Consider the following 144,179-nt stretch of genomic DNA (forward strand, 5'->3'; position numbering starts at 1 on the left):
AGCTTTTATCAGAAGCACTCTATAGCTTGTAGACGAGGTTTTACGGTATACTTTGGTTCACTTCAAGTTCGGTAGTGACGTCAATGCCTTTTCGCGATTGCGCCGCAAGCGTGCCGTTAAATCGCTCTTGTGCGCGTGAGTGTACAATTTGTGTGATTAACTTGACGCGCGCGATTCACTGCTTAGGCCAACGAAATTCCTCACATACGTCACTACCAAACTTGCGGTGAACCAAATTATAGTCATATGAAGCCGTGTTAAATGATATTATGTTATAAACTGAACTAACACAATTTGGCGCTTTAACTGCAGTGTCGGCAACATTGTACCCTATTGTCAATGATTTCTATACCTTTAGTTCTGGATCGATGAGATCTCAGTTGATAAATAATGTAACTGACAGTCTATGCTCAATATTGCTCATTCAAGCCAACACATGAATGGTATTTTGATAGGCCTATGGATAGAAATTCAGACAGATTGAATACGCCCTCACTAGGATATGACAGATGAAATGATAGAATAAATAACCCACAACAACCTCTGCATTTGAAGTTTAAATTGCAAGATAGGCTGAAAAAAATGCACTTCGCAGAGGTCAAAGGTTTTATATGCATAGACATGTCTTCAAACAGACGTGCCCCCATTCGTCTAGTGTCGTTCAATATAAGCAACACTAATTTAAAAGTTGCAGTAAATTGTATTGATTTGGTTTTACATGCCACAATGCGTGCGTAATAACCATTAACCGCTGTGCAATACAACTTTTCGATTCTGGTATTTTTCTTTAAAAACACTTGTTGCTAATATTAAACGACATTGGATGGACAGGGTATTAAAATGTGCATAGATAACCATTATTATTTCTGTTAAACTTGTGAATATGATTTCTAATCCTGGAACTACATGTACAGGCGTATTTATAACAAGCGAGTTACTTTTTGTGAACTCTTTAGTTTTGAGCCTTGATCTCATCTATTGGAATGTTGTTTGGCATCAGTTAAAACTTACCCATATATGTAAAACAGTATGTACATTCTCATTTGGTAAGACATGTATAGCAGCTTGTATTAACACAACACCTTCAGTGTTGAGCCAAACATACATGTCCATGATTTATTGATTAGCACGTCACATCGAATTTGCTGTCGTAGTGCACGTTAGTAACCATTGGTTACTGCTCCAAGCCTGGGCTTGTACACCTGTTCCGAATTTTGATATGCCATAGGCTTTGTGTTGTGATCATTTCGATCAGTGGTTTGTACCAATGAAAGCGTGATCCAGTTGACCTAGCAACGGTCATATTCTAACGTGCACTACGACAGTGAATATCTTTTCATATTTACTTGAAAAGAGGAAAGAAATATTAAGGAAGAAAAGCAAACACTATAGAATTGACTTTGAAACCATTAACATTGGTTTAACTAGGAATATTGTTGCAGTATTATTCAGGATTTGTTATTTATTCCAAATAATGGTAGTGTGTAATTGAGGTATTTTTGGGATAATATTTAAGCATAACAACATTAATATCAAAAGTAATGTAATTGTAAACAAACCTAAGAAAATGATTATGCAATCCCATATACACTAAGGACAGTCGATGTCAGGATTTAGAAAAATCAATATATTGGCCACTCAATATCAATAAAAATCAAAAAAAATAATTTTTCCTCCAAATTTTCCTCCTATCTTACATACATCCATACATAGCTCATCCCTCAGTTTTTTCATTAGTTACTGGCATGGAAAGCCTTGGGGCCTCAGTATACAATATCATCACATAACCTAGGACAATTGTTCAAATTCAGTCCTTTTTTCATGATTTATAATATACACAAGGTTCAAGGTTGTTTGAATATGTTTTTTTTATTGCATTTAAAATACAACCAATTTCTGCTCTAACTTTTTTATTAAATATTTAATTATCAAGTTCCAAATGTGAATGACATGCTCCATAGATGAGTGGACATTTCTGTAATTGATGTGAGAAATAGATGCATCTAGAAGTAGAGATTTTTGCAATGAATTAATTCTGATGGTATCAATATGATGGGTGAATGCAACAGTGTTATCATTGTACCTTCGTGCATTACAACAGACAAATTTACAAATTAGATTGAGTCCTTTGCCATGTACTAATTACACTTGTGATGCTTGTTAGTGCATTCGTGCCAAAGTCGAGCAAATAATTATAACCACATCGCGACTTCCGATGTGCCTACTGTGCTTTTGTGACAGGATGTTCTAAAAATATGTGATTAAAAAACATGTGGTGAATCATTGCTGCAGAATCTAGTGGTAAGCTTGTCAGTCATCAACCCAGAATGTTGACTACTGAGGCCATCCGTCTCATGCAGGATAACATTCAAAAAGGCTTGAAACAACCCAGAGATGGCTACCAAATTTTTGGGAAGTGAAATTTTTGTATTAGGTATCTGGCCCAAAAGAATGTAACTGAATTCTACATGCAGGGAAACCTGATTACCAAGGACAAGTGATGTGTGTGGAACTATTTTTTTCTGCGCAAATCACTTGTCCCTGCTGATTAGCAACTTATAAAAGACTTGATGTACTTTGTCTCGTCTCAAGTTGAGACTAATGCAGAGATTTAATCTCAATTCAGGTTTTTTGTGAGTCCAATTTCACACATGTTTATTTCTTTTCAGTCCCTTATGGGGCTTTTTCAGGTTTTTCTCACCAGTTTCAGGTTTTTTGAGTGAAACCGAGTGGCATCTCTGGTAATGCCATGTTGGATTTTGCAGTGGCAGATTATGTGATTGCGTCACCAGCGTATGGACAAATCGCCCTTCTATGTGTGGTGCATGTGTATACTTGCTTGCAGGATTCTGTTATCGCACACAACTCGAATCTGCCACTGTGAAATCCAACATGGCGTTACTCTCAGCTTGAGACAAGACAGTATAACTATTTCAGTGTGTATGTATAGATGTTTATTTCGCCAAAATAATATTAGGAAATGTGACACAATCACAGAGGGGAGAGATAAGAGAGCCCGTACAACCAGTCAAAGTCTCGGCATCACCCGATAATGAGGACCGATTGTTCCATGAAATGCGACATGCGAGACTGCTACGCAATTACTGCATATTTTCATGGTCTATCGCGTAATCGCGAAAGCACACAACTCTCTATTGCGTATACGCAAAGGCACGCAGCGCTGGCGTGATTGTTAGACACAGCACGATCGAACAATCGGCCCTCATGAATATGCGAAAATTAACACTATACAATACACAGGACTTTGACTGTTGATACATGGTCTGTAGTAGTCTGTGGACACAATTTGATTCAACCAGGCAAAAGAGACTCAGATTTAATTTTAATTAGAGAGGGCGGCCTATCTGCTGTGTCCTGGCAGAATATGAGACATTAAATATTAAATGCGAGGATCCAGAGGATACATGCCTGAGAAAATATATAATAATTAAAGATGGCCAATGGCTGTGAGACATTTACGAGACAATAAAATCATTACATGTTCAATTCGCTGGTAGATCCGCCATGAGCTGTTGTGGCGTGTGGTGGTGAACTGATCGACATGTAATCGCTCAGTGCACGCTGGTTCGAATCCGAACGGTTCTGATTTTCTCTCTCCTTTATTATAATGCCAGTTTGTCTGAGCTCCATTTCTTTAATTAAGATTTAATTTTATAATAATTTATGCCGTAGGCCGAATATGTCATTTCATAGTAAAGTCATGAATATGTGAGTGTGTGAACATGAAGTGATGTCCCAATGGACTGATTGAATCAAGTCATCGATAATCCACTGTTTTTCCGGCACACTTCTACCAGGGCCAGACGAGTAATTGTTACAGCCAATAATGTCGCAAATGATTCAGATGAAGAAGAAAATCATGAGTGTTTGTTAGATGAGGCTAAATTCTGTATCAATTCGGACAATGATGGTGCAGATAGTAATAATGAACCCGGACGTGACAATTTACAACAGCACCAATGTTCAGTCTTCCTAATTTGACAACTACAATGTTGTAAGCTTTGTTCACAAAAGGGTGGGGGTTCAATTTTTGATAAAAGGGTGTCTGGCTAAAAGGAAAATAAAAAGGGTGGGGTTTAACCCCTGACAAACAGTAGCATTTCATCTGTCACTTATTTTTGCATGATATGCCTAGTCTCTAATCATGTGCACAATTGCAGGGGCGTAGCCAGATGGAGCAGGGGGGAACCCCCGAAATGTTTAAGGATAAAATGGGGACAAAATTAGGCTTTAGCGACTCTCTATAAATCCTGGCTATGCCATGTATGCTGCTGGCACAATGTACTTTGGACAAGTTTATAATTCAAAATGAACATCGGTGCAACACAAAGTTTGATTTCATTTCTAATGTTTTTTTCTGGTCATTGAAACCTGATTTTAATCACTTCACTGTCAATTATTTTTGACTGACAAGACCAAGCAAAGTGGATGAGCATGTACCAAGGATTATGTAATCAATTTCAGTCAGCAAATGCCTCAAATTAAGATAAAGAGATCAATCAGTTTGCATATAAAGGGTCCACAAATTAAGAATTTCCCCTAAGTCTTTAGAATATAAGTCAAAAAGTTTCTTACACAATTATTAAAAGTAATATAAAAAATATGGAGATTTTAAAAGTTTCACTTTGGTGCATTTGACTGTCCAACAAGGCATAGGTCTGTCCTATTATATATTACATTCTGCATGCTTTGTGAGATTTAAATGGACCAAAGTGCAATTTTGAAAATTGTATCTATTCTTTTCTTTTCTTATGTCATAAGCCATTGTGACCAAACTCAAAAGATGTGTAACATTGTAAATTGGACCAGTTGTGTAAAACAAACTATGTTACCAATAACTTACATATAATTTATTGCTATTGTAAAAACTTTTCAATATATCTTTAAGTCTTAGGGGAACTTGTGGACCCTTTAGTAGTTCCTGGTACTTCATATATTTTGAGCACTCTAGGTGTACATATTTAGCACAAAGGGGTACTGTGGAGTACTATTCTATTTCATGTACATGTAGGAACTTGATGGATTAACTCAATTAAGATATTTTTGATTCCTTTTTTTACTATAAAAATAATATTATGAATTAATACTTTGTGTAGTTAAGGTACATGTATCTTGAATGTATCCGATAACTGTATTAATTATGAAAATAAAATGTAATACTGAAGCTCTTTATTGATTGTGGGTGTGGCTGTCCTTTTAAAGTTGTATGTATGGTCATGTAGTGATTACCACATACTAATTACCAATCCCATTGTTTTATTCCAAGGGGGATATTTCCAATTTTCTGAAGTGCATACCTATTTTTGTACCAACATGCCTATAGGAAGTGACTAAGTGAGCAAACCCATGATCATTTTTACAGCTCAGCCAGATCTGCCACAATTTATTGATTTGCCCATCAGGCCGTTTGCTCAATTCAAAACCAGAATATCTCCATATTTGCAAGCAGGTTAAATATCAACTTCATGTGATCCAACAATTTTGTCCCGGATTGTAGGTGGTTGTTGCTATTTTGGTAGCTCATTTGCATTAATTTATGTTTTTTGTTGTTTTTTAATTGGAATGTTTAAAATAAGGTATCCAGCTTTAAGCTAAATTGACGTTTAAAATGATGCGTGTCAATGTAGAGGCATTAACCGTTGCGAACCACACAACCCAAGAACTGCAAAATTCTGGTTTTGAATCCGAATTGGATTCATAATTGAGGACCCTAGATCAGAAAGGAGGTTAAGTCCCAAACTTGTAAATAATAAGTTAGGGTCAGTTTCAGCTATAATATAAGGGGCTCTTTGCACCCTCTTTCCAAGTTGTTTTCAGGAAACCTTTATTTCAAAGAGATCTATGGTAACTTGTACACATCAAAATTTGTCTTATTTTATTTTACTATCATTAGACAATGTATATAAAAAATGCTCTATACTGACACATAAAACAGCAGTTAAGGTATGGTGATATTTATTCAAATGAAAATTAAATAACCTTTTGGACACTGGGATAAAATCCTAAAGACTGATGGGTAACCTGTTTGACAGCTCCAAATGTGAGATTTAAGATAGAAAACATATGAACAATCTCATGTCATGGAGAAGTAGAAATGTTAAACAAATTTTAAAAAGTTTAACCAAAAAAATCAAACTAATAAAAGACAGTGTGGTCCAAAATACTGTACAAAAAAAAACCCTGGCGGACAGGGTAGAAAATGACTATCTAAAATCATCAAAATCTGCAAAGAAATTTCTATTCAAATATTTTTGTGCAATGTTTTCCCTGGTTTTGAACCGTCCTCTGTTTTTCAGTCAAATAAACCTACTTTTTGCTGATTTTACATGCATAAAAATTTTCTGTCAAACTCTGTCCATTTTTACATATGTACAAGGAAATTTTAAAAAATCTCAAAAACATCAATTTGAAGTAGACTTTGATTTGAAATTGAGAAAGTTGTTTTGGACCACACTGTACAATAATTTGTAAACGTGGCTGGCCGAATTGAGCAATTCAGCATCGATCCTGCACCCCTCCAAGCGATGAAAGTCAAAATTTGTGCGCGCTTCACACGCATTTCAGCACAAAATCATTTGAAAGATTTAAGGCCGATATTCAACTTCATTATAACCAAAATTCATTGTTTCAAGAATAGAATTGTTTCAAGATTATGTATCCTTAGCCCTGGGTGCCACAAGCCCTAGCTACGACACTGCACATGTACCTTGTTTGTCTAGCTAATTCAGAAATTGATCAATAAGCACAAATAGCAACGCATCCATTCGGACTGAAGTCAGATATTTTATCACCACTACTAACTTGCTCAGTACCTTAAAGCTGGCATATATTGAAATCCCCAAGTCCTAATGGCATACTTGGTTGTAAAGTTGTGAACCTTTTATGCATGTTTATATCCATTTTCTTATGGGGTATGTTTTTGGGTTTTGTATCTCAATTATTGCCAACTTTGGTCTGATTGTCAGACTTCAGTAAACCCATTTCAAAAGGGGCATGAAAGCGCTAATACAGACAACTCTCCAATCGAAATATAAATTTCCATCCAAATGGTTTTTGCTGGCTCACAAATGCTGACAGATCTGCTAAACACTACCAGACTACACATTTGTCCTTAGCTGGTGGATTCATATAGCTGTTTTCTGCACACGAAAATGCCTTTGCAAAGTGACCTGAGTTCTGTGGAGGTCCAATAGCTCTGGAAGAAGAATTGAAACATCATTATTGGTAACACTCAGTGGTACAGGAGACATGGTTAGGGGATATTTATTAGTTAGAGGTTAATAACTGCGCATCGGTTATTTGGAGGGCATTGTGAAAAATCTAAACATTTTGCCTTTGGAACCGAGGAATATAACCGATGATGCAAAGTTATTAACCTCATTCATAACCGTCACTTTGATCTTTTAACTTTACAAAATAACACAAAATTTTCCTCAAAAGTTTGTAAAAATAAACAATTTTTACATCTTCCCTTTCCCAAAATCGATCAGGCTAAAACAAAACGACCAATAACAAAAGTATCAGAATCTGTGCAAATATGGTAGCGCCGCAATCCAAATACGGCAGCCAGCGCCACGCAGTTCGTTGGACGCACAATGTCGGGCGCATGCAGAAGTCAATTGTGTGCGACATTGGAACAATAAAGCATTTTGCGGTCAATTGTGAGGTATTAATGACCTCGATTTGCGTTCGCGTTTTCACAAATAATAAAATATGATTGGATCGCACGCATCGCGTTTATTAATGAGGTTATGAATAAATTTTAAAACCCTTCTATTTAACATTTGTCATTAATTGTGTTCTTTATTTTGTCTTTCGGTAATAATTTCAATTGCATTGCATTTACAGCGCTAACATGACTAAGTTGACTTATCCAGGATTTGTTATTCACTATTGACATATTTGTAAGTGGATTTCAGAAGCGAAACTTACCTATACCGCCCGGGACTATGGACACCAGTAAGAATAGCACTTTCCACTTTTTCTGGTCTGTATAACCTACAGTTCACCTGTTGATTACAAAAACAATAACAACTAGACTTAGCTGTGGTCTAAGACCACGAACACAGCCGTGTTGTGGTCCCTTAAATGACCTTTGACCCCAAAATATATGAAAACGCCAATAGACATTGGCTAATGTCAATGCATGGGTGCACGTGGCACCACTTTGCTATGTTACTTGTGGGAGAAGGGGCATTTTGAAAGTTTTGCGACTCAGACCGGAAGTGACTCCTTAATGACATTTGACCCCAAACAAAAAAATACCACATATGAATTGGGTAACAACAATTCATGTGTGAACATACCGTCACTGTCCTATGTTTTTCTTAGCAAATAAAACATTTCGAAGGTTTTTCGTTTTATACCGGAAGTGACCCCTTAATGACCTTTGACCCCAAATCTGTGTACACCCCATAGACACTGGGTAATAACAATGCATGTGTGCAAGTGGCGTCACTGTCCTACATAATCTGTGGAAGAAGATGCATTGTAAAGGTATGTCGTTTTATACCGGAAGTGACCCCTTAATGAGATTTGACCCCAAATAAAAAATACCACATATACATTGAGTGACTGCAGATCATGTGTGAACATACCGTTACTGTCCCATGTTTTACTTAGCTAATAAAATTTTTGAAGGTTTTTCGTTTTATACCGGAAGTGACCCCTTAATGACCTTTGACCCCAAATCTGTGTACACCCCATAGACACTGGGTAATAACAATGCATGTGTGCAAGAGGCGTCACTGTCATACATAATCTGTGGAAGAAGATGCATTTTAAAGGTATTACACAGCCGTGACGTTAAAAAATAATTTTTACATTGCTCTAGCACTCACATGCTTACATCGATTTTGACCTAACTTAGTCACAATGATCATTCACCGTGCACCTACAAGTTACATGAAACTCATGGGGTCAAAGGTCACGCAGAGGTCATAGGGGTCAAAAACGTGATTTCAACTAAAAATGCATCTTCTCCCACAACTTACGTAGGACAGCGACGCCACTAGCACACATGCATTGATATTACCCAGTGTCTATGTGGTGTACACAGATTTGGGGTCAAAGGTCATTAAGGGGTCACTTCCGGTATAAAATGAAATACCTTCAAACATTTTTATTAGCTAAACAAAACATAGGCCAGTAACGGTATGTTGACATATGAGTTGTAGTAACCCAGTGTATATGTGATATTTTTTTATATGGAGTCAAAGGTCATTAAGGGTCACTTCCGGTATAAAAACGAAATACCTTTAAAATGCATCTTCTCCCACAAATTACGTAGGACAGTGACGCCACTTGCACACATGTATTACAATTACCTAGTGTCTATGGGATGTACACAGATTTGGGGTCAAAGGTCATTAAGTGGTCACTTCCGGTATAAAACAAAATATCTTCAAAAAATTTTATTAGCTAAGAAAAACGTAGAACAGTAACGGTATATGCACACATAAATTGTGGTCACCCAGTGTATATGTGGTATTTTTTAATTTGGGGTCAAAGGTCATTAAGGGGTCACTTCCGGTATAAATAGATATACTTATAAAATGCATCTTCTTCCACAAATTACGTAGGACAGTGACGCCACTTGCACACATGCATTGGTGTTACCCAGTGTATATGGGGTGTACACAGATTTGGGGTCAAAGGTCATTAAGGGGTCACTTCCGGTATAAAACGAAATACCTTCAAAAAATTTATTAGCTAAGAAAAACGAAGGACAGTGACGGTATGTTCATATATGAATTGTGAATACTCAGTGTATATGTGGTATTTTTTTATTTAGGGTCAAACGTCATTAAGGGGTCACTTCCGGTCTGAGACGAAAACCCTTCAAAATGTCCCTTCTGCCACAAATAACATGGCATAGTGATGCCACGTGCAAATGTGCATTGACATTAGCCAATGTCTATGGGGTTTTCATATATTTTGGGGTCAAAGGTCATTAAGGGGTCACAACACGGCTGTGTTCGTGGTCTTAGACCACAGCTAAGTCTAGTTCTTCTTCTTTCTTCTGTCAATTTTTACATTGCTCTAGCACTCACATGCTTACATCGATTTTGACCTAACTTAGTCACAATGATCATTCACCGTGCACCTACAAGTTACATGAAACTCATGGGGTCAAAGGTCACGCAGAGGTCATAGGGGTCAAAAACGTGATTTCAACTAAAAATGCATCTTCTCCCACAACTTACGTAGGACAGCGACGCCACTAGCACACATGCATTGATATTACCCAGTGTCTATGTGGTGTACACAGATTTGGGGTCAAAGGTCATTAAGGGTTCACTTCCGGTATAAAACGAAATACCTTCAAAAATGTGTATTAGCTAAACAAACTATAGGGCAGTAACGGTATGTTCACATCTGAGTTGCAGTTACCTAGTGTATATGTGATATTTTTTTTATATGGGTCAAAGGTCATTAAGGGGTCACTTCCGGTATAAAACAAAATAACCTTTAAAATGCATCTCCCACAAATTACGTAGGACAGTGACGCCACTTGCACACATGTATTGTAATTACCTAATGTATATAGGGTGTACACAGATTTGGGGTCAAAGGTCATTAAGGGGTCACTTCCGGTATAAAACGAAATATCTTCAAGACATTTTATTAGCTAAGAAAAACGTAGGACAGTAACGGTATATGCACACATAAATTGTGGTTGCCCAGTGTATATGTGGTATTTTTTTTAATTTGGGGTCAAAAGGTCATTAAGGGGTCACTTCCGGTATAAAACGAAATACTTATAAAATGCATCTTCTTCCACAAATTACGTAGGACAGTGATACCACTTGCACACATGCATTGGTGTTACCCAGTGTATATGGGGTGTACACAGATTTGGGGTCAAAGGTCATTAAGGGGTCACTTCCGGTATAAAACAAAATACCTTCAAAAAAATTTTACTAGCTAAGAAAAACAAAGGTCAGTAACGGTATGTTCATATATGAATTGTGGTTACCCAGTGTATATGTGGTATTTTTTTATTTTGGGTCAAAGGTCATCAAGGGGTCACTTCCGGTCTGAGACGAAAAACCTTCAAAATGCCCCTACTGCCACAAGTAACATGGCATAGTGATGCCACATGCAAATGTACATTGACACTAGCCAATGTCTATGGGACTTTCATATATTTTTGGGGTCAAAGGTCAATAAGGGGTCACAGCACGGCTGTGTTCGTGGTCTTAGACCACAGCTAAGTCTAGTTTCTTTTTATACCGGAAGTGACCCCTTAATGAGCTTTGACCCCAAATTAAATAAAATACCACATATACATTGGGTGACTGCAGATCATATGTGAACATACCGTTACTGTGCGATGTTTTACTTAGCTAATAAAAATTGTTGAAGGTTTTTCGTTTTATACCGGAAATGACCCGTAATGACCTTTGACCCCAAATCTGTGTACACCACATAGACACTGGGTAATAACAATGCATGTGTGCAAGCGGGGTCACTGTCCAACGTAAGTTGTGGGAGAAGATGCATTTTAGTTGAAATCACGTTTTTGACCCTCAGACCCCTGCATGACCTTTGACCCCACAAGTTTCATGTGACATGTAGGGGCACGGTCAATGATCATTGTGACCAAGTAAGGTCAAAATCGATGTAAGCATGTGAGTGCTAGAGCAAATGTAATGGTTGACAGAAGAAAGAAGAAGAAGAAACTAGACTTAGCTGTGGTCTAAGACCACGAACACAGCCGTGTTGTGACCCCTAAATGACCTTTGACCCCAAAATATATGAAGACCCCATAGACATTGGCTAATGTCAATGCATGTGTGCACGTGGCATAATTTTGACATGTTATTTGTGGCAGAAAGGGCATTTTGAAGGTTTTTCGTCTCAGACCGGAAGTGACCCTTTCATAACCTTTTACCCCAAATAAAAAATACCACATTATACACTGGCTAACCACAATTCATGTGTGAACATACCGTTACTGTGATATGTTTTCCTTAGCTAATAAAATGGTTTGAAGGTATTTCAATTTTTACTGGAAGTGACCCCTTAATGACCTTTGACCCCAAATCTGTGTACACCCCGTAGACACTGGGTAACGACAATGCATGTGTGCAAGTGGCGTCACTGTCCTACGTAATTTGTGGGAGAAGATGCATTTTAAAGGTATTTCGTTTTATACCGGAAGTGACCCTTTAATGACCTTTGAGCCAAAATAAAAAAAATACCACATATACACTGGGTAAACACAATTCATGTGTGAACATACCGTTACTGTCCTATGTTTTGTTTAGCTAATAAAAATGTTTGAAGGTATTTCGTATTATACCGGAAGTGACCCCTTAATGACCTTTGACCCCAAATCTGTGCACACCACATAGACACTGGGTAATGACAATGCATGTGTGCAAGTGGGGTCACTGTCCTACGTAATTTGTGGGAGAAGATGCATTTTAAAGGTATTTCGTTTTTATACCGGAAGTGACCCCTTAATGACCTTTGCCTTGACACTAATTCATGTATGATGATTATATTACTTTGGCCTGTTTACATTTTGAGATAAATTTTTTTTTAAATTTTTGATAATTTTGGTTTTTGACCGGAAGTAACCCCTTAATGACCTTTGACCCCAAAACTGTAGGCATCCTAAAGATCCTAGCTAGTAGCAATGCATGTGTGCTAATGGCGACTCTCTGCTATGTAATTTGTAAAGACAGTGATTTTTTGAATATTTTTTTACAAATTTGTCAGACTTTACCGGAAGTGACCCTTAATGACCTTTGATCCCAATTCTGTGAGGAACTTTTAGACACTGGCTATAGATGATGCATGTGTGTAAGTGATGTCACGGTGCTATGTAATATGTGGGAGGAGTAGCATTTTTAGTGAAAATCCAAGTTTTGGCCATTGACCGGAAGTGGATGACATTTGACCGGAAGTTGATCATGTAACATCTGTGGCACCACCAAACGGTTCTACTGACCAAGTATGGTCAACATGCCTGAAAGCATGTGGTTACGATGGCTGATTATGATGTTGACAGAAGAAGAACTAGACTTAGCTGTGGTCTAAGACCACGAACACAGCCGTGTTGTAACCCCCAATGACCTTTGACCCCAAAATATATGAAAACCCCATAGACATTGGCTAATGTCAATGCATGGGTGCATGTGGCATCACTTTGCTATGTTATTTGTGGCAGAAGGGGCATTTTGAAGGTTTTTCGTCTCAGGCCGGAAGTGACCCCTTAATGACCTTTGACCCGAAATAAAAAAATACCACATATGAATTGGATAACCACAATTCATGTATGAACATACCGTTACTGTCCTATGTTTTTCTTAGCAAATAAGAAATTTTGAAGGTTTTTCGTTTTATACCGGAAGTGACCCCTTAATGACCTTTGACCCCAAATCTGTGAGGACCCCATGGACACTGGGTAATAACAATGCATGTGTGCAAGTGGTGTCACTGTCCTACGTAATTTGTGGGAGAAGAAGCATTTTAAAGGTATTTCGTTTTATACCGGAAGTGGCCCCTTAATGACATTTGACCCTAAATAAAAAAAATACCACATATACACAGGGTAACTACAATTTATGTGTGAACATACCGTTACTGTCCTATGTTTTTCTTAGCAAATAAAAAATTTTGATGGTTTTTCGTTTTATACCGGAAGTGACCCCTTAATGACCTTTGACCCCAAATCTGTGAGGACCCCATAGACACTGGATAATAACAATGCATGTGTGCAAGTGGTGTCACTGTCCTATGTAATCTGTGAGAGAAGAAGCATTTTGAGTTGAAATCACGTTTTTGACCCCTATGACCCCTGCGTGACCTTTGACCCCACGAGTTTCATATGACATGTAGGGGCATGGTCAATGATGGTTGTGACCAAGTTAGGTCAAAATCGGTGAAAGCATGTAAGTGCTAGAGCAAATGTAGTGGTCGGCAGAAGAAGAAGAAACTAGACTAAGCTGTGGTCTAACCCACGAACACAGCCGTGTTGTGACCCCTAATGACCTTTGACCCCAAAATATATGAAAACGCCCATAGACATTGGCTAATGTCAATGCATGGGTGCACGTGTCACCACTTTGCTATGTTACTTGTGGCAGAAGGGACATTTTGAAGGTTTTTCGTCTCAGACCGGAAGTGACCCCTTAATGACATTTGACCCCATATAAAAAAATACCACATATGAATTGGGTAACCACAATTCATGTGTGAACATACCGTTACTGTCCTATGTTTTTCTTAGCAAATAAAAAATTTTGAAGGTTTTTCGTTTTATACCGGAAGTGACCCCTTAATGACCTTTGACCCAAAATCTGTGAGGACCCCATAGACATTGGGTAATAACAATGCATGTGTGCAAGTGGTGTCACTCTCCTACGTAATGTGTGGGAGAAGAAGCATTTTAAAGGTATTTCGTTTTATACCGGAAGTGGCCCCTTAATGACCTTTGACCCTAAATAAAAAATACCACATATACACAGGGTAACTACAATTTATGTGTGAACATACCGTTACTGTCCTATGTTTTTCTTGGCAAATAAAATTTTTTTGAAGGTTTTTCGTTTTATACCGGAAGTGACCCCTTAATGACCTTTGACCCCAAATCTGTGAGGACCCCATAGACACTGGGTAATATCAATGTATGTGTGCAAGTGGGGTCACCGTCATACGTAATCTGTAGGAGAAGAAGCATTTTTAGTTGAAATCACGTTTTTGACCCCTATGACCCCTACGTGACCTTTGACCCCATGAGTTTCGTGTGACATGTAGGGGCATGGTCAATGATGGTTGTGACCAAGTTAGGTCTAAATCGGTGAAAGCATGTGAGTGCTAGAGCAAATGTAATGGTCGGCAGAAAGAAAGAAAGAAAGAAAGAACCTGTAAGAAAAAAGACACAGCCGTGACTAACGTCACGGCTGTGTAACTAGACTAAGCTGTGGTCTAACCCACGAACACAGCCGTGTTGTTACCCCTAATGACCTTATGACCCCAAAATATATGAAAACGGCCATAGACATAGGCTAATGTCAATGCATGGGTGCATGTGGCACCACTTTGCTATGTTACTTGTGGCAGAAGGGGCATTTTGAAGGTTTTTCGTCTCAGACCGGAAGTGACCCCTTAATGACATTTGACCCCAAATAAAAAAATACCACATATGAATTGAGTACCCACAATTCATGTGTGAACATACCGTTACTGTCCTATGTTTTTCTTAGCAAATAAAAAATTTTGACGGTTTTTCGTTTTATACCGGAAGTGACCCCTTAATGACGTTTGACCCCAAATAAAAAAATACCACATATGAATTGGGTATCCACAATTCATGTGTGAACATACCGTTACTGTCCTATGTTTTTCTTAGCAAATAAAATTTTTTGACGGTTTTTCGTTTTATACCGGAAGTGACCCCTTAATGACCTTTGACCCCAAATCTGTGAGGACCCCATAGACACTGGATAATAACAATGCATGTATGCAAGTGGTGTTACTGTCCTACGTAATTTGTGGGAGAAGAAGCATTTTAAAGGTATTTCGTTTTGTACCGGAAGTGGCCCCTTAATGACCTTTGACCCTAAATACAAAAATACCACATATACACAGGGTAATTACAATTTATGTGTGAACATACCGTTACTGTCCTATGTTTTTCTTAGCAAATAAAAATTTTTGAAGGTTTTTCGTTTTATACCGGAAGTGACCCCTTAATGACCTTTGACCCCAAATCTGTGAGGACCCCATAGACACTGGGTAATAGTAATGCATGTGTGCAAGTGGGGTCACCGTCATACGTAATCTGTAGGAGAAGAAGCATTTTGAGTTGAAATCACGTTTTTGACCCCTATGACCCCTGCGTGACCTTTGACCCCATGAGTTTCATGTGACATGTAGGGGCATGGACAATGATGGCTGTGACCAAGTCAGGTCAAAATCGGTCCAAGCATGTGAGTGCTAGAGCAAATGTAATGGTCGGCAGAAAGAAGAAGAAAGAAGAAAGAAAGAAGAAAGAACCTGTAAGAAAAAAGACACAGCCGTGACTAACGTCACGGCTGTGTAAGAACTAGACTTAGCTGTGGTCTAAGACCACGAACACAGCCGTATTTTGACGCCTTAATGACCTTTGACCTCAAAATATATAAAAATCCCATAGACATTAGCTAATGTCAATGTATGGGTGCAAGTGACACCACTTTGCTATGTTATTTGTGGCAGAAAGGGGCATTTTGAAGGTTTTTCGTCTCAGACCGGAAGTGACCCCTTAATGACCTTTGACCCCAAATGCAAAAATACCACATGTACAATAGGTAAACACAATTCACGTGTGAATATACCATCACTCTCCAATGTTTTTCTTAGCAAATAAAAAATTTTGAAGGTTTTTCGTTTTATACCGGAAGTGACCCCTTAATGACCTTTTTGATTCCAAATTTGTGAGGACCCCATAGACACTGGGTAATAACAATGCATGTGTGCAAGTGGCGTCACTGTCATACGTAATTTGTGGGAGAAGAAGCATTTTAAAGGAATTTCGTTTTATACCGGAAGTAGCCCTTAATGACCTTTGACCCTAAATAAAAAAATACCACATATGCACAGAGTAACTACAATCTATTTGTAAACATACCGTTACTGTCCTATGTTTTTCTTAGCAAATAAAAATTTTTGAAGGTTGTTTCGTTTTATACCGGAAGTGACCCCTTAATGACCTTTGATTCCAAATTTGTGAGGACCCCATAGACACTGGGTAATAACAATGCATGTGTGCAAGTGGCGTCACTGTCATACGTAATTTGTGGGAGAAGAAGCATTTTAAACGAATTTCGTTTTATACCGGAAGTAGCCCTTAATGACCTTTGACCCTAAATAGAAAAATACCACATATGCACAGAGTAACTACAATCTATTTGTAAACATACCGTTACTGTCCTATGTTTTTCTTAGCAAATAAAAATTTTTGAAGGTTTTTCGTTTTATACCGGAAGTGACCCCTTAATGACCTTTGACCCCAAATCTGTGAGGACCCCATAGACACTGGATAATAACAATGCACGTGTGCAAGTGGTGTCACTCTCCTACGTAATCTGTGAGAGAAGAAGCATTTTGAGTTGAAATCACGTTTTTGACCCCTATGACCCCTGTTTGACCTTTGACCCCACGAGTTTCATACGACATGTAGGGGCATGGTCAATGATGGTTGTGACCAAGTTAGGCTAAAATCGGTGCAAGCATGTAAGTGCTAGAGCAAATGTAGTGGTCGGCAGAAGAAAGAAGAAAGAAAGAAAGAACCTGTAAGAAAAAAGACACAGCCGTGACTAACGTCACGGCTGTGTAACTAGACTAAGCTGTGGTCTAACCCACGAACACAGCCGTGTTGTTACCCCTAATGACCTTTGACCCCAAAATATATGAAAACGGCCATAGACATTGGCTAAAGTCAATGCATGGGTGCATGTGGCACCACTTTGCTATGTTACTTGTGGCAGAAGGGGCATTTTGAAGGTTTTTCGTCTCAGACCGGAAGTGACCCCTTAATGACATTTGACCCCAAATAAAAAAATACCACATATGAATTGGGTACCCACAATTCATGTGTGAACATACCGTTACTGTCCTATGTTTTTCTAAGCAAATAAAACATATTGACGGGGTTTCGTTTTATACCGGAAGTGACCCCTTAATGACCTTTGACCCCAAATAAAAAATACCACATATGAATTGGGTAACCACAATTCATGTGTGAACATACCGTTACTGTCCTATGTTTTTCTTAGCAAATAAAAAATGTTGAAGGTTTTTCGTTTTATACCGGAAGTGACCCCTTAATGACCTTTGACCCCAAATCTGTGAGGACCCCATAGACACTGGGTAATAGCAATGCATGTGTGCAAGTGGTGTCACTGTCCTACGTAATTTGTGGGAGAAGAAGCATTTTAAAGGTATTTCGTTTTATACCGGAAGTGGCCCTTAATGACCTTTGACCCTAAATAAAAAAATACCACATATGCACAGGGTAATTACAATTTATGTGTGAACATACCGGTACTGTCCTATGTTTTTGTTAGCAAATAAAAATTTGTGAAGGTTTTTCGTTTTATACCGGAAGTGACCCCTTAATGACCTTTGACCCCAAATCTGTGAGGACCCCATAGACACTGGGTAATAACAATGCATGTGTGCAAGTGGCGTCACTGTCCTACGTAATCTGTGAGAGAAGAAGCATTTTGAGTTGAAATCACGTTTTTGACCCCTATGACCCCTGCGTGACCTTTGACCCCATGAGTTTCATGTGACATGTAGGGGCATGGACAATGATGGCTGTGACCAAGTCAGGTCAAAATCGGTCCAAGCATGTGAGTGCTAGAGCAAATGTAATGGTCGGCAGAAAGAAGAAAGAAGAAAGAAAGAAGAAAGAAGAAAGAACCTGTAAGAAAAAAGACACAGCCGTGACTAACGTCACGGCTAACGTCACGGCTGTGTAAGAAAGAACCTGTAAGAAAAAAGACACAGCCGTGACTAACGTCACGGCTGTGTAAGAAAGAAAGAAGAACGCGGTAAAAAGAAAGCACAGCGCCGATGGCGGCTGTGCAAAGAAAGAAGAACTAGACTAAGCTGTGGTCTAACCCACGAACACAGCCGTGTTGTTACCCCTAATGACCTTATGACCCCAAAATATATGAAAACGGCCATAGACATAGGCTAATGTCAATGCATGGGTGCATGTGGCACCACTTTGCTATGTTACTTGTGGCAGAAGGGGCATTTTGAAGGTTTTTCGTCTCAGACCGGAAGTGACCCCTTAATGACATTTGACCCCAAATAAAAAAATACCACATATGAATTGAGTACCCACAATTCATGTGTGAACATACCGTTACTGTCCTATGTTTTTCTTAGCAAATAAAAAATTTTGACGGTTTTTCGTTTTATACCGGAAGTGACCCCTTAATGACGTTTGACCCCAAATAAAAAAATACCACATATGAATTGGGTATCCACAATTCATGTGTGAACATACCGTTACTGTCCTATGTTTTTCTTAGCAAATAAAATTTTTTGACGGTTTTTCGTTTTATACCGGAAGTGACCCCTTAATGACCTTTGACCCCAAATCTGTGAGGACCCCATAGACACTGGATAATAACAATGCATGTATGCAAGTGGTGTTACTGTCCTACGTAATTTGTGGGAGAAGAAGCATTTTAAAGGTATTTCGTTTTGTACCGGAAGTGGCCCCTTAATGACCTTTGACCCTAAATACAAAAATACCACATATACACAGGGTAATTACAATTTATGTGTGAACATACCGTTACTGTCCTATGTTTTTCTTAGCAAATAAAAATTTTTGAAGGTTTTTCGTTTTATACCGGAAGTGACCCCTTAATGACCTTTGACCCCAAATCTGTGAGGACCCCATAGACACTGGGTAATAGTAATGCATGTGTGCAAGTGGGGTCACCGTCATACGTAATCTGTAGGAGAAGAAGCATTTTGAGTTGAAATCACGTTTTTGACCCCTATGACCCCAGCGTGACCTTTGACCCCGCGAGTTTCATGTGACATGTAGGGGCATGGTCAATGATGGTTATGACCAAGTTAGGTCAAAATCGGTGTAAGCATGTAAGTGCTAGAGCAAATGAAGTGGTCGGCAGAAAGAAGAAAGAAAGAAGAAAGAACCTGTAAGAAAAAAGACACAGCCGTGACTAACGTCACGGCTGTGTAAAGAACCTGTAAGAAAAAAGACACAGCCGTGACTAACGTCACGGCTGTGTAAGAACCTGTAAGAAAAAAGACACAGCCGTGACTAACGTCACGGCTGTGTAACTATCAAGGCTCTATAGTGTGTTTGGAAACCATCCAATATATCCATCCAAGTAAAATTCTGTCTTGCTATTGGCTATTTTTTAAGCTTATAAAAAAACTAATAAATGTACCTTCCCAGTGGGCACAAGTTGACATGTCAACGTTGAATCAACGTTGAATCAACGTTGAAATGCAAATCAACCTGATTTCAACGTGATTTCAACCTAAAGTTGAAATCAGGTTGATATTTCAACGTTGATTCAACGTTGAAATCTGGTTGAAATTTAAATCAACTTGATTTCAACCTTATTTCAACCTAACATTCAGTAAGGTTGAAATAAGGTTGATATTTCAACCTTGAATCAACGTTGAAATTAGGTTGAAATAAGGTTGATATTTCAACGTTGATTCAACGTTGAATCAACGTTGAATCAACGTTGAAATGTCAATTTCAACGTTGATTCAACGTTGAATTAACGTTGAATCAACGTTGAAATAGGGCATATCAACCTTATTTCAATCACTTCAACCTCATCTTGCGGGCTCAGTTTATTTGCACCAGAGCTAAATAGTTGACTAAATACTCAGAAGACAAATTCTAAACATAGGCCTAGCATGTGTAGCAAGTAGGCCTAGGCCTAAATGGTTAATGAAAAATATTAATGTGCATGCACGATGTGCACCATCTGCAAGACTGGGACAAACAGTGTCGGAAACCATCTTGTAGGCCTATTCTTTTGCACCAATAGAGCTAAATAGTAACTGAATACCTTCAGAACAAGACATTAACATGCATGTGTGTAGGCCTATAATAGCAGTTATATGGTTAATGAAAAATATTAATGTGCATGAAGTGCATGAATTTAGGCAAATATAGGCCTACAATATAAATCATCAGCCTGCTACACATGCTAGTGGGTGGGGGGATCCATACAATCCCCCCTTCCCATGTTGACGCCTGTATGTCAGTACATATGTTTCTGACCAAATTAACCTCATATTTGGCTACCGGCCATTCTAGCCCCCCAAAAGGACCAAATTTTGCCTGCTTCGTGCGAGTTTATTCCATCTTTGCACCATATTTATCATATCACTTTAGCTTTAAATGGCATTTTTTCGCGCGCATTTGTACCATATAGGCCTACTTATTCTGATGTTCTTTTTCATATCATTATGGCCTATTTTCAACCAATAATATAGATTGCAAAATGGAGTCTTTCTAAATCATTTAGTTTTCCACATCTTCCTTTCATCTTTTTCTTCTGCCAATTTCTTCTTCCTGTACAACATGTAGGCCTACAATGAACATTTCTGTTATCATAACCCCGTACCTGTGACCCGTCCATGTACATTTTTGTCCTCCTTTCTTTTTCATTTTTGGTGAGAATTTTCCTCCTGAATGATTTTGAGGTAATGGTGGTCTTTTGGAGGTGCAAACGATCAAAACAAATGTTCTTTCTTGCCTTTCTGGTTGGAAAATCACCTATACCAAAATTAGTTTAAGAACTGATATCAGTCCCAGGGGGGGGTATCAGTCAGCGCTAAATTCAGGGGCTTTCGGAGCTGTGCGCGGTCTTTCCAGGGAAGCATATACCCGGCGGGTCATTTGTTTCGTGGCGGCACTACGTGAGGCTGGGAGTGAGGGAGAATTTCCCCCACCCATTTTTTTCTTTGCCTCCCCCCCTCGCTCTTTTAAGGCAAAAAACCCAACCTCTTACAAAAAAATCCCCTTTTTTTGGCAATTTTGTGCAAAAGTTGCTGCTTTTTTGCCCCCTCCCCTGAAATTCACCCCCCCCCGAAAAAAAATTCCTGGTGCCGCCACTGTTTGTGTTACGAGTACGACCCCCGGCCCGGCAAACATAATGAGCTGCAATACCCCTATAGGGGAAAGTTGGGTAATCCCGGGCACCTTTCGTTAAGGCTATACACAGGTACAAGATTAAATAAAGTTCATCAGTGAAAATCATATCAATGCAAAGTAGGATTAATGTTCTAACTAGTAACCAGTTTTTAATAACTCAACATCTATAGGCCTAGTTAATAAGTCATAATTAAAAAACAAAATGGTAAAAAATGATGGGGTAATGCCGGACACGGGGTAATCCCGGACACAATGATTGTTGCTAAGAGGGAAAGTGGAGTAGGATGATAATCCCCTAGAATGCATTAGGTACTTCTGTTACCTCAAGCATACAACTATGGGGGCTGTTGTTGTTGTCTATATTTTCGAAATAACCAGTGTTCGGCATTACTCCATCTGTATAGAGACGCATGTGTGTCCGGGATTACCCCTCACGGTCCCGATTTAATTTTTCAGTGCTTGTTCTACTAATCCATTTTTAAGATACCAAAATTCATACATCCAGCTAACAATCAAGTATCAAACATAATTTTCATCCATACTTCATCTGTGTCCCTTGTCGCATTAACTGTCACCCAGCTAATAAATCACTTTTCAGATAAAAAGTCAAAAATGACAATTTATGTTTTTTCGCAATTTTCACAAAGAAAGACGAGCCCCAAAGCGCTGGTAGTAGTACACGTGAGGTACACCTTGAGGTAGCTAATACCCTAAGGTAAGTGCCACCCTTCTCCGTTTAGCTGCAATCGATGTGTCCGGGATTCCCCACAGTCAGGTATTACCCCATTTCCCCCTAACCCTTAGTGTTAGGTTGACGCATGCAGTATATGACGCTAACTAGTTAATCTCCTATACCCACAGCACAGCGCTTCTAGTATATGGGTCAATTACCTATGTGAGTGCACCTGTGTTATGTGCATACATAACTGCATGATTGGTGAGGGTTACCGTATTGCAGCCCTGTAGGCCTATGATGGGCAAGACTACGGAGAACGGGAGAATATGTATTTAAACACTATCTTGTGTTAAAAAACATAAACATCTTCATATTTCTAAACGTGTTTTGGTGTTTATAAATTAACATCCCTGTACCTTCACTGTACAAACAAGTGTTTATGAAGTGTTAAAGTGTTTATTAAGTGTTGCTCTGCTGTTTTTGCAGTGTAGCACCATTCTGGTCATTTGGCTGCCCTTTAATTAATTCTGCTCAAACAGTTTTCATAAATTGAATCATTAAAGATTAATTAGGCCCAGTTATTAATTGTTCAAAATATCATAAACAAACTCTATCTCAATAATCCTAGATCATATTTAAGCTCCGTTAAAATCTATTTTAAGCATCACATCATATTTCTTAACATTTGCCCAATAATCATATACGTTACGTACATCATTCAAAACGTAGCAACATCAGTTAATCCCAACAAACATGACCCTTCTTGGTTTTCTTCATAACATTTCAAAGGACTCGAAGGTTACCAAATAATGTTAAAATGCATACTCTAGACGCTAGGAAACTAAGGAAAGATTATGAAACGTTTTTTTTTTTTTTTTTACTTAATTCAATAATTGTTTAATATTAATTATTTATTTAATTATTAATTAATTGTTTATTTATTTATTTATTTGAATTATTTATTTAACTATTTAATTATTTACTTATTATAATAATTATTTATTAAATAATTTGATTAACCAAGTAATTGCTTTAATTTGATAATTATTTAATATTAATTATTTATTTAATTATTAATTCATAGTTTATTTATTTATTTAAATTATTTAATTTAATTATAGTCATATATTTAATTATTATATAATTATTTATTAAATAATTTGATTAACTAAGTAATTGCTTAGTTTAAAAATTATTTAATATTTACTATTTATTTAATTATTATTTAATTGTTTATTTATTTATTTAATTTATTCATTTAAATAACATATTTTAAAAATTATTATAATGTAATTATTTATTAAATAATTTGAGTAACTAAGTAATTGCTTAATTTAATAATTATTTAATATTAATTATTTATTTAATTGTTGATTAATCAACAATTAAATATTGTTTATTTATTTAAATTATTTATTTAAATTATATATTTATTTACTTTTAATAATATGAAGTTGAAATGTATTGCAAATTTGCAATACCTAATTCTACCCGATTGCATTGCATATCACCCAACACTGTGACACCTGAGTATTGGATACTGCCCAACACTACTGGAACAAGCAGCAGGAGAAATGATGCACGTATTTTTGAACTTATTTTGCAAATAAAAACAGGTAACTACACCTTTATTTTTCTGTAAATTATTGTATGAATTTTGATTGATTATGAATTGTGCATTATCAGGAAACAAAATAAAGCATTTAAGTTTAGCCAGCTTGTAATAATATATGACATGTAACGTGTGTATGATAAGCTTAAGTTAAATTTACCAATACCATGCATCATGCATGTTTACCTTGCTCATTGACCATGTTGACTATGATGGTAATTGGTATGCATTGATTTGTATAATGACCTGTCTAAGACTAGCTAGCCTTAGGCTTAGCATTTCTAGGTCCAACTTACTCAGTTACTCTTCATTTGGTGTCTGGTGAATAATGAATTGTGTTTTGCATGGATTGTTACTTTAGGCTTACATGCATGACATGTCATGGGATGGCTTAGCTTAGCCTTAACTTTTTACATGCTTAGGCGACGTTAGGGCAGGCACTAAGTCTAAGCACATGACATGAGCAATTGAGCATGCTTGGTACCGTCTAGCTGTTACTAAGTCTAAGTACGAGTATAAAGGCAAGCTGATACAAAACTAGTAGGCCTAGTAGTACTACTAGTACTGACTGGGTTAGGCCTAGCCCTAGGCATAAATAATGTAGCAAAACATGATCATAATGATTGTCTTATTTTGGATTTTATTATGGTGTACATCACTACATGTGTAGCCTACCCTACGGCGCATGCTAGGCTAGCCTAGGGCAGGATACAGTTTACAATGAAATGTACCTGACAATACATTGCAAATATTGTAGGCCTAGCCTAGTACTAGCTAGACGAGAAACCAGGTTTTTCTATCAAGAAACTAGAGTTCTCAATTATTTGTGTATTCATTTAGGCTTGCTATGCATAAATTTGAAGCCCAGATAGATGTAAAAGGTGATACATGCCATATTTAAACCGTTTGCACTAGTAAGGGCCACCAACATCTGCCATAAAAGTATAAAGCATGGTTTGCTAGGCATAGGGCCCATTTATGCCTGTAAAATGAGGTCTAAAAAAACTAATGCTGATGCAGAAGAAGTGACAATCCATGATGCAATCGGTTTTAAAATGGCATATATCGTCTTTTGCATCTGAATTGTAAGTTTTAACTTTTGATCTCAAATGTTTTTGTAAGAAATAACTGGACATGTCTATTTTCAAGTATTAAAAAAAATAATTTTTGGAAATATACTTTTAATTACCTCTGTATCTTCTTTTGTTCCTTAGATGCATTGGTGCATCAACACAATCCGAATCATGCATCAAGCAGAAGAGGGAGTATGTTGTAAGGTGATAAGAATTCAGGAGAGCAGTGGTACCAACGATAATAATAACAATGTAATATCATTGGGCTTCGCATTTGATTAAAAAATAAGGATGTAGACCCAACTTCAGAACAGACACGGATGATATAAAACGGGATCAAAGCTTAGCCATAAACACCTTGCGCAAAGCAGTCGCAAATTTTCTTTCACATGCATTGGTTGATTACACTTGGAGCAACAAAACTGGTATCGGTTCTCTGAAGCATATCGCTCATTCTACAAAATCCGGTGCCAATCCACTAAAAAAATTGAAAAAATAAAAGTTGTTCAAAAAACCCTGCTTTTTGTGTTTTTTAAAAGTAAATGTATCACTACTTTCAGATGTAAAAAATTGCCAACACCACTTGCATATTTTTCTTTCAGGATGTCATGATGTTTTTTAACATTAAAACTCAATGTAATGTTAGCTACGTTACCGACTATAAAATGGGCTGTTTTTACTCAATCCAAGGTCATAAAAAGCAAATTAAAGATCACTTGAGTGAAATGTAAAACAGATTTCACCATTTCATAGAAGTTTTGAAGATGCATAAATGAGTGTGTAACGTAGCTCACAGTAACGTAGTTCACTGGTTTTTAATGTTTTTAATGTGATTTGCGAACGTTAGAACGTTATGTCGGTTAATTCTAATATAAATGGGGTTCGACCACTGGTAGCTTTCACATATTATTAGGAAGTACATGTAATACAAGTGCATACTATAGAATTCTGGTAACGTAGCTCACCAATCTTAACATGGTCGGTCGAAATTTCAATGTTTACAACATTTCTATGCCAAAAATACTACAGCATCACGATTTTTACTGTGATTTTAAAACCTATGAGTGTTTCCTTTCAAAAACCGCAAATTACATTGATACCTCTGTTTTACTTCTTTCCAATAACGTGTGTTAAAAAGGGTAACGTAGCTCACAGCGTTTTGGTGGAAAGTGCAATTTATTTTAGAATTACACAAAGACATTTTAATCACTAAAAAATAATGTTGATAAACAATATGATGGTGCGTTATCTAATTAAAAAACAACAAATATGTAAAGAAATCGCATTTATTCAAAGAAAATATTTAGGGTTAGATGTGACACTTGAGCTGTGGAAACGCATTTTTAGCGATTTTGGAGCCTTTGCAAGGGTTAATCAGGCTGAAGAAAGCATACAAAGTATGGAAAACTATATATGTCCGTGTAGATCTCGTTGAGTTCTACCAGAAAAACAACATATTTGATGCCCTAAATGCTCAACAAAGTTTTTGTGGACCAAAGAATGGAAAAAAAGGCTATTGGCACCGGATTTTGTAGAATGAGCGATATGTGCTATGGAAAAGAAGCAGAAGTAAACTTTTCTGAGTCCTCTAGAAAAGAAAGATGAATCAAAGCCAACAGAAGTGACTTGGCCCTAATTAAACAAAAGTTTGTTACTCTAATACGCTGATAATAGTGATATTGAAAACTTGTCTGGATTTGATGAAAACCATATAAATGGTGACAATGTAGGCCTATGCCTTCTCCCAGAAACAAGAAGCAAATGCCATCGAAGACCAGGGTGAATAACCCTATACTGAAAACAAGGGTTTTTTTCTTTCGGAAGGGGGGAAAGAAGAAATGAAAAAGAAGAAAAACATATGAATTGAAGGTAGTAGCTTGGAATATACTTTAATGTATGCCTACGTCTGCAATTCTGTGAAGTTCTGGCCAATAGCAAATAATGTATATAGAAACGCTGCCCATAAAATATCTGTGCCAAAAATCGCTTGCCCTGCCTCCTATCGCTTGTCCCCACCCTTTTTGACATGCCAAACAAGTTGCCCCCCCCCCCGTTTTTGGCCTGCCAAAATATTGTTGCGCCCCCCACCCCATAATTCACCGGGGTACACAATTATTGAACCACCCCTACCCTATATAATTTAAAAACATATTGGAAGTGTGCAGATAGATAGGTCGAGAGAACAAACCAAAAGTTCGATTATGTCCTTTAAAGAAACGCCCATTTGTTAGAGGGAAGGGGTCAAAAAGTCTGATTATGTTTAATAGTTAAAAATCTGTAAAATTTTATCTTTTGGGTTGGAATTTTCAACATTTCACACTTACGTTTAAGGAGGGAGAGGGATCACATCAAAAGCACGCTATAGGATTAGGGCGTCATCGAACCTCTGTTTTGTTCTATAAGGCCAAATAAAAAAATTAACATGTTTCACGTCCCCTCCGGCCAGGCTCCGGGGCCCGCTTCCTTTTTTGAGGTTTCTTCAATTATATTTTTATTTTTTGAAATTCAGTCATAACTTTTTCTAAAAATATGTCTAGGACCTAGAGATGCTTTCTATAGCCTTGCTGATAATCAAGAAACACTTTTGGAAGGTTTTGTGATAATTAGAGGGGTCTATCTCTCGGAACAACAAATAAAAAGAGGCCTCCTCCTTTTCCCCGGCATTATTGTGTGCCTTAAAACAGCTCTAGTTATGGGTATTTACACTGATTTTGCGATAAAAAATAAAAAGCCCCATCTTCCTCCTTTTTTTCAAAAACCCGGACGTGAAATGTTTTTTTTATTTTACTTGGCCTAATGTTGTTACGTCTTCTCTCTACTTTCCTGACTTTCCATTTGTCTCTATTTCTTGTCTCCTCCTTGTTCTTTCGCTTAGTTATTTTGATTTCTGATTTTTGGTTTGCTATTAACTTGATGCCTTTTTTAGTATACTTTTACTTATTAATTTCTTTCCCTTTCAATTCTTTTTTTTTTTTTTTTCATTTCTGTACTAATTAATTAATTTTCTTCTTGTTTTGTGATTTTTCTCTTTAAATAGAATTAAGTACCGGTATACAATATATGAATTTGTGAAACATTATGTGCAAAAACAGAAACGTTGTAAATAAAATAAATGCAAATTACACAACGTTATAAAACTACTTGCATATCATTTTTGTAATGAATGATTTTATTCAAATTCTTTCTAGTACATGTTTAAGAGAATGAAGTGATTATAGGATTGATTACTATTATATTAGGGGCGCTATAAAACAAGACTCCAAGTATTCGACGTAGACTATTTGATGTAACATATCTACGTTATTTTTTGTTTTTTTATAGTCCAGTCCCATTCTATTTCCAGTTATGTTTAAGTTGTAACGAATGTCGAAAATCGATAAAATAATAGGTAGAATATCTGGTAGAAATATATTATCGATTTTACGTCATCAAACATTTGATACAACATAAACATAACTGGAAATAGAATGGGACTAGGCCTAATTATGTTACATCGAATATTCTACGACCGAATAATAAGTCTAGGACCTATAGGTTTCCCCAGAGTATTTCGCACTTGTGTCATTGATATTCGTGCAAAAGACGTTTTAATTTCGTCCCGAGATATTAGTCCGACGAAATTATAGGACCTGTTTTTTTCTCAGATAGGCCTACTAAAGTTCTGTTACTTTTAGGCCTACTCATGCAGACTCTGATCGCTCAAGAAATTAATGTAGCATTTATATTAAGGTTCGTGTTTGAGTCATTGATTTTCGTCAAATTGCAGGTCGAATTCGTCATAAAATATATACTTAGCGATACCTTTCGCAAAAGTATTTTAAAAGTAATTCGCCATTTGTCATTGAAATTCATTATCGTTTTATTTAATTTTGTCTCCTATATGGAATATTTATTAATCGTGCATGCGTTCTTTCATGGAAATTCTTTTTTTTTTTTTGGTCTTTTTGTTTTAAATGTTTTTATATAGGCATTAGGCCTACATTTTTTTACTTTTATTTATGCTTAAATGAGCTCATCATGTATGGAGGCTATAATTTCTTTTTACTTTTTTTAATCGAATAACTTGTTACAAAGATTAAACATGTTAAATCTTAAAATTTATATTTATAAGTCCAAAACATTCTTAAGTTATTTTTGTTCGGGGATTGGATGGCTTTTATCATTGCATGCCATTCTGTTCTGTCGTTCTTTCTTTCTTTCTTTGATGTCCTTCTCTGATAACTTTACGATATATAGATATTATATTGATGCAATTATATACTTTAACATGTTTAAGATCATAATAGGCCTATATGACTATTTTCTTTTTTAAGTAAGAATAAGATCATGCAACATCATCTAAAATGAACACCGTCCTTTTAAATAAGCATGTTGCATGATCCATTAATAACATCTGACGAATGACAAAACACAAAATTGCTTTAATGACTCAGTAACAACCACCATGCGAGACGAAATTGAACCTTGATTTGACCAATATTATTAATGATACAAATGTGAAATATGATTATGAAATTCAATTATCGAATAATTATGAAATTGGTTTTGAGTTTGTGCGACTTCGATTTTTAGGACAAATTTAAACTGCCCTTTTTACAAATATGAATGATATAGGCCTAAGTGCGAAATACTCTGGGAAAACTTTAGGTCTATAGATGTATAGTATGTCGTGTTCAAGCTTTTGCATGTCAATGACTTTAAATCATCTGTATAGATAACTATTCTGGTTGAAAGATAGAGTTTGGTGTAAAATTCTACAGAATTAACTTCCCCAATCGCCGCGCGCACCCTTTCAATGTAATATTCATGAAAGAAATTTGAAAATGTGCACGAAGCGTGCATCACTTTTCTTCAATGAATTCGCCCCCTCCCAAGGATTAAAGCCTATGAAAATTAGGTTGAAATGAAGTTGAAATGAGGTTGAAATGAAGTTAAAATTAGGTTGATATCAGGTTGAAGCTAAAAAGCAACGTTGAAATCGGGTTGAAATCAGGTTAAAATTAGGTTGATATCGGGTTGAAATGAAACGCAAGGTTGAAATTGGGTTGAAGTCAGGTTGAAGCTTCAACGTTGATTCAACGTTGATTCAACGTTGAAATCAGGTTGAAATTAGGTTGATATCAGGTTGATATGAAACACAAGGTTGAAATCAGGTTGAAATCGGGTTGAAATTAGGTTGAAATTAGGTTGAAGCTTCAACGTTGATTCAACGTTGATTCAACGTTGACGAAAAGGTTGATGTCAACTTTCACTTTTCAACGTTGAATCAACGTTGATATATCAACGTTGATTCAACGTTGATTTCACGTTGATGTGCCCACTGGGTTATTGGGGCGCCTTCTATGGAGGGGTCCCAATATTTGTCTTGTAATTGCATTTTGCTTCCATTATATTGATTAAGACGTAGTCCCAACCAATCACAACTTTTGGTTACCTTACCTGAGCAAAGTTAATGAAAAATAACTGCTCTGTTGTAAACTTTTCGAAGCCTGGTAGTTTGCTTTTAGAATAGGCACTTTCTGTGTATGCCTGCAAGGTAAAAGGGGAAAAATGACAAATTGGGTCCTGTTGCAGAAAATACAGCTGTTCATAACCACAACTGCCTCCCCCATACCTGATATAGTCGATCACTGTCAAACACATTTGACAGCTGATGGATGACCTGTAGCCGTAACCTCTTTAAACCTTGACCCAGTTTTTCTTTCAGATTCCACCAAATTTCATCACAACACAGCAGGACGGCTTTGGTAGAAAATGTCACAACTATGCAAATTTATGATACTGCCATTGATCTTTCTGGTTTGATGGGGAAATTACTAGATGTGCTTGACCAACATACGTCATGCAATCATTTCATTTGGGTTGACACACTGCAGCAATACTACAGCCCATCCCTTAAAGACATTAGTTAATGATGATGAAATTGCATCTCAGCAAATTACTCCAGAGGAGATAAAATGCATATGATAAACTCTTAATACATTTGCACTAGTTATTTGACAAGGGACTCTTTGAAGCCATAATGGGTGATTTGCATAAAAATATATTCCTATTTAAATTTTAGTTTTCGCTGACCACATTACCCCTTTTTAATTTTGAGTCAAACAAATGAAAATTGCTATTTCATTCCAGTGCCTACAATGCATGTATTAGCTCGCCGATCGTATTATGGTGTAGCTTCACACAGCTGGGTCATTCAAACAAGAAGAAAGACGAATAGCGAATGTGTACAGTTTAGGGACCGTTCACAAACACTTGTAAGGGGGGGCCTGATGCAAAAAAATTTTATCGCGAAAATGTTTCGAGTCCCTCCCCCTTTACAGACCTCGAAAAATTTCAGTGCCCCCCCCTTTTTGACATGAAAATTATGGGTTAACCCCATAGAAAAGCCTATAAACTCAATTTTTCCAGGAAAAATTGTGGTCATTTTTTCAAGGCCCCCCTTAGGAGGGTCAAAAAATTTCAGGGCCCCCTTTTTGCATCAGGCCCCCCTAACAAGTGTTTGTGAACGGTCCCTTATTATACGTCAAGACGTAAGACATATAGTAATATGAACACAATTGATATATCAGACAGTGATTCATGATACACATGCAAGCGATGCCATCACTCGATCTGTGAACTCAGAATAAAACCCTGAGATCTCCGGATATATTATAAAGAGCACTCCAGGCTTAATCTTTCACGTGGTAATTTAGTACACCATTGAGCAATACAATCAAGCAAAAAGTAGAAATTCAAGAAAAATTGAGGGGATTGCTGTGGAGCAAATCTCACATGGCTTTAAGCCATGGTTCAGCTTACCTTATACGATTCTTTCATCCCACCATTATCTGCAATATTTTCTCCTTGAGTTTGAAAACCATCAAGCTAGAAAAAAGATATTTAAAATGAGAAAGATTATGTCGCAGGCCTTGATATTATTCCTTTCAGGAAAGCTAATTAAACATCAAGCTAATCTTTATTGTATGATTCATTTGTTGTCAAATTGAAATATAATATTAGATTTACTGCTTCCTGCAAAGAACATCAAGACAGTTATGGTGAGTAGTGGCATCAGTGGTGTAGATACCATGGGTGGGGGGGGGGGGGCTGAGGTTAGAAAAATGAAGTATATAGTGAACTTCAGCACTTTTTAGTGACAGAATAAGTTTATGGTACAAATGCCCGCGAAGCACGTGAAAATTCACCATTTTGAAGCTAAACTGTTGAAATATGGTACAGAAATTTGCACTTTTAGGCCTTTTGAGTTTATGTTACAGGGACCATACAAATTAATGTCATTTTGCAATGCCTTTGTAAGCTGCACTCATTCCACCATTATCCATATATAGAGCAGGAAATGTTTGCCCTCGGCACATGTATGCCCAGCACATGATTCCAGACCTGCCAACCTACTCAAGTTAGAAAGTACACAAACCAGGTACAGACAAATTCAAAGACTTGAGGTGTGCAATACTTTCAGCATTCAGGGAAGGTTTTGCAGGTCTAAATTTATTTAGATTTAATTAAGTGAAATTTCATTCATTTTCTGCTGTTCTTATATTTAAATTTGCCATAACTGAAATTTTCAGAAAGCATGACTGTCCCTCTTTTTCACTTTGGAAAACCCCATAATGAGGGACAGTCCATCAAAATGAGGGACATTTAGCAGGTCTGTGATTCTCATCACTACGGCCATCTGGGAATTTGGATCCCTACATTGTACCACTTCAAATTAATTTAGACACTGCCAAGGATTGCCATATACTCTAACCATGGATTGTAGTTCTACAGTCCATGATCTGACTATAACCCCAATGAAACTATAAGCTGGACCAAATATCAACTATTTCACATGAAACTCACCGTTTTGTTAATTTCTGGCATGGCATATTGGCTATACTGATCAATAATACACTGTGCTCTTTCATTGAAATTCTCAGAGGATTCATCAGACCACCATTGTTTTAAATTCCCATCTTTGTCAAATTTACGACCTGCAATAACAAAAGTGTAATTTTGCTTGTCGGTTCGACAACATCATTGTGATTATTTCTTACATTTCATTCCGATGTTTCATCTCCTCTTCTTCCTCCTTTTCTTCTTCCTCCTCTATATATTCTTTTTCTTCTTCTTCTTCTTCCTCGTCTTCAGCTGCTTCATAATTTACTCTTATTTCTGCGTAATCAACCCACTCCCCCGGGTCCTGAAGTGATCCCCTTGAAAACGGACAGGTAAGTCTTACCTCTATCATCAAAACCATGTGTTATCTCATGCCCAATGACAGTCCCGATTCCTCCGTAATTTAAATACCTTCAAAAATAAAGGGAACAAAATCAGTAACAAAATAAGAAGAGTTTTTTCCAATTAGTAGTAGGTATATCACCTCAAAAATAAGGGCAGCAGAAACACGTTATTTAATGTTTCTACGTGAATGACCTTTATTAAAGCATCAAAAATCAAAAAACCGAATTGAAATCGGTCAATGCATTGTGACGTAGTGCCAATTTTAAGATGCTCATAAATGGAATGCAAATCTGCCACAAATTGCTATAATGACAAAATTGGCACATTTCGAGATTTTGAAGGTTTATTTGGACACTTGCTTGAAAAAGCAACGTTAATTTAAGTATCACAGGTTAATTGCCTATCTTTTTTTACTTCGTCAAAGAAAACAAAATTAAAAAATCTATCATTGAATAATTATAATAAATTAACCAAATATACTATTTTAGCAATTCCGGCCAATCTGCAGACAAATAAAAGTTGAAAAAATTACTAAGTTCAGCTAATTAATATGCAAAATTGATGCCAAAAGAAAACCGTACATGATATCAGGGTGCGGTTTTTTCACAAACATATGTATACAAAGTTCTTTCAATTGATAACAAAAAATACACAAAAAGTAATCAATTATGCAAATTAGCTTATTACAGCTAATTATGTATTCATGATATTATTATGTAAATTAGGCATGAGTAATTTTGGTTTTTTTTCGATGTTTAATGAAAGTCTTTTCATTCATCATGAATTTGTCAAGTATGAACCTATTATGATGTTGAGTAAAGAATCTGCAGTTAATTACTTTAATATAATACAAAAAAAAACTTTGACATTTTGATGGTGTCTGGAATAGAATTTTCATTTTTTCTGTAAATATGGTATGTGTCACCATTGCTCAAAGCCAAATCCGAAAAGTAAAAATAAAAATTCATTTGCAATGAGACTTTAAATTAACATTTTGTTATCTGGATTAACATGGGAAGAGAAACGGTAAACGGAACAGCCCCTCTATTATACCGCGTATACAAAATGGTGTGGCCTTGGACACACACAATGGCTTAGAGCTATTGTGGTTTGGAATATTACTCCTTTAAACTCACTTAAAAATGTTTTGTTTCAAATCGTTTTCCTCAAGTGTGCCATTCGTTGTCGACGGAAATAATTTACATGCTTAGAAAGATTAGTATTTCAGCTAAATGGTGGTAGATCTTGATTTTTCAAAAGGCCTATATTTATTGATTTATGAGGGATCTTCAACAATCCATAAAAATAGGTAGTAGCTCTTAAACGAAGCAATATTTATTTTTAAAAAAACCGATGGTAGTCACAAAAAGGTTTCACACACCATATATCAAAAATTCAAACAATTGTGATAAATAGCACATATGAGGAAATTAATTTTTCGGCATGGATGTTTGCCAAAATTGAACAACTTTCATGCGCGCGCTTTTCAATTGACTGTTATGCTTGCATGCACAGTGTGGCAGAAGTATTGTGCAGCCACTGTGACATGCCTATTAGTAGCGAGTGACAAATACTGTACAGGAAGGTATTAAGCGGATTTAGTTTTCTCCCATTCTCAAACAGCATATATTTTTGGTCCCAACATCAATGTGTACCATTGCATTCTGCAGCTATACAGCAACAGCTGTGATCAAGTATGATGACTTCTTTTAGTCATTTGCACATTAATGAATATTATTAACAGTGTATTCTACAATCTTAACGGGAGTGAAAAGGGGATGATTTCAAAATTATCATATTGTATTGAAATGCACATACACATGGTGCAGACCATCAACATATCCCGACAAACATTGACTTACTATGTCCCATAGGCATATTCTTTTCGCAACAGTAACAGTAAAAAATTAAGGGGGTATAGAGGGTATATATTTACAATTATATTTATAATTGTGAGATTACAAAATGTATTTAATATGTGATTATGTTGTAGAAAATTCCAACTTGTGGTTTCTGCAACTAAGATTACTATAAATTTATAGAACTTTGTAGAATACCTCACAAAATGTGGCAAGGTTATTTCAAGGTCATCTGAGGTAAAATTACTAAAGATTTTTGCATTTTCATGATACTTGGTAGAAAATACTTCACGAAATATGGCGATTGTATTCAAGATCATATGAAGAAAAATCAGGGGTCACATGAGATTAATTTCCCGGGATTAATTTATTACAGATTCCCTCATTTCAAATTTTCATTTCAAAGTTTTGGTTTCTCTTTTGTTCAGAAACCAAAAATCAAGGGATTAAAAGGTAGAGCAGATCCGCTGGGAGGACACAGTATAGAGTATATAACCATAAGTATATAATGGCCTTTTGTGCTAACATAATTATTATCGGATATCTATCGCTGCAGGCGGTAGTTGATGGTCTTTCAAATCTGATTTAGGCTTACTTCAGATAAGTCTGTCGTAGGTGGCATACTTTCATGTCGCCATATAATTAGACCCCAAGTTCTAGGCCTAGAAATCATGCGTGTATATTGGGGGAGTTTTGTTTGTTAGTATGAAACATAAACGATGCATGATGATGGAGATGATTTGATTATGAATTAGTTTATTGTCCCCGGTAAGTACAACCCATATCTTACCTAGGCCCCCCTCTCCCCCACCTGTATAACCTCTTCTTCCCTAAGTGTCTCCTTCTCCCCCTCCTCGCCTCCCCTACATTCGATATCTCCTCTATCTCAAGCTCTTCCCCTTCCCTTTCCACTTCCAATGATCTCTCCCATCTGTATCTCTTTCCCCCCTCCACTTACACCCCCCCACACCCTGTTCCCCCCTCACTCTCCCCCCTCTTCTCATTTTATAATATCTCGATTAATAAATAACAGTCAATTTAAACCAGCCTGGATATTGCATATTGGAAGTCATATATGACTTTTATAATCATGCATACGATCGATATAATAGAAAGCTATAGCTTTCTATTATATCGATCGTATGCATGCGATATAATAGAGAAGTGTATAATAGTGTATATATCACTCAAGTGTCGATTTTCAATGGTCTATATTTTTCACAGTGAAATAAGCCATGGCTATTTCCAAAACTAAAAGCTACTAAATCACGCTTTCAAATGTAGATGGACTTGTGCGACTCTCTGCTCGTGAATATTGCACTGCGAAATTTAAAAACTTCTTTTGTATAATTTGATCAAGGTAACTTCAAACCTGATTTCCGATTACATAACAAACTGAATTAAAAACCGAAACGGCTTGCTACAAATTTAAAGTTTCTAACAAAGGGTATAGACAAAGATGTCGATAGCTATCGATAATGATGTCACTCAAGAGCTTAGGCAGGATAATGTGACCAAAACTAATTTAAAATGACCGAATGTTAAGTTTTATGGTAATAGGCGAATTATTTCCACAGTATTATGTCAAGGTCACCGGGTCATTTATCCGAGTTAGCCAAATTAGCTAGGATATGTAGATTTTCATTCTTTGTAGCCTTTGTTATATGTTGCCTTCGCTGACATTTGTGGTTGAAAGTGGGGCAATATATTTGTGTTTGGAAGATATTGATAAGATTCTAAAACAAACATTCACACCCTCCCATCCACCCACCCCACCATCCCTATTTAATCCCTCATACGCTCGTACAAGGCCATTTAACTTACCAGGGAGAATCTTTGTGGTAAAACGGTGGTTGCAAAATTCCAGCTGGGAAAACTGAAAAGAAATCGGAAAATTAAGCAATGTAATTGTTACAAAATCTTTCCCAACAGTTTTTGAAATTGATTTTTTAACTCGGGCACTTTCCGAGCTCAGATGCGTGAAAGATCTCAATTGTGAAAACTGGAATATAATTTACATAGGTATAATATCATCAATATCATAAGTCTGATGATTAGGAAGTGTAATGAATTCGAGGTTCAGGGTTAGTCGGATCATGCCACTTATAAAAGTCTTCAGGGGCATATTATGATCCACAACCTCATCCCCCCAAACTTTTCTCAAAAAAAGTTGAGATTTTTATACCACTGGAAAGCTCTGGCTACGTAATGTTTATGTAGAATGTAATGCACATAATCAGTGTACTACACATTATCATGCATAACTCATAAACGCAAAATCAGAATCAACTTAAAGTTTGGGATTTAATAAGCTTTTTTTCGTGCACCAAATTATCAATTTAGGGTAATGTATTATTAATGTACAGTATAATGCTTATTTGTTGATGTAACATAACAACTCATCTTTCTTCTTACCCATCCTATTTCGAGATTTGGAGTAATAAGCATTCACTACTGCAGGTCCTGTACTCCATCTGTTCAAGACAAATGAATTACGTTGTCACTCATCATTGATTAAAGCAAAAGACTATATTGTATTCACAAAATTCCACAAGCAGGGCTTTATGAACTTGATGAGTACCCCCCGGGGGGGGGGGGTAGGCATACCCCTAATATATCTCCCCTGTGCACTAAAAAGTTCAATATGAGCTGCCAAATGATATTGGCTACTCATGGGCCTTGGAGTGATGTCATAGGCTTATTACACTTGGCACTCGTCTTTTATATCTACAGACATTGCACAGTGTCAACACCCTACATTATAAATATTTGCTCATACAGCTCCATACTCCGTTGGTGAAATCAATATTCTATTATTGACATAGATAAAGAAAGTTTACATATGCATTGTGATATACACGTGTGATCGAATATTATAATACAAGCACCTGGATCATAGGTGAATGGGCTAAATGTGTTCCTTTATATAATTGTAATTCTCATAATTAAATATATCACAATTTTAACTTACGATTTAAAAATCGTTACGCCAAAAGAGCAGTAAAAATGTATCCAGAGCAAACAGCAATGGTCGCTAATTAGTGTATTTAATTTCAAGTTAGTGTATTAAAAACAAAACCCGGCTTTTACCTGAAAACAAATCGAATTTCCTTGTAATAGCAACACCATATGGGATACTAGAGCATGCGCAAATCCTAATAACGTGTAGAATAGAACTTGGTGGTATCTCATATGATAGTCGTACTATGCTTAGCCTGAGTTGCTCGGCCTATCTCGAACAAAATCGCCATGCGTAGCTATTGAAAAACGAGAGGATTCGCCGTACTATCACGGCAATTTTTGACATGAAAATATAGGGATGATGACGCTGTGCATTGCTCTGGATAAATACATTTAACACTGTAACTCACTCATCTTTATCGACAGATTTCCTCAAGCGTGTCAAACGTTCCCATGCAATCCAGATTCGTTGACTTACTGAGTTTTCAAAGTACTTATTACCTGCTTCTACATTAAACTGAAAAAAAAAGTTTCAAATATATTTGAGTTTGTTGTGTTGTCATAACAAATTGTGATTTCCCCATTCTGATGAACACTAGATTTTTTGAACCATTCCTATAATATAAACCATGGATCCTGTCTATTTCTTAAAGGTTAGCAACTATTTTAAACTGTTGCGATTTGGTAGTTCACAGCATCTTGCGAATGGTAGTGATCATTGCATTGATCATTCCATAGCAAGTTTGTAGAATAATTCAAATATCACAGATATACTTTTGTAGGTCCTGTGGTTCTTGAGTTATGTTGTAAAGCGGGCTGAAACAACACTTTTGTAAATCATACGTAACTCATTAACAACAATAAATAATTAAGAGTATTTTTCCAAGGTAAATAAGCAACAATTGACATGAAAGTTTCTTTCTAGGAAAAAAATCAGCCGTGTTATACGTCGCATGACAGTAGCCACGTACAACAACGATCAACAATATACGACTAGGAATATACTCTCTTAAATTGCCCGATTGAATATTCAGTCAAAAAGATGGAATTTTCAATCGTGTGCCGTCCCGAATTAGGGACAAATCGTTTTTGATTGTATATTCAGTCGAATGATTTGAATTTTCTTTTTTTTTCAATCAAAATGAGTGATTCTCAATCTTATAGCGATTGAAGTTAGGGGCAAATCTTATTCGATTGAATGTTCAGTAGAAAGGGTTAGATTTTCATTGTTTTCAATCTTTTACCGTCCCGAATTAGGGACAAATCCTTTCCAGTTGAAAAAAAGATTGAAAATATTCACTCTAAAAGTTTAAATCTCATTACAAACATATGCAAGACATGCCATTTGGCAGTACATTAGGGGTAACACATGATTGGATAGTGAAATCAGTCTGCAAAAAGTCAAACCAAAAAAACATTTCAATCTATTTTTCAATCTATTTAGATTGATTCCTATCATAAATCGTTAAAAGATTGAAATATTTCAATCGGCCAATTTAAATTTCATGATATTCCTTAACCTCGCCTAAATACCTGACAGTGATACCTACCTTGATGTAATATTCATTTAGAGTGTCATCTTCATAGATCCAATCCGGGTATCCAATCTGTTGACGCATTGCATCAATCTAAAACAGGCAGGAGGAAAACACAAATTACTTGAAACCTTAAAGCAATCAAGTGTGATTTGCATAAAAATAGATTCCTATTTAAATGCTAGTTTTCACTGATCACATCACATTATCCCCTTTTAATCTCTCTCTCTCTTTATATTGAAATTGGTATAACTTGGAAGAATTAAGTCGCATCGTGCCTAAAGAGGTATCAAAATACGCAGAACTATCGTGATCGTCCACTTTATTTGGTAAGGAATCGCTTTTGTTTTAAGAGATCGGATAGCAACGTTCGCACAGTATTTTTTGTGGGACATGAGTGCACATCAGACATATCGAATTGCATTCTGAATACGAGGAATCCGAATGTCCTGATATCAATTAATTTTGATTTTTTGAAATTGGCGATATAAAATGTATATCTTTCGTTTCTTTCGTCAAAAAAAACCCTCATTAGTATACTAGTTTCAGTTTAGAGGCATATAAGCGGTTCCAAAAAATAAGCCCCCCCCCTAAGAATTTTTGGTATAATCCAAAAACGGCCTTACCAATTCTCTTGTTTTTAAGTTTGGAACATAGGCTGATTAGTTATGCATCAAGTGAGCGGGGTTTTGTTGTTATCTTTTATCATCTTCACTTAGAAATACAGCCATTTATAAAATTTTCGGCCAAAAAAAGCTGCACTTTTCTACATAGACTTTTTATGCATGACATTTGGTTTCAGACCTCTTTCACTTGAAGGAAATTAATCAAAAAGGAATGTTTCTATATTTTGTTTTTGTTTTTTATTAAAGTAACTTTAGTTAAGATGTTCATGAATTAATTTTTACACATTTCAAACATGTTTTATGGTTCAGTGAGTAATCATTTACCCGTTTATGAAATTTTATTCATCAACAAAATTTGCACTTTTCTAAATTGGCTTTTTGTATGCATTAAAATGCGCAAATTTAATAAGTGTTTCATTCTAATTAAATTTATTAGGAAGGAACAACTGTAACTTCAGTGACAAATCTTGTGTTCATTGATTAATTTAACTAATGGAGCAACATATTCCTGGTTAGATCTTTTATGCTGGATCCCTATACACTTGTTTCATTGGTCATTCATTGAATGGTTCAAAACATTTATATGGATGGCCGTTATCAAGATTCAACTTGTTACAAGCGGACAACACCACCAGTAAAGGACTTTGCAGCAAATCCTGCAGCATGCGGGGAACCAGCTTGACCAACAGCAGAGAAGAACGATGCTTGGAAGCCATCTCACATTAAGGAAGGCCTATAGTTCATTATTGAACGACATTAATAAGCTGCAGCATTCATTTTAATTTATTCACTGAACCATAAAAACTGTTTTTGAATGTGTGACACCTAAATCAGGAAAAGCTTAAATTTAATTAAATTCAATTTTGCTTCTTTTTGATTAAATTACTCACTTACAGGGAAAAAATTTTCAAACACAAATTGAAGCATAAAAACCCTATGTAGAAAAATGCAACCTTTTTTTGACCGAAAATTTCATAAATGGCTGCACTTTGTAATGAAGATGATAAAAATTGGCAACAAAAACCCACTCACTTGATGCATAACTAATCAGTCTATGTTCCAAACTTTAAAACAAGAGAATTGATCAAGCCGTTTTTGGATTATACTAAAATGTCTTGGGGGGGGGACTTACTTTTTTGGAACCGTTTATGCTTGTAGAAGTTTTCTTACACTTCAAGCCATAATGTGATATATACAATAGATTATTCTTATAATAATGCTTGTTTGTACTGCCGCCTCTATTAGTTATACACTGTTAGAATCAATTAGTCAAATGACAAAAAAAATAGTCATTCACATGGTCTAATTGGACTAATTATTAAATAGTCATCACATCAAAGATTAGTCAAATGACTAAATATAATTAGTCTTTCAAAAACGTCTAATTGGACTAATTATTTGCTAGATTAGTAATGCACACAATTTAATTGAATACTTGAGTGGAAGAAGGGCCCAACTCCATGAACACTTTTTTTGAGACACTAACAAAAAATACACTATTTGGAAAAGTTTCAAGAGACAGACTGTTTTTATCTTTAGGGGACATTGAGCACTGGTACATGAACATACATAACATACATTTGAAATAATATATGTTGCAATGGCAACGGTACAGGTCTTTTAAGATCTGATAAACTCATTTTGGTAAAATGGAGTTGGGCCCTCCTTCCACTCAGGTATTCAATTAGTCATGCACAAAATTTAAATAGTCATGCAAAAATATTAATTAGTCAAGCAAGACAATAGATGAGTCAAAAAACAACAATAATTCGTCTTTCACATGAGCTATAATTACGCCTAATAAAATTAGTCATGGTGTGCCGTGGATCACTTTCTTTCTTGATGACCACCAGACAGGGTCTAATTCTGCATAAAACCGGGCAACGTTATTTCTATAGGTCTGCTGCGCATTCAAATTGCATTGTATTGCATCGTAATTTCATTTGTGCCTATGCTAATTATGTTTACACAACATGAACTCACGTGTTTTCAAGCAAATTCGCCGATAATAGGTGATCAAAAGCGATCGGAATGTTACAAAAGTACAGATCGCATTCAGCTTACTTCATATGAGATGATCTTTGGAAAAATACGGCATAATTTGTCTTGGTGTTTGCGGAATGCCATGCAGTAAATATTAATACGTTGCGGCAATTCATGATTGACAACTAACAATCGGCGTGTCCTTCGTATCCTCCACTGTCAGTTTCTTATCCACTCACTAATCCTCACAAAAGCTTTGTGTTGATTACGTAATGTGGAGGCAAATTGCAATAAGTACAATGAAATAATGAGTAGGGCGGGCTCCGAGGCGGGTTTCTTCTTCATCTTACGTAACAGTATTGTTCTCCAAAAAACCCGGAAGCTTGTCGTTTGGAGCTCTAGCTGAAATACACCAAGATAATGTAAGATAGTAAATGTAAACCTGTATTTTAGCTAGAGTATCTCGAGCTAATGACCACCCCAATATTTTCGACCAAGTGTGTACGGCCCTAGTACAAGTCACGCTCGTGGAAATACTGTATACATTACTGGTATTTAAAGGCCTAAAATATAGTCAAGCAAGACAATAGATTATGTAGCAATAAATTCAGGACAATCATAATAGGCCTATGTGTTATTTCGTATCATGGTATAAAGCATGAATGTAAAGCTTAATTTAACACACATGCACATCATGAACAGTCAATGTTGCCGCTCAGTCACGGCTCTGCAAGGTGCTAACACTTCAAAGTGTTCATAGTTCTGGTCGCTAGGGTTCAAACAGGAGGGTGAAAGTGCATAGGAACAATGCCGGAAACTACGTCACGCTATTGTTCGACTTAGACTACATCATTCTTAACGCGTGCGTGTTCGTTAATACAGCTTTAGTCTCCTCCACCTTCGCAACACGGTACGTGGAATGTCTGGAATCACACTGACGGCGGAGGAGAATACTAGCTGGTCAGACAGTTTAATTTTATCAAGCATATAATACCTGAACAATCACCGTCATTTGATCGATTTACTAATATAATTTTAATATTGTAAAGCTGTGTTCACACATGCACTTATTCCCGGTAATATTTTATCTAGGCTTATGTCCGATCGAATTAAATATTTCCGCTAATCCCTTAGTGCGTCCACATTTGTCGGCAATAGCCCTATACGCTGGCGAAGTTACGTAATAATCGGATTAACTACCATAGCAATAGGTGAATCATGCTGATTAGTTGCACCTGTAAGATTAGTATCTTTGAAAAGACCGGTATTGTATTCAATCTATGATTACAGACATACAGGTGATGAGTGCAACCTGCTTGTAGTACAGCGCGAAATGTTCAAAATTGTTTTCACCTATTGCTATGGTAAATAATCCGATAAATGACGTAACTTCGCCAGCGTATGCCCGACGTGTTATGTCCGTTAAAGCCTATTACCGGTCATAAATCTCTTCTTTCTACATGAGCATCATCAGAAAATTTAACCCGATTTTAAATGTTTTCACTGAAAATTCACTTTCAATAAACGCCCCTATTTAGAACAAATTACAGACAATGCGGTAGGTATGTCATGTAAGAAAAATGCAAATTCAAAAGTTCCAAAATTAAGACCAATTTTGTATTTATGTAGGTTCTATTATTTTTAATTATTATTATTGTTGTTGTTGTTGTTGTTGTTGTTGTTGTTGTTGTTGTTATTATTATTATTATTATTATTTTAGTTTGACAAAGTAGTCCCATTTTACAGTAGACTTAGCTCTATATCGCATTTTATACATGTAGGCCCTACTATGGTGGACATCTTTGAAAAAATGACAAAAATAAAAAAATTACACTGACTCCCATCATCATGCTATTTTTTTCTTGGGGGGGGGGTCCAAATTTACAAAAAGTCGGCTTCAATAAAATTGCGACCTCCCCTATTTCGGCAGCAAATATTTTATGACCCCCCCACCGTTTACACCCCGTCCCCAAAAAAAACCAGGCATCAGTCTTTTTGAATAAAATAAACACACTATCTGTAGTCATGCTGTGTTGTGACTCCCTACATTTTGGTCATCAAAAATATTTTATGACACCCCCTATTTTTCTATCCGTATATATTTGGGACCCCCCAATCATCTTATAAAATGCAATTGCATGCCTTTCTGTTATCATGCTTATGGCTTAATAAATTTCATCTCCATCTCCATCCAGGGCCATACTGCCCCCCCCTACTGAACCCTCTGGGGTTAACTTTTACTACCCCCCCGAAACTCGTGTAGGTTATCCAAAATAAGGATGGTCAATTGCTCCTGCGCCTGAATTTTTCACCCGATCATGGCGTGCGATGGAGAGTTTTCAGTGCCTTTATCACTACAGGTATCTGCTCCCCGACCGTATCGGACCCCCCCCTTGTCATGTAATAGCGTGGCTATCTCCTCCCAAAGCTTTTTTTTTTATCGCCGAAATACTTTCCGTGTCTCTCCAAATTTTGAGTATAGCCAATGTTTCCTTGTCATTCCAATTGACCCCTCTATGGAAACGGGAAATCACAAGCAGCAAATAAAAAAAGAAGCTAAAAGGGAAATAAAGAACAGATTTCAATGTTCATTTTCAATGATTCTACCTGTTCAGTAATTCTTCCTGTTATAGTGAACGCTCCCATTTACTCATCTAACGGTGATGTCCGAAAAAAATAATCGCATCCCCAGGCCTTGCCGTTTGAGGCGAGCGATCGCTCTCGCTCGCCGCCGCTCGCCCAAACTCGATTTTTAGTGAGCGATTTTCCACTCGCCATAGACACTAAATATCACTCGCTGCGAATCTCCCAAAATCAGCCACTGAATCAGCCATTTCAGTATTTAATCGATGCTGTACTGCCTCCAAGCGTAGAAAGTGAAAAATGTTAGCGCGCTTCGCGCGCATTTCAACATAAATGTACATAAATACCGTGTCAAGACAGAAACTCTACTTGATTATTTCCTAAATAAGTGATATTTGTGAAAATTCGACCACTCGCCTACAATCATGCTAGCGAGTGATTAACCACTCGCCTTTAAAATCTAAACGGCAAGGCCTGCATCCCGCTAGTTTATATTAATATTTGCAGCTGCAGCCATAAATTACTCTGCTTAAAATTTTCCGCGAGTGATATAGGCCTACTCACAATTATATCCGACAGCCCAATAGTGCTGCGTGTCCACACGTAATTACTATTACCGGACGTAACGTTTCGATCGGTCTTAACAGCTCTTAACTCTGGTCATCTTCAGCCTTAAATTGTCGGATTTAAAGCACATTACGTCGGATATAGTAATTTTTTTTTTTCCGACGCTCATTCACACTGCCACTTATATCCGATACTATTACCGACGTAATTTAAGTCGGTAATAGTCCGACTGTGTGAACACGACGAGTCGGCAATAGCTCTATGTCCGACGTGTTTATATCCGAGCTATTACCGGTCATAACTAACCGGAAATGGTCAGCAGAGCTAATGTCTCCTTCTCTTTTCAGTTCATTCCTCTATTGCGTTTGATATTCGCACCTGCATCCATGATGATTTTGTTTTATCTCTCACTGGTCACACTATTTATACTTTGCTTCAAATCAGTTGCGCGAGTGATTTAATTTAACCCGGAAGTGTTCTTCACGCTGAATCACGCAGAAAGGTGAAAGGTCACAGTTATATCCGACAGCCCAAAAGCGCTGTTCAGTGTTCACACGTAATTACTATTACCGATCGTAACGTTTCGATCGGTCTTAACAGCTCTTAACCCTGGTCATCTTCGGATTTAAATTGTCGGATTTAAACCACATTACGTCGGATATAGTTATATCCGACGCTCATTCACACTGCCACTTATACCCGATACTATTACCGACGTAATTTAAGTCCGGTATTAAGTGGTTTAAGTCCGACTGTGTGAACAAGGCTTAAACCTGTTAACTTGTATATTTGTGTACTAAAGTATAAGGACACGTGAATAAAATCATGTCGAAGACAAAATGGCCGCTAATCCGCCTATTGTCTAGACCTAGGATGCATATTTCAACAGAGGGCAGCAGTCTAGGATGCCTATCCCTTTGTCTATCCACGTGTAATCAGCTTCAATGCACAAGCTCATACACGTGTCGTTCTTTGATAAGCTCATACACATGTCGTTCTTTGATAAGCTCATACACATGTCGTTCTTTGATGTCAATTGCATAGGCCTACAATAGAAACCGTGATCAATAATGAACGTTGGTCAAAAGACGAGCTTACTGAAGTGAGAAATTATGTACATGCAGATTCATCATTTATGCATATTGCCTTGAAAATCATAAAAAGCGATTGCTTGATCAACCCAAATTATTTTATTAGCGTTATATCTAAACCAAATTTCAAAACTACAAAGTGTTTTAAGTGACTTTTGACCCAGAAATGTATGAATTTGATGAGAAATTGTGATAAAAAATAATATTTTACAAGTAAGATTCAAAAAGAGAGAATCTCATCACAATCCAAACATAGATGGTCAAGTTCATGAAGAATGTTGCATACTGTTGTATGTTTTGTTACTTCGTTTTTGTAAAGGGAATAATGTTTAATCGTTAAAATCGGACATGAAAACTATCAAAAACTATCAAAAACACAACAAAAGCGTGCATCGCTATTTGTATGCATAATACAAATTATAAGAATTATACAGAAGTGAACACAAAAGGCTGTATCTTGAGAAAGAGAATGGTCTGATGCTAGAATCTTGGCAAGGAAACTCAGGTGAAATAAAGAAAGATATATCTGATTGATTTGTGTGACTTTTGAGCGTCAAATGTTTCAAAATTTAAAAATGAACAAAATGCGAGTAACTATGATGTCATCAACATAGCAGTAATATTCATAATGAATAATTATTGTTTCCTAAAGAAATAAATGATTAACAAATGGTTTGAATACATCGCACGACCTTATAGTAACTGTATCTAGAAATTTGTGCAAGTTACTTGTCAATTTTTGCCGGAAATGAGCATTTTATATGCTTATTGACCAGCTCATTAGCGCGATATGGGATATTCTTTACATCAGGTTTACTGCCCTCTGTTGATGACAGGGCTTCGAACTCTTATCAAGGCGATCTAGAAGTGCAGGGCCGTGCAGTATGCATGATATTACTGTATTATGGTATCGAATATAGTATATTTCAATATCTAGTAATACCTGGGATCTTACAAAAACATACAAGCTAGTTATACATCAAACATTTGAGAGAAAATCACAAATTCTTACCCTTTGGTGGACACGCATTTCACCATGACATGCAGACGATAATTACCTTGCAAGTTAACTTTGGCAACCGGTCACCCAAATAATTAGTCTTTCGACTAAGCTTAATTAGTCAAAAGCTCTGGCATGGCCAGTGGTTCGCATTCACATTAGTCTTTCATTGATATATTAGTCATGCAATTAGTAATGTCCATGTTAATTAGTCATTGTAATTCTACCTGACCAATTGCATTAGTAAATCGGTGCAATCTTAATTAGTCAACGAGCATAATTAGTAATACAAAACTTTTAATTAGTCTTTGCAAAATCGCAAGTAGTAATTGACTGTTAAAACTTAGTCTACACATGTCTAATTAGTCATTCAGCTTGAAAAGTTAGTCATTTAGTGAATGACTAATCTTTTATAGGTGTATTACTAATTTTTAGTGTTGTATGACTTTGCTATGTTTTTACTGGTTAATAAAAATGTTGACTTGTTTTTTGACCGAAAATGATACCAATAATGAACTTTGACCCTAAATCTAAAAATATCCTGCATGCATTGGAGAGCAACAATACATAATGTGAATGCAAGGTCACTCTGCTGTTTACTTTTTGAACTTAAAATTTTCAAGGTTTTGGTTTTAGACCGGAAGCGCCCCTTAATGACATTTGACTCCAACCACACCACACAGACACTCAACGTCTGGGTAATAACAATACATGTGTGCAAGTGACGTCACTTTGCTGTGTTATTTGGTCCTAGTGACCATTATGGCCAAACGGGCCTAATGCGCCTGTCACACTACACCGAATAGGTCTTCAGAAACGGATGGTATTTTAGTTAATCCGTTGTTGTTCGTCAATGATCGTTTTATGTTCTTTTTATGTCCTGCTATCATCCGCCAAATGCGTTTCGTGTTAGGTGATGTTCGTTAAGTCCGTCGGCAAGTTTTTTGCATGCACAAAACTTGAAACGGAGTGTACCGAATACACATGTTCGGTATTTATCCGATGTGTGTTCGTATGGTGCTGCATATTGCCGGAGTTTGTTCGCTCTCCTTTCGTTCATGTTCGTTCTTTGTTCGTTGCACTCGGCCCGTGTTCGTTGATATTCGTTCCTGTGAGGCCTTCACAGAAATATTCTTCCGAACTGGTGATTTCGCCACCGGATAGCATATTTTTGCATACCGTCTTAGTGTCACACTACACCGGATCGGTCTTCCGTATAAGAAACGGATGGTATTTTAGCAAATCCGTTAGTGTTCGTCAATGTTCGTTTTATGTCCTTCATATGTCCTGCTATTATCCGCCAAATGCGTTTCGTGTTAGGTGATGTTTGTTTAGTCCGTCGACAATACGTTTCAAGTTTTGTGCATGCACAAAACTTGAAACGGAGTGTGCCGAATACACATGTTCGGAAGTTGTCCGATGTGTGTTCGGACTGTTCTGTATATATACCCTGGGTTTGTTCGTTATTCTTTCGTTTATATACCGCAGGTGTTTGGGAGGTTTCGCAGGCGCTTGTGCCGGATGTAGGCCTATGGCGAACATGTGCATCGATCATGGGGGGGCACTTTTTGAAGGGTGTGGGACGCAATATCATATTCCCCCCAGTACTTTAGTGACTGACAAGTAGAAAAAGGGGAAAGGAGAGAAAAAAGAAAAGAAAGTGAGAAAAATTGAAGAGAGAAGAGAAGAGAAGAGAAAAGTTAAATTGCACGTAATTTAGTAGGCCTATGCATAGTATTGAGGGAGGGCACTTTCTGAAGGGTAGAGGACACAATATCAAATTCCTACCAGTTTTAGTGCTTGACAAGAAAGAAAAAAGAAGAGAAAACATGGAAAAGGTTAAATTGTATGTTATTGAGTAGGCCCAGGGTAGTAGTAAGCCTAAGTATAGACCTGTGATTATTATAGGCAGTGCTTAAATGTGGTTCCTTGGCGCAAAAGCCTGTGAAAATTACTGCCGGCCAGTCCATATGCAGAGCCCGTGATATTTTGTCACCAAAGTCAGTATTTAAGACGGACTTAGGTTTATTCCTGACTTTAACATATCAATCCATGCATGCTTTACCTGAAATTACGAGTCTGAAGTCTTATATCGAAGTGTCAGTGGACCCGTGTAACATTTTAAATTTTGCAAATTCAATTCGGGCCTTCTTTGTTTATTGTTTAAGGCAATAATAGTGTAAAAATGATGCACCAAAAACAATTTTCCAAATTTTCCATTTTTAAAACTAAATTTTTACACAATAGGCCTAATAATGTAAATACATTGCCCATACAAATGGCTTCAATTGGACCTTCATTTTGAAAAATGGACAAGTCTGTCATTTTGCTTCTGCTTTGGACATCCACGTGTTATGTTTAGAACAATTGTTTATATTATACAATAATGGTGAAAACTTTTCAATTTCTTCAATTAGGCTTTCGTTTCACCAATTTGCGGCTTTTTCAAACTAAAATAGTATCCAATATTAGTGCTAAAATTGATCCACAAATGGCTTCAATTGGTCCTTCATTGTCCAAAGGTTTCTCACCTCAATTCCCCCCCCCGGACGCTGGTTGCCCTGATATGTAAGATTTGTAGCCCTTTTTGTACTTTTTAGCCCATTTTTGACCAGTTGTCTTTCCCCACTTTGTCCACCCTCTGAAAACGTGCTTGCTATGCCACTGCCTCTGAGGGGCCTCAAACCCTCTCAAACACCCTCTCTTCCCCCACTTTCCTGATAGGGTCGACGTTCCTGCTGGTGCCACATGGGACGGATTCACCGGTCATTTATCGGACGTTGAACGATCGGATATAAGACGCCTGCAGGATTATTAGCGGCCACAACGCATAGAGAGACGAACAGGAATCGGACCACAAATCCCACCGAATCTCCTGCCGGACTGGTGATTTTTCCAACGGATAAAATATTTTTGTATACGGTGATGTTCGTTAACCCAGTCCGTCGTAGTGTGACAGACCTATAAAGCATATGGTTACGATGGCTCGTTGATAAGATTGATAGAAAGAAAGAAGAAGAGTCGTCGGAACAATTTGCGATTGTGAGAAGAAGAACCGTCGGAAAACAGTACAATCGCTAATTGGAAATTTGTGATTGTAAGAAGAAGAACCGTCGGAAAACAGCAAAACATATTTTGAATTTGCGTATGAAATTTTGACTTTACCTTTTCTCTGGCTACAACTTTGGTTTCTTCGTCCATCCATTCGTTGTACTCAAGCATGTCTTTGAAAGCTTTTCTTAAGTTGGCAATCATGATCTCAACCTGTATTGATTAAAAATACTATACATGTACATGTCGGAGATAAAATGAGAATATTTACTTACAGTCGGGAGGCCATTCGGCCAATAATAAATCATTAATCGATAAATAAATCAACAATTGATTGATAAATCAATAATCGATCGATAAATCAACAAATGATCGATATATTAACAAAACAATAAAATAATAAATGATTCTACAAAATAAAAACTTCTAATGGTGTTAAAATGCATCTACACGCTCTGATCTTTCCATTTTACCCGGCTGTGATTTCCGAAAAGTGACGTGGGTTGAGAAGTCACAGCTTGCGACCATCTGGGATTATTGAGCTCGTGACCACCTGGGATCATTGTGCTCGTGACCATCTGGGATTTTTGAACTCATGACCATCTGGGATCATTGAACTCGTGACCATCTGGGATCATTGAACTTGTGACCATCTGGGATCATTGAACTCGTGACCATCTGTCATCGACTCGTGACCATCTGGGATCATTGAACTCGTGACCATCTGGGATCATTGAACTCGTGACCATCTGGGATCATTGAACTCGTGACCATCTGGGATCATTGAACTCGTGACCTTCTGGGATCATTGAACTCGTGACCATCTGGGATCATTAAACTCGTGACCTTCTGGGATCATTGAGCTCTTGACCATCAGGGATCATTGAGCTCGTGACCATCTGGGATCACTGAACTCATGACCATCTGGGATCATTGAGCTCGTGACCATCTGGGATCATTGAACTCGTGACCATCTGGGATCATTGAACTCGTGACCATCTGGGATCATTGAACTCGTGACCATCTGGGATCATTGTACTCGTGACCATCTGGTATCATTGAACTCGTGACCATCTGGGATCATTGAACTCGTGACCATCTGGGATCATTGTGCTCGTGACCATCTGGGATCATTGAACTCGTGACCATCTGGGATCATTGAACTCGTGACCATCTGGGATCATTGTGCTCGTGACCATCTGGTATCATTGAACTCATGACCATCTGGGATCATTGAACTCGTGACCATCTGGGATCATTGATCATTACTTACAGTCGGGAGGCCATTCGGCCAATAATAAATCATTAATCGATAAATAAATCAACAATTGATTGATAAATCAATAATCGATCGATAAATCAACAAATGATCGATATATTAACAAAACAATAAAATAATAAATGATTCTACAAAATAAAAACTTCTAATGGTGTTAAAATGCATCTACACGCTCTGATCTTTCCATTTTACCCGGCTGTGATTTCCGAAAAGTGACGTGGGTTGAGAAGTCACAGCTTGCGACCATCTGGGATTATTGAGCTCGTGACCACCTGGGATCATTGTGCTCGTGACCATCTGGGATTTTTGAACTCATGACCATCTGGGATCATTGAACTCGTGACCATCTGGGATCATTGAACTTGTGACCATCTGGGATCATTGAACTCGTGACCATCTGGGATCATCGAACTCGTGACCATCTGGGATCATTGAACTCGTGACCATCTGGGATCATTGAACTCGTGACCATCTGGGATCATTGAACTCGTGACCATCTGGGATCATTAAACTCGTGACCATCTGGGATCATTGAACTCGTGACCATCTGGGATCATTAAACTCGTGACCTTCTGGGATCATTGAGCTCTTGACCATCAGGGATCATTGAGCTCGTGACCATCTGGGATCACTGAACTCATGACCATCTGGGATCATTGAGCTCGTGACCATCTGGGATCATTGAACTCATGACCATCTGGGATCATTGAACTCGTGACCATCTGGGATCATTGAACTCGTGACCATCTGGGATCATTGTACTCGTGACCATCTGGTATCATTGAACTCGTGACCATCTGGGATCATTGAACTCGTGACCATCTGGGATCATTGTGCTCGTGACCATCTGGGATCATTGAACTCGTGACCATCTGGGATCATTGAACTCGTGACCATCTGGGATCATTGTGCTCGTGACCATCTGGTATCATTGAACTCATGACCATCTGGGATCATTGAACTCGTGACCATCTGGGATCATTGAACTCGTGACCATCTGGGATCATTGAACTCATGACCATCTGGGATCATTGAACTCGTGACCATCTGGGATCATTGAACTCGTGACCATCTGGGATCATTGAACTCGTGACCATCTGGGATCATTGAACTCGTGACCTTCTGGGATCATTGAACTCGTGACCATCTGGGATTATTGAGCTCGTGACCATCTGGGATCATTGAACTCATGACCTTCTGGGATCATTGAGCTCGTGACCATCTGGGATCATTGAGCTTGTGTCCATCTGGTATCATTGAGCTGGTGACCATCTGGGATCATTTTACTCGTGATCACCTCTCGATCAACTCAATGAGCTCGTGACCACCTGGGATCATTGAACTCGTGACCATCTGGGATCATTGAGCTCGTGACCACCTGGGATCATTGAACTCGTGACCACCTGGGATCATTGTGCTCGTGACCATCTGGGATCCTTGAACTCATGACCATCTGGGATCATTGAACTCGTGACCATCTGGGATCATTGAACTCGTGACCATCTGGGATCATTGAACTCGTGACCATCTGGGATCATTGAACTCGTGACCTTCTGGGATCATTGAGCTCGTGACCATCTGGGATCATTGAACTCATGACCATCTGGGATCATTGAACTCGTGACCATCTGGGATCATTGAACTCGTGACCATCTGGGATCATTGTACTCGTGACCATCTGGTATCATTGAACTCGTGACCATCTGGGATCATTGAACTCGTGACCATCTGGGATCATTGTGCTCGTGACCATCTGGGATCATTGAACTCGTGACCATCTGGGATCATTGAACTCGTGACCATCTGGGATCATTGTGCTCGTGACCATCTGGTATCATTGAACTCATGACCATCTGGGATCATTGAACTCGTGACCATCTGGGATCATTGAACTCGTGACCATCTGGGATCATTGAACTCATGACCATCTGGGATCATTGAACTCGTGACCATCTGGGATCATTGAACTCGTGACCATCTGGGATCATTGAACTCGTGACCATCTGGGATCATTGAACTCGTGACCTTCTGGGATCATTGAACTCGTGACCATCTGGGATTATTGAGCTCATGACCATCTGGGATCATTGAACTCATGACCTTCTGGGATCATTGAGCTCGTGACCATCTGGGATCATTGAGCTTGTGTCCATCTGGTATCATTGAGCTGGTGACCATCTGGGATCATTTTACTCGTGATCACCTCGATCAACTCAATGAGCTCGTGACCACCTGGGATCATTGAACTCGTGACCATCTGGGATCATTGAGCTCGTGACCACCTGGGATCATTGAACTCGTGACCACCTGGGATCATTGTGCTCGTGACCATCTGGGATTTTTGAACTCATGACCATCTGGGATCATTGAACTCGTGACCATCTGGGATCATTGAACTTGTGACCATCTGGGATCATTGAACTCGTGACCATCTGGGATCATTGAACTCGTGACCATCTGGGATGAGCTCGTGACCATCTGGGATCATTGAACTCATGACCTTCTGGGATCATTGAGCTCGTGACCATCTGGGATCATTGAGCTTGTGTCCATCTGGTATCATTGAGCTGGTGACCATCTGGGATCATTTTACTCGTGATCACCTCGATCAACTCAATGAGCTCGTGACCACCTGGGATCATTGAACTCGTGACCATCTGGGATCATTGAGCTCGTGACCACCTGGGATCATTGAACTCGTGACCATCTGGGATCATTGAACTCGTGACCATCTGGGATCATTGAGCTCATGATCATCTGGGATCTTTGAACTCGTGACCATCTGGGTCTGGGATCATGAGCTTGTGACCATGTGGAATCATTGAGCTGGCGATCTGGGATTATTGAGCTGGCGATCATCTGGGATTATTGAACTTGTGACCATCTGGGATCATTAAGCTCGTGACAAGCTGGGATGGGATCACGGTTGGCAACCACGCTACAACTTCTTACTCACATTTGCTTTGCTCTCTCCAGGAAAATGCTCCCTAACGTACATCCTTCCAGTTGCAAACATGAGGGCGCCATTGACGACACTGACGCAGGTGCGATAGCGAGGAGGCTTTGACGGTATTCCATAAAATACTTCACGAATTTTCACCTGCTCATCTCTAAATCGTTGACTAAGATATGATATTCTTGACGATGCGAGCCGCCACATGATGTAATTAGCCTTTACTCTGTGAAGTAGAGAAGAAGGTGCTCCGATTTCAAGGAAAATGGTTTCAAATTGTTCGTCATGTAAAATAAACTTAAATAAGGAATAATACTCACCATCTAGGATGCGTCTTTAACTAGAAACATCATGAAATAGCCCCCGGGGCACTCCAACTTTGGAGGTGACGCGTATGTAGGGCTGTTAAGACCCCTTTTTCAGCATCGCTGTCACCCAAAGACCCCATATTTTTTACGAACACATGCTCTGTCACCCGAAGACCCCCTATTTTTCCATTTGATTTGTCACCCAAAGACCCTTACAAGTTTAATTTGAACAGCAACTTTCATTTATCACTGATTTTGTTACTTATTTTGAAAAAAAAACCAGTGAAATTTGAAGCCATTTTGAACTAGAAATTCGATTTTCGAGGTTTTTGCTGCGCTGTGTCGGCTCTCACCCAAAGATTCCATTTAAAAAAAAGGTCATGTTCGCACCCAATGACCCCATATTTTTTTACATTTTGCTCTCACCGAATGCCCCTTAGTGCGAAAGTGCCAGCCCTACACCTATATCCATTTCATATTGAAGTGCCCCCCGGAAATAGCTTGACCTTTATTGCTGGATTTTGGCAATAAAACATTCTACAGTGCAATCTATTCCGTATTTGAGTTCAATTTACATGACGAACAATTTGAACCATTTTCATTGAAATCGGAGCACTTTTAGTTTTTGACCCTCACCCCTGTGTGGTCATAAAAGCTGACCACCGCCCAATTGTTACCTTTCTGCTAATAACTCATGAATGGTATGCCACAGTTAGGTTAAACTTACTATACTTTTTCTGAATCGTTATGACAAGAGGAATCTATCGTCTCATATAACATGGGCGACATCATTATTTTAAGTTTTTTTACGCCAAAAATAATGATGTGGCGTGTTATATGAGACGATAGATGCACGACAGCGGCTAAAACAATACCTTTATTCTCATTCTTGAACACTTCAAGTCAAATAAAAAGTATAACCAATTTTAATCAAATTAAATCCTTCATTTAACCAGATTCTCAACCCATGAGAATCTGCGATTTTACAAGGAATTACCTAATTCTTAAAATCGATCAGTCCCGTTGTTGCTATGCGACTCGGATTGGTTCAAATAGCGAGTACGCGTCGATGCACACGCCCTGGACCGTGTTATATCGTGTCATTTCACACGGGTAAGAACCAATAAGATTGCAGAAACGTTCTCAAGTGTTTAAAAATATCGAATACTAAGTCACTCATCCTCATTTAGATTAAATTAGGCCCTCCGTAAGATGCCACAGCACAATTCGCTTGATAATACAATAAAACAGGTGATAGGTATGAATGGTGGCGATATCGAACTAGAGACCTGTCACTTAAACTAATTAGAATCAACATGTCTGCCATTTCAATTGTTATACCGTTCTGGTTGAGTTTTTATCGACAGGGTCTATTCTCAAAAATTACCTGACTGGCGTGTCCTGAGTCACCATTCTGATTGCTTCCTCTATATATCTGGGGGAATAGTTACATATTTCCTCTGTGCTTGGAATTGGTTTATTTTCGTCGGGCATCAGTATATCAAAATATTTGGTCCAATTGAACTTGAGGGAAAAATAAGATTGCAATATGACAATTCCAATCATTGAAAATATCTTACTCACACTATAAACAATATACAAGTCTTAGGATAACACACACAAAAATCAAACAATAATTAAAATACCACGCATCATAACTATATAAACACAATATATTACATGCACGTTTTAATTAGAGAATAAAGTTATTGTTTTTAGCCGCTGTCGTGCATCTAGCGTCTCATATAACACGGGCGACATCATTATTTTAAGTGAAACAACGAGACGAAGCCGAGTTGTTTTACGCCAAAAATAATGATGTCGCATGTTAAATGACACGATAGATACACGACAGCGGCTAAATCCAACACCTTTATTCTCATTCTTAAGGGGCTGTGCAATAATTATGAGCCCCGGGGAGAGGGTAAAATTTCCAAACGGCTCGCCGAAAATCGCTTGCCCCCCCCCTCGGCCCGCCAAAAATCGCTTGCCCCCCCTCTCGGCCCGCCAAAAAATCTTTGCCCCCTTGAACATGCCAAATTTTTGGGATCCCAATTTGCAAACCTTAAATGGTCTCTATGTATGGTGCGAGCGCAGCGAGCAGGAAAATTTGCATATTTAAGGGATGGGGTATGAACGTTTGGACAGTATATGTTGTGGGACATTAGAGCACATCAGACACATCGATTGCATTCTGAATACGAAGAATGTCCTTCTGATATCAAATAATTTTGATTTTTGAAATTCGCAATGTAATACACATTTTATGGCAAATGATTAAAATTGATATTTTTGATATTTAACAGTACTCGAAGTAAAATCTGATGATTTATACTTATCTGATGATTTATACTTAAAGTGTATGTAGGTGGGATGAAAAGCCGACGATCAATTGAAAATTTTGACCTTTCGTATTGAAGATATGGATTTTTTTCCCAAAACACCAAAAAAAAAAATTAGGTGTTTTGGGGGAAAAAAATCCATATCTTCAATATCAAAGGTCAAAATTTTCAATCGATCGTCGGCTTTTCCTCCCAGCAACATACACTTTAAGAATATATCATTAGATTTATAAAAATTTACTTACAAGGATTGTTAATTTGTTATATATCAAAAATGTGAAAAATATCAAATTTTAATAACTTTGCCAATCGTGAATTTCAAAAAATGAAAAATGTTTGATATCAGAAAGACATTCTTCGTATTCAGAATGCAATTCGATATGTCTGATGTGCTCTCATGTCCCACAAAAATACTGTCGAAACGCTCATTCCAGATCCCTTAAGCGTTTCCGTACTGTTTTCCGAAGCCTTTTTAGAGCGTTTTACTAAAAAGACGCCACATGAATGTGTGCCACCCCTTCGGCTCGCCAAAATTTCTTGCCCCCCCCCAATTTTACCCTTCCCCAGGGCTCATTATTATTGCACAGCCCCTAAACACTTCAATTAAAATAAATATATTAGTCACACCAACTTTTAATCAAATTAAATAGGGCTTAGAATCGATCAGTCCCGTTGTTGCTATGCACCTCAGTAGTATAATAGGGCCTTTAGAGACGCGTCGCCAACCGGGATCACTTCCGGGTCACGGGTCATAGGTCAACCGGAAGTGGTCAAAGTTCAACCGGAAATACCGCCATTTTGAAAAGTCAACCGGAAATGCAGCCATTTTGAATCGAGAAGAAATATTTCGAAAAAAATTCAACAAAAAAACCCAGAAAATATACCCTCATTAATATTCATAGATGCTAATTAGCCACGCCCACCTCATGAATATTCCGATATGCTAATTAGCCACGCGCACCTCATGAATATTCATAAACTCGTGTGTATATATATATATATGCTCATAAAAAATATTCGCAAGCATATACCGCTCATTGACTCATTTCCCTGCTCATTTCAATGCTCAGTTACTCATTTGACATGCTCATTGACTCATTTCCATTCCGGATTTCCATGCTCAGTTGCTCATTTCACTGCTCATCTGTTTATTTCACTGCTCACTTGCTCATTTCACTGTTCATTGACTCATTTCACCGCTCATTGACTCAGTTCCTTTAATAAAGGTACACAAATTCATTTTGATTGGCAGTATTATATTTACATTCGCTCATTCATATTCATATTATGTTAATTAGCCACGTCCTCATGACGTTGTTCTTTCGATTTAAAAACAAACAAATTGGCGACGTCTGTAAAGGCCCTATTACTACTCACCTCCGATTGGTTCAAATAGCGAGTACGAGTATCGCGTCGACACACACACTAACGTGTGTTATATCGTTTCATATCACACGCCTAAGAATCAATAAGATTGCAAGAACTTTCTTAAGTGTTGAAGAATGTTTCATGAAACGGGTGGTGTTTTTAAACACCACCCGTTTATTAAAATATGTCCGGCTCATTAATGTAAAAAGTTGACAACGTTGCTTTTCGAGTACCTAGTTTACAACAGACGTACACCATGTCATGATGAATTGCCACGCCTAGACTTTTCACATTTTAATTTTTTATTCAGTAGTTTATGACAGGAGTCCTGTCCATATTCTAAAGTTGCTAACGTAGGCTGGCTCTATTCATAATATTTTGGTTACAGTATGTTCCGCAGCTTTCTAGCATTGTTAACCCTAATTCTCTTGATTTTTAATTTTTGAATAGAGATCGTGATCAACTCTATCAAAAGGCCCAATGTTATACGGCCGTGATCAACGCTACCAAAAGGCCCGATGACATACGACCGTGCTCATCTATCAAAAGGCCCAATGTTATACAGCCGTGATCAACTCTACCAAAAGGCCAGATGACATACGACTGTGATCAACTCTACCAAAAGGCCCAAAGCTATACAACCGTCAATGCTATACGACCGTGATCAACTCTACCAAAAGGCCCGATGTTATACGACCGTGATCAACTCTATCAAAAGGCACAATGTTATACGACCGTGATCAACTCTACCAAAAGGCCAAATGTAATACGACTGTGATCAGCTCTACCAAAAGGCCCAATGTTATACGACCGTGATCAACTATACCAAAAGGTACGATGTTATACGACCGTGATCAACTCTACCAAAAGGCCCAATGTTATACATCCGTGTTCAACTCTACCAAAAGGCCCAATGTTAAACGACCGTGGTCAACTCTACCAAAAGGTCCAATGTTTATACGACCGTGATCAACTCTACCAAAAGGCCCAATGTTATACGACTGTGATCAACTCTACCAAAAGGCCCGATGTCATACGACCGTGATCAACTTTATCAAAAGGCCCAATGCTATACGACCATGATCAACTCTACCAAAAGGCCCAATGTTATACGACTGTGATCAACTCTACCAAAGGCCCGATGTCATACGACCGTCATCAACTCTACCAAAAGGCCCAATGTTTATACGACCGTGATCAACTCTACCAAAAGGCCCAATGTTATACGACTGTGATCAACTCTACCAAAAGGCCCGATGTCATACGACCGTGATCAACTTTATCAAAAGGGCCAATGCTATACGACCGTGATCAACTCTACCAAAAGGCCCGATGACATACGACCGTGATCAACTTTATCAAAAGGCCCAATGCTATACGACCATGATCAACTCTACCAAAAGGCCCAATGTTATACGACTGTGATCAACTCTACCAAAGGCCCGATGTCATACGACCGTCATCAACTCTATCAAAAGGCTCAATGTTATACGACCGTGATCAACTCTACCAAAAGGCCCGATGTCATACGACCGTGATCAACTCTACCAAAAGGCCCGATGTTATACGACCATGATCAATTCTTTCAAAAGGCCCGATGTCATACGACCGTGATCAACTCTACCAAAAGGCCCAATGCTATACGACAGTGATCAACTCTACCAAAAGGCCAAATGCTATACGACCGTGATCAACTGTATCAAAGACCTGATGCCATACGACCATGATCAACTCTATCAAAAGGTCCAATGTTATAAGACCGTGATCAACTCTACCAAAAGCGCGTTTATCTTCCATAAGTTTGTCTATCATCATGCTCTTCATTGTTCTTGTTCCTCCCCATCTTCCCTCCCGTCTCATGTTTTCATCCTTTGTGTTCTTCATCTCCATATTTTCCTACTCTTCTGTTCCTTATTCATATTCTTCATACCGCGTTCTTCATAGTTCTCCTCTCTTATATTATTCTGCTTCTTCATCTTGCTGCAGTTCTCATCCGTGTTTTCTTACCCTCCCTGCTTTTTACTTCCTCTTCTCCGCCGTCTCCTTTACTTTTTGTATAGAGTATTATGAGACAGTAAAAATAATGTTTACCTGTGGCACTTCTTGAGTTAAGTTAGCAAGCGTTGTGAGATGGTACAATGCGTCGACATTCCGTCTTTCTTCTTTAGGAGTTGATAGCTACTTCCATTATACGCACAGATACGTTGCAACAATTAAAAAAAGAAAAATGAATATTATTCATTACATCGGTCATGACAAAAATATATATTTCATTGCCCCTTTCAGCCAAATCGACGGAAATGAATTAGGGGTTCATTCATAATTTTCATGACTAAACGGTTGTTTATGGTTTATGCCCGATAAACAACCGTTTAGTCATGAAATATATGAATGAACCGCGTTCATACATACCAGAACATTTTGTGATTCTTATTTCATCAAAATAATAACAAAAAATTACAAGTAACATGATTAAAAACGTGATTTTCCATCATTTTCCCTACCCGGCCCGGGACCCGGCCATCTCACATGAGGACACCGGGCATAAACGCTGTTTATGCCCAACTCTCGACCAATCACACGCGCTGTTACAGAGCGTCACAGTGTGTATGAACGGTGCGTAAATACCCTCCATGTAGTGAGAATGTCTACAGTTATTACAACAAAATGCCTCAAAAGAAAGTCCCTTCCGAGATCGGAACCTGCAAAATGTTTACCTTTGCCTAGACATGGCTACTGCATCCTGTTCATTTGCCCGAAAAAATGGTCCTGGAGCAGTAAGCAGTATTGCATTCTCACTATCGATAATTGTCGGGGTGTTCTATTCTCGTGGGATCGCTGAGCCTGAGAGAAGCTATAATGTTTTATTTTTGGTATGATGCTCCTTCACATCATTGCACGACAACATAAACATGCTCCAGGAGCATATTTGATATAATTTGTTAAACTATACTTAAAGCCATATTATAACATTTGCTGAGGAGGACGCCCTCACTGAATTTGTTTAATTCATTTTTTTACACGATTAAATTGTACTTTATTAAACCAATATAGCCTGCAAAAATCAAGACGCTAGGTGCTGTAGTTTTGTCAAAATCCGAGATTTTGAATAAAACGCCGGATTCGGCGCTTTATTATTACGATGGAATTATTAGTCGAACGCATACACGATGTTCATAACACACAGTACGTGACGGCGTGCGGGACGGTGATATACACAACAAAAGGCCGTACTATAACATGACCGAAGGAGTGGTACGTATTGAAGACATGTGCGCTGGTAGTAAATTCCAATTTTCTTTGCTTTGCAGTAGTTGTTCGGCTCAAAAATAAAAGGGGATATATCTGACAGTAAAAGCTAACATTTTATGGCAAAGAAATGCTAATCTATTTTGTTTGAAAATGTTATAATATGGCTTTAATGGGCATTGCCGCAATTAAAGCAGTGCAGTATTTCAAAAATCAGACATTGGTATGATACATCAAGCTCCTGGAGTATTCTCATTCATATCAGTGTACTGCAAGACAAACATGCTCCAGGAGCAGATTTGATTTAATTTGTTAAACTATATAATTTATAACTTATAATTCATGGGCAAGTAAAGCAATGCTGTATTTCAAAATGGAACAGTCCATATTAGGCTCATAAAAACTAATATATTGATTAGGCTTACTGCTCCAGGACCATATGCGCCTGGAGCATATGCTCCTGGAGCATAATTTCGGGCAAAGATCTCACAAAAGCCAGACGGAACACCTCGAGGATCTCATATCAAGATGTGAAGTGAAAATTAAACTTTGTTTGCGGCATAGGTAACGTCATGAGTGCCATAAGAGTAACCCTCTTCACTAACATTTTCACAAGGTTTTTGAACGTTTGCATGTACAAACACAATCGATAGTTATCAATACCCTGTGAAATGCAAGACTTTACGCTGCAAGTAACGGCATTGTACTTTGAGAACTTGCGATTGCAAATTGTTATAAGTTGAGTTGCAGCTTCTTAATGTTTTATTCAACGCATAGTAAAGATGACGGATTTTATACACAAGATGAGACTGTTCGAAAAGTTTTCTCATTGCTCTATGAAAGGACACTGCATGGAGAGGATTCCAGCATGCATTATTTACACTGTTTTTATTAAATGTAGGTTAACATTCTAACTCTATAAAAATATTTATCGTACGGAAGGCTGGGAGGGGAGTGTCACTTTAAAGCCATATTATAACATTTTCAAACAAAATAGATTAGCATTTCTTTGCCATAAAATGTTAGCTTTTACTGTCAGATATATCCCTTTTATTTTTGAGCCGAACAACTACGGCAAAGCAAAGAAAATTGGAATTTACTACCAGCGCACATGTCACCAATACGTACCACTCCTTCGGTCATGTTGTGGTACGACCCTTTGTTGTGTATATCACCGTCCCGCACGCCGTGTACGTACTGTGTGGTATGAACATCGTGTATGCGTTCGACTAATAATTCCATCGTAATAATAAAGCGCCGAATCCGGCGTTTTATTCAAAATCTCGGATTTTTACAAAACTACAGCACATAGAGTCTTGATTTTTGCAGGGTATATTGGTTTAATAAAGTACAATTTAATCGTGTAAAAAATAATTTTAAAAATTCAGTGAGGGCGTCTTCCTCAGCAAATGTTATAATATGGCTTTAAGTGGCAAATCCCTTACACTCACTTACATTTGCCAACTTTGTTTCAAACTCTAACACAGCGGTCATGTCTCGCTGCGCTGTTGTTTCATTTGCACCCAGCATAGTTGTAATAGCGACCATATATTGAAAGTAAGCTTGTTTGTGCTGAAATGAAAACAAATAAATAACAATCCAAAATTGGAATAAGATTAATATAAACATACATGTATTTGAAAAGAAGGAAGGAAGCATAATAACAACATTATTATTATTATTATTATTATTATTATTATTATTGTTATTGTTATTATTATTATTATTATTATTATTATTATTATTATTATTATTATTATTATTATTATTACATTATTTCGTTAATACAATAGATTGGACAACGGATTACCTTTTTATACTACATTTGGCCTCCGGGAAAGACTTAAACTACCACGGGATTCTTGTTATTCGGTGCTTTAGAGTAGGCCTAGAACATCCAGGGAGGTGCACATATTAGTTTATTATCCAATGAAAATAATTAGTTGTACTTCAGGTAAAGGCTTATTCAGTGATCCCAACGAAAGCATATAAAACAAATTGCGTATAAATTGCCTAAAAGTGAAAGATAAGTCATTAACATTGTCATTAGGTATTTTTGAAATGAAAAATTTGGCAAACAAAACAAAAACAAAAACAAAAAATACCGCCCATAGCAAAAAGAAAAGTTTCCCGGTGACCACCCGATGACCATTCGGTGGTCATCAGAAACCTTTCGGGTACCTTTTCCAGAGTTATCCGAAAGTGCCCGCTAGCGGATACCTTGCGGATACCTAATTAAGTTATCCAAAAGTTTTCGGGTAGACATCCGGAAGTCTCCCAAAAACTCAAATATTTCAAATGAGTTACCCAGAAGGTTCCCAGAAACATAGATTCTTTGCAGGAGTTACCCGGTGGTTATCCGCTTTTAATTTGACCTTGAAAATAGCATAAAGCATCTTAAGAATGCATTGTGGGTGGGTATATGGTCAAAGGTCACTGAATGAATTCAAAATGGAGCAGCTAGCTGTTGGCAGTTGGAATATATTTGTGCAGAATATTCAAGTTATTTGTGGTCCAAAATACATGGATTTACATGTAGGACATTACAAGATGTTTGCTAATTAATCTGGAACATGCTGTAGGAATTATAAAGCATTGAATGCTTGATTTCATATGATAATGCAGGTAGGACAATTTGTATGAAATGATTTGTATATTGATGCAGTCTTTATACATGTACCTAATATATGACATATTTGAATGTTTTAGTTTATATGTTTTCTATATAGTAGATCATGATTTTGACAGTAAATTAATGTCAATTAAATTACTAATCATCAGCTAATGTGTCAATTAACTGATATAAGCTTTATGTTTAGCTATTTGTTGTAAATAAATTATAATATTTGATATAAAAATTATAGGCTGAGTCATCACATTTTGTAACTGTAATACATGTATATATGCTATATCATAACAATTGATGTACATTAAAGGTATGCACCAAATTACATCAGAAGAATATTTTTGTACAATAACTACACTTTCAAGTTTCTTATTGCAAGATAGCACTTTATAAGCTCAACTGCCATGCCTACAGATTTGTATTTCTCCAAAAACTACAATTCAAATAATAAGCTTACTATAACTGTCTAATAAATTTGTGCATACTCATGAATTTGTATTTCTGCATTCCCCAAAAGGTCAACAGGAAGTCTCCAAAGAGGTCACCAGGTATATTGTCACCAAAAGTTATCCGCTAGGTCCCCGAAAAGTTATCGGGTAGTTATCCGCTAGTTCCCAAAAAAGTCACCGGGTAGTTACCCGCTAGTTTCCCAAAAAAGTCATCGGGTAGTCATCCGGTACCTATTACCTAAAGGTATCCACTATGGTTTTCCAAAAATTTATCGGGTAGTCACCCGGTACCTATAATTTGCATGTGAAATTTGCCGGTGTCTACCCGGTGACTATCGGGAAGTTATCCGGAAAGGTCTAATTTTTTGCTATGGGCGTACATGTAGCTAATTTTTCTACTTAACGGATAAGACCATTTTTCAAAAATGTATCCAGAAATTTTTATTACATCCTTCACTCACTGTATGAGCTTGTATGATAGGCATATGTTCTAGAATATTTTAAAACGGGACGAAATGATAGGATGAAGCCTATGGTTGGCTTACTTTGCCCATGCACACACACATCTAACTCATTGCCCCCGGTTTAGGAGCCACTGCATATATTGACACGATTTTCTTCAGGAATAACCATGCTAAACTAAAGGAAAGTAAAAGGATATTGTTTTACAATGATACAAAAAATTAAAAGTTATGTGGAATCTGACCATTTTTCATTCAGGGGGGTGTGCAATAATCTGGTTGGGTTCCCACCTAGGGAAGGGCAAGTTTTTTGAGTGCCAGGGGTGGGCAAACATTTTAGCAGGCCATTTTAAATTTGCCCCCCCATAATCCCTAGCTACTTACCCTGGTATATTTCTCTTCAAGATAGTATTCTCTGGTGCCCATAAATAGGCTAGGTTGATCCACCTGTTATTAGAACAAGAATTATATCAACTAGAGCTATTATGGCACAAGAGCCACATATATCAGGCAGTGGCTCTGATAACCTCTGCATGACATTTGACCTCAACCATAATTTATTACTTTCAATTCGGTGTTTTCACGTTGATGCACAAATTTGATCTCTAGTGACCTTTAAATTTGAACTCGGATGACCTCAGATTAACTTTTTAATGTTCCCCTCATATCAAGGATAATTGTACCAAGTTTAAGCCCAATCAGGCAAACTTAAACATTTGACCTTGGATGATTCAGATTGACTTTTTTCATGTTCTCCTCATATCAAGGATGCTTTGCAACAAGTATAAGCCTCAATCAGGCAAATTTTAATATTTGACCTCGGATGACCCCAGGTTAACGTTTTATGGTCACCTCATATCAAGGATGCTGTGCACCAAGTTTAAGCCCAATCGGGCAAACTTAAACATTTGACCTTTGACATTGATATAAGCACTTTTTAGAGTTGGCAACAACTGTTTTGTCATTTTGCAAGATCAAGTATAGTAGTGTTTGAAAAAAAATTGCCTCCCCATCTGATCAAAAAACAATGCTCTACCTCGGACAAAAAAATTGCCCCACCTCGGACCATAAAAAAACACAACACAACACAACACACAACACAACACAACACAACACAACAACAAACAAAAAACAACACAACAAAACAAACAAAACACAACAAAACAAAACACAACACAACAAAACAAAACAAAACAAAACAAAAACAAAACAAAACAAAAAACAAAACAACAAAACAAAACAAAACAAAACAAAACAAAACAAAATAAAATAAAATAAAATAAAATAAAATAAAATAAAATAAAATAAAACAAAACAAAACACCTTGCATCCTCATCAATTCATGAAAATCCTGCCACATACCCAAGCGCATACGCAAAATGAAAGTCTTACTAGGTCTTACATGTGGGATATACCGGCTCGAATTCTTATCGTCAAGACCGACCCAAACACCAATTATGGAAGAACTGTATTTGGCTGACAAACGACCGGTCAAATCCTCCAAATCAAAATTGCTCTCGTTCCATTGCCCTCCGTAATTTCCTTCTAGGACTGGGAAACCTCCGAATTCATGAAGAAATTGAAGAAGTGGTTTAGCATCTCGTTCATTGATTGTATCTGTGATAACAATAAACATTTATTGGAATCTTTGTAATGTTTTCTCATTTATTGTTATTGTTTTCATCATCATGATGCTGCCACCGCGCCGCCGCCATCACGACCACAACCACCGCCACGACCACAACTGCACCACACCATCACCACCACCACCACCACCAACACCAACACCACAACAACAACACCACCACCAGGACAAATTTACAAAAAGTCAGCGTCAATAAAATTGTGACCTCCCTATTTTGGCAACAAAAGTTTTATGACCCCCACCACCAATACACCTTACCCCCTAAACAGGCTATAATTGTATTGAAATCAGTATTTTTGAATAAAATAAACATACTATCTGTGGTTATCTTGTGACTCCCTACATTTTCGTCATCAAAAATTTTATGATCCCCCCTATTTTTCTTTCCAAAACTTTATGACCCCCGTATATTTGGGACCCATATCCCCTTCCGAAGAAAATGATAGCCCCTAAAACTAAATTTCCATCAAAGCAAATTAAATTCAATCGTCGGTGTAGAAACGATGAAATTCAGCACTTCTTATGATATCCTAGTTTCAAAACCGACCACAACATTTGAACCATAAACGTGTTCTAAATGTGATTTGGTTTTAAATGAAATATCAGATTATGTCCAGAATTTAACTTAACGGATAGCAACGTCTGCACAGTATTTTATTAAATTTTGTCGACATTAAATAAGATTACCATTATGTTTCCCAGCAAGATTTAATAGCAGCAAAATGTTTTTGAATGTTATAAAACATATTAGATCCTTTTTGTTTATTAAAAATCTCGGTCGCGTTTTCCCAAAGTTTTAAAAAAAGAGACCGTAAATAACGGATAGTTAATGAAATGAAGAAGTTATTGAAATTTAGCAACGCGGCCAGGTTTATTTACCTGAAGTCTACTAACACTGCAAATCTATTGTATTCTGCCATTGTATTCTATTCATAAATCGTAACGCAGGAATCGCGTAAATAGCTCAAATAGGCCTACACATTTTTTCGCAATTATTAACATTCAAAATGCTCCAATACTCTTACAATCATAGACTTGTACATGCTTTTTATATCATATTAACAAATTGCAATTATGAAAACTATAAACTTTTTAAATTAAACATTCAATTATATCAAGCATCAAAATATAAATTTATAGTCCGCTCAAAACAGTAAGTCTAGATGAACAGTTTAATATCTAATTTTACTTTATTTATCTACCTGAATGATTAGGAATATTCATAAGTATGTTTATGTTTCTTGCCTGACAGTTTTATTGCAATTTGCTATACAATAGAGGTTATCCGTGTTCTATAAGCTGCATATCCTATCAGCGACTGCTATACCTTGTGTAGGACTTTCAAAAGAAGTATCTGCATGTGCAACCATGACTGTTTCAAAATAGCCCGCCAAAGTCATGCAGGTAACTCCAAGGTCGTGCATTCAATTGGTTTGAATGAGGAATACTACGGAACTAGCACCTTTTGTTAGAAGTCACACATGAGTAAAGTGGATAACCTCTATAGAAGGCGCTCCAAACTTTGTCTAATAATTACCTATATCCAGGCAGGATGCGTAATATCGTTTAACCTTTGCAATCGATTCTATGTCATCGGGGATTCTTCGCTCTCAAACAACTCTGAAAAAAAAAAGTTAAGAAAATGTGATTCAGGGTATGTGAACCGTTCCTACAAAACCATAGGCCTAATACAATGTTCACAATAACCACGATTCAAAAGAGTAAACAGGCAGCTTTAATTTGACACCAAAAATAGCTCTAGTATGAGAGCATGACAAAGTCCATCATTTTTATTTTTGAACTATAACCACATAGATATGCATGCGAATAACCCCCCCCCCCAAATAAATAAATAAAAACTACAATAAATAATAACACAGATTCCAAAGTTGCACCTGAGAAGCAACTTCAAACACAGACCATATAGAATCTGCAATTACTATAGATATAAATGACACGAGCAAGATATCTACAGAAGCATCAATTTCGAACAGGGTCTATTAGAAGCTGCATTAGTCTAATAGTATAAGCCCGACCCCCTCAGATAGGGTATTTGGTACCAGTTGGGGAGGGGGCAAAGCTGCACTGTTACCAGCGATACAAAAATGCATTGAACCGGAGTTTACACAGGGTCAAATTTCTCAAATTGTGTTCCTCCGTTCTTTAGTTATTAAGAAAAAGGTCAAAGGTCACGTTTTTTGCTCTATGGGGGTCAAAAACATCAAAGGACTCCAATTTTGCTAAAAGAGGTGTTAAAATGTTCGTTTTGATGCAACAATAATATTCAAATAAAGATCTTGCACAATCTAGGATCTTTCGTTACCTGACCTACCTATCTTGACCTATGCCGTTCACTCCAACATGGGGTTGAGTGGTGTCATGTTTCACAATGGTCCTCCATTTCTGTCTGTTTATGGATTGGTGCCCAGCCTCCACCACAGACTTCAGGTTTAATTCGACGCAGTCAGCCTTAATGTAATCTAGCCATCGTTTAGGTGGTCCACCTCTGGGTCTGTCCCCTTGGATGTGAGCATCGATCAGTAGTTTGGGGTATCGTGATGGTGTTATTCTTTGGATGTGACCAAAGTAGCAGAGTCTTTTTTGAATTACCCTATCGACAACAGATTGCTCGATACCTAGGCGTTTCCTGATTGCTGTGTTACGGATTTTGTCCAGTCTTGTGACACCCAATATCTTCCTTAAACACATCATCTCAAAGACGAGGAGTCTGTCCTCGTCGACTTTCTTCAGTGTCCAGGTCTAAGTTCCAAAGAGCAATATTGAAAGGACAAGAACTTTGTATAGCTCTGTCTTGGTATGTGTTTGGATGTCCTTGGAATTCCATATGTTTTGAAGTTTCTGAACGGCCCCTATTGCTTTCCCTATTCGGAGTTTTATGTCATCTGTGCAGGATCCGTGTTGGCTGATTGTTCCTCCCAGGTAGTGTTCCTCCCAGGTAGGTGAACTTTTCAACCTGGACAAGTTGTTTCTCATCTATATTGATGTTGATTTGCTTTGGTACTCTGCTGATGATCTGGACTTTAGTTTTGGCGATGTTGATTTTTAATCCGAATATACTTGACGACCTATTTTGCTGTGTTACCTAGGTAACGAAACATCCTAGATTGTGCAATTTTCATCAAAATCAGAACAAATTTGCTTTTCGTCCCATGCTGAGCAAACTAGGACGTATGACGTCATAATGTTACTCTTTTGCCCTTAACTCCGTAACCGTACGTCATAGGATGCCGAAGTATATATGAGTTGTCCTCAATGTTTATCAACAAAGGGAAGGGACTGGTATATCGATATGATTGAGCGAATCGCATACAAACACTGAACTGTACAATAGCCTTCTTGTGATGTGGCGGAAGACCTGAATAAAATACGATGCACGCGTATACTGGCAGGCAAAAAACAATGGAAATCGCGATGATGCGTGCGAAGTCAGAAGTCAAATCATCTATAACGTTTTCTGAATCCTTATCATTAAAAGGATTATGATGGTGTGGGTTAATGAACAAGTTCGATTAATTTTGACTTTGACTGTTTGTGCAAAATGACTATCCACTACATTGGGGGTACTGGTGAAATGCATCCGTGACCTACATAATCAGCACTATGCCAAAGAAGACAACTTTAACATGATGGGTGTGCAGAATATATTGTACTTCTTCATTTCCAAAATCTGATGGACATGACTGGGGACATTTACACATTGTGATGTATGAATGTTTATTTACTTTTCAGAGCAATTTCCAATGCTCTAGAGAGTTCTATGAAGATACTTAATGATGACCTGTCTTCAGGGATGATATTTGTGTTCAACCAACCGCCACACGCATACTCATAAAGATTGTCACATGGATCCACTTGCTGGTCAATTTTCTGCATCATTTCCCCAGCTGTGTATCAAAATAGTCAAAATGAACACTGAATTAAAACCGCGGTCGCAGTTTCGACAAAGATTTAAATATGACATTTAAGAAAGGAAATGAAGAATAACGTGACTGAATTTAAGCAACGCGACAGGGTTTATTGGCGCCAAGTCTTAAAACGCTTCAAAGCTATTCTATTCATAAGAGGTGATGTCAAGTTCGATTACCGCCGGCGTTTCGCAAATATTAACATTTAAATGCTCCAATACTCTTACAATTATAGACTACTACGTGCTTTTTATATCATATTAACTACTATGTAGACCGAACTTATTTTATACTGTTTCAATATCGCTATTACCATGTCATTATGCTATGTCCAACATATATTATCGAGGGCTTAGAGCCAGAACCACCTGTGTCCATTGTTTCTCAATTACATGTTACTCCTTTCGGCAACACATGGACGGTTAATTATGCCCTCCATAATAAATGCAAGTGAATTTGAGGTATATGCATGGTCACTTAAACAGTTAGTTAGACCCAAGTGACCATGTATATACCCCAAAGTCACTTGCATTTTCTTATGGCGGGCAGAATTAACCGTCCATTTGTTACCGAAATGAGTAACATGTAATTGAGAAAACAAATGGACATAGGTGGTTCTGGCTCTAAGCCCTCGTTATGTATATTAATATGATTAGACCTACTTTGCGTATGTTGCATAGTATTATTAAAAGTATAAGCTTATAAATAACCGTATTATTTTGATATACATAGGCCTACATAGTATTATTATGTATCACATTGTATTTTTTGATACACATCATTGGAGGAACTGTTCTGAATTGGTTTGCTTCGTACTGTTTTCCCAACCCTTTTAGGGCGTTGAATTAAAAAGGCGCCCATATGCCCCCATTTCGGCTCGCCAAAAGTTTCTTGCTCCCTCCCCAATTTTACCCTCCCCAGGGCTCATAATTATTGCACAGCCCCTTATTTACCAGGTTTAATAATATAGGCTACATTGTTCAATACTATATGCTTATGCCCATATCATTTATTTCCCTATTTATCTATCTATTTAGGGACCGTTCACAAACACGGGGGGGGGGCGATGCAAACAAATTTCATCGCGAAAATTTTCGGGCCCCCCTTCTCAGACCTGAAAATTTTCAGCACCTAATAACCCCCTTTCTGACATGAAAATTATGGGTCAACCCCATAGTAACGCGTATAAACTCATTTTTTCCGGGAAAATTTGTGGTCATTTTTATCAGCTTTCATCAGGCCCCCCTTAGGAGGGTCAAAACTTTTAAGGGCCCCCCATTTGCATCAGGCCCCCTAACAAGTGTTTGTGAACGGTCCCTTACCAGGTCAAATATGGTACATGTAGGCCTACACCCAGGCATGTACATTGTTCAATACTATGCATACTATACTAGTATATGATTATCTTTAGCCCTAAAAAATATATAAATGGTTAAGCAGGTAGTCCTTCACCTTCAACTCACCTCTCACTACACAGTGGGGCGTTGTACACACATCTGATGCGATGCCGTCACTTCGTTTCTCCGATATCGCTGTATTTTGGATGGCCAATATGACTGAAAAAGACTTGAAAAATTAACATTGAGGAAAGCACATAATAATGTTGGTGGGAAGAGTACGTCAACCAAGTATATCTTATATCATATCATATCAGATGATTGTAGTCGTAGTCGCTGGTAATAGTCCTGGCCCTAGCTAGAACCCGGCCTACACCGGATAGGGCAGAGATTTTGACACTTGATTTGGGTTATTGGACCTTTGAGGTTAACGAATCACAGAGGTGCTTTTGCGAAAGCGGCTGCGAATTCGAGAAATCCAAGATGGCCGCCGGCGGCCATTTTGAAAACTTTAAATTTTAGTTTTCACTCAATATTCATGTGTAATACATCATTCTATAGGTTTTTGAATACAAGGAATCAATTTCTGACATTATTTTTATGATTGAAGGTCAGTATAACATGTTTACATTCAAAATGGCTGCCAAATGGTTGCCAAAAGATGGGGTTTTCATTAAAATGTATTTAGAATTCAATATTTTAACTTATTTGATGTTAAAAATAACCATGGGTTGCTGATATTATGGTCAGTTGTCTATGTCATTTCTATCATCTCCTGGATATGTGTAAAAATCAAAATGGCTGCCAAAATGGCCGCCAAAATCGTCTTTTTCATTAAAATGTGTTACAGGAGTATTATGAAGTACCAGATTTACAATGAAATGGTGCCAAACATAGTGGTCTTTTGTATTCAAAGTATCTCTCTGGTAAAGGGGTAAAAATATGACATCAGCATCAATTAATATGATCTCATGGGCATGTAAACATTCAAAATGGCCGCCAAAATGGCTGCAAAAACATGATTTTTTCATTAAAATGATATTTAAAACAGCATTTTAATAGATGTTGGGTTAAATATTTTCATTGAACGCTGATATAATGTTAAAGGAGTATTTCTATCCAAATTTCTTCCTGCTCATGTGTTTTTACATTCATGAAAGAAACCTAAACCCAAATTTTCATGCAAATCGGACATTCAGTTGGCGAATTATGGGCTATAACATATATTTCAATGGTCCATAGGATTGTGTGTGATACTTTCGTTGTCGACAGAATGAAATTCAAAATCGAACATTTCGGCCCGTTTCTCTAGATATAAATTATAAATTTATAAGATAAATTTGCAAGATTCCTTTTGCACATGATCATTATGCACCTAGTAAGGGAGACCGGGACAGGTTGGCCCCCTTTTCCCCCACTTATCTGGAGAGCTCAGTTTGTGGGTTAGGAGGCTCTCATGATCAATTTGATACTTGAGAGCTGTTTACTCTAGGTAAATGCTAACAAATTTATATGGCTCTGTGACTTATACAAAAGTTATAGTAGTTGTAGGAGAGAGCGAAAAGAAAATTAACCAGGCCGGGGCAGGTTGGCCCACCAAACAGGGCAGGTTGGCCCTCTATGCACAACAGTGTGTTATTGCCATATTTCTTTCCAATAAAACATTCTAAAGTTACAACTGCGGTAAGATATCACCTATCATAGTTAAAAAAAAATAAAAAAATAAAATTCATTTTGCGCCATCATGGGTCATTCTTGAGGAAATAGCTAAAATCAAGGAAATAACGTTAACCAATCATCTTATAAAACCCATAACGAAAAACTGAAAGGCTGTGGATAACAATTTATTGTAATTGACTTTTTTGTTCATTATTAACTATTCTGAGTGATGAATTACTTTTTATGTACAAATTCCCAATTATAAAGAAATATGATATTGAAATATTGCTATTTCCAGTCAAAAAGTGCTCAAATAGGACAACAATAATTATAGATTTTTTTGTACTATACTCCGCCTTTGAACAATTTTATCCATGGAACTGACTAGTGTTGGTGTGTAAATTGTATTTTGCTTCATTTGACACAAAATGGGTGAAATGGAGAAAGTATGCATAACTCTTGCCCATAAACACAATGGGGGCAACCTGCCCCAGCACAAGTGGGCCAACCTGCCCCATAGTCTATTTTTTGTTTTCCATCAAATTCCGCAAAACAGAAACAGGATGGAAAGCTTTCAACTATATGGCATTTTAAGCAAGACCCATACCTTCCAGCAACTTACAATTTACATAATGTATTATGTGCAACAATAGTGCTTTCTTTCCTTTCTTTTTTTCTCCAAAATGACCATGCAAGTAGTTTTAAATTGATAATATTATGTCTCAACAACATGTAATTTATCTGATTTTTGAAGGAAATGGTGCCACATGAGTGCTTTCTTCGAGATCCAAAAATATCTTTGTGGCAGAAGGGTAACGTAAAATATGTCATTCAAAATTATCCCATGGGTAAGTTCAAAGAAATAAAAGTGACTCCCAAAATGGCCACCAAAATATTATTTTTCATCAAAATCTGTTACAGCGACACTAGGTATCTGGTTTTCAAGGGATGGTGCCATAAAAGGAGAGTATTTTCGCACATAATCATTATAGCATAGCAGTAATAGGAAAACAGCATGGACTTATGGGTAATTGGGCATGTTTAAAATTCAACTTGGCCACCAAAATAATATTTTGGATGTTGGTGTAACAGTCATATTCTTTTAAATGACTGTTACACCAACTTTCAAGATACCAGTTTTTACAGGAGATGTCATTTTTTCAGCTTCATGGCATATGGTTAACATTCTGTCGTAAAATGATTCTGCCGGCATGCTCATACCAACGGGACCCCTTATATACTAGGTGCATAATGATCATGTGCAAGAGGAATCTTGCAAATATATTCCCTTTCCAGAGAAACCGGCCAACATGTTCGATTTTGAATTTTATTCTGTCGCCAACGAAAGTATAACACACAATCCTATGGACCATTGAAATATACGGTATGTTATAGTCCATAATTCGCCAACGGAATGTCCGATTTGCATGAAATTTAGGATTTAAGATTCTTTTATGAATGTAAAAACACATGAGCAGGAAGAAATTGGGATAGAAATATCCCTTTAACATTATATCAGCGTTCCATGGAAATATTTAACACAACATCTATTAAAATGCTGTTTTAAATACCATTTTAATGAAAAAATCATGTTTTGCAGCCATTTTGGCGGCCATTTTGAATGTTTACATGCCCATATGAGATAATATTAATTGATGCCGATGTCATATTGTTACCCCTTTACCAGAGGGATACTTTGAATACAAAAGAACACAATGTTTGGCACCATTTCATTGTAAATCTGGTACTTTATAATACTCCTGTAACACATTTTAATGAAAAAGACTATTTTGGCGGCCATTTTGGCAGCCATTTTGATTTTTAAACATATCTAGGAGATGATAGAAATGACATAGACAACTGACCATAATATCAGCATCCCATGGTTATTTTTAACATCAAATAAGTTAAAATATTGAATTCTAAATGCATTTTAATGAAAACCCCATCTTTTGGCAACCATTCGGCGGCCATTTTGAATGTAAACATGTTATACTGACCTTCAATCATAAAAATAATGTCAGAAATTGATTCCTTGTATGCAAAAACCTATAGAATGATGTATTACACATGAATATTGAGTGAAAACTAAAATTTAAAATTTTCAAAATGGCCGCCGGCGGCCATCTTGGAACTCTCGAATTCGCAGCCGCTTTCGCAAAAGCACCTCCGTGATTCTTTAACCTCAAAGGTCCAATAACCCAAATCAAGTGTCAAAATCTCTGCCCTATCCGGTGTAGGCCGGGTTCTAGCTAGGGCCTGGACTATAAAATTTTAATAAAATTATGTGAATTGGTTGAACATCTACGTTCCCCTAACAATTAATATCAAAGATGCATTATAATAAAAGTCAATCATAGCGCTCTTAAGCATTTAAAGGGGTCGGATAGCGTTTGTACAGTATAGGCATATGTGTGGGACCTGAGAGTACTATAGACACACCAAATTACATTCTAAATACGAGGAATCATCCTTCTGATTAGCCTCGGTTCGAGGCGTTAGGGCGCCTGGGATATATTAGTGTTTTGTTTCTTTTTCGCCAGCCCATAGGGGCTGGTATCTAATTTATAGATGGGATTTGTGTACACTAAAGATTAGCTAAGATTATAGCCTTCTTCTATTGGTATGAATTATTGTTTTTACTTCTTGTGGTGGAAATGTTTTTGATGTCTGCTAATTCGATTTGTAAGGAAAAGAAAGCATGTTTTGCCGTTTCAACGAACGAAAACGATTGATTATTGCCAAAGTTATGTTTGAATTAATTATGACTTAAAAAGTTATCATAGGTAGGCCTACACATATAAACATAAACTTGTTCAGCAATCAGCATATCAAAATATTCCTTTAAAAAAGGAATGGGGCGCCCAATGGGAGCAATGATATGAGTGGTGAAATCCGGGGGGGGAAGGCACTCCCACTTTGGATGTGAAGCGTATGTAGGGCTATTAAGACCCCCCTTTTTCACCATCGATGTCACCCAAAGACACCATTACCAGCACATGTTCTGTCACCCAAAGACCCCATATTATTCCATTAGGCCTAGATCTGTCACCCAAAGACCTAGACCCTAATATTTCCATATCTGAACAGCAACAAGTCGTCTATCACTGATTTTCGAGGCTTCTTTTGGCTCTCGATCTCATCTATTTGACCCCATTAAAAAAAGTCATATTCTCACCCAATGCCCCCCTCCCTAATTTAGATCCAAACGGTCCCTCTCTCACCCAATGACCCCATATTTTGTACACTGATTTTTACTCTCACAGAATGCCATGATGATGCTCTCAGGCTTTCACCGGATGCCCCTTACTGGCCAGCCCTACACCTATATCCATTTCATATTGAAGTGCCACCCCCGGGGCTGAAATGTAACCGTTTGGATACAATTTTTTCTTTAACACAATAATGTAACATTAGCATAGTAAGCAAAGAAAGTTTAGGAAAAGTAAAGCATATTATTTTATTGCAGTGAGAGAGGTGTTAAATCGTACTGCATGGGATGGAAGAGGGTTGGTTTCAAATGAAAAGGAATAAAGATCTTACCATTTCGGTTACTATTGTTAGGAATTTATGTTGTGGAGGGTTGTTGGAGCAGAATCATTTTATTTAGAATATAATTATATAGGTTTGCTTCTTAAGGATTGTTTCAGTTCCATATTAAGATATTACTGTCGGTTGTAATACCCGACAATATTGCATGCCAACCTGGTTATTGATTTAACGGAACGTCGCCGCGGATATTTTAAGAGCATTCGAACTTATTTGTGGATAATTTTGTATTTCAAACAAAGATGACAAGCCTATACGCACGGGAGTTTTAAACCACACAGGCTGTCACAGTGGTGCCGGGTGCCGAATCCAGCGATCTGACGTATATCGCCGGAGATAAATAATTTGTAACAAGAAATGTCTTTAAAAAAGACAATGCAACGGATGAAGACCATGTTTCATAATTTGAATTGATAGTTCATGATATGCTGGTAATTTGTTTTATGTGTAAATTAATTTCCGGATGGGACATACATGTATGGGTATTTATTGGTAAATACCACCAAGGATATAGGAAATTTAAAATGTGTGCTAAGTATATCTAATTCAGAATTGTATAACAAAAATCTCCATGCATATCAATCCAAGCAAGTTTCCTGACAATCCGACAATCAATATTCAGTTGACCTCAGATAAAAGTATCAGTTGGTTCAATTACAGTTTGAGGCTACTTTTAACCAGCCGAATCACGTGAATATTCTATTATAAGATGTTTTGCTTAAATCTTGTTGGACCAAGGTCATTTATAATTAATAAATAAATAAATAATTAAATTAATAAAATAATACAATAATTTATTTATTTACCTTCCTATCTATTTAAGTACAAGTCAAATGGGGGTACATTTGTTCAATATTATAGCCTACGTGTATACATGGTGTATAAATTATGCCCATGTCATAACTATGCCCTAAAAACTTTATTTTGCATGGGATTTTTCCTGTTGGAAAGACAAAACTGATGTTTAAGATATCAATTATTTTATCAATAACATTTTGAGTCCTTTTTTATCCATAAAACGATAAAGGATAGGAGATTTACTGACTCCCACATGGTCCCTACTAAGATTTTAATTCTGTATACAATATTAGATCTGTTATCAACATGATCACAACCAAACATATCACGCTATGCATGCTCAGCGGTCTTGCAGGTCTGCAAGGATACTACGATCTGTGATACTACTGACAACTAAAGTATTGTTGATAGGAGGAAAAGATGCCAAACATTACTTCAGAAAATATCATATTTTCATCAAAATGTTAACAATTTGAACATGTTTGGTGTCAATCTGAACTGAAATTGAGAAATGCACCTGATTTTGTTGATTATAGCCAAATTTATCCACAAACAAAACACATATCCAGCCTAAATTATTCTAGTTAAACAAAGTTATCGCTACTACTCCTAATCTTCTATATATGTATACAAAACTGCTGGCGAAAATTGTTTATCTGGATCTCATGGACGGCCAAGGTCATCATGCATTAGATAAGATTTAACCCAATAGTCAGTGAATCCCATGGAGTGCATGCATGTGGTTGAATAGAACTCAGGACGAAGCATATAGGTACAAACATAGGAGCCAAGCTTTGTCAACTAACATGAATTCAATTTCATGCATAAGCAAATTAAGCAAATTCCCATGCTAATCTGGCAACAATAGCAGTATGATGGAGTATGAGCCCAAATTAATGACATAAATTCCACCAACATTGGGTGTAATAAATAAAGTAATTAAAAGATAAGAGACCCACATAGCACCCAATTGGGCTATTTTTTAGGTGGAAATTCCGTATTATAGCCACTGCCGTGGCAAAAATGGTAACACTAACATGGCCTATGCTGCATGTCTGTTATATAAAGGAGCCAGGCAGGTACTAGTATATATTTGTGAACGCTTGATACGAGGGAATTCGATGCGAGCCCGGATGCGAGTTTCTGCAAACCAGAGTTGGGTTACAATGTTTACCTCATAGTAGTTTAAAGTCCGCAACATTCAACAATATGCATTGGCTTAGAAAGATTTTCAACAGGGGGGGGGGGGGGGCTGACGAAACCAACATTTTGGGGACCCATCCCGGGGGTGGCCGAGGGGGTCAGGAAAGTTTGCAAAAAATACGTAAAAAACCCATTTTTGGGCATTTTTGTTACTTCATCTGGAATTATTGGAGGGGGCGGGGCTGAACCTACGCACCAAAGTTATTGAGGGGTGACCCCTGCAAGCCCCCCGGTTCCTTATCCTATGACATGATAATGATCCTGACCTGATACATGTCACACCTGGCATGCAAGGTAACACTCACACTCATCAAACGCTGGTATTGATCCTGTTTCAGTACTCTGTTGGCTTGTTTATAAAATTCCTACAGAAAACATTAATTTTGACCAGTTATTTCTCTCTGGAACGAGGATGAAAAGTTCTTGGTCAATTTAGCTCGGAATTTAGCTCCGCGAAGCGAAAAGTAAGCTACGCTTAGCAGCTCCACGTTATGGCGGTTGCGGCAGGCCATACATGGACGGGTGCGCGGAGTTAAAATGGTTGAGGGAGTTTTAATTTAGGAACGGCGTGCGGTATTATTAATCGCCATAGTCTCTATAGACGAATCCAAGGAGCCAAGTCATGGTCAGGATTTGGTCGGACATCTTTGGGTAGCCGCTAGCACCAAACTGGTGTTTTGAGCGTCCAATTGTGCAAATAAAAGCCGCCTAACACCTAGAGAAGATGCAAGGACGAGGAGGATTAATAGAATAATAGCTAATAATATATATAATGGAGATAATTCCGCAGGTAATCCCGTCGCATCTATTCACACATAGTCCTTTTGTTCGCAAGTACATCAATGCATAGATACCGCGTGTAGTTAATCCGATTATTATGTCACTTCAACAGCGAATCGAAGGGAACTGTATTGTGATATTCTTTTGTCTACCTGTGTTTTCGCGGAAGATGTAAAACAGGTGATGGAATGCAGTTTAAAATTTCCGCCAAGGCCGAATCATTTCACATTTAGAGTGCATTGTAGCCGACGGCTACCCAACTAAAGGCTGCCAGACAGGTGTAGGAATGCGTGAATTTGGATTCCTCTATAGACGAATCCAAGTAGCCAAGTCATGGTCAGGATTTGGTCGGACATCTTTGGGTAGCCGCTAGCACCAACCTGGTGTTTTGAGTGCCCAATTGTGCAAATAAAAGCCGCCTAACACCTAGAGAAGATGCAAGGACGATGCGGGTTAATAGAATAATATATACAATAGAGATAATTCCGCAGGTAATCCCGTCGCATCTATTCATAATTTACATAGTCCTTTTGTAAGCAAGTACATCCATTTGTAGCGTTTGATATGGTGTATGCAAATACTTTGGTGTATGCATAGATACCGCGTGTAGTTAATCCGATTATTATATGGCACTTCAACAGCGAATAGACCATGTAGAAGCTGTGCGTTTTGTGTTTTGCCGAAGGGAATTGTAGTGTGTTGTATAATCATGCTTTTGTCTACCTGTGTTTTCGCGGAAGGTGTAACACGGGTGATGGAATGTAGTTTAAATTTTCCGCCAAGGCCGAATCATTTCACATTTTGGGTGTATTGTAGCCGACGGCTACCCAACTAAAGGCCGCTAGTCAGGTGTAGGAATGCGTGGATTTGGATTCGTCTATAGACGAATCCAACGAGCCAAGTCATGGTCAGGATTTGGTCGGCCATGACGGGTCCCCGCATGCACCACACTGGTGTAGTGACTGCCCAATTGGGTGGATTAAAGCCGCTTAAAATTCGATGTTAGATTCTTTTGTGTTGTATTCTGTCATTATTCTTTTGTCTACGTGTAACACAGGTGATAGAATGCAGTTTAAAATACCCTCCAAGGCCGCATTATTTCACATTTTATGTGAGATTGAGCCGCCGGGGACCCAACTTTGGCAGCCATTAAGGTATAGGAATGCGTGAATTTGGATTCGTCTATAAACGAATCCAAATACACGCATTCCTACACCTGACTAGCAGCCTTTAGTTGGGTAGCCGTCAGCTACAATGCAAAATGTGAAATGATTCGGCCTTGGCGGAAATTTTAAACTGCATTCCATCACCCGTTTTACACCTTCCGCGAAAACACAGGCAGACAAAAGAATAACACAATACAGTTCCTTTCGACAAAACACACAGCATGGTCTATTCGCTGATGAAGTGACATAATAATCGTATTAACTACACGCGGTATCTATGCATTGATGTACTTGTGAACAAAAGGACTAAGTATGAATATGCGACGGGATTACCTGCGGAATTATCTCCATTATATATCATTAGCTATTATTCTATTAACCCTCCTCGTCCTTGCATCTTCTCTAGGTGTTAGGCGGCTTTTATTTGCACAATTGGACGCTCAAAACACCAGGTTGGTGCTAGCGGCTACCCAAAGATGTCCGACCAAATCCTGACCATGACTTGGTGATTGCTGTTTACTCAGCTAGCGAGGGTCCTAGCGGAGCGCGGGAATCACGATCACGCTAGTGAATAGACATAATTGACCAATCAAACCCGGGAATCAAACGACAACAATTGAATGAGTAATATATAAAAGTTAATGTCACCCCCGAAATAAGACCATTTTGAAGCATTGTGTTATCATGATACGCATTATTAATAGAATACTTAAAGATAGGTGTATACATTTGAAAACTTACTGATTCCAATAAGAAGTGCTAGTACAACAAGCAGAAGTAAACAACACAATGCCACCCATAGACGTGGATGTTTAGGTACTGCAGTGGTATTCTCAGCCATGTCAAGTTGTAGTTTCTTCTCGTCACTCGCCATGTTATTTATGCTTCTATTATGATTAATACGAGAGATTGACAATCACAGCACCAGCTATCAATATCAGCTAACTCAGTTGTGAACCGGCAAAACTTATGTAAGGATGAAAGGCAATCATATCATTTGCGCGGTCACTATTAAGTTTGATCCCAACCCGCGTGTGTCACTTCCGAAAAAAGTTCGTGCTAAGGTGACACATCGCCGGGGACCTCAGCACTATATCAGGTTTAAGGTAACGCTGATCATGCTGATAGGGAACTATTAATGTTGAAGAGGTTTTGCGAATTTCTCCTTCCAAATAAGGCCTAAAGGGTTGTTTGTCCTTTCAAGACTTTTAAGTAAAAAGGAGGGTCGATTGACTATTAATTACCTATTATTATTCATGATTATTTTTTATTATTATTTATACCTGTTCATCCAATATGGAAGATACATCAAGATTAAAATGAAGGTCTGAGTGAAGGCGCAGCGTAGTTTTGTCACGTATTTGGTTAAGTTTTGGCCTTAATCTCAGTTTTAATCTAGCAGTCAGAGAAAATTAAATTATATTCCTTGGCTCAACAGGTACGACGTGGTCATCATTGCAAAATGTGAAAAACAAGGAAAGTTGGTTCCGGGAGGCATGGGAGGCGGGCACCAAGCTGTACAGGATAGGGGAAAACGAGTGAAGGCGGGTGTTTTTTATGTAAAACAACGCAGCAGAACGCGTGTTCCGCGTTGAGGGTGTGGCACCACGTGTGTAATAGTTACTATTGCAACATTTATCAATTTATTTTTTAAGTGAAAAAAGTATAGGTCCCTATATGACAGATTTGTTTCCACAGCTAAAATCACTTAACATGCTGAATCTTGTTGACTCAACTGACTATCCTAGATTCTTAAAGAAATATACTAGTACAGTATAGGGCATTTACCTAGCTCCCGGGGGTTGGCCTGTATTGTTGCAAGCTCAAAACAGTGTTTTCCCGTAGTCCCATAAGACCTCCATCATCTGATGCAATTGAATTGCAGGATTTAATTCAAGAAAAGAACAATTCATGTGAACGCCCTTGCTTCATATAGCCACGGGGTGTAAGGAAGGTAAAATGCTTCCAAAATATATACAAAGAATATATTTGTTACTTTGTTACTTTCCTCGAACACCATTGATCCATAGGTATTGGAGCAATAAAATAATTAAAACACCGGCGGCGTGGCACGAAAGGGGGTGGGGGTGGGGGGGGGGGTATTCACATGCACGATAAAATTTTTTATCAATAAGCACATGCACCCCCATCATGCCCATATCCGGTCCTGACTCTTTGCTACTGCATGGTTACAAAATAGTGTACTCTAATGATATGCCTACATACAGGGTGAAAGAACACTGTATCATTGGAAACGTAATTGTGTGGGTATTTTAACGCCATTTTAACGCCACAACTAAAAATAACTAAATTGAGGAGTAAATCAGCTATCACATACTTTTTTAATTTTGACAATTGACCATACCGTTCTTGAAATATAAGAATTTTACGAAGTCCTTCATTTTCAAGCCTTTTCACGGATTCAAATATCAATCAATGATCTTATAGTATAGTCAAAGTGCAAAGGCCATCTTGATTTAATAGAGAGATTGCGATGTTCCAAACGCAGCACGTAGAACGTACGTTTTCACGTATGTTTTTACGTACGTTAATACGGTGTTACTAGAGAGATTGCGAAGAGGCGTTCACTGCAAACGCCATACGGGATACGGATTACGGCATTATGCGGTAGAACGTGATAATGCCGTTCACATCAAAACTAGCCTCCTACACAGCCAGTTTGTGTCGGTCCTAACGCTCGTCGTTCGTAGTATGTTTGTGATAGCCGCATAGAGTCTGAACCAAGACTACATGTAAAAGCTCATGGTGGCACTATGCTGAGACAAATATATCTAAAGATATAGGGAGCACACATTGATTCACCTTGAGTGCATCGAACCAGAGAAGATTATCTTCTCTCACTCATCAAACCCACTTTCCTCAGTAGGCCCTATTGATATGCAAATACGACTGGCCGTATCTATAGACGAATCCAAGTAGCCAAGTCATGGTCAGGATTTGGTCGGACATCTTTGGGTAGCCGCTAGCACCAACCTGGTGCTTTGAGCGTCAATTGTGCAAATAAAAGCCGCCTAACACCTAGAGAAGATGCAAGGACGAAGAGGGTTAATAGAATAATAACTAATAATATAATTTATATAGGCCTAATGGAGATAATTCCGCAGGTAATCCCTTCGGATCTATTCATACATATAGCCCTTTTGTTCGCAAGTACATCAATGCATAGATACCGCGTGTATTAATCCGATTATTATGTCACTTCAACAGCGAATAGACCATGCTGTGTGTTTTGTCGAAGGGAACTGTATTGTGTTATTCTTTTGTCTGCCTGTGTTTTCGCGGAAGGTGTAAAACGGGTGATGAAATGCAGTTTAAAATTTCCGCCAAGGCCGAATCATTTCACATTTTGAGTGCATTGTAGCCGACGGCTACCCAACTAAAGGCTGCTAGTCAGGTGTAGGCGTCTATAGACGAATCCAAATACACGCATTCCTACACCTGACCAGCAGCCTTTAGTTGGGTCCCCGTCGGCTACCACACCACTCCACGCCATACATAAATTCTCCCAGTCACATTTCCCCAATATGAAATTTAAAAAAAGATTTTATTTTAGTTTTACTTCTTTTAAAGTTTGGCAGAGGCGGGGTTCGAACTCACGGCGCACCACGCCGCTTTGGATATGCTCTATGAGCCTAGCGCCTTAGACCACTCGGCCACTTGTCTTGATGGAATCCATTTGAAACTTATTTGAAGATATAATCGCAACTTCAATATAGGCCTACCACGTGACAAGCAAAAGCAGAAAACGTACCATATTTTGGAATTTTATTTGCCTAAAAACATTAATGTGTATTAATAGCGCTCAATTGTTGTTAATCCGACAATAAACATGATAAATGCGCGTCTATATGGACAATACATTATATCGATTTTGACATGTGCTCGCACGGTGTCAGTACATTTCCATGGTCAGTAAAATACTATAGAGGAACCTACCATTTTTCTTGTATACACGTTCGATGTTTTTATCAATTACAAAAAAAATCCATTATAGACCCCAAATGTTTCTTCAGGAAATAAAAGATTAGATTACCATAAAAACGAAACAGTAATCTTTTGCCGGGTCTAATGTTATTTATACATAGAATTTTCAACGTTTTTCTATCCTTATTCTTGCTCAATTAAAAAATATTTTGGCGTATATAAAATTGAAATAAAATTCTCTGCCTCATAAACGACCTCAAATGTGCCACAATTGGGTATCACGAATCGTTATATATGATGTGCAGTTAATATTCATATCTTCTTTTATACAGAGGATGCTTCAGTTTTGACAGGAAAAATATTTTCTTGAAAACCCTCTCACTCGGTTATTTCAAAATGGTAACCACGCTTCCCTAGAATGTGCAATAATTTAGCATTAAAATTTTTCTTATTCTAACAGCAAGCGTTTCTAGAATGCAGTATGGCGAAATGTGGTGTAGTCGGCTACAATGCATCCAAAATGTGAAATGATTCGGCCTGTATTCCATCACCCATTTTACACCTTCCGCGAAAACACAGGTAGACAAAAGAATGATGAATTAAAGTTTACAACACAATACAGTTCCAACAGTTGTGCAAATAAAAGCCGCCTTACACATAGAGAAGGTCGAGGAGGGTTAATAGAATAATACAATAGAGATAATTCCGCAGGTAATCCCGTCGCATCTATTCATAGATGTACAAATGGATGAACAAAGGACTATGTATGAATAGATTCGACAGGATTACATCTATTGTATATATTATTCTATTAACCCTCCTCGTCTTTGCATCTTCTCTAGGTGTTAGGCGGCTTTATTTGCAGAATCAACGCTCAAAACACCAGGTTGGTGCTAGCAGGGAAACCAAAGATGGCCGACCAAATCCTGACCATGACTTGGCTCGTTGGATTCGTCTATAATTGCTCTGAGCATTCAGTCCAGATTAGCGATATTTGAGTTTTGAGAGCTATTGGAAAATAAGTATAGGCCTATGTTTACACGTGTATGATATTTGTCTAAATAACCTAAACAGAGTTTGGTGTTGGATGCCTAGGAAATCGTTATGGTGTATATATTCGAATAAAAAGAAACAAACTCAATTATCATATAAATAGTACCCTGTTTACTTTTTAAAGCAAAATGAAAATAGATGATCTAATGTGCCTATTTCGATTACTACCCAGCAAACACAAATATATTACAGAACAGTTAAATGTCGGGTTAAAGGGTATGTGGGGGTCAAGGGTATAAAAGGTTTTAACATTCAAAAACATTTTGTTCAAAACTTGTTGGAAAACATTCTAACACAACAGACTTAAGTACACAAAATGTTTGCCGAACGATATTTTACTATTTTGAATTTTTGTTTAAAATGTCGTTGTATTATTTTTTCAGTATAACACGTTTTAAAAAAGAGTTTTTATGATTTTTATATAAACCGATATTGATATGTTATCAAACTGTTTAAACTAAAACCAAAAACATAATGCATTATCATGTTTTAAAAACATTTTGGTGTTTGCTGAATAGTATCCATAAGCAAAACACTTTGACAGTTGTTTAATGAAACGAAATAGCAATGGCGAAAAATGACGTTGCACGAACTGCTGTCACCCGTCCCAAACAGACAATTCTGCCGCATTATGTCGTAAGACATCACGATCTTGCCTAAAGCGCCTCTTCGCAAGCTGATTTTTGGACGGCATTTTCCACACACAAATGAATAGGCAAACTTCCCGTTCGAATTCGCGCCAAAAACAAATCTAAATTTAGTCACGTCTTCTTGTCTATACTAGGTCAAATTGTAACCCCAAAAATGGATTATATTGCATGTCGGACTGTACTTGTTCTATTTGGATACTTTGATTTGCTTCATAACACGACAAACATAACAATTTTCTGCATTTTATAATGCGTTTTTTGTCATTTTGGAACGTCATTTTTTGCTACCAACCGCAACGTAATTGCCTTACGGTAATTCCACGATTGACCAATTTACAATAGATTTCACCCTCTAGACATGCTAGAGCGCATACTAACCGATTTTCGACTAATGTAGCTTGCCGTTGGCGTTCCCATATCACGTAAATTTCGCAATCTCTCTACTATTGCTAGTCTCGGTTCAAAACTGGATTGTGCTCATTCGTCACGAAGGAGAACGAGTCAGCTGGAATAAAGACTATAATATTTGATCTAATCTAATCTAGGTCGATAGAGGGCATAGTGATTGAAAAAATAACAGTAACTTGAGTCTCTGCCTAATTCAAACAGGCCGCTTTTGATTTTGACTAAAATTTTGACCTACATGCTGATTAAACTTAATTGTTTTTTTGTGCTCCCCAAATATTATAGTTGCCCAAAAACATATATTTTGGTAGATTAAAGATCACTACGTCCATACATCATGACTTTACTTTCAAAATGAGACCTTTTCGTCCTGAAAATTGGGCGCGTTGCATGGACTTAGACATGAGGTAAAATCAGCATATTTCAACGTAGCATATGCGTTTTATTCTACGTTGGAATCCAAAATGGGAAATCGCAATGTCATTTTTGTACGCAAAGTATCACACACATTTCAATGGGCAATCTCTGCGTATGAATATTGCGTTTAAATTGAGTCCATTTTAAACACATCGCTGTACCTTTATTATAATGATTTGTTACCAACAAAAAGGATCATAATAATAATTAGACTTTCCTTCGTATGTTCATTATCTTTGACTGTCTTTAACATATTGTGAAATGGACAAATTTTGTGCATTTTCAACGATGTATCTACGTCGATTTCGCACGTGGAATATCTTCAAAAATAGCTACATACGTGACCTCGCTTCGATACAGGAGAGTGGTTTTCAATAAATCAACGTACGTCCGATATCTACGTTTGGAAATCGCAATGTCTCTATTAATTCGTTTCAAAGCCCCCGCGCGCATTAGTAAAGTCGCCCGTTTTTTCGCGTTATTCCCGCTGGATTGAGTAAATTTCAGGGGTTTTTTCCGCTGTTTTATTATTATTGTTGGCCTGATCCACCACACAAAAATACGTCAGACGTCAACATAGCACAAAGCGTAAATTGCTGTATCTTAATCATAGTGCAACCTCCCTGAGAGACGAAAAGGTGGTCTATTCTTGCCATGCGCCACAGATAAACAAAATTAAAGTAACAAAATAATAATAAAAATAAATTAAAACCACACTTTTTAACTTGGGAAGGGCTTTGAGACGAACTATTAAGATTGAAAATTAAGATGGCCTAATCACTGCGCATCATCAGCGCATGCTGCGTCTGTTGTTATTGATAGATATTGACTCCGAAAGTATGTGATAGCTGATATGTTCCTCAACATCACCACTTATTTAGTTACGTTTGGTTTATGCGTTAAAGTACTTTAAAACATCAGTTCCCGGCGATACAGTTCTTTCAGGGACACCCTGTAAGCCCCATATAGCCAGAAAATTAATGTAGCCCTACAAAACAACTTTCTAAGGGGAAGTAAGTGTTCTGATGCCTTGCTCTCAAAATGAGGTTTTTTCAACAAAGCAGGGGCGTAGATCATGTAGATGGGTTATATGGCGCCCAGGGCAAGGATATTGAAAGGCAAGCGGCCCTCCCAAACCTTGTCCTTCAAGCCGTTCGTTACATTTGCTGTCATGCGACTTGTCGCTGCGCGGCGTGACGCATGCGCATTACATACTAACGGATACAATTGACTGGTACGCCATGCTGCAGCGGCAAACGATAAGATTCTGAAATACCAAACGTTAAAACATTGCGTGTGTTCTTCGCGTACTCTTATGGAAGCGTAAGTGTATCATTTTGAGCAAAACCAAAGAGTCGATCGCTATAATAATAATAATAATAATAATATGGACATTTATAATGCGCAAGTATCCGTCAGAGCCGCTCACTGCGCAACAACAGGAAAATGACCACAAACATGACAAAGGGGAACATGATGACCAGAGATAATACAGATAATATACAACATACCATAATAAGAAAAACATTCTACACTACAAGTCATCAGCAAAAGCAATATTAAACAGATGTGTTTTTAACAAAGATTTAAAAGAGTCCAAAGTATTACAGTTTTTAATGTGAGTTGGTAGATTGTTCCAAAGTTTAGGAGCACAAATGACAAAAGAACGGTCGCCAAAAGAGTTGCTAGATCGTGGTTCCTGAAGAAGATGAAGATTGGCTGAACGAAGTCCAGTGCGCCCAGGTATATAAATGTGCAGAAGATCGGCGATATATGACGGTGCAAGTCCGTTTTGTGATTTGAAAACAAAAGTGAGGATCTTAAATTCAATGCGTTGTTCAACAGGCAGCCAGTGCAAGTCAATTAGCATGATTAGAATTGGAGTGATGTGCGAACGTTTCTTTGTGAGAGTGATGAGGCGAGCGGCAGTATTTTGAACCAATTGCAGACGACGAAGTTGTGATTGTGGAAGACCGTACAAAGAAATTACATGTGTCCAAGCGAGATATTGCAAGAGAATGAATAATGAGTTGAGTTGCTTCTGTTGTGAGATATTTGCGTATCTTGCCGATGTTACGGATCTGATGATAGGCGGCTTTGAGAGTGGACGCAACTTGCAGTTTATGAGACATGTCAGAGTCAAAGATGACACCCAGATTTCGTGCATCACAAGATGGTGTAATTTGTGATTCTCCGATGACAATGTTACTAATGATGGATTTAGATTTCTTATGTTTTGAGCCGATGATGAGAAATTCGGTTTTGGTATCATTGAGTTTAAGAAAGTTTACACGCATCCACATTCTTATTTCCTCGATGCAAACTTCAATGCGAGCAATACTTTGAGAAGATTCAGATGGTTTAAAAGCAAAATAAATATGGGTGTCATCTGCGTAAAGATGGAATTGCAGATTGTGCCTTCTGACTATGTCACCAATTGGATGAGTGTAAATTGTAAACCACTGCGGCCCCAACACCGATCCCTGCGGTAAGCCAAATTCAAGTGTGCATGGCTCCGACATGGAGTTGCCGATGACAACACGCTGAGAACGATCGCTTAGGTATGATTTAGCCCAGGATAACGCAGTGCCACTCAAGCCAATATAATCGTGCAGCCTTTTCAAAAGAATTTCTGAGTCAACAGTGTCAAATGCTGCAGATAAGTCTAACAAAATAAGAGCACAGATATCCCCACTGTTCAATGCACTCAAAATATCACTCTGGACGCGTAACAAAGCAGTCTCAACACTATGACGTTTCTTGTAAGCAGATTGATAGCATTCTTGAAGCTGGTTTCTTTCCTGAAAATCGGATATTCTTGCTGAGACAACTCTTTCAATGAGTTTGGAAATCCAAGGCAAGTTCGACACGGGCCGATAATTTTTCAGATCATCTTGATCGAGACCCGACTTCTTAAGGAGAGGTCTAACATGCGCCTCCTTCAAAACAGCAGGGACAGAACCAGACTGCAGGGAAGTGTTAATCAAGTGGGTGAGAGCTGGAAGGAAGATGTCAATACCTTCTTTAACAATCCATGTCGGGACAGGGTCCAATGAACAAGACTTGCTTGGAGAGTTCATAATTATTTTCCTTACTTCGTCCTCTGTTGTCAAGGTAAAATGATCCAAACAGATATTCGTTGATACATCTATAACAGTAACAGTTGGAGGAAACAAATCGCGAATAATTTTGATTTGCTTTATAAAATAGTCCGAGAACCTGTTTGCAAGAGCTTCATCAGAAGACGATTTTGGAAGAGGTGAGTCTTTGCTTCGATGAAGAAGTTTATCAAATGTCTTGAACATCTGCTTTTGATCGTTGGCAGATTCATTTATCAGCGCGGAGTAAAAGTTGATCTTGGCATTGCACATGAGACCGATGACAAACTGCCGTTGTTCAGAATACAGTTGCCTATCAATCTCCAGCTTCGAGCGACGCCATTTCTTCTCCAGCTATACCCTGGGTTTGCCAGCCCATTCTTGGGTTTTGCTCCCCAAGCATGCCAAGCTAAGGAATAGTTGCTCAGCAAAATCGGGTAGCGTTTCCAGGGTTTTGTAGTCCAAAGAATGGTTGCAGTTACAAGGTATGGTTTGATGACCACTGCAACGAGCAGCAACACGAAGCGCCGCTTATTCAGGAAGCTAAAAAGAACTACACCAAGGATAACAAGGATAAGTTTACAAAAACTAGAAAGGAGTACAATCATGCAGAGAAGGTGGCCAGAAGGAGCTTTAACTACAAGTTGAGGAAAAAACTCTCAGATGGCAGCCTCAGCAGCAAGAAATGGTGGAACACTGTTAACACACTGTCTGGTAAGTCCACCAGAGTTGATATACAAGTGCTGGACGGATACACTACATCAAAATTTTGCCAGACCTTTGACGCTAAATGTCAGCTTGCCAGTGCAGAAGAATCTGCCCCTGAAGTTCAGCATCCAGCAACGTGATCAATGGCCTTCAAGGTCAAAGATGTTAGGAAGCTTCTCAGGAATCTGCAACCAGATAATAAAGCTACTGAAATCCCAGCAAGAGTCCTGAAGGAGTGCAGCGCAGAACTTGCAAGACCACTCAGCCTGCTGTTTGAGCTTTGCTTCTCCAAGGGCACTTTTGTTCTCTGTCTTCATTGATGACCTGGGTGATAAGTGTGAAAACCAACTTTACCTCTATGCAGATGATTCCATTTTTTAAAATAAAATGCTAGAGTGAACAATAACCTATGAGGAGAGGTACAAGTCAAGAACTTATATAGGCACCTAGGCACTATAAAAGACAACCACATGTGCCAATCAGTGGTTCACAGCAGCTTAAGAACAACAAGAGTGAAGGGGTACAGTAACTTAAGCATCAGACACATGAAATGAGATACTTATGCACCCTGCTCTTGAAGGATGGTGCTTCGTTGTCAGTTACGTCTCCGACTACTCCATCTGGTAGGCTATTCCAAACGTGAACATCAGTGTGGATGAAGGTCCTGCCAGTAGATATGGTTCAAGAAAATGGCTGGTGTGCATTTTGTAGACGACTGTAGCTGCATCAAATTGACGTATTTGATGGAGAGATGTGATGTTCAGCTCTGTAATCGCTTCCTCTTCGCTCACACTTATGATTCGAAGGGCCTTCCTCTGGATGGAGTCTAATAATCCTAGAGTGGTGGCGCTGCCACTCATCCAAGACAGTGAGGCGTATTCTATCACACTGCGAACTTGGGCCTTGTAAAGGGTTGCTCTGCCTCTCACATCATGATTGTTTGAAACTCTGCTCAGTGCAGAGCGCGCAGCTTCTGTCCTGCTCTGGATGAGACGCTGGAGATGTGCTTTGTCCGGGTCAGCTTGCTGTCAACCGTGACTCCTAGGATCTCCAGCTTCTCCTTCTCAGCCAGTTTGGTGGTACCAGACAGAAGATCTAGCTTGGTTGGATTCCTCTTTCTTGATATTGTCATTGCCTTACATTTTGATGGCCCGAAGGTCACCTTCCATCTGTCTGCCTAGATCCTCATTTTCTCCGTGTCTCTGTTTACGCTAGCAGTAACAGCTTCAGGGTTGTCACTAGATGTAATATCACAAAACAAGGTGGAATCATCTGCGTAAAGGTATAGCTGGTTTTCACACTCATCACCCAGGTCATCAATGAAGACAGAGAACAAAAGTGGGCCCAATATTAACCCCTGGTGAACTGATGCATTGATGGAGGAAGTACTTGATGACTGGCCAGATAGGACATCTTTGATGGAACGATCTGTCAGGTAGCTCCTAATCCAGGTGAGCAGCTTGCCAGATACTCCTTTTGCCATGAGTTTCGAGCAAAGGCCATTATGCCAGACCATGTCAAATGCTCCTTTGATGTCCAGGGCAATCGGGCGCACTTCGTTGCCTCTGTCCAGGTAGTTGGACCACCTTTGAGTCAAAATGGCGAGGACGTCAGCTGTGCTGTGACTTCGAATCTCTCTTGTGAATAGCGATGACAGATGCAGTCATCCATTGGCTTGGGAAACTTGGAGAAGCAAAGCTTAAACAATCCCAGACACTTAGGGAGTATAAAACCGCAAAGGTCATATGAGGTCAAAGGTCAGGTCACATTTAAATTTGCTCGGATTGAGCGGCAATTCAGGGGAAAATGATCCCGGGCACTTGAGGAGTATGAAACCGCAAAGGTCAGTTCATAAGTCAATTCTTAGAATTGTATTATCTGGACATCTGTAAAGGGTACGGGGCTCAATCTCGGTGACAAAAACTTTGTGATCAGTGACAACAAACCTAATGACCCTGGGAACATTTTGCGTGGTCGGGTCAAAGATCATGCAGAGGTCAAATCTTAAAAATGCATTTTATGGATATCTGTAAGGGGTATGGGGCTCAAACTCGGTGGCAACCAACTTGGTGACCAGAGTTTTGGAACATTTTGCAGGGGTCAGGTCAAAGGTCATCTGGGGTCAAATCTTAGAATTGCATTTCCTGGATATCTGTTTAGTACGGGACTCAAACTCGGTGACAACAAACCTCATGACCAGGGAACATTTTTGGAACATTTTGCAGGGGTCAGATGGCCCATTCTCCGATAAAGTGTTCAAGTTTGGTCCCCGGAATGACAAATGCCAACCACGAAGAATTCATGAAAATCATTCAGAACACAAAACAATGCACGGGTGATTTTTTAACAATACTTCATTTTTGAGCAATATTACTTCTACGTATTGGGGGTAACGTATCTGTGGTAACGTATCTGTGAAGCCCTTTCCCAAATTTGTCTTAATCGTGCAAGTGTAAAAACTTACCGACTTAATACCCATACTTGATCAGTCATCACCCAATGTACTAAAGTCTGGTATTTGGCTTCATTTATCAAAGCGTTTTTTTCCGAGGGGAGTAGAATTTAGGTAACGTATCGATCTGTAACGACATGAACGTAACGTTATGACTTTTTGCCATTAATAGACCTGTTATGTACCATATATAAACTGCTCAAATAAAGAAAGTCCGCAGTCATGTAACCTGTCCTAGACCAAAACCTGATCTTGTTATGACAATTTGATTGATACGGTCGTGTGCAGAATCTTGTTACCTCAGTTTGATACCAAATTTGCTACCAAACACTCAAAAGTGACAAAGATTGATACCAGTTTATGACATTTGCTACATTTTCAAAAGTTGCAAATCAAACTATGCACGCGGTCGAAATTGCTTAGCGTGGCAATGTGGTCAAGCTTGCTTGCCCACGATGGGCCCCTGTCGACTATCCCAAGTGCGCGCTTTATTCAAATGTTAATTTAAAACGCATGGATTGCTACAGTGTTTTACTGATGAATACTAGGGCACGATGCGATCGATATGACCTAGCGGTTGTTTCGGGCTATGTCAATGGTCGTGCTCTGCCATTCACCTCTACAGGTCCGCGTGGTCCGTTTTTAATTTGCAACTTTTGAAAATGCACCAAATTTCATATACTGGTATCAATCTCTCTGAATTTAGAGTGTTTGGTAGCAAATTTGGTATCAAATTGGAGCTAACAAGATTCTCCACACGACCTTATCAATTAAATTGTCATAACAAGATCAGGTTTTGGTGTAGGACAGGTTACATGACTGCGGACTTTCTTTATTTGAGCAGTTTATAATATAATTATGGGGCCTGCTTGATCCATCACATATGAGAACATTCATCTAGCCAATTATTTTCACAGATTGTTATCCATTAGAAATATGGTAACGTATCTGTGAACAATATTAACGACATAATCTCAAAGACCTGTTGGAAAAATTTAATAACCTGTATTGTCATGTTTTATACTTTATAATTAGGGCATGATACCAGATAATGAAAAGTACCTATAATCCATTATATGCGCGCATGTTTATCGAGCAGGGACAAATTATACGGAAAGCACCTTGCCTGGCGACATGGAGAAAACAATGGATATGCATAATCAGCTTTATTGTTTTATACTTTCTAGGCATGTAACATTAACCTCTAGACCCACACATTTTAGAAAGCAACTCCTAAGTATAAGTTATATCAATAACAGTTATTTCTTTCTGACGAAACAAGTCTGAATACGACTTGAAACTATGGGCGACACAGATTGGGCATTTTGAACACTTTATCGGAGAATGTGCCAGATACCTCCACAACACCAACACGCCCCAGCTAGGTTAGTGGTCTATGACCACCATTTGCCACTAGTTATTTTTTAAAGATAACTCCTGTTGGATAAATTTTACAACACACGCTTATTCAAAATTCCCATAAATCCCCATATTTTCGCGTCTCCGATCCCGTGAGGTATTGAATTTAAACCGAAACCCCCTTGATAAATTAAATGCCTTCCAAGAGCTTTAAAAGTCATTACAGTAGAGTGAAGTGCTGAACCACGGGTTAAAAACCGGGGTAGATCAGTAAAAACATAACAAGCCAGAATGGGAGTTACTCTTTAACGTAATCCCGGAACGTAATTCACCAAGCAGAATGGAATGTGGTGAAAAACTGTATTCCCTCTGACAAACGTTTAACCATATGGTAGCCTATATAAAACAAAGTATTGGCTCAAATAAGTTGGAGGGAAATGTGAAAATTTTAGGCCTCGGGCAGAGACTTAAATTTAAATCACCTATACCATTCAACTGGATGGCATATTAAACATAGACTCTAGAATGAAATTCTTTCTAGACTCTATGGCATAACAGTGTTACCGTGTATAACCATCGAGATAAAAATAGTTTTATCGCGATGGTATAACATGATATATTAAACACTGTAGCATTCACTCGCCAATACAGCTACACTCTAAAATAAACGGACGCTTAAAATTAATGTGTTTCTAAGGTGTTGAAATTGTACCCATGCTGTCCATGTTACCATGATTACCTTGCTTAACAGCGTTCTGTCACGCTAGAAACTGTTGAGGAGAACAGCTGTTAACGCATTCCAGGCCATATTTAGAAGATTTATATTTCTAGTGTTCAAAACACATTTTGCACACCTTTTTTGTTACAGTTTGGGAACACTATGTGTTCTAGAACGTAGAACACATAGTGGCTGTTAAACGGTTGCTCTGTGTTGAGACACACTTAGGACCAGGCTCAAACAAAATGCTCAAGCCAGGTTAAAACTTAAAAAAGGCCTATAAAAGCATGCTGGCCTATAGATATAGAAAGAGCCTGGGAAACAGGTTTGAAGATAATTCGATAAAGAACAAGAAGAAGAAGGCCACTCCCAACAATCAAGTGAACAATGTATGTTCAATAAATGAAAATCATTTGATATCAGAAGGACATTCCTCGTATTCAGAATTCGATGTCTGATGTGCTCTCATGTCCCACAAAAAAACTGTCGAAATATTCATACCAGAACCCTTAAGGGACTGGAGGAGCCATATTTGTTCAGTTTTAATTAACCATTAAACAAGAAATGTCTTTAAAAAGACAATGCGCCACGGATGAAGACCATGTTTCATAATTTGCATTGATCATGTTGATAGTCCATGATATGCTGGTAATTTATTTTATGTGTAAACTAATTACCGGATGGGACATATGGGTATTTATTGGTAAATACCACTAAGGATATAGAAAATACAAATTTACTCTTTTAAGAGAAAATGTGTGCTAAGTATTCAGAATTGTATAACAAAAATCTCCGGCATATCAATCCAAGCAAGTTTCCTGACAATCCGACAATCAATATTCAGTTGACCTCAGATAACCTAGAAAATGTTCCCCACTGAAAGATGATAACACTAATCCAACAGCAGACCTCAGATGACCTTGAATATGTTTGGCGCTTAATGGTGATCACATCCACCACATTTCATGAAATGCTCAATTGACCACATGCATATGACCTTGGCATGACTTTAAATTGTGGGCGCTCAATTGTAATAACATCAAGTAAAGTTTCACGACAATCTATAACATTTTTCGCGATTACATCTACCATGTTTCATGACAGTCCAAAAGACCATCAATAATTGGACATGCACCCTTCAACAACAAACCAAACATAAACTCCTATCCTAAAAGTTTCAGTCAACTCTCTAATTTATAACTCCAAACTTTTCTGTCTTTTACCAATGTTTAATATATTATTAATGTTCAATTGTATTGTCTATCTTTTATCAATGTTTAATAGTATTAAACATGTTTAAGAAGTACACTGTGACTTTTTTAAGGTTATAAATAGCTATAATTGATCGCATTAGATCAATTTAGAGGTCTTATAGAGATGAAATTAAGGGTGTTTTCAGCGCACTGTTTTGTTCAAATTCAGCGGTCTGTGGGAACTGCGCTGTCCAAAAGCTGGGGTTTCTCTTAGGCCATTTAGTTAGGTGCCCCTCGAGCATTATTTCAAAAGGAAAGAGAGCGATGTAGGAACATTATTTTAAAACAAACATGACAAAAGATCGTTAGACGAAACCATAAACCATTCAATTGTCTATGTACAAGCTTGTCAGATTCATGCCTACATAATGATCAGTGATGATTATGCTAGTTGTATTTATAATATAAGTCATAGCAAAATAGGAAAAACTTTATGTTTATTTCAAACCCGTTTTTTTTTTATTGAAAAGACAAAATTAGTGTTAAAAGTATTATTTAGTTCAATTTATTACATTTTGAGACTACTTTTAGCCAGCCGAATCACATGAATGTTCTATTATAAGATGTTTTGCTTAAATCTTGTTGGACCAAGGTCATTTATAATTAATAAATAAGTTATTAAATTAATAAAATAATACAATAATTTATTTATTTTCCTTCCAATTTACAAGTACAAGTCAAATGGGGGTACATTTGTTCAATATTATAGCCTACGTGTATAAATTATGCCCATGTCATAACTATGCCTAACTATAACTAAAAAACTTTATTTTGCATGGGATTTTTCCCGTTGAAAAGACAAAACTGATGTTAAGATATCAATTATTTTATCAATAACATTTTGAATCCCTTTTTTATCCATAAAACGATAAAGGATAGGAGATCTACTGACTCCTACATGGTTATGGTACATACTAAGATTTTAATTCTATATACAATATTAGATCTGTTATTAACATGATCACAACCAAACATATCACGCTATGCTCAGTGGTCTTGCAGGTCTGAATGGATGAGTTATGCACCAGATTTTGTTGATTATAGCCAAATTTATCCACAAACAAAACACATATCCAACATATCTAATATCTGCCTAAATTATTCTAGTTTAACAAAGTCATTGCTACTACTCCTAATCTTCTATGTCTACAAAACTGCTGGCGAAAATTGTTTATCTGTGGAGGACGGTCATGGTCATCATGCATTCTAGATTTAACCCAATAGTCAGTGAATCCCATGGAGTGCATGCATGTGGTTAGACCCTCCCTCGGGTCCATGGAGAACGACTGGTAATGTAGATTACATAGCATTAAAAATCAACCCAATACATGGACCCTCCCAGTCTGTAAGCAATTTGACTTCCAGTTCCCACAAAATGCTGGGAGTTCACTTTTACGGATTTGGAGTCACGCAATCTTTCTATATACCACGTCCATGTTTTCACTACATTAACGTTTGTGTAAGCGACTAAACAACGATATTGTATCCGACCAATCAACGCAGCTTGGCAGCGCGGGGATATTTGAAAAGGCTTCCCTAGCTAAATAATGTGCAAACATTTGCAAACCGCACGCGATAATATACGCAATATGGACAATAGGCCTAAGTCCGAGTCGAGTGGTTGCCTTTTATTATTGCGCGTACCATGGGTCTATCAGACCAGAGAAGATGTAATCTTCTCTGATGCAGACCCTGTCATCTTGTCAGATTTCAGATAAAATATGACTGAAGTTCCATGGCAAATTATAATTTTTTCTACTTGTTGCCACTTTCAGACTCTATTATTTATGATAAAGAATGTTATCAATTATCAGAATATCTTTATTAGGTTGGCAGGAAATGACAGGAAAATACATAAAATAATAAAATAGAAATGATCAACAATCATCACCTCTTTAAAAAAAACAAAAAATTTCTTCTTTAGAAATTTATATATTTACAAAAACGGTGGATTTGGGGGAAATTTTACAGCACTCGATTTCTTTCTTGTATTATCCACATGTGGTATCCCATCCAAGCAGCAGGTCCTTAACAAACGCGTTTCATACTTTTTAACAAATTCTCAATACAGAGTAAGACAAAAAAAGTGCAATAGCGCAAAGAATCGATAATTACGTAAGAATTACTTTGAACTTTCCAATTATTGAAAGTTTCTATAAATGCCACACTCAATAGGCACCTTCTGTGAAAAACTGAAGTCAATCACATCTATCGTTTAATTTTTATGAGTCCTTTTGCTACGATACCCAATTTCATTATTTGTCCACGAGGTACCATGTATTTTGAATGAGAGCACACAATGCACGATAAAGGCATCAGCTTCGAAACTGACTTTAACTTAAACTTGGTTGATTTTTGCGTTATTTTCATTTCTTTTTCTGTTCAAACAAACTTTTAAACATTACTTTAAGTCCTTCATACCTCACTCGACTCCAACAGCTCCAGTTTTTTTAATCCCAGTATGTCCAACTTACTGGATATTTTATAATTCGCTCCACTTCAATTTACGCGCATTTCATTTCGACATTTGAAAAAATCCGCCTGCAAATTTGTATGTATTTGATAGAGAATAAACATCTTTAAAGTAAAGGTAAAATGAAAATAACAACAAATAATGTTTCTTTTCCTTAAACAAGACCAAGGACAATAACAATTTGGGTGCTCCATTTTATTTCAACGCCAATGAGGTTAAGAAAATAGCAGTTGTTCCAAATCTACCTTACACAAAGTGGGCTCACTTTCAAATTTTAGATGTTTCTTGGACAAACATTAAAATTGGGTATCGCTATAAAATGTGTCATAAAAACAAAACGGTAAATGCTAATTCCTTGGTTTTTTCACACAATGTCACTAATGGATATATCATTCATAAAATGTTTTAAAACCTGTAAGGTTCAAATCGGTTCTTAAATAAAAATGGATTCTTTTCTCTATTGCACTTTTTTGACTCACCCTGTAGAAACATTGGAAATATTTTCAATTCTGAAGTGAAAATTGGTCAACCATGGGCGGTCACACACATAACATAGGATATTTCAAGTTGATGTCTAACTACTTGAGAATAAAGGACTATGAATAGATGCGACAGGATTACCTACGGGATTATCTCAAGGATATAATTCCGTTGACCCTCCTCTTTATTACATCTTCTCTGGTCAGATGTATTTCACACTGCCAAGCACAAGTCACCCAATTGCGAAAATTGGACATTGAATGTACACTCTCATGAATATTGATTGGCATCATTTTCCAATATGTCAGCGCTCAAAATCGGACACAATAGAACAATAGACCCTGCGGTGCATTGGTTGAACCCAACGGGCTGCAACGTTCATTGTTCTATTGTGTCCGATTTGAGCGCTGACATATTGGAAATTGATGCCAATCAATATTCATGAGAGTGTATATTCGACGTCCAGTTTTCGAAATTGGGTGACTTGTGTTTGGCAGGTGCGAAAAACATCTGACTGGGTGTTTTATAACGTAACGCATAACGACATTGATGGCATCGAATGGCTGCTTAGTGCTACATGCGAATTTATTCCACTTTTACATAATATTTCATCAATTTAGCTTCAAAAGGGAAAAAATTTCCACGTGCTACGCACACATTTGTACCCTAAACTTATTCTGTCACCAAAAGGTGCTGGATTCACTATACTTCAAGAAAAAAAATTCCAACCTCATCCCCCCCCCAATGTCAAAAAGAAACGCGAACCCATAAACACTTGCTCGCGTACCCATAGACACTGGTAGGCACTTGTGTGTACCCATAAACACTTGTGAGCACACATGCAGCAGTAGCGTAGCCAGGGGCTGCCCCCCCGACAAAAACATAAGAAAAAAAGGCCAAAATATGGGCAAAGGAAAAGAAAAAGGACAAGGAGCCCCTTTTCCATCAAAATTTACCCCGATCATGGGCCACAATAGTGTAAAATACAAAAATGTTGCGCGCTGCACATGCACATTTGTCACAATAAAGCCTTTTTTGAAAGCTCGAATACATGTATACAAACTCTCTAAAAACAAAAATTTCATGTTGCAACTGCAATTTTTTTTTCAGCTGTGCCACTGAAATTTTATTTTGCCCCCTCCCCCCGTTTTTCCAAAATGTTAATACTTAATGTTAATACATTAATGAAAAACATCAATGATATAAAATACTTTTGGAGAGTCCTTTTACTGCGATATCCAATTGAATACCTGAGTGGAAGAAGGGCCCAACTCCATCAAAATTTTTTTTGAGATATTAAGAAAAAACTTAATACTTGGAAAAGTTTTATAGACAGAATTTGTACATCTACAGGGGACCTTTAATACATTAACATACTGTATTACATACATTTGTTATTATATATGATGTTTCCATGGCAATGGTATAGGTCTTCATACAAGCTGGAGTTGGGCCCTTCTTCCACTAATATACTGCAAGTGCCAGTTCCGTAAGCAGGTGTGTTATAAATAGCTACAGAAATTTGGTAATTATCCATTAGGCGACGAAAAAAAGAAACCCTGTTCTACGGGCGGAAGGACCTTTCAAGCAGGGTCGGTCGTCTGCTTTTTTGTTTTGTTTTTTGAAATGACCCAAAAAACCACCCAAATTTGTGAATAATTTGCAATTTGAGAAAATACCAAAGAAAGATTTGTTCCTGAAATTTGGGTTGGCATTCATTTGTACAAGAAAATATTTTGCCCAATTTGTTAAAAATCTGGGTTGGTCGGGCCCGTATAACAAGGTTTTCTTTTTTCGTCGCCTTAAAATTGTACAAGTAGAAGCAAGTAATATGTTAGCAAGAAAGTCTATTGTAGAGAAAATTCCTCTTTAAAACTATGATTAAGTGTTCAACAGCATGGTATAGCGATTTTGTTCCGCCATGATTTTCCGAGCACTTCAGGCAAAGTATAACACTCCACCTGTACCTTTACGAACACCACCTGTGTACGATAGATACGTAACGTTTCTATTCCACACATGCTCTGCTGCTGAAATCTGGGCATGCTTGATCCTGTTTAACGTTTTTAACTCATGGAAATTTGATTTGATTTTGGTCCGTTTTTGTTTTCAACACAAACAAGCGGTTCAATACGCAGAGTTAAGGTTGTCACACTCTTTCAACACACATATTCATGTTCAAGCCTCAAAATATGGTTTATTCAAAAAAAAATTACAATGAAATATTTTCAAGGAATAGAGATTTTATTATATACACCACCATACACGTAGGCCTATCTAGCGTGGCAGTATATAGTTGGTCACACAATTCATTTCAAAGGAATGCAATTCGATTCTACAGAGACTGTGTCAATAGAAGTTTTATTGTCCGACATTCAGCAATAGAATTTTTTTATATTTAATAAATCATCCGTATACACCACTCATATCTGAATATATATTGGGGCAAAGCTCATTTTTGTCCAAAACTGCAATTTTTTTAGTAACTTTTGTCACATGAAATGTCAAATTTCATGCAAGAACTATTGAATTCAAAATTATCTGCGGGCATACAAGGTTGAATGGTGAACAATTTTGTCACCAGAAATTTTTTTCCAGAACAATTGGCCATTAATCCATATCTTGTGGCTTCATGGTGCAAGGTATCAGCTTTTTTAGGTTTTAAATTAAAATAATCATAAACTACAGAGAGTTTTAACCTAGAAATGACATAATACAATATTTTTATTGTTATTTTCACAACTAAATACTTTTTCACACTTGACTTTGGTGTCAAATTTCAAACATAGCAAGCTGAAATTTTGATATTAATTCCATGCAAGTGACTGGACAATTGGGTAATGCCCAACATGTGTAGGAGCATTGTGGGAGTAGTGGGCTATGAAACCTATAAATGAAAAACATCATTGATATAAAATACAACATGTAGATTGGCTCCAGGTTTTCTACCTGCCAACCTGATGATTGAATTCTTCCCAATCAGCCTAAAAGAAAGGCATTAAACATAATTATTTAATTCGCAACATGAGATATTCCATACATCATGGCAAAAGACCTTTTAATCTATGTACTTGCAAGATGTAAACTAGACAGAGTTAGTTTGGGTTCCTATGCTTACTTACAAATAGAATTATCCAATTTGAAACTTAGAAACACAAGTAGTTTTACCAAAAGTATTTGTTTAAATCATCAAATTTCCTTAGGGGCAATCGTTATTTACGACAGGGGAATGGGCATTTTGAGGGGGAATCCAAATTTTTTTTTTTTTGGTCTTGAGGAGGGAGCACAATTTTTTTTTTGTTGAACCAGGAGAGGGGATTGTTAAATTTTAAATGGAGAAATTTGGGAAAACAAGGGGGGAATCCGAAAATTTTGAGCGGACGCGAGGGGGGAACACAAATTGTTGTCAATATTTTTTCCAAAACGCCCATTCCCCCCTGCCGCAAATAACAAATGGTCCCTTATGTTGTTCAGGAAATATAGCAATTTCCCACATACATTGTATTCACGATACTGCTTTTTTGTCGATGGATGATGAACTGTTACACCCCCACACCCACATATAACAATGTTAGTTGGTCATCACAGGCACCTCAGAAATATCAGACAGATTTAATGTTGGTACATCAGCAAAGGGAATATGTAAATTGAAGATGTACAAAAGTAAAAAAATTGAACCCAGTCAATATCGGACTCATTTTGCTTGATGGAATCACATGTCATTGCACATACAGTATTAGTTTGATGTAGTCATGTAGATATATAGAGCTCCTGAGAGTCTGGCACCAGCGTCACTATTATGAGCACTCACCACTAGGTATGTAATCTGTAAGAAACAAGAAAATATACAATTAGTAACTTTTTAGCAGGTTATATGCCATTGGTCAAGTTTAGAACTGTCAAGCTTTGGTGAGGAGTAGCTCTTGTCTATCTGTTGGTGCAACTGCAGTGAGAGAGTTTGTAATGAAGTAGGTTGTCCTGTTAGTGTGATGAATGAAGGCTGCCCCTTGCCTTATCAAGTCAGGGATCATACAGATGATCCATTGCGCAAGTGCTATCTCTCTCTCTCTCTCTCTCTCTCTCTCTCTCTCTATATATATATATTATAAGTAAGAAAATAAAAACGGTTTGTTCCAGAACTCTAATTTAATGGATCTACTAAATACACTATTCAAACCGACGCAGCCACAACTAACTTCTATATATGATATAATGTCTCCGACCTATAATAAGTATCCAGTGCTACACAGAACCTGACCATACATATTGTAAGTAGGATTATCAGAGGCAGCTATTATAGACAGCAAGCAATACCAATTTTGGTAGAGCTATTATAAACATTCAGAATATTAAACATATATTTTATTGGGTTTGCAACACTGTTTTTCATGCATTTCGCCTAATGATCTCAAAATGTGTGAAACACAGCGTTGCAAAATCCAATAAAATGTGTGTTTAATATTCGTAAAGTTTATAAATATTATATAATATAAAGATACACTTACTTGGCTTTGCTTCCATACAACTGAATGTTTCCCAAATCTTGTCCCAGACTGAAAATATATATGATAAAAATAGAATTACATGGTTTGTAATTAAGGTGGCCCCACACCTTAATTACAAAGGTTTGTAAATACAAATAATATGCTAATAAGCTCATTAATATTCAAAAATATGCAAATAACATGTCACAAACTACACAGCACATCAGGCCACCACATACTATCACAATATCAAGTTTGAAGTTGATTGGTTATTGTGTTTAAGTTGCTGAGTGGATTAATGACAATATGCAAATGAATTCTCACTAAATATCATGAACCTGTGACAATCTATGGCAATTTGACCTTGGATGACCCAAGACGACCCCAAAATGACCTTGACATTTTTGTCTAGCTTCAGTGGTTGTTCATACCAAATTTCATGAACATGCAACAATCTGTAGTGATTTGACTCGGATGACCCCAAAATGAACTAGCCTTTTTGTGTCTTTCTCCAGTGGTTGTTTTAACCAAATTTCATAAACTTGTGACAAACAATAGTAATTTAACACCAGACAACCCACCTCGCCCACTCTCTAAATAATTGGTACCCATCAACTTTTGTGTCTAATGGAATTTTGATACACCCTGTACCCCTAACACACTGTATAAGTCACCTCTAAGTACTAGTAGCTCACCTTACCCCAACCTACCTCACACCTGAACTCATCCCTACATGTACAAAATTGTGCACATAAATTATGCAAATTACCAATACCATATTTCGCTATAAAAATCTAAGCAAGTGTGCAACTAGTAGACATATTTCCTTTGACCAGGTTTCACTATTACACGCCAATTCAGGTTGAATATATTACATTTCTATCCAAATTTGTAGAAAAGTTCTTCATAAATTATGCAAATGAACAACTAAATGCACATACTTTTTGCAGAAAAACTAATGAGGTGATCAGCAGATATGTATCATTCCTGCCACCAGATTTCAATACCACACCCCAGACGGATCTTGAGATAATCTGTATACAAATGCTGCTATCAATTTACAATGATTTTTGCATTAATTATGCAAATTAGCTACTTTAATATGCATATATATGGATCCCCAGATACAGGCTCTACAGCTTGTAGCAAACGTTTAACTTACCTCATTTGGTGATGCAACAACTGAAGCCTGTACAAGGGGGAAAAAGGCAGGCAGATGAATAAATGTGAAATACAGGCAGTTGTTGCTTCAAATGAAACAGAATCAAAGAGATATGGAGACAATAGCCAGCAGAAATTCATCAAAGAGTCAACATTGGAGGTCAGTCATCACAGGGTGATTACACTCTAGCAAAATTAACTATGCAAGTGAATTAACTATCAAACCACTTCATATACAGATTTCAATTGATTTGATAATGCTGGCATCTGAGGTGCTAGTGTTTTAATTCATGTACAAATAGAGATCGAGCTCCCTTCTCTGAAATCCAAACAGCAATTTTAAAAGGTTCCGTGCCCTTATTTGCTGGTGGGAATTTTATTCCACTTTACGGTATTTTGGTGCAAACAATTTAATTCAAATGGTTCAAAACAGACCATTACCAGAAATAATGGGTGTGTTGTTCATGACTGGCTCAATGTTAGTTGGTTTGAGCTCAACCTCAAACCAAATAACATCACACCAGTCATGAACAATATGTCCATTATTTCTGTTTCTCAGCCTTTATAATACATAATTTGCCCCTAAGGGCTGGATTTTACACCATCAGCAAAAAAACCCAAACAGTTGGCACGCTTGTTCAAAACAATTCAAATGTATGTCATAGTGCTGCAGAAGGAGAGACGTACTCTGCCCTGTATCCCACAGTTCCCTACTCCCCATCTTTTAATGTTAGAGGGTCTCACGGACCTGATGACATGGCTTTGTCCAACATTGAATTCAGGGGCAGAGATTCACCAAAAGACAGTCAAAGTGTGCCAACATATTTTCCCTGATTGTAGGACTATGCATCAAGTTTGTGATTCAGTCGTTTGACAAAGACATTATGCAATTTGCTTTTTGGTCTGTCAACAGATAAAGACATTAATGCAATTATGCTTAAGGTTTTACCGACGTTACTAAACCTATCGACCAATTTTTTTTTAATTGACATATTTTTTACATTAATATGTGTAGATAATAAATCAGGAAAAAAAAACAGGGGGTACCGGACCTCACTTTTGAGCTACAGCCATTTTAAAAGAGGTGTACATTTCCAAAAATCTCTGTACACTTCAATGGCAAAATCAGCAATTTGCCCAAAATATACCACATTTTGCGTTGTATAAAAAAATTGTTGAGACAAAAATTTTTAAATTTTAAATATGTTATGAAAAAGAAAAAGCTCTGTAAAATCACGCAAAAAAATTGGGGGTACCGGACCTTGTTTTCACGTAAATTTACCAAAATAGGTCAAAAATGCATTTTTTTGCGACACCATGCGTAGTTAATTGCGTACATGGATATCTTGTTATGCATCAACGCTGCGCTGGTATACACGCTACGATCTGATGCCGGATCAGCGTTAGTTTTACGCATATGGCCACAAAAAGAAATTGTCTGTTTATGCAGGTAAGTTTTCATTGTAAAAAAATTTACCCAATTTAAGAAGTGTCCATAATAGGAACAATTATAATGATATCGAGTTGTCGACTATAAAAGACTTAATGAAGCCTTAAAATTCTAAGCCTAATTCTAATTTGGTGTATTTTGGTCATAAACGGGCGTAAGGAAGAGGCTCCCAAAAAGAGGATTTATTAAACAAGTTACAGCAAAGCGTTGGACATCATGGGCGAAAGTGTTTGACTAGGCCTACGATTATTATAGGCATAGGTCTACTAGCATGCTTAGTGTTGTTTACCAGGAGGAAAACTTTTTTGGTCACAAAAACTATATGCAATTATCTCGAGATGGATTCATCTCATCAATTGATGCAGTTCAATTAAAGCAAAGTTAAACATTGGGTTGCCTAGCTGTAGAAAAACGTTTGGCCAATTATGACACATTTTTTTGGAAACTGAATATAGTTTTGATGGTGTTGTCTATATCGCATGCATTATAAATTCAGTGCACGCAGGCCCCTAGTAGGTTTTTACCCAATAACACAAAATGCTTTAAACATTTAAATGTTGGATTACAAACTTTTAAAACAATTTTCAAATAACAATCAAAAACATGAACACTTGCTGCAAAACATATTCTAAGTTGGAACAATGTTGCCAAAATAATATACATGTATGTCTACAATAACATTTTCACAACATGTTTTTAATTTTGTTGTAGTGTGTTTCATTATGAAATGTTCTACAAACGTAACCTTTAGGCCTATAATAATTATAGTGGTTACCTAGGCCAAAATATTATTAAAACGAATTAACCAATTTAACCAACACTCGTTTAGGCCTAATGTTTAAAAAAACATGATTCTGTGTTTGTTGGATAGGCCTATAACTTCATACCATCTATTGGACCCTACTGTCGTAGGCCTACTTTGGGGGAGGGGGTCCAGGTCCGTTATCAGTGTTAAGCACGCTGGCAAGTTTTGGTTTGTACATGTTGTATTTAATACCGTATTATTAGAAGCGGCCACCTTTTTTGCGCTCAGTAAACATTGTTTTCTTTATTTTGTGGCCCTAGTTATCGCCAATGCGCAAAAATAGCATTGACACGCACAACATGCATCGTTCTCTGCGATGTCTGCAACGCAACACCGAGCATGACGCGGAGTACGCACGCGTTAAAAACAGGCACAATAGTCAAGTCGAATCGGGTGACGACGGAAAAACCTTAACTCACATATTCAATGTCCAAATCAATTGATATTTTGAAAATAAGCTTAAATGAATATGCATAGACACATAATGGATGATAAAATCATGAAATACCCATTTAACACAGCATGCAGCCCTGGAGTTCCATTATAAAGGATAAATATGTTGTAGGATAAATGGTCAAAATTTTAGTTGGTTGAGGTGGATTTTAGTTTAGAGGCCTATTTTAATCCATTATAGCCAGCAATTTTGAGGTTTTTGTTTTGTTTCTTCAATACTTATAAAATTAACATGCTACAAACTATAAATATAGATTGCATCATTACCGTGACATCAGGGCAGGGTTCTACAGCCGCATGAAGGACTCCACAGTTCCTTGTTACATTACCAAATGGGAAAATTTCACCTCCAGAGTAAACATATATTGCACCTTCTTCTCCTGCAGATTAATAATATCAGATAAAGAATCTATATTCAAGCAATACTTGCTTTTCACAAAGCATTGAGGAGGGAGGTAAGCTTATTTATCCCCATTTTTTTACACACAATTTTTCCCTGCTACTTTTTTACATGTGAAGACTCCATTTCTTAAAAGTGTCCCAAATTTATTCATGGAACTTTCTTGTGCACCATGTTTTGAGAGTTTGTGACCCAACTGGGCTATGACCACAGACTACTGCAGACTATTCACCAACAGCCAAAGTCCCTGTGCTATATGCTGCAAATTCTCGTATATTCTTGATGGCCGATCGTTCGACCGTGTATGTCATTGTCTACCAATATAATAACCTCAGCGTTACGTGCCTTTGCGTTGCATGTCTTCACATTTATATGAATATGCGGTATGTGCATATAGCCGTTTCATCTGGCACACTTAATGATCGACCCTTATTTAACAGGTGATGCTTGGCGAATAGTCTGTAGTAATGTATGGCCATGACCGAAATAATTGACAGCTCCGCCCTAGACTATTGATTTTATGTTAATGATGTTTGTAAATATCATCCAACAAGGTAGTTGGAAAGTCAAAGGTACATATTTGCTATAATTTTGTAAATAAATATAATGATATAAAAAATTGGATCGATTGAGCCCATATTTATTGGTTGAGCTATGAGTTTAAAAATATTAGACGAGACATAGTTGAGTCCAATATTTTTAAACTCATAGCGAGGCCAACAAATATTGGGCATAAAGCATCCAATTTTATCATTATTATCTTTTGGATTCAATATTTTCAAACACTTGGATTCATCAAAACATAATAAAAACATAAAAATGGAGAAAATTGGATTGTCACAGGAACACTTTGATCCACCCTCGTAAATTGTATAAAAGTTTTCAGTATGACCAACATGGTATCATGATCAGGAGACATGAAGCCTTGATTATACAATTTGAATTTATGACAATAGGTCGTATCAGGAAATATACCTTGCAGTGCAATCAAATGATCAGAGGTCTAGTGGCTATGATTCAATTCCATGTCTTCTTCTTAGCATGTCCAAGCGCAGGGGTCAAATGCTTGAGCCAATAGCTGGCGAGTGACGAGCAGAATCGTTGAATTCAGCTAGGTCCTCATGTGTACAGTGTTGCCCCATCTGTGGGCACACCAACAGGTGTTCCATAGTCTGTGGAACCGTTCCACACTCACGGGTAGTGTTTTGCCCTTCTGGTAGGTAGCCCCATTTCTGCAAAGCGACCTTGCACCTTCCGACCCCTGATCTTAGTCTGTTGAGACACCGCCACTCAGGCCATGTGGAATCAGCTCCAGGTGGTAGCTGCTCACTGGGTTGCAGTCCCATAGCTGGTGAATTGGGAAATCTCTCTTTCCACAGGGTGAGTCTTTCCGCTTCCTTGGAGACTGTCCCAATAGGATGAACTTTGCTTCGGAAGCTTCCCCTGGATGTAAGGCGTTTGGGTGCAGCAGTCTGGTTGAACATGGGGTGCTTCATATCAGTGGTCTGACGCTCACGCTCTTGCATGCTGGTCACTTGCCGACGTACATCTGGAGGGGCTATAGCAGCTAAGGTGTAGAGACTCTCTGTTGGTGTTGATCGGAGGCATCCAGTGATAAGTCGGCAGCATGAGTTGAGTGCTGGGTCCACCTTCTTGGCATGAGTTGATCTTCCCTACACTGGGCAGGCATATTCAGCACTAGAGTAGCATAAGGCCAAGGCTGTTGATCTGAGAGTGTCTGGTCGAGCTCCCCATCTGGATCCAGTGAGCTTGTTCAAAATGTTGTTTCGTGAACAAACTTTGCTCCTTGTCTTCTCAATGTGGGTCTTGTATGAGAGTGTGCGGTCGAGAGTGACTCCCAGATAAATGGGTGTTTCACAGTGCTCTAGTGTGGTTCCAGACCAGGTCACCTTCAGTTGACGTTTAGCTTCACCGTTGCGGAGGTGGAAAGCACACACCTGTGTCTTGGATGGGTTGGCACGGAGGTAGTTTTCCTCATAGTATGGCATGAGCTCATCCAGGGCTTTGGAGAGTCTCTGTTCCACAACAGTGAAGTCGGTGTGTTGTGCACTGATGCCAAGATTGTCTGCATAATATGAAGCGTTGGGTGTCTTCACTTCTCGGTTGATCATTGGTGTATATATTGAACAGGAGAGGTGCGAGAACACTGCCTTGGGGTAGCCCGTTCTTGAGTCTTCGCCACCGGCTCTTCCTGTCTCCAAGCTGAACAAAGAATATCCTGTTGTCAAGCATGCATTCGATGAGCTCCGTCAGGTGGTGGATATCTTTGGTTAGCTCCAGGATTTTGCTGAGGAGACATCTATGATTGACGGTATCGTAGGCTGCTGACAGGTCGATTTAAAACAACTCCGGTTACCAATCCTTCCTCAAATCCATCCTCAATGTGCTGGGTAAGGTTGAGAACTTGGCTTGTTGTTGACTTGCCAGGGCGGAAACCTGCTTGTTCTGGAATGAGTTGTTCGTCTACCACAGGTGCCAGTCTGTTGAGCAGGAGGCGTTCGAATAGCTTGTAGGTATGGCTGAGAAGCGATATTGGTCGATAACTCTTTGGGATGGATGGATCTTTCCCTGGCTTCAGCAGACCGATGATATGAGACTTCTTCCAGATCTTGGGGAGTCTGTGGCTGGTACGACAGGAGTTGTAGAGCTGTAAGAGCCATTTCTTTGCCTCTGGACCAAAGTTCTTCAGCTGCTCAGTTGCGATGTTGTCAAGGCCAATTGCTTTCCCTGGTTGGAGTTTGGCGATTCCTGCTTCCAGCTCCAGCATAGTAAAGGGCTTGGTGAAGCCGGGATCTCCGCTGTATTTCTTGCGGTCTAATTTGGTCTTCTTATGTTTCTTGCCACTTCTTCCATTCAGGAGTAGTTGGTGGGCAACCTGGTTGGGTGTGACTTTGGGCTGCTGTGGGGCTGTTGTAGGGTCACCTTGGAGTTTGCGGATGGTGGGCCATGCCTTCTTGCTGTTGTGGGTCATGTCTGTTGACTCTATGAGGGTATGCCAGGTCTTACTACGCTCTTGGGAGATGGATTCCATAACTGCCTCACCCTTTGCTCTTGTTTCCTCGGCGAAAGGGTCAGCTTCAAACATGGTTACATACTCTTGGTATTCTTCTGCACATTCCTTGGAAAGGCCTGGTATGTATTCCTCCCTGCAGCCTCTTGGTATATGTCTCTGAGCAGTCTTAGAAACTAGTTGGGCGAAGGTGTCATAGTTGTCTGGAGTTGGAGTAATTCTCTTCACCTTCTGATCTAGCTCTTTTGAGAATCCGTTCCAGTCTGCTTTCTTGTAATTGAAGCGTCGCTGAAAAGGCACTTTGTTTGGTGAGAATATGGTGTTAACATGGATCCCAATTGGCCGGTGTTGTGTTTGGGGAACTGGATCCAGTACAATCTTCTTGCACATGTCAAAGATGTTGTTGGTGACAATAGCTAGATCAGGGTTGTATCCTCTCTTCCAACGGGCACTATGGAACGAAGGAGGAAGTTTGGAATCATGAATAAGGCTCAGCTGGTGTTTGTCTATCCATTCCTCAACTGCAGCTCCATCGTTGTTGGTTTCTTTGTACCCCCATTGAGTGCTGTGGCTGTTGAAATCGCCGATGAAGATACATGGCTTGGTGTCAGTGTTAGAAGTAAAGAGAGGGAGCTTGAAGTCTTCTGCTGGTGGCTTGTAGACTGATGTCATTGTTACATTACTGAGCTCAACGGTGAGGACTTCAATGTTGTTGTCGTCAGACATCATAGTGGCTTCATCAATCACAGTATCTTCTTTCACAAATATCGCACTCCCGTATTGACGATGTGGTCTCTCAACGGCAAGGAGCATGCCTGGTATGGTTGGGCGGTGTTTAGTCGCTCCTCTATGGGTTTCCTGTAGGTACAGGACATCACAGTGGAGATTGTTGCACAATCCGCTGATGATATTTTGCTTGGCGGTAGAGAATCCTTCAACATTCAGTGATATAACCGTCAAAGCAGGCCTTAGAAATTCCATGTGATGCCCCATTTCTTGATGTGGGTTTGTTCAGCACCTGTATGTTCATTTTGTGAGTTTATGTTGTGTGGATTAAATTGTTCTTTCATGTTGTTTATATGATAGGGTTGTTGAACATAAAAAATTGAGCTGTTTAAATGTTCATGTAAAAAATGAATTGAAAGAAATGCATACAAAACTAATGTACTTTAAATCTTTATGAAGTGAACACAAATTATAGCTTTGGCCTTTCTGGAAACAATATTGGGGTTTTTTTTGCAACTGCTTTCCAATTTATTTTAAATCAACCACAAATGATCCTACTGCTTAGTTCTAGGTCCAAGGACCTCTCCATATCCACAAACAAAATTATGTATATATATATTTTTTTTATTTACACATTTAGCGAATTTCCCAATTACCTTTTTGCAATTCCTCAGTGATGTCATCAATGCGTAATGGAGCCCCTATAATAAGGTCATCTGAAAGGTCAAGACAAATTTGACAAAATATCAGTTTTTAATATATCTGTAAGAATGTATGAATTGATAAATAATTTAAAAAATTATGTTAATAACTCATAGAATCTTATCTCTCCTGTACACACTGTATACGCCAATACTTTAGCGTACATATATTTTTGCGGTTTCAAGTATCACTGACAATTTTGTGAGGTGTTAAATTCACGGTTGTTGGCAACTTATATAAAAAAATAAATAAGAAATGTTTTTATTTCAACATATTCTCAGGTTCTTATTTTTGCCGGGCACATATTAATCCGTGAAAATAAAACCACCGCGAAAATTTCAGCGTATACAGCAATAATACACAAATAATATGAAATTCTAGTTTTCTACCTTGCTCTTGCATTTTAGTTTAACCCAAATCAACACCCATAAACGTTCCCCAATCTTATCCCAGCGACAACAGTGATTCAAACCATCTTCTCAAATCTGCCCATGCAGCCACCTCCAAACACAACTCTTTCATTGGGAACACTATGGAGTGGTCAAATTTCTTTGAAATCAAACACTACCATTTCATCATGTCCTCACCAATTTCATCCCCAGTGACATCAGTGATTGCAACCATCTGCCCAAATCTTGCCAGTTTGCGGTCTCCTTCAAACACGGCTATTTCTTGCGGCAGACTACCTTTTGGTTTGGTTAGCTCTCTCGTCAAGTTGTATATCTTCACCTGCCCTGCTTGGGGGAAGTTGGTACCAATCTGAAATATTGCTCCTTTCACAGCTATACAAAGGTAACCATAACAATAATACTTGCTTCATTGAACACATCAAACTTAAACTAAGCAAATGGGATATTTACTTTTGAGGATGCTCAAGTTTCCCGTCTATTCTAGGTAAAAAGAGGCTTTATTTACCTCTTTTCTTTATGTTCTGTCTTCTTGAACAATATAAATCTGACAGCTCTTAATACTTCCTATGAGCAAATCAGATTTGTCTGATTCCCACTGTGCTAAAACGGCAATGCAAGCTGGCACATTGAGCCCATCATTTCTCAACAAATGTCTATGGTGAAGAGTGCTTTTCAAAACTCCATTACCCCTGTGTTACTCAATTGCTTTGTTGGGTTATTATGAGTCAAATTTGATCAAATAGTGTTATGTAATGTTTTATCCTTAATTTGCAGAATAAAGTCATAATAACATTGACCATTTCAAAAGCAATCGCTGGCATCTATTCTTGAGAAAACAATGGCTGATCAATAATTGTAATCATAAACTGTTTGGAGCTAAATAATGACAAACAAACTCACCTTGTGTGTCACTGCCCACAGCTAGAATAGAATGCCCAGATTGATAGGGATCACCCACAGCTACCATGCTGCCAAGTTTATCAAACTGAGTTTTACCCGTTATCACAAGTTTTGGAGCGGTGAGTTGATTAACACTGTAAAGATTGACTCTACCAACACTCTGGGTGTCATTTTTGGAGTAGGAGCAGTCTGGTCTATAATGAAATAAGCAGAGTTAATTATGTGATTAGGAAAGGTAACTTGACCCTAAATGTTCTTTCATCCCATACCTTTCTACATTGCCCCTATAATATCATTCCGTGCAAGTACTATCAAAATCCACCAACTTCTGTACTGTTTGAAGCATTTGAACATATAAATAACCTAAAATAACTTCTATAGCTAAAATAATAGTTTCTCGATCATGAGAATATAATGTACTGCGTGCACTGCGTAATGTCGCAAGTTTAGTGGAATGACACAATAGCACGATCGATTGTGCACACACAGGAAATGCAGAGCGTGTGTGGTAGGCGTTGTACGCCAACGCAATTGTCATTGCGTGCCTATTGAGCACTCATGATCAAGACACTATTATTTAGATGACATTTGATCTCACATCATGCATGTCACAATACCCAAGGGTCATTTAAAGTCCAAGTCACATTTAAATCCATCAAAGCATGTATGGGATAAATGATCAAATGTTAACTTGTGGTGCCCTAAATCAACCTCAATTGACGCATAAATTACATTTGACCCCAAATTCCATACCACCCAACATTTCCAACCAACTTCTGTAAAGTTTAAAGCATTTTGAACATTTTTGAAAATGGCCTCAATTAACCTCAATTAAAATCATCAAAAGCCCAGTGTTAACATTTTGCACACACACACCTCCATGTGTTTGTCGGCGATCCTGTACAGGAATGGTAAACAAAGTCCTGTATTTTCTGATTTCCTGTGCCTAACTAGGGACATTTGACCCTGTTTTACACAAATTATACACAGTTTGTTTGGATTTTAACCTATAATCCATGCAGGGACTGATTTTTATAGCAACAATAGTTGATGCACTCTCAAATGCATTTTTAGGCTCTCTTCTATATGTAAAACATTCAACTTACTCTGCACATATTCTGTATGTTGGTTGACTAACTATAATAAAGGAACCAAAAAAGTTGACTTTGGATGTTTGAACATTGTACCCAAACCAACCATAATCCTATAAGAGATAGAGGGGAAAGCATAATATCAGTTACTTACAAAGATCTGTTTCATAGAATGGTTATTTCAAAATATTCAGGTAAAAAACAATTGTAATGCAAAGACAAATGTACCAACCACAATACTTGGTTTGCCTTTTCTTTTTTAATTATTGAAAGTTGATTCCTGGACAAAAAATTTGAGCTTTTTGAATTGTTTCACAAACAGATACTTAGTTTATGGCATGTTTTGTGATTTATCCCACTGAGTACAACAATAAGCATCACTTCATACCAGAGAGAGTGAGATGGAACAGCCAAAAAATAGCCAATGCAAGGAAGTGACATATCATGCCGATTGAGACAATTGCACATGAAGAGAAATCATGGACCGTTCATGGTTTGAGGTGTAAAAACAAATCAGTGTCCCCATTTGGAGACAATTCTTCATGTATGCTCAGGTCACACACACTAATACTAATAACAAGTGTCCCCATTTGGAGACAATTCTTCATGTATGCTCAGGTCACACACACTAATACTAATAACAAGTGTCCCCATTTGGAGACAATTCTTCATGTATGCTCAGGTCACACACACTAATACTAATAACAAGTGTCCCCATTTGGAGACAATTCTTCATGTATGCTCAGGTCACACACACTAATACTAATAACAAGTGTCCCCATTTGGAGACAATTCTTCATGTATGCTCAGGTCACACACACTAATACTAATAACAAGTGTCCCCATTTGGAGACAATTCTTCATGTATGCTCAGGTCACACACACTAATACTAATAACAAGTGTCCCCATTTGGAGACAATTCTTCATGTATGCTCAGGTCACACACACTAATACTAATAACAAGTGTCCCCATTTGGAGACAATTCTTCATGTATGCTCAGGTCACACACACTAATACTAATAACAAGTGTCCCCATTTGGAGACAATTCTTCATGTATGCTCAGGTCACACACACTAATACTAATAACAAGTGTCCCCATTTGGAGACAATTCTTCATGTATGCTCAGGTCACACACACTAATACTAATAACAAGTGTCCCCATTTGGAGACAATTCTTCATGTATGCTCAGGTCACACACACTAATACTAATAACAAGTGTCCCCATTTGGAGACAATTCTTCATGTATGCTCAGGTCACACACACTAATACTAATAACAAGTGTCCCCATTTGGAGACAATTCTTCATGTATGCTCAGGTCACACACACTAATACTAATAACAAGTGTCCCCATTTGGAGACAATTCTTCATGTATGCTCAGGTCACACACACTAATACTAATAACAAGTGTCCCCATTTGGAGACAATTCTTCATGTATGCTCAGGTCACACACACTAATACTAATAACAAGTGTCCCCATTTGGAGACAATTCTTCATGTATGCTCAGGTCACACACACTAATACTAATAACAAGTGTCCCCATTTGGAGACAATTCTTCATGTATGCTCAGGTCACACACACTAATACTAATAACAAGTGTCCCCATTTGGAGACAATTCTTCATGTATGCTCAGGTCACACACACTAATACTAATAACAAGTGTCCCCATTTGGAGACACTTCTTCATGTATGCTCAGGTCACACACACTAATACTAATAACAAGTGTCCCCATTTGGAGACAATTCTTCATGTATGCTCAGGTCACACACACACTAATACTAATAACAAGTGTCCCCATTTGGAGACAATTCTTCATGTATGCTCAGGTCACACACACTAATACTAATAACAAGTGTCCCCATTTGGAGACAATTCTTCATGTATGCTCAGGTCACACACACTAATACTAATAACAAGTGTCCCCATTTGGAGACAATTCTTCATGTATGCTCAGGTCACACACACTAATACTAATAACAAGTGTCCCCATTTGGAGACAATTCTTCATGTATGCTCAGGTCACACACACTAATACTAATAACAAGTGTCCCCATTTGGAGACAATTCTTCATGTATGCTCAGGTCACACACACTAATACTAATAACAAGTGTCCCCATTTGGAGACAATTCTTCATGTATGCTCAGGTCACACACACTAATACTAATAACAAGTGTCCCCATTTGGAGACAATTCTTCATGTATGCTCAGGTCACACACACTAATACTAATAACAAGTGTCCCCATTTGGAGACAATTCTTCATGTATGCTCAGGTCACACACACTAATACTAATAACAAGTGTCCCCATTTGGAGACAATTCTTCATGTATGCTCAGGTCACACACACTAATACTAATAACAAGTGTCCCCATTTGGAGACAATTCTTCATGTATGCTCAGGTCACACACACTAATGCTAATAACAAGTGTCCCCATTTGGAGACAATTCTTCATGTATGCTCAGGTCACACACACTAATGCTAATAACAAGTGTCCCCATTTGGAGACAATTCTTCATGTATGCTCAGGTCACACACACTAATGCTAATAACAAGTGTCCCCATTTGGAGACAATTCTTCATGTATGCTCAGGTCACACACACTAATGCTAATAACAAGTGTCCCCATTTGGAGACAATTCTTCATGTATGCTCAGGTCACACACACTAATACTAATAACAAGTGTCCCCATTTGGAGACAATTCTTCATGTATGCTCAGGTCACACACACTAATACTAATAACAAGTGTCCCCATTTGGAGACAATTCTTCATGTATGCTCAGGTCACACACACTAATACTAATAACAAGTGTCCCCATTTGGAGACAATTCTTCATGTATGCTCAGGTCACACACACTAATACTAATAACAAGTGTCCCCATTTGGAGACAATTCTTCATGTATGCTCAGGTCACACACACTAATACTAATAACAAGTGTCCCCATTTGGAGACAATTCTTCATGTATGCTCAGGTCACACACACTAATACTAATAACAAGTGTCCCCATTTGGAGACAATTCTTCATGTATGCTCAGGTCACACACACTAATACTAATAACAAGTGTCCCCATTTGGAGACAATTCTTCATGTATGCTCAGGTCACACACACTAATACTAATAACAAGTGTCCCCATTTGGAGACAATTCTTCATGTATGCTCAGGTCACACACACTAATACTAATAACAAGTGTCCCCATTTGGAGACAATTCTTCATGTATGCTCAGGTCACACACACTAATACTAATAACAAGTGTCCCCATTTGGAGACAATTCTTCATGTATGCTCAGGTCACACACACTAATACTAATAACAAGTGTCCCCATTTGGAGACAATTCTTCATGTATGCTCAGGTCACACACACTAATACTAATAACAAGTGTCCCCATTTGGAGACAATTCTTCATGTATGCTCAGGTCACACACACTAATACTAATAACAAGTGTCCCCATTTGGAGACAATTCTTCATGTATGCTCAGGTCACACACACTAATACTAATAACAAGTGTCCCCATTTGGAGACAATTCTTCATGTATGCTCAGGTCACACACACTAATACTAATAACAAGTGTCCCCATTTGGAGACAATTCTTCATGTATGCTCAGGTCACACACACTAATACTAATAACAAGTGTCCCCATTTGGAGACAATTCTTCATGTATGCTCAGGTCACACACACTAATACTAATAACAAGTGTCCCCATTTGGAGACAATTCTTCATGTATGCTCAGGTCACACACACTAATACTAATAACAAGTGTCCCCATTTGGAGACACTTCTTCATGTATGCTCAGGTCACACACACTAATACTAATAACAAGTGTCCCCATTTGGAGACACTTCTTCATGTATGCTCAGGTCACACACACTAATACTAATAACAAGTGTCCCCATTTGGAGACAATTCTTCATGTATGCTCAGGTCACACACACTAATACTAATAACAAGTGTCCCCATTTGGAGACAATTCTTCATGTATGCTCAGGTCACACACACTAATACTAATAACAAGTGTCCCCATTTGGAGACAATTCTTCATGTATGCTCAGGTCACACACACTAATACTAATAACAAGTGTCCCCATTTGGAGACAATTCTTCATGTATGCTCAGGTCACACACACTAATACTAATAACAAGTGTCCCCATTTGGAGACAATTCTTCATGTATGCTCAGGTCACACACACTAATACTAATAACAAGTGTCCCCATTTGGAGACAATTCTTCATGTATGCTCAGGTCACACACACTAATACTAATAACAAGTGTCCCCATTTGGAGACAATTCTTCATGTATGCTCAGGTCACACACACTAATCCCCATTTGAGACTAATAACAAGTGTCCCCATTTGGAGACAATTCTTCATGTATGCTCAGGTCACACACACTAATACTAATAACAAGTGTCCCCATTTGGAGACAATTCTTCATGTATGCTCAGGTCACACACACTAATGCTAATAACAAGTGTCCCCATTTGGAGACAATTCTTCATGTATGCTCAGGTCACACACACTAATGCTAATAACAAGTGTCCCCATTTGGAGACAATTCTTCATGTATGCTCAGGTCACACACACTAATGCTAATAACAAGTGTCCCCATTTGGAGACAATTCTTCATGTATGCTCAGGTCACACACACTAATGCTAATAACAAGTGTCCCCATTTGGAGACAATTCTTCATGTATGCTCAGGTCACACACACTAATACTAATAACAAGTGTCCCCATTTGGAGACAATTCTTCATGTATGCTCAGGTCACACACACTAATACTAATAACAAGTGTCCCCATTTGGAGACAATTCTTCATGTATGCTCAGGTCACACACACTAATACTAATAACAAGTGTCCCCATTTGGAGACAATTCTTCATGTATGCTCAGGTCACACACACTAATACTAATAACAAGTGTCCCCATTTGGAGACAATTCTTCATGTATGCTCAGGTCACACACACTAATACTAATAACAAGTGTCCCCATTTGGAGACAATTCTTCATGTATGCTCAGGTCACACACACTAATACTAATAACAAGTGTCCCCATTTGGAGACAATTCTTCATGTATGCTCAGGTCACACACACTAATACTAATAACAAGTGTCCCCATTTGGAGACAATTCTTCATGTATGCTCAGGTCACACACACTAATACTAATAACAAGTGTCCCCATTTGGAGACAATTCTTCATGTATGCTCAGGTCACACACACTAATACTAATAACAAGTGTCCCCATTTGGAGACAATTCTTCATGTATGCTCAGGTCACACACACTAATACTAATAACAAGTGTCCCCATTTGGAGACAATTCTTCATGTATGCTCAGGTCACACACACTAATACTAATAACAAGTGTCCCCATTTGGAGACAATTCTTCATGTATGCTCAGGTCACACACACTAATACTAATAACAAGTGTCCCCATTTGGAGACAATTCTTCATGTATGCTCAGGTCACACACACTAATACTAATAACAAGTGTCCCCATTTGGAGACAATTCTTCATGTATGCTCAGGTCACACACACTAATACTAATAACAAGTGTCCCCATTTGGAGACAATTCTTCATGTATGCTCAGGTCACACACACTAATACTAATAACAAGTGTCCCCATTTGGAGACAATTCTTCATGTATGCTCAGGTCACACACACTAATACTAATAACAAGTGTCCCCATTTGGAGACAATTCTTCATGTATGCTCAGGTCACACACACTAATACTAATAACAAGTGTCCCCATTTGGAGACAATTCTTCATGTATGCTCAGGTCACACACACTAATACTAATAACAAGTGTCCCCATTTGGAGACAATTCTTCATGTATGCTCAGGTCACACACACTAATACTAATAACAAGTGTCCCCATTTGGAGACAATTCTTCATGTATGCTCAGGTCACACACACTAATACTAATAACAAGTGTCCCCATTTGGAGACAATTCTTCATGTATGCTCAGGTCACACACACTAATACTAATAACAAGTGTCCCCATTTGGAGACAATTCTTCATGTATGCTCAGGTCACACACACTAATACTAATAACAAGTGTCCCCATTTGGAGACAATTCTTCATGTATGCTCAGGTCACACACACTAATACTAATAACAAGTGTCCCCATTTGGAGACAATTCTTCATGTATGCTCAGGTCACACACACTAATACTAATAACAAGTGTCCCCATTTGGAGACAATTCTTCATGTATGCTCAGGTCACACACACTAATACTAATAACAAGTGTCCCCATTTGGAGACAATTCTTCATGTATGCTCAGGTCACACACACTAATACTAATAACAAGTGTCCCCATTTGGAGACAATTCTTCATGTATGCTCAGGTCACACACACTAATACTAATAACAAGTGTCCCCATTTGGAGACAATTCTTCATGTATGCTCAGGTCACACACACTAATACTAATAACAAGTGTCCCCATTTGGAGACAATTCTTCATGTATGCTCAGGTCACACACACTAATACTAATAACAAGTGTCCCCATTTGGAGACAATTCTTCATGTATGCTCAGGTCACACACACTAATACTAATAACAAGTGTCCCCATTTGGAGACAATTCTTCATGTATGCTCAGGTCACACACACTAATACTAATAACAAGTGTCCCCATTTGGAGACAATTCTTCATGTATGCTCAGGTCACACACACTAATACTAATAACAAGTGTCCCCATTTGGAGACAATTCTTCATGTATGCTCAGGTCACACACACTAATACTAATAACAAGTGTCCCCATTTGGAGACAATTCTTCATGTATGCTCAGGTCACACACACTAATACTAATAACAAGTGTCCCCATTTAGAGACAATTATTCATATAATTATGCTCAAACATTTATACAAATCACAAGTATCCCTATTTGGAGACAATTCTACATGCTCACACACACTAATACAAATACAGCTGACCTGATCACCATGTAATGTCACATCGGCAGCTTTCTCCGTAACAATGTGTACACCTGAATACATAAATAATAGAGAAAGAAAGTATTTGAACAGATGCCATGCAGTCATGAGTCTTACAATTCCTCTAGGGTTTCCAGTAATTCACAAAAACAATATTCCCTGAGTTTTCTCTCCACAAGTATATGAAATATGACACTAGTGGGTGAGACATGCCAAAATGAAACAAAATAATTGCTCTCTTGAACTACAATTTCCCTGACTTGTCCCTAATATTGTTTCTTGTTTCCTTCTCTAATCCCTTAGTTTTCCTCATCGACTGCCAAACACTGCAGGCTACAAGGAAACATCACCTTGATTAAGTGCAGCAGGCAGTCGAGAATGGCTACCCTGACTTGGATTGGGGAACACTGCAAGAGAGCTCTAGCCTTACTCAACTTAAATTTGGACTGCACCATGGAAGGAACTCTCCCATTTCCACCAGAAGGACAAAGGCCTGATGCTATAGAAAGCGCAACAAGAAGACATGTGTTTTGCACTTCACCGCTGCAAGGAAAACTCTCATCGACTGACGGATAAATCTTTGTGGTTGATTTTGTTTTTATTGGCATTTTTTATGAACTGTGCTGGATGTTGTGTGTTGTCAAGTGACTTTTCCCTGTTAGAACTTTTTGATGTCTTCACCTTTTCAGTGTTTTTTTAACATTGTGACCCCCTACCCAACCCTGTCTACAGTGGCTAGCCTATTGTGAGGCGGGATCCATGTAACTACTACTACGTGGTTTTTCCTGCCTGCTCAGTTGCTCACCTGTCCATTTCACTGAGGCATAGATAACATTCACCATGCCTCTTTGTTTGCCAGATGCATATGGAGACCCTATCACTAAGTCATTGTATCCATCCATATTAACATCAACACCAGCTGCTAAAGACATACCAAGATTGCAGTAATGTATCTGAAAAACAAAATAATATGAGAATGACACTCAATGATCAGATGCATGAGAAATAACTGGAAGTGAATGTTGGATCTGAGACGAATATACCTAAAGGTTATATACCACTAATAGGCCTGGGCGATACATGGAAATATGACGAGTAATTATTTGTTTGCGTGGCATCTGAAAAGACTGCATTAAAATCGCTGAAATTGTTTAAGTTATATAGCCAAAAAAGTACTTTTTAGGGTTTGATATGCTTCAAAATGGTATATTTTCTCTCATTATGACATTTTTGTTGGAATAGTGTTAAAATTCATACGCACGGCTTCGGTTTTTAGTAAATATTCGCCCTACCATATTGTAACTTTCAGCTTCTTGAGCGCACTGCCATTTTAAGGTGTTTACGGTTCAGTGTGTTAAAACAAGAAAAGTCTCAGGTCAACCTATGTTGAGTTTTTGATCATTTGGCATCTAAATCATATAGTTTCACCTGGTATTACTATTAGTGGCATTTACCTATGAAAGTTCTGAATATGAGAAAATTCCACCCCAAATTGGCCATTTTCCCATTGAAACCTGTGTAATACATAATTAGTGGTGTTGAACCTGTAGAGATAGGAAGCAATGCACTTTCACCATTGTCCACTATGTACCATGTCTTACGTGGCAGCTTCATACAAATACCTCAATCAATTTCTGAAATGAAATTGTCATACTTTCTTTGTTGTGCAATCACTAAAAGAACATGCTCAGTACATGCACAAACATTCAATTCTTAATATGAAAAAAAAAAAAAAACTCAAACTCATAGGTTGCATTAGTTTGGCTAGATTTGTTACACAAAATGGGTCAAAATTCATTTAAATTATGTAAAAATGTAATGTAAACTTCTTTTTCATATTTTGACATAATTTCTTAAATTTTGTGTTGGCCAAGATATTAGTAATATAACATTTACCCCAAGACGCCTTTTATCTTTATCTGAAAAACAAACAAGCGATTGCATAATCGTGAAAGTCAATTTTTACATGTTGCAAGCTTGATAGGCGTGAAAATGTCAAAAGTGGCCCAACTCTTTTTCTGGACAATTTAGTTAACTGGGCATAGCGTTTGAGCCTGAACTAGTAAAGAAACAAAGTACAGTTTTTCTGTTAGCCAAGATAATACTGATTCAACTGCTTGTAACATTGTTGCCATCACATCTTTTATTTTTTTGTGAAAGGCAATAAAAATATATGTGTTTTTTTGTTAGTCTATATCATTTGTGTATAATTCTACCAATATCAGAATTATTGTGGGTGTTTGTTGCTGTATAGAGCTACACTTTACATTATGATGTCATATGATGTCACATGGAGAATGATGTTATCACTGGATAGAAGAGACACATATTATCTCAGGTGTAGTCAGCAAGACTTATTTGGGTGATGCATCATGCTACGTAATCCCCCGAATTATGCTAGCTTTATAGCTATCAATTGGTACCAAATAGAACAGCATAGGGGAGGAGCTAGTATATAATTGAAGGGGGGAGGCCGTTGTACCAACCCATTCCCCCTTAGTAAAATGTGTACCCAAAATCTATGCTTAATCTGTAGGACCGACCCAAAGTTGTTGTTTTACCTGGCATTGAATGGTGACATTGGGTTCCTTGATAAATTGCCCATCCGATGTAGACAAGAAAACATACACCTCACCCTGTGTGAAAAAAGTATAACAATAAAGTTTTATTTAAAGGACACTTATAGGCACTGTGAATAAGCACAGTATCAATGCAATATGTATAATGCACAGACAGACTATGAATGATGGTAAATATCCAAGGCTATAATACTGTTGGACCGTGCAAAATTTACAAGTTTTATTTTTCTTAAACCATACAGCACTGCACAAAAGTGCTCTCACATGGCAAAAACTTCACTGTTATTTTACTTCCTGTGTATATATTTGAGCTGTGTACATCCAGCAGAGAGGGCACTCACAACTACACTGTGAAGGTGCCGTCCACCAAAACATTTGAAAGCCATGTAAAATAATGAATGTTTTTACAGTCCATATATTATGGTGTCTGTGACAATATTTCATATTCTTTTGCTATCACTATATTAATTGTTATGGTGCTACTTAAGTTATTGAGGGTGGTTGATCAGCACATTCCAATTGAGGAAAGTCACTGCACGCCGGTAAATGGAAAGTTTCCTATCTGTCGCTGTTGTTAGCAAAACGCAGATGTAGCCCAGTCGGAGGGTGAGGGCTACCAAAGGATTACCGAATGTGTAAATCATTTTAAAAAGTTGTGGTGCACCATTTTCAAACTATTAGCGCTCTAAACAAAAGATTTATAGTGTACCGGTGTCCAAACCAGAAGCCAAATCTGACACTTCTTTGTATCCATAACATAAACATGCAATGTAGCCCAAGTGGTAGGCAGCTTTCTTGGTTGTGGTGGTGCGTGGTGGTGGATTGTATGGGGCAAAATAAAATTTTCCATTTTACCCAGTATTATCGGTGGTATATATACTTTAATATAGCGTTTTTTTAGAAACTGTACATTTTAAGTGTTTGAGCTTCTAAAAAAGGACACAATTTAGCCCCATGATCAGTGTAAATTTTGGTGGGAAATAGGTTCCTTGCCCATTTTCTTGTTTATTTTCTCGATTTTCTCTATCATTTTTGTCAGAGGGGCACTTTTCTCCTTCATTTTGTGACTTTTTGAGAAAATAATGTATATCTGCAATACGAAAGGTCAAAATAAATTATTTTCAAATGATAGACGGACTTTTCCTCCCAGCTACATACACTTTAAGTACACATCATTTGATTTATTAAGTTTACTATGAGGACTCTTAAATGTCAAAAATGTCAATTTTTAATTATTTGACATACGTGAAAGTTGTATTATATCGCAAATTCAAAACATCTAAGTTATTTAATATCATCAGGACATTCCTCATATTCAGAATGCAATTTGATGTGTCTGATATGTTCTCATGTCCCACAAAAAATACTGTGCAAACGTTGCTATCCGATCACTTAATTCAGCAAGTTTTTTCACTAAAGAAGGACCCAAGCTCTAAAAACTTCATCTATAGGGTAACCAAAAAAATAACAATAGCGAAATTATATTCAATTATTTTTATAGCGCCGCAAGATGTGCTCTGAACTGAACTGAATTTCAGACAATGTAAAGTCAAACTCGTATGGTTTTTATACTTGCTTTTAATATAGACGGAATAACATTCTAAAAGCTTTTATCAGTAGTGTTGCAATAGTAAAATTGATATTTAATTTTTTTAGCTACTTATTAATTGCATTGTAAGATGTTCTTTGAACTGGAGTTAATTTCTATAAGTTTCTTGTAGTACTTGCTTTTCATAAAAGCTTTTATGATCTGTATAGTAGTGTAACAATAGTAAAATTTATATTCGATTCTTAGTATACCTGTGTTGTTAGATGTGCAGAGAACTGGAATTAATTCCGATAAATATAAAGCAAAATATATTTAATTCTCTCTTCCCTTTATGAGCCTTGCCACTATTCATGATATTAGTTTGACCAGAGAAGATGAAAAAAGACTTGATGAATTCTAAGAGCAAACAAGGTATGTTGAGAATAGACTGTGTGTTCTCCCTTACCCCCTTTGCTAAGCTACTGCCTGAAAGTAATCATAACAAAGGCTCTACTAAGCATATCACCTGCATATTTCACTGCACAGATTTTTAATCTCGCTGCATGAACGTGCCAGGAGGCATGTTAAAATAGCCCCTGATGTAAACTAGGTCCTAAAGAATGCCAAATTATTTTTTCTGTATATCATCACCACGGTGTATAACTATTGTGTAGTAATATAATTATAATATAATTGTAATACACCCAAATGTTATATTTGTAAACAGCCCTGAATTATTGCCCAATACTTACTGTGTAGTTGAGTTGTGGTGATCCAACAGAGGGGGCACTTACAACTAAATCAGTGAAACCATCTTTGTTCAAATCCAGTGCAGACACAGCCATACCAAACCTACCATTGAGCTGCAAAAAAATAAAATCATTTTCAAATATAGAGCACCCAATCAAAAATATAGAGCTCCCTCATTTTCATGACGGTTTTATTTTCGCAAATTACATACACAAATAGGGGTTATATGTGACACAATCTGGTCCATGGAGGCCAAAGGAGGCAAATTTGAAACTGAGATAAAGGTAAAAATATGGAGTAAAAAAAGAATAAAATACATAACAAAATAGGCATCACAAAACCAAGTATGGTAGACCTTTGGTGTTTTCGGTATTAGATAGCCTATCGTTATAAGGTAATAATTATAGTAACTCAATTTCTCCATGGAGCAGATCGTGTCACAAACGATATAATAAGTTGCAGAGGAAGCCGGGAGAGGAAGTAACCTTGAGTAAATAATGCAATGTGCAAAATGTATCCCTGCTGAATTATGCTATCAGAAGGGCAAGTTTGTGAAAAAACAGGAATAGATGATCTTTTTGTACATGGTGAAATATTATGCATATATTAGTAAAATGACCTCAAATGACCCCTTGATGACTTTTTACGTCACTTATGTCTTGTGCTCTAGTGTCCAAGTCCCATTGTAATGCATCAAAGTATGTGGGAGAAATTGTCAAAAGCAGCCTAGGATTAAAAAATTTGTACACACACACCCCCACATGTGAAACAAAATTAACATTTCGTGGAAAAAGCAGCTGCAGCAGCAAAATGATGCCTGTGTGAGGTAGAAGGATATGAGGATGGTGTATAGTGGCTATGGACAGTGTGAGGACGGTGCAGTGGCTATGGACAGTGTTAGTAAGCCTATACCAATCTCTTTATTCAATTTTCCTGGGGTAAAGACTGAGGAAAGTCTAAATTTGTAACATCTCTGCAGTAAGATTTCTTTGCTTCTGCTTTAAAAGTGCAGCATGTACACAATTTGCAAAGGATTCTGTTAACTTAAGCAGGCTTTTTAAAGAAAACACTTGTTAGTATAATCAAAGTATACCTGTATTTTATTTGGTGCAATGCTGCATGCCCAAGTCACTAGCTTTGACTGTTAGTTCTTCAGCTGTACCTTCCTTGATGTCCTAAATAATATTTTAAATATTTTCTAAGTGTGGAACCACATTTGGGTTTGTTGGCATCAGGCTCAAGCAAAATGCTCATGACAGCCTAAAAAAACCTTCACTAGCATGCTGGCCTATATGGAAAGAAAGAAACATAACTGGAGATAAGGCCAAACAAAAAAAGGTTTGTCTCAAAGCTCGAGTGGTTTTAAAACAAATGCAAAATGCGATTTTTTATTTTTTTTATTTTTTTTTTTTTTATTCCCAACTTTTATTATGGTATTTTGAGAAAAAAAATCTGATTTTGGCCCAATTTTTCTGGAAAAAACTATAAAATTTTTTTTTTTTTTTAATAAAAAAAAATTCCGCATTTCTTTTTTGTCAAATTGTGTGATTTTACAAATGCGCGCGCAAGCTTTGAGACAAACCTTTTTTTTTTTTGGTCTAAAGAACATGGAAAAAGAAGGCAACACCTGACAACACCATGTGAATCATACTGTTAACCTTTGGGTCAAGAATGAGTAAATTCTTAATCCAGTCTCTATTATACATGCTGTTGTACACTCTGCCATCTAGTTAAATAAGATACATGAATAAATGAGTGAGTGATTAAACCATAATAGGGTATAAAAGATGAAATGAGTGAATGAATAACTGACCCAAGTAATGAAATTGTGCTATTCCAGTTGAATTCCTTACATCCCCCACAGAACAAATGATGTTAGTCTTCCACACTGCGAGTGTGAACTTAGAATGGGTGGGTATTGGGTGACTCCATTTGAAATTTACACTGTGTGTGTGTGGGAGATTAAGGTATGTCTTCCATAGAAGGTTTAAGGATTTCAATTGCAATAGCACATGTTATTAATAGCACAGAAATACATAGAAAGAGAATGCAGACTCCCAGTACTTCCCTTTATATTGGTGCTGTTCCCTATGAATAGTTGTGGGTATTTATATAGCACACGGAAACAAAACAAAAACAAAATTGTGTCACATCCTATGGTAAATACATGTGTTGCACAATCAGTGCATCATGGCACAGCATGTTTCAAACAGAAGTGTACCAAATGTGGGGGAGCTAGGGCAATTAGGGCTTGAAATACCGGGACAAAATTGACCAACAGTTGAAATATGCATCTTCATTTGGTCCTTTGTGGTTTGGGCTGCAATTGTCCACATTTTGACCTTTTTTAGCATTAAAATTGCAAATATTCACACGCTTGGCATTTGTCCCGGTAAAGTTTAAGCTCAGTGGCTGTGGTATGCCCATGGTTTCAAATTGTACCTACAGTCTGGGAGTGTCGCACTCAAGCAGTGATTAGTTCCTAATGTTCTCCAGGCAAAACACAAATAACCCCAATTATATACCTCATCTGATTCCTGCCATCTGATTGGTTAAACTATTCCCCAGGCACAGTTCATATGCTTTATCACTATTCCCATTGCATAGTTATTCAAATCTCTTCTCCTTGCTTGATTAATATTGCTGTTTATAATCATTGTCAAGTGTGACATATATTAAGACTGTAGATGAGACTGATTTTGTGCCGGTAATAACAAAACAATCAAGCAGAGAAATTGTGGCCAAAAAGCATCGACTGAATCAGTAGTACTCTTGCAATTTGATGAACTTGATGAACTGGGTGAAGATACTGGGTGAAGATATACAAGCTGTAAGCATTATGCAGTGAAGTGAAAACACAAATGGAAGCTTAAAAACAAGGCCAAGGCCTAACTTCAAAATCATCAATACAGACTTTGAATGCAGTGCTATTATTGGTCTACATATGCCCTGCCTTACAGGCCTACAGTCTGGGACATAGTCATCTCTCTTTTAACTAGAGCGGTTCTCGGCTTTCGCGGTTCTCTGCATTGGCGGTTCTCGGTACATACGGGTTGTGGAAGTAGCCATGTGTGATTCTGGTTGGTGTGTTCTGATTGATTGGTTTAGGCATTTGTGCTGTCTTAGTCTGCATGTGATGTTTCTGTTCAGAACCTTGTATATGAGCCCAATGTGTATTTTTTTGCGATGTTGTTTGTCTGTCTGTGCCATTTGAATATTAAACCAATGCAAGAAATTGATTATCATAATTATATAGTTTGATTTTGAGATGGATACTATGGTAGAGGGGGAAATCCACTACCCACATCACTCTATCTCTACCACCTTACCCTTATAGGCCTATCCCACCCTAATACCCTACCACCATACCCCACCCAGAGATGCCACTGAGTAGGCCTTGCAAAACAAACTAAAAATCGTGAGGGTCTATCTTCCTTCAAAATACGGAGTATCCCAGAAAAGTTGATATTTGTAGGTATGAAAAGCATTTCTATTGGTGGACTGGTATTGTTCTAAATTCTCAAATTTACATATGTTTAGCTTTCTTAGGAATGTTATATTTTAGAAATTGGACGTTTTAATATAAGTTACAGGATATTGCGTAAAAATGTTGAGTTCCTGCAATTATCACAAACTTATTTCACAAGTTGCATTCGTCAAGGCTCTTATATAACGGGAAACAAGTTTATTTAACGAATTAGATGAAAAAATGAAATCTTTTTTAGGCCTATGATATATAAAATAAATAATTTTTAATATTTTATTGACTGCTACCTTTATATTAGCCATGTTCAGACGTGGGTACTAGTCGGCGTAAATTTACACCGGCATTCCAAATAAATTACTTAATTTCACACGCACGGGTTCACCCCCGCTTACTCTGACTACTTCACTACTTCGACATTTCCCACGACCTTCCGCCGACTAGTGCTTACCACGACCATCCTCCGCCCTTCCGCCGGGTGTAAACCCATGCGTCTGAACACGGCTAATATTCGTTATTCCCGGATAAACTTGATAAGAGTTAAAATACTTGTAGTATAAAGTTTTCTTTTTTTTTCTTTGTCAATACAAAGTTTCCATGTGGCATTTTTTTTGTTACTAAATTTCATTTTATTTTACAAATTCGGCTATAGGCCTACAAAAGAAAACAACGAATATTAAAATAATTGTTTTTATGCACATGTATACGCAGATAGATATAAATACAAAATCAAAGGTGAGAAACAATACCAATTTGTTTCTTAATAAATGTACATCAGGCAACTATGATAGCCAAAAGGCCTCAAATCGAGCAAAGAAAGGTACTACTTTTTTATGTATATTTCAAAGGGACGCTTAATTATTGATGTGCGCCCTTAAGGTCACATTATCATGGTCGTGTATTTCTTTATTTTTGTTTCAGGGGCTGTGCAATAATTATTTACCCCCCCGGGGGGGTAAAATTTCCAAACGGCTCGCCAAAAATCGCTTGCCCCCCCCTCTCGGCCCGCAAAAAAAAGCTTGCCCCCCTCCTCCACCAAAAATTCTTTGCCCTCCCCTTGAACATGCCAAATTTTGTGATCCCAATTTGCAAACCTTAAATGGTCTAGATCTATGTTGCGAGCGCAGCGAGCAGGAAAATTTGCATATTTAAGCATTTCCATACTGTTTTCCTAAGCCTTTTAGAGTGTTTTATTAAAAGGCGCCCCCATGAATGTGTGCCAAAATCGCTTGCCCCCCTCTCGGCTTGCCAAAAATTGCTTCCCCCCCGTTTCGCTCGCCAAAAATTTCTTGCCCCCTGAACTTTACCCTCACCCCGGGCTGATAATTATTGCACAGCCCCTCAAGTGTATTATCATGATACACATTTTTTAATATTCTTCATTATTTCACTTTCACTTGAGTACCGGTATTACTTTATTTACAAATGTATCATCATACACTTCACGTTATATGACTTTTTTCAGTGTTTTACCTAATTTTAAGTAATTCTTTATTGGGGTGCAAGCTCTTATATAGGCCTATTTTGTTTGTTTGTTTTCATCATCAATTTCTCTAATCATTCTTGATAGATGGTTGTGTTAAATATTGCTTTATTTTTTGTTCTAAGTGTATAATTATCATCCGGACACATTTTCAAATTTTATACAGGCATATGACTTATCATTCTTGACAAGATAGCACATGCTGCATAGGCTGATTATTTACATGATGTCACATGCTGTATGCTGTTTATTTATTTGGGCCTAAATTATTTCTTTACTTTTGTTTTAAGTGAACATGTATATCATGATAGCGCATTATATGTTTTTATATCAACCGTGTTGTCTTTTTAAAGACAGTTCCTGTTTCACCGCTGACCGCTTAATTATGTCAACATTCGCTCGTGTTTGCTCTATTATTTGCTCTACAGTTTGGTTCGCTCAGGTCAGTATAGGGTTGCCAAACCTGTGATTTAATGGCCCAATATAGGACGACTTTTGAAGATTTTCTACGGGACAATATCCTGTCCTATAAACACCAATAATAATAAATTATTATTGATGGCTAAGAAAAAAGGGCTACTTTCCGACATTGGTTAAAGCGAATTCTGGTAGTTTCTTATCCCATAGGAACCAATGGTAAATAATAAAATAAATATTGGGCGACTTTTCAATTATTTGACCAACCATTTGGGCTGGAATATATTTTGGCAACCCTGGCATGTGATGTGCATCTACCAATTTCCGGTGACATGATGTTTTGTCATGTAAAAACCAGTTTATTAATTGCAAATTTTAAACACTAAATAAAAGTACAAAATGCGAAGCCTGGTACTATTTAATATTATTGTAATGTAAAACTAGAAAAATTCGATCTTTTTTTGACACACACAAATTTTCCTTACAATGAATTTATTATTATAGAATATAAATATCAATGTTAAATAATCTCCCCCAATAAACAACCCAATAGCCTAAACCCCTTCGAATAATTGGTTGTTAAAGCCGTGTTTTCACAACCCAATAACGATGCGTAAAAAGCAAATCGTTCAGGAACTGATCTTGCTATATAAGCGCGGCATGCAGGCATGCACCAACTAGAGAGAGATATCGGCAACTATAGAACAATAGTCCAAGGTGCCAAAGTGTTGCTTGAACTTGCTTCTATAGGTGTATTTGGTCTAGAATAATGTACCGTTGTGCTCATTAAAAGCCAGTTTGTCGAACCTCTCTTTTCACGAATTTCTCATTAATTATGTACTCGCTCAAGTTCAAAATAAACTGGTGTCTAGCTTTAATGACAGTTAACACACCAGGAAAATTTGAGATCATGAATCTACCGAATAGCACGTGCAGCTTATGAACAACATATGTGACCGTACACCACGAATGAGCCGTAAATGTCCTCAATTGTATTCTGAGTTACAGTGTAAAATGGGCATGAAGGTCGTATTCATAGGTACCTCAATTTGGTGCTACGTGTACCTCATTTAATGAGATACACGTAGCACCAAATTGAAATACCTATGAATATGACCTTCATGCCCATTTTACACTGTAACTCAGAATACAATTGAGGACATTTACGGCTCATTCGTGGTGTACGGTCACATATAGCTGTCGCTATCTCTTTGTATTGCGCTTTTGGGCTCATACAAAAATGGCCTATAGCTAGGCAAACAGTCTGACCTATAAATAGCCTAGCATATTCTTTTAACCAATCACATGACAAGAATATATTTTATTTGGTATGTAAAACAAATATTGACTGCTTCATATTTGGGACATATGATTCAAATTATGACAAAATTGAGATAGTAGCTTTAATGGAAAGAATGAACAGCCTGCACTGTCTTTGCACATGAGTCTAGTATGAATTAAATATTTAAAAGCATGAAATACCTGTATTCCATCAAGTGCAACATTAGCTAGTTTGTCTAAGTCAGCCTTGCCTGCTACATCTCCAGGTATGCCATCTTCTTTGCCATATATGATGTACACTCGGCCATTTTGGGCTTGGTTTGTTCTGCCATAGCCAGGAGCTCCAATGACTAAGTCAGCTAGGCCATCGTGGTTAAGGTCACTGGTGATCATTGACCTAAAATTAATCAATCAAATAATCAATCAATTAACCAATTAAAAATAAAATCAATCACTTACTCACCGATCTATTGATCAATCCTCCTAAAAAGAATTTCAATCAGAAAGAAGGTGAATAAGTTTGTTACAATGGATTTCAAAATTGAATCTGGTGAGTGTTTTTTTTTATTTACAGAGCAGACATTACCAGAAAATGTAATCAAATGTTTTCAAACTGTTTTCACTACAGAGAGGTTGTACTACTTACCATCCAATCTTGGCATAGGAATTGGTTGATGTATAAATTGTCCTTAGCTTAGCATTTTTGTTGGCAAGTTTCAAGTCTGGACTAGACCGTGTATACACTGATTTATTTGACTTTTTAGCATTGTAAATTTGTGCAATTTGATCCTGTGAAAAACAACAAACAAAGCATGAATTCCCATATTTTTCTAACAATAGAGATAACAGCTAATGAATAGGCACTGATATAAATTATGCATTCGTGAAGCTGACTTGTATGCACAAAATTGTTATTAACCCAAACACGCCCAGGTACTATTATGCACTGTGTATGCATGCATGTGATGAGGTGACACAATCACCCTTTAGTGATAAATACGCAGTTTTGTTGGCCGGGCCAGAGAAACACCCATGGCTACCAGTCGCCGACCCGGTGCTTGGCATGGGAGGGGTTTTGGGTTCGAATCCCGACCAAGACAAACAACTTCTTTGTTCATTTTCTCTCTTTATTCTTTCCTTCCCTAAAAGTTGCCAAAATTTACTACGGACATTAGGGTTAGTATTTGTAAAGCAAACAATATAATTGCTTGTTCTGCTGTATATAGCTTTCACATAGCACTTGGTACTATTCCTTTTATATTTGCATGCTCAAAGACATGCCTTACACAATGTAGGCCTACACTGATGAGTGTCAGTAAACATTCAAAGGGGAGGAGATTGAGTTGCACATGGATATAACAAAAACAAGCTTTTTTTGGTTGAAAATCTAACTTGCCCTCCCCCAGGTTGTCCTTTCTGAAGAAATGTATATCACAGCTAAGTGTGGTTTGCATGCCGCTACAGCATACATGATTGGCTTCTGTGGTCTGTAAAACCAAGCACTACATACTTAAGTGATCAATAATTGGTCTTACCTTCAAGTGCTGTGCTGGAGTAAAGTACACCCTCTGTCAGTCCAAGTCATGTTCACATCAGATAAGTTTAAATCTTGTAGGTATGACATCCTTGTGCGTAATCCTTTCATCTTGGTATATTCCTCAGAGTTGACTTTACTCTTTGACGTGTTCCTTTTGGTGCAGTCAATGAACAGTGGGTTATGTGGAATATCACAGGTGCTATAAAAAGAATAAAAATATCCTGCAAAATAAACTGCTTCAACAATTCAAATAGAACCTGACTATATTTTGTTTTTAATTTGTATTAATATACAATTTTACCAATTGGGTGGTGACTCTAAAAATATCATATGCAATAAAATTCTAACCTTGTTCCTTTGTCCAGCATATGAATAGCATCTCTCCATACATTGGTTGTCCAGGTAGCCATGTCATCCACACCGCCGAGGAAATATGACTGGAAATCTTCTACCATGAATGGTGATTCAGATCCAAAATAAGCAAATGCCTGCAACACAGTTTAATGAAGGAAAAGGCAATCAACACTAATCCAATTAACAAAGAGGTGGCTGGTACGACCCATCAATAATTTTCCACCTGTTGTACTAAAACTAAAACCAAATGCTTCAGTACAAATCACTCGTAATAAGGAGATGTGCCACAAACATATGAGTCCCATGTTTCGGCCTCTGGTATAACATTTAATGGCCCCATGTTTAGGTAAATTTTGTTATACCCCAATTTCACCTAATTGCGCATGGAACCCAAATGTTGATTTAACTGTGTTAAAGTTTGCCCAAAATTAGGGCCTAAGGTATTGAAGGGTGTCTATTGGAAAATTAGTATAAATAAGTGTCTACTTTGAGATTCCCTGAGGCATATCCATACCTAAACTGAATTTGAGCCTCCTCCCCCTGGGATTTTAACTCGCACATAATTGACCTACCGCTTTACCCCATGGGCAAGGGTGCATGGTGAAGCACAGTGATAGTTTTTAAGCAATTTAGGTGATTCAGTTTTGGTATTTAGGTTAAAATAGAGGTTTTCTTAAAATTTATATAAATTTTACTATTATTATATATAGCAGCATGTAGACTGTTATTGGACTCTGTCATATAGACATAAGCTTAAAAAGTTACCTTTTCAGAGTCTGAGTTGAGCAAAGACATAGTGTAATCACTACGCTGAATGAAGATGCCGTGATGGTATCGCAAGCTACTCCCCATTCCAGATAAATACAGCACTAATTTTTTGGGATTAAAAAAATATAATCAAGTTACGCCAAATGAAACATATCTCAATCCTAATCATTAATTTAGTTCTAACTGGAGATAAAAGAAACAGTTCACTATTTTACTAATTTCTTCAAAAAAAGAGCCAAAAACATGCATTTTCGCATGTTTTCTGACAATCAAGTCACAAAAATCACACACTTGGAACAAGTCTAAGCATTCAAAATCTTGAGTATATGCTGAAATTTTGCTCTAATTTTCACTTTTTTGTGTTAATTTAATTAAATGGTTGGTTTGAGAATAAAACATGTCTTTTCCAAATGATTAAAATGCATAAACTGAAATTAGTCTTAGTACAAGTCTTTGGGCTTGATTGATTGTCACAGCATACGAAAAACACCCTAAAAATGCATGTTTTGGGCCCTTATTTCCACAAATTGGCCAAATATTAAAATTTGACTTTTATTGCCAGTTAGAACTAACTAAAGGATAAGGATTTAGCTATGTTTCATTTGGCAAAACAGGATAATATTTTTTTAATCCCAAAAATTAGTTCTGTATTTTTCTGGAATGGGGAGTAAGTCTTTGCTCAACTCTGAAAAGGTAACTTTTTAAGCTTATATTATTATTATTATTTGATGGTCATTTACCGTCATTACGTACAGACCGGTACTAGCAGCAACTTCTCACGTTCATATACTCAATAAAAAATATCCATGCAGTTCATATCTTTTTCAGTTTGTTTATGTTATAATCCTAAAGCTGCTAGGCATAACACTTCTCTTGCCAACATAAGTGTTAGCTGCCCTGTGGTGCTGCAAGAAATAAACTAAAAAGCATAAAAACACTTCTGTGCCTAAAGAAAGCTTTTTTACCCTAGTTCCCCAGACCATAATGTTTTGGTAATGCCCTGGTCCTTCTACTCAATCAATTATTGATTATGTGGACGAAGAATTGTTCTAAATTTCTTAACAAATGGGGCATATTTTAAAGTGAGATTACGAATACAAATTGGCTATAATATCTACAACTCGGGGTGATAAATGTTAGGGTATGCTTTAATGTAATGTCTATAGAAACCTCTTGATTTTGACCTTGAATTATCAAAATAGGGGCAACTTTTTGAACAATTGCTTCCATTGTGGAGGTAACTCATATGTAGGGTTGTTAACATTACAATATACCCAAAGACCCCATTATTTTCCAAACACAAGCTTTGTCACACAAAGACCCCTATTTCCCCCCTCCATCTATCATCCAAAGGCCTTTAATTTTCAATCTGAACAACAACTTTCATAATATTTTATCACTGAACTTGTTACTTATTTTAAAATACAGTTATTTGATCTTGGACAAGAAATTCAATATTTGAGGTTGTGACTTTTTTGGCCCCCTCCACCGGTTCCATTTTATGCTCCGCCAATTTAGGTCAAACAGTCGGTCTTTCATCACCAAAAAACCCATATTGTTTACATTTTCTCTCTTCGAATGCCCCTTACTGAAAAGTCTCAAGTCTTACCCTTGTATAGACCTCAAATTGAAGTACTTACCCTCCAAGGGCAAATTCACAAAATGCTCATGTGTTTAGGCAAAGAAAGGAAAATTGCTCAAACATTCTCAAAACGTACTAAAATAAAGGACATTTTGAATATCCAGGAGGATCATTATACATGTATTATGCCTTTGAACATGTTGAATACAAAATTGTTGTGCTGGAATAAAGGCAGCATTACATTGACACATATTTTATGGGCAGTGATTTTTCATATTTTTCTGAATAATCTTGCATTTCACTATGTTCAAATTCGAGGGCTATTTAATTTGTGCAAAATTTTTTTTTTTACTGCTGATTATTATGTTTCAATTTAAAAAAATTAAAGATGTATAAACATTGGACTGTTTCACAATGATGGATGATGAATGCCTGGTACCAAACAAAAAGAATACAGACCCTAATTTTGGAAATTTCATAAAGAGGTTTTTTGATAGATTTTTGACAACCCAAAAAGTTTTTCAAACAGCTTCTTCACACGTTTTAAACTTTTATAACACAAACGAAGAGATACAGTAGAGAAATATTCCAAACCACATTTTATCATGCTAACTTAGGCCTATGTAACATGCTTTGGCTTTGAATCTGAAGACCAACAGAGGTGAAAGGACAAGCAAACAATTTTTGCCACATCTTGTGTGAGCAATGCATGCCATATGCCCAAAAGATTGATAGATGATTAATAGCCGGACTGAGTTATCCCTGTATACGTACCTTGCACTGTGGGTAAGCGCCACCCTCAAGACCCCCTTTTTCTAGCTCTATTTCCATTCCAAAGACCATCCATCAATTTCCTTTTCCATTCTGGAGAACCCCATTTGAAATTCCCATAACCTTTTGACTAAATTGTCATCCAAATACATCAACAATAGCTTCAAATGTAAGCTTCAAATACTTATTTCTGAGAAATGTTTGAAAATTTACGCCAAAAAGGGCATTGAACAAAGCCCCATTTTGGTTCTGGACACCCCATTTTATGTCTTCTAATTCCGGTCCAGAGCCTGCATTTTGTAAATTTGGGCGGCACTTGCCTACCAAAAATGATTTGAGAACCCCCTTCCATCTGGTGACATCATCACACCCACATCATATCTGCATCTCACAGCAAAGGCAAATATTATTCACAATGAATGAAACATGTCTTGAGGGTACTTACTTTAGCCATGGCAAGTCTTTCTCCAAGTCTATAGAAAACAATAACAAGAAAGAAAGATATGATGCATCACTTGTTCATGCAATATTTTGTACATTGATGAGATGATAGCGGCATCCATCCTCCTAGTTTGGTTTTTGGCAGGTTGAATCAAAGACATCTTACAGGGATGAAAACATTATTTCCTGAAGCTGCTTTAATATTTCCTGAAAATGTGTATTTCCCTATACTTTATACAGGGAAGATCAAAGCAAAATATTTCCTGAGAAATTCCATCCCTAATACAGGAAATTAAGGGTACATGCATGAACACATTTTGGGTAACTCGTAATATCACTATATATCTTTTAAAGTAACAAAGACAAGTATATGAATGCATATTAGTGACATGATCAAGGGGAATGAGTCACATGTCGACCCTGGTCAAATATGAGTTTTACATAGGTTTTTAAAGAAGACATTTAGAGCTCTCTGAAACTGAAAACCCCATGTTGATACGACCTTTCTTTCTTGAAGTTACATCAAGTTATCCATTGCTGAAAACAATATAAAACAAAAGAATTTTAACACTTTCTTTGCCAATATCTCAAAATCAATATTAGCGACATCCGACTCATTTCCCTTGATCGTGTCACAATTTTTTGGAAAAGAAATGAAAGAAATTCAACTGTTTCTATGAAATTGGGAAGAAATTGCTGCCAAACATGATCCACATGCACCCGTACAGTGATACCAATTGTTTGGTCCGGCAGCAGACAACTTGAATATGGTCATATATGTTTACTCCCGGGGGGTTCACTCCCATTGTGGCATGTACACCATCCGCGATAATGAAAACGCGTAAAAAGGGTCGTTTTTCGTGGGTAGGCACGATACGAGCGTATCGCGTTTAGGGTGTCAAAAACATGAAAAATTGGAAAAAAGGGTAGCAAAATTGCAATTGCTAAATACGCGGAAATGAAATTTAGAGTATGAAATTTGATGTTAGGAATGAAATCCCTGTTTAGGGTGTCATTATAGCCAAGGGTTAAATCCTTGTTTAGGGTGCTTTTCAAAAGTTGATTATCGCGGATGGTGTACAGGCCACAATGGGAGTGACCCCGGTGTTTACTAGACGTACATGAGATAAGCGTCTAATGGGTTTATAACATTACACCAAATGGAAAAAGCAAAGTTCTTAACCCATCCTATTGCACAAGTATTCTGCTTTCATTGAGTTCTTATCATTACTTGCACACTACCTAAATAAGCTTGCTGATGTTGAAATCCCCATTATTTTGTTATTGTTTTTGTTTTTTGCTCCATATATTTGCCTATAAATTATTTCTATTTCATTATTTCTGACATATATTTGTTCTGATTGGATCAGATGATGTCACATATATAATGACAATGAATATGTCTCCAATACACAGAGATGTAACATCTCTGTGTATTGGAGACATTCATTGTCATTATATATGTGACATCATGTAAATGGGCAACATATCCATTTCCTGAAAATCCATCTGGTCCTTGGTCGCGGGCTTGCGCACGGTGTGGAACATTTAGAGGGTTTGTCCGGGGAACACGCTACCCCTCCTATAAAAGTTTTTTTTGGCTCTTTTTATAACAAATTATCATCATATGTGTAACGTAGCAAGGTGGTAGCAAGGTGTAATGTAACTAAATTAATGATCCTTGTTAACAATCATATCATAGATAAATTTAGTAATGTAAATCTTATATACAACAATTGTGTATTATTTAAAAGGTTGATGAGTTCAAATATCTAGGTGTTAAGTTTGATTATAATATGTCATGGTCCTCTCACATTGATTATTTATCTAAAAATGTATCAAAAAGAATTGGTATTATTAGGCGTTGTAGACATTTTCTTTCACATCACATTCTTGTTATGTTAACAAATGCTCTTGTGACCCCTAATTTTGATTATGCTAGTTCAGTATGGTGTAATTTTTCTCTTGAATATCAAAGAAGGTTTTACAAAATACTTTAGCAAGAACGATTTATGTGCTGATATTAGGACGCCAGTAATAGACATGTTAAACTCACTAGGGTGGATCCAACTAAGTGACAGATGGAAAAATCATATGCTTATTCTTACATTTAAATGTCTAAGAAATCTTAGTCCTTCATATTTAACTCAGTTTGAATTTGTTCATAATACCCATTCTCATGTAACCAGAAATCATTCATCTAATACATTGATTGTTCCAAAATATACAACACCAATTCTGGATTGCGTACATTTCACGCCAGAGCTGCTCATATTTGGAACAGTATATCACCAATGATTCGAACTGATATGGAAAATATGTCTTTGAGAAATTTCAAAACAAATGTTCTCATTTCACGTCAAATTGTATAGTTTATGAATTTTTAATCGTGATTGCATTTTGTTTTTGTATATCTTATATTGTATCACTTTTGTGTACTATTATACTTAATATTATATTATGTTTTGTATTGACTGAGGGCCTGCTTGGAAAGCAGTGCTAGTCACTGAAGTTGTCACCCTCAATAAAGAAAGAATAAAGTAAATTAAATCCAATTCCAGATTTTTTTTTATGGCCAAATTTACGGAATTCCGGCAATTTCCGGAAGATTAACATCCCGAAAAACAACTATATGGTACTAAATAGGGATTAAAAGAAGTTAGCAGGTAATTACAATCATTGCTTTAAAAAATCATCTTTTTCTGAAAATAAACTAAATGAAATATGCTTTGATAAGTACTTTGGGTACCACAAACAAAAACACTTTTATGAGTCATTTTAAATTTCTGATGGCTTGTAATTGTCCCTTTAAAGGCATCTATCTCACAATTATGCTAGATGACATGTGGGAATAGTGTCAATGAATAGCATAAGACCTAGCTCACCTTGCCAGAAACAGTAGAGCTGTACATTCCTCAATTACTACCTTCTCCATCTTGTTTGGGTTACCATAGTAACTGGTATAGATTGCTAACAAGTCATTCACAGGAATGTACCTACATGTTATGAAAAAAATGCATGACAACATCACATAATAGACTTCATTGATGTGGGGATACCTGTTGAGGACAGTAGATGATTTTGATAAATGTGAGATGATTTGATCCAACCATGGGCAAAGGAGTGAACGCATGTGTTTAAAGCTGCAGAGAACCTGTAGACATGGTAAATATGCCCAGTTTGGGGCATTAAGGGTACATGATGTATATTTTTTTTTGTTGGTCAAAGCAGCCAAAAAAAAAAAGTTATCTAAATCTATTATTGGAAAATAACACTTCAATGTTTTGCAAAAGTTTATTCTACAAATCATATACTTTGAAAACTTTACAAAAGTTTTACAAAAGTGTTGTTTCAGCCCTCTTTACAAAATTACTCAAGAACCACAGGACCTACAAAAGTATATCTGTGATATTTGGATTCTTCTACACTCGCTATGAAATAATCAATGCAATTTTTGCCAACCATTCGCAAGATACTGTGAACTACCAAATCGCAACAGTTTAAAATAGTTGCTAACCATAAGAAATATTAATAGTTCATGGGTAAATGGGAGGCATGCTATTAACCTTGAATGAAAATGGTATGTCTTTGAACTTCAACAACAAAAGCAACATCATTCTAAAATATGTGGTAATTATAATGAACAATGATTGAAAGTGGTATTATCTCCCAAATGAAACAAAGGAATAGATGATGACTAAATGATAGGAGTTTTTGGTTTTTACTATCCTCTACCGTACATGTGATAGTGGTAAAGACAGGTCCAATATTTTGAGTAATACTATGATCAAATATTGGACCTGCCTGTTATCTATCACCTTGTAGAGGACAGTAAAAACAAGAAAAATCATATCATTTGTTATCATTCTTTGTCAGTTATATATTATTTTAACAACTACATGTATAAACTATTCTATTGAGTAAAAATAAAGTTACCATCATAAAAACTCCCCACGAACCAAGCTT

At 37.5% G+C, this 144,179-nt stretch overlaps 2 protein-coding genes across 2 annotated transcripts in view; both read right to left on the reverse strand.

Moving 5' to 3' along the window:
* Window positions 1-6,676: 6,676 nt before the first annotated feature.
* On the reverse strand, window positions 6,677-82,670 carry LOC140167775 (membrane metallo-endopeptidase-like 1). Its single transcript, XM_072191067.1, has 20 exons — window positions 82,371-82,670; window positions 72,601-72,693; window positions 70,955-71,116; window positions 66,969-67,183; window positions 65,951-66,013; window positions 63,486-63,602; window positions 60,873-60,959; window positions 56,459-56,595; window positions 54,767-54,989; window positions 50,646-50,744; window positions 39,646-39,723; window positions 38,506-38,612; window positions 37,550-37,608; window positions 36,959-37,010; window positions 33,274-33,341; window positions 32,895-33,025; window positions 31,851-31,916; window positions 30,486-30,575; window positions 7,954-8,030; window positions 6,677-7,216 (listed from the first exon to the last, which is right to left on the reverse strand). The coding sequence occupies exons 1-20, from the start codon at window positions 82,501-82,503 to the stop codon at window positions 7,111-7,113; spliced, it is 2,163 nt and encodes a 720-aa protein (XP_072047168.1). The 5' UTR covers window positions 82,504-82,670; the 3' UTR covers window positions 6,677-7,110.
* A 21,264-nt stretch (window positions 82,671-103,934) lies between these two features.
* LOC140167777 (phosphatidylinositol-glycan-specific phospholipase D-like) overlaps window positions 103,935-144,179 on the reverse strand; it is a 144,953-nt gene continuing 104,708 nt past the window's right edge. Inside the window, 19 exon segments of the mRNA XM_072191068.1 lie at window positions 103,935-104,466; window positions 105,146-105,193; window positions 106,287-106,313; window positions 109,261-109,373; window positions 113,807-113,866; window positions 114,440-114,634; window positions 115,163-115,356; window positions 116,269-116,366; window positions 123,239-123,291; window positions 124,044-124,191; window positions 125,800-125,874; window positions 128,098-128,208; window positions 134,962-135,157; window positions 135,407-135,549; window positions 136,296-136,324; window positions 136,327-136,496; window positions 136,646-136,785; window positions 140,218-140,245; window positions 143,099-143,209. Coding sequence (XP_072047169.1) covers window positions 104,377-104,466; window positions 105,146-105,193; window positions 106,287-106,313; window positions 109,261-109,373; window positions 113,807-113,866; window positions 114,440-114,634; window positions 115,163-115,356; window positions 116,269-116,366; window positions 123,239-123,291; window positions 124,044-124,191; window positions 125,800-125,874; window positions 128,098-128,208; window positions 134,962-135,157; window positions 135,407-135,549; window positions 136,296-136,324; window positions 136,327-136,496; window positions 136,646-136,785; window positions 140,218-140,245; window positions 143,099-143,209 — 2,029 coding nt within the window. The 3' untranslated portion in view covers window positions 103,935-104,376.

The sequence above is a fragment of the Amphiura filiformis genome, chromosome 13, assembly GCF_039555335.1.
Source record: "Amphiura filiformis chromosome 13, Afil_fr2py, whole genome shotgun sequence".
Classification (NCBI taxonomy): Eukaryota; Metazoa; Echinodermata; class Ophiuroidea; order Amphilepidida; family Amphiuridae; genus Amphiura; species Amphiura filiformis.

Bases quoted from the DNA above. Each gene is read 5' to 3' on its own strand.
- LOC140167775 (XM_072191067.1), bottom strand. From the start codon at position 82,503: ATGGCGAGTGACGAGAAGAAACTACAACTTGACATGGCTGAGAATACC. The intron at 39,724-50,645 runs GTAAAGTCAAAA...TGCCTGTTTTAG, and splicing joins AAGTTGTAGCCAGAGAAAAG to ATTGATGCAATGCGTCAACA. The intron at 38,613-39,645 runs GTAGGTATCACT...TTTTTTTTTCAG, and splicing joins TAAATGAATATTACATCAAG to TTTAATGTAGAAGCAGGTAA.